The sequence below is a fragment of the Rhipicephalus sanguineus genome, chromosome 4, assembly GCF_013339695.2.
Source record: "Rhipicephalus sanguineus isolate Rsan-2018 chromosome 4, BIME_Rsan_1.4, whole genome shotgun sequence".
Classification (NCBI taxonomy): domain Eukaryota; kingdom Metazoa; phylum Arthropoda; class Arachnida; order Ixodida; family Ixodidae; genus Rhipicephalus; species Rhipicephalus sanguineus.
The window spans coordinates 111,638,107-111,782,285 of NC_051179.1; the positions used below are offsets into that span (position 1 = coordinate 111,638,107).

The 144,179-nt window shown below is 47.5% G+C and overlaps 3 protein-coding genes, 1 long non-coding RNA gene and 1 other non-coding gene across 7 annotated transcripts; 4 read left to right on the top strand and 1 right to left on the bottom strand.

The window, feature by feature from the left end:
* Positions 1-14,491: 14,491 nt before the first annotated feature.
* On the bottom strand, positions 14,492-54,794 carry LOC119390564 (sodium/calcium exchanger regulatory protein 1). The gene is made up of 4 exons (XM_037658162.2): positions 54,574-54,794; positions 25,399-25,571; positions 15,832-15,930; positions 14,492-15,190 (listed from the first exon to the last, which is right to left on the bottom strand). The coding sequence occupies exons 1-4, from the start codon at positions 54,644-54,646 to the stop codon at positions 15,140-15,142; spliced, it is 396 nt and encodes a 131-aa protein (XP_037514090.1). The 5' UTR covers positions 54,647-54,794; the 3' UTR covers positions 14,492-15,139.
* Positions 54,795-55,351: 557 nt separating this feature from the next.
* Positions 55,352-84,220, top strand: LOC119390563 (arginine/serine-rich coiled-coil protein 2). Its single transcript, XM_037658161.2, has 6 exons — positions 55,352-55,468; positions 55,727-55,786; positions 59,161-59,509; positions 60,310-60,496; positions 79,351-79,468; positions 79,969-84,220. Exons 2-6 carry the CDS (start codon positions 55,727-55,729, stop codon positions 80,269-80,271), a joined length of 1,017 nt encoding a protein of 338 aa, XP_037514089.1. The 5' UTR covers positions 55,352-55,468; the 3' UTR covers positions 80,272-84,220.
* A 1,787-nt stretch (positions 84,221-86,007) lies between these two features.
* On the top strand, positions 86,008-104,369 carry LOC119390566 (uncharacterized). 3 transcript variants are annotated; one of them, XR_005183374.2, is made up of 4 exons: positions 86,008-86,337; positions 89,125-89,311; positions 92,843-93,014; positions 104,076-104,369. It is a non-coding gene; the product is annotated as an uncharacterized LOC119390566 (long non-coding RNA). The 3 variants fall into 3 exon arrangements; XR_007415843.1 differs by lacking the exons at positions 92,843-93,014; positions 104,076-104,369 and adding an exon at positions 94,105-94,330 and having other exon boundaries at positions 86,012-86,337; XR_005183373.2 differs by lacking the exon at positions 92,843-93,014 and having other exon boundaries at positions 86,018-86,337.
* An 8,238-nt stretch (positions 104,370-112,607) lies between these two features.
* Positions 112,608-112,732, top strand: LOC119392056 (U5 spliceosomal RNA). Its single transcript, XR_005183648.1, has one exon. It is a non-coding gene; the product is annotated as a U5 spliceosomal RNA (small nuclear RNA).
* An 11,788-nt stretch (positions 112,733-124,520) lies between these two features.
* LOC119391510 (uncharacterized protein K02A2.6-like) lies at positions 124,521-127,712 on the top strand. The gene is made up of 2 exons (XM_037659187.1): positions 124,521-125,828; positions 126,144-127,712. The coding sequence occupies exons 1-2, from the start codon at positions 124,521-124,523 to the stop codon at positions 127,710-127,712; spliced, it is 2,877 nt and encodes a 958-aa protein (XP_037515115.1).
* Positions 127,713-144,179: the final 16,467 nt, after the last annotated feature.

Sequence of the window (144,179 nt, forward strand, 5' to 3'; positions counted from 1 at the left end):
CCAAACGGAAAGGGGGGGGGGGGAGAGAGAGCGGGTTATCGCAAGTTTGTCTACGATGGTGTCGGCTGTTTACTCATCCCTGTTTGCAATTCTTTATGTTGCTTTTGTTTACCTAGCGTTCGCCATTCTCCAGCTATATTTTCGTCCTTTGTGTCTTTATTTCTCCTCTCGTAGCGCGATGATAAATGTCGCTTGCAACTATCCTTCCGTGACAACAACTGCAATATAGACGCTTCATCCGTACTACAGCTTGTGGTTTTCCGCGCACATGTGGCCGCACGCAGTCACATGGCGTAGCTTCAACTTCCAGTAGCTGACAATAAAGGGGCAGTAGATACGGCTGTTCGGCAGTGATACGGCTATTCTGCAAGAATTATCCTATCATGAATGGTAGTCTACCACTATCCCTCAAGAGGAAGGTATATAACAGCTGCATCTTACCGGTACTTGCCTACGGAGCAGAAACCTGGAGACTTACAAAGAGGGTTCAAATTAAATTGAGGACGACGCAGCGAGCGATGGGAAGGAAAATGATAGGTGCAACCAGGGTTGCCACTGACTTTCGAGTAAATGTCGCCAAACGACGAGCAAAAAGTCGCCAAAAGTCGCCATTTTTTTACAAATTTCGCCAAAAAAGTCGCCATTCCAGATATGTGCGTCATACCTGGTAATAAAAATTTCCTCTGACGTATAGCACCGTAGAATACAGTACCATCCAAGACCCTTAAATTATATTGACGTTTCTCAATGCCAGTCGTATGGCCCGCTTCACCACGGGAGTGCATGGTGCTGCTTCTCCGACTAGCCGCAAGATGTGCGTGGTGGCGCAAGGGTGAATGAATGAAGCGCTCATGATATCCTTCCATCCCTGTCCGCTCGTTTCAAAGGTAGAAGTGTGGTAAACATTGAGCGAAAACCGTGAAGGCGTTGTTTGTAGACAGCTTTACGTGAACATTATGAATTAAAAGGATTAAAAGGTTTATTGAAGGTAAGACGACAGAATTCTTACAGGAACCGATCATTAGTGAGTCTTACACCTTTTCAGTGTGAACTAATATGATAAAGGACGTCACCGACCCTTTCTTATAGTCCCTTATATCTATCAATGCGATGCGTTATTAATGAACAGGTAGGCAATGAAAAATGATATATAGCAATTGTTTTCATTGCACACGCTCACCGAGAGCAGTGGAAAATGCCTCAATAAATATTTTTTTATTGCACAAATAGCCGCGTATCCGCCTCTCTTCGCTATTCCAAAACAGTCTTTACGAACTGAATTGGGGGTACTGCAACAGTGAATAAGTCGCCGAGCTATTCAGAACAGTTGGAGCTTTGACGGAATAAATGGTTGGAACATTCAGCCCCTTCAGAATCGAAACTTAAGAGAAGCTTAAAGCGCCGAAAGCTATTAACTTATAGTCAAACACTGCCCCCTCGCGGTTTACATTTATGTCTCTGGGGGACGTTGCCGTATCTTCTGCCTCTAGATGAATTGAGGAGATACGCACGAGTTACAGGACGGACATACGGAATGACGCGTAATGTGCACATTCTACTCTTGGGTCTAAAACCAAGAAAAATACAGAGAATGTTGCCGCTCATTCGTTAGGAAGACACTGAGCTTTGGATGCATAACTCAGTGGAGACCTAAGCCGAAAATCGCCAAAAATTCGCCATGTCGCCATTCATAATTTTAGGTCGCCACGGGCCCCTCAAATTCGCCAATTTGGCGAAAAGTAGCCACCATTGGCAACCCTGGGTGCAACCTTAAGAGACAGGAAGAGAGCAGAGTGGGTCAGGGAACAAACGGGGGTTAAGGATATCATAGTTGAAATCAAGAAGAAGAAATAGGATATGGGCCGGGCACGTAGCACGTCGGCAGGATAACCGGTGGTCATTAAGGGTAACTGACTGGATTCCAAGAGATGGCAAACGCGTGAGGGGGAGACAGAAAATTAGGTGGGTAGATGAGATTAAGAAGTTGCAGGTACAACGTGGCAGCAGAAAGCACAGGACCGAGTTGATTGGCGGAACATGGGAGAGGCCTTTGCCCTGCAGTGGGCGTAGACAGGCTGATGATGATGATGAGATACGGCTACGAATGTGCTGTTGTTGACGGCATGTGAGATCTAAAAGCAGCCTTTGCAGCCACATCTTGTCCTCTACCGAAAGCCCGGGATGTCTATTAAGGCGAAAGCCTTAGATGACTCGTCAAACACGAATAGTGACCGCCGACCGTCGGAGTCCGGTGGCGTCGGAGTCAACACGAAGTGAAGCAAAAGAGCATCATCGTGCGAAGGCTTCACAGGGCGCCAAAATTTGTGATGTCGTCATGGCGTCACTGTGACGTCACAAGTTGACGTAATCACACGACTTAATTGCTTGGTGAAACGTGGGCCGATCTCGGAGGCAGTGCTGCAAAACCACGTGGGGTGCAGAATTCTGCGATGCCTCCGATCCTGAAGGCAGTCCAAAACTACATTACGTGCAGAAAGCCTTCGGATCAATACAGTCGACTGAGAAGAAGAAGGTTGTCTTTTGCCTTCGAGTCGTCTTAGGCGAATGCATAGGGGACCACGTGACTTTCCTACTTATCACGTTATAAAGAATGCGGGTGACATTAGTATTATTGACGCACTTAGCGCGCCCTTTAGCCAGTTCGAATTGTTTGGTCTTTCGGATGACGTTCATGCTCTAACTGACTTTTTCAGTGACCTTGTTAAGGCGTGTGTTATGCTGTTTCTACCATTAAAAAAAAAGAGAGAGAAACACAGAGCAGCTTTGGATTACTCGGGAACTCTTGCATCTGTCGCGACGACTCGGCCGTTTCCGCTATGTTAAACGCGTTGGTGATATGGTTTGTACTGCTAAATTTATTGCTCTAAGGAGGAACTTCTGAGCGAACTTCGTGCAGCTCGTGATTTTAGTTGTAACTGTTATTTTCCAGAGATTCCTTTCAACCTCAGTTGTCCCTCTAGCCTGGAAATCTGCTAAATTTTTTCTACTATTCAAACCTGGTAAACAAACAATCCTTATTGAATCATAGAAACATCTCTCATACACCTCATCCATGCAATATTCTTGAGCACGTAATATACAAAGGTAATATTGAATTTATAGAGTCAAGTAAAATGTTATCCGATGCTAAACATGAGCTGCGACGCGATTTTCGCGCCATAACCCAACGAGGTGAATTCGCTCAAGATATCATCCAGGAGCGTGACGAAATTTGCGCAATGTTTATAGTTTTTCCGAAAGCTCTTGATTTTGTGTCACACTCTAAGCTTTTTAAAAGCCCACTCTAATCCTTAAAGACAAGTATTAGTTAACTGAATTTCTTCTTTTCTCTTAGATTGGTCTCTCTACAGATCAAGTCTTTCCAGTCATTTATTCCTTGTCTAACGTCTGACGTGCATCAAGGCACATTCTTAGGTCCGCTTCTCCTTTGAATCTGCATGAATGATCTACCACGTAACATTCCCGGTAAAATCCGCATGTACGCTGACGACTGTGTTTTGTACGATACGATTGCAATTCCTAATGACCACATCATTCTTAATGATTCATTTGCATCACGATTGAATCATGGCGCGAAACTTCTCATATGCAAATTAACTTCTTAATTCTCTTTCTGCCTTACTTAACAAACGCTGTTTCCCTTCTGCTTTTAGCTATTCGTTTAATTGTTCTGCTCTAGAAAAATGTGTCACAGTATAAAGGTGTACGTCACCTAAGGATCCGTCTTGGTCATCCCACATTAAGCTCATGTGCCATAGGGCGCTTCGAAGGCTAGGGTACCAACAATGTACACTACGTTCGGCCCCACTTAGCACAAGACTTCCCACATACAAAGCCCAGGTTCGTCTAATACTCGAACGTGGCTTGGTCTTTTCAAAACCACACAAGTATAAAACGCAGACAACATTGAATATGTCCAGAAGAAAACTGTTGGCTTCATTTTACGTCGTTATGATAGATATTTCTCAACTAGTTTATATATTCGCAGTCTTATTGCCACCAGTCTCTATTTTCGTCGTCACGTTGAATCGTTGAACTTTCTTCGTACTTTGATTCACTCTCCACGATTTCCTCTTCTTAGCAATTATACATCGCAACCGCTAAACCTGCATCAACCAGAAACATTGACGAGTTTTCGCAAGTTCACTGCACCTAAGCAAATTATGTTTCATATCAACACAGGTCGTGCAAGCCGGGCATAATGACGTCGCGGAAAGTCTGATCCTGTGGAGCCATGCTGGTGTGTACGCGCTGACCCCGTGCGAATGCGGTGTAACAGAGAGGCCTGTGTTCTGGCTAGCCCTTTTGTTAACCTTTAGGTTCGCCACATGAGTGTAAATGATATCGCGTTCCCGCGTGGTCACTCATTCAGGAAAGAGGTGTCGCGGCTACTTCTGAAGTTTTTAAACTTTACAGATCTCGCATGCGACTGGTGATGATTGACACTTATGTTGGGGTGTGGAATGGTGATGTGGGAGTCCGGCAAAACACTGTATGCGAGATAGCTCATGGACCACCACCATGTGCGTTGTTGCGTCGCGCTGCGCGCGACTTCTCGGTAGCATGCCCGCGCTTACTTAAACATAATCCGAAAGGGGGAAATCGGGCGGAGCAATTGCCTGCAGACCTCGAAAGGCTAGATCCCCTACGACATCCTCATTATAATCATCATATCATGCATCAACCAGAAATCATCACATAGTTTATATGTATCTTTTTCATCACCGCACTGATGCGTTTGAACACATTATTTTTTTGTCCACATTATTGAACTGCGTAATGCTTTACTCTGTCGTGTATTGTCTTTATCACTGCTGAATCCCTATTAACAAAACACGTTGTGGGGCTAGTTGGTGAGTGTTTTTTTTGTTTGTTTGTTTTTTAAATTCAGCGCTAAACTTTAAACACAAGCACACAGCGCCCGTCCCGTTATGTCCTTCTGTGCGCTTTTGTTTAAAGTTTAGCGCTGAATTTTTTTAAAAGAAAGATATGAATACCTATTTTATAACGTCACTTTTGTTGCACCAATTTTCATAATTTTTTTTTTTTTGCGTTCGTCTTAGCATTCATAACTACACGCATTCCAGCGCTAAATAAGGCAGTCGCAAAAACGTCGCAGGGCCCCTTTAACCAATGCGCCACGGACGCTCACGCATGAGCCTTTACAAACGCGCTTTATATCTTTGACATCTTTTTTTTTTTTTTTTCACAGTGACCTTGTTGGCGTGGGGCGGTGCCGCCGTCTTGGAGAGGTGAAGTGAAGTACTGCATCGTGACACTAACGAACGCCGACATGACGCGCTTCGGTAATCTCAGCGCTAGGGCGCGTTCTACGAAGAAACGCTGGAATAGAGGCGCCTTACGCAGCTCCGCGGAGATTGGCTCCCCGATTTCCCCTCCATTTCGTTTCAATACAGTTTGAGTGAGTGTTTTGTTGCAGTGAGAGACGCCATCGGGCAGCGGGACGCCTTCGCGCGTTCACGGCTCAAGCTACGAGCTCTTCCTCTCGTGTTCCTGAAGCACTGTGTGGTAATGCATGCATGAGAAGTGTAGGTTACCGAATAACTGGAAAGCGCACACCTTGCCGTTTTAAAGACGATAGTCTTTCTTGCGGAACTTAAACGCAGAAATTTTGGTCTGTCGTTCTTTCTGTTTGTCGGCACGTCCCTCGATTCAGCCACTCGGCCAAAGTTGAACCACTTGCACAAGGGCCAGCCATCGTGAACGGCTCACTAGGTTCATACTTGTGTACATGGTTGATCAAAAAGCAAATATTACGCATATCTGAGGCGCAACATCACTAGGTAAGTATTAGGTGGTGTGTTCCTTTAATAGAAAATACATAGATACGTAATTCTAGAGACCCTTGTTTCTTAAGCTGCGCTGAAAATGCGACTGCGCCGAAACCTGGCTTCCTCCGTGCCCTCTGCGCGAGCTCATTGTTGTGTTTCGGTTTCAGTTCAGTATTGCACTGTACGAGTGCCATGGGGCGCCGCTCTGGCATTCCTGCTTTACCCAGGCGACGTGAATGTAAAAGAGTGTGTGGAGAGCACTCGTTGAGTGCGGACGTTTCTTCTGCTTCGGCGCTTCGCGCCAAACCGCGTGTTCGGGCTGGCTGGCGTCCCCGCCGGTCGCGTTGGTCACCGCCGGTCTTGCCTGCTGCTGCACCGGGACTACCAGCCCGCAACACAGCATTCACGTTTCCCGACGTATTGCCAGATGGCGTTCATATCTCACGCAGCGCCTCTTCTATCGTCTTTAGACGACATATGCAGCGAAGCACGCAGATACGCGGCCAATTTTTTCTCCTCAAATGACGACGCTTTCCATGAGCGCATATGGAGTACTGGTGATTATGTGCCTGTTGATGCCATCTTTACGCGGGATTCAGCGTACGCTGTGCCCGAGTTCATGTTAAAACTTCAGTTACCACAAAGGTTTAATCTTGATCATTGACGTTAGTCGTTGGTATGGATATGTGCCACCAGACGTCGACGTAGGTGCGTACACATCAAACGGTGATGTAGCCGTCAAACACCAGCAGACATTGTGCAAGCTCTCATTTATCATTGTACAATGAACATTGAACTACTATTGTAAAGGCACGTTTCACTTTCGTTCTATACCGATTCCTATGAGGAGGGAGCAACCATGTTTGTTTTTTTCTTCAGTTCCTAATGTGTGTTTAGTTCCTTCCATTCGGACGTCAGCTGCCTTGGCAGTCTACATATGTGGCCTACAGCTTATACTGCAAGTAAGTTGGTGAGTAAAAAAAAAACGCGTTCTTTCACGCATTTATTCGCCGCGGTGTTTAACCACCTTTACTCATTCACGCGTACAGAAGTACAGGCTGTACTTGTAGGGCGTAACTGGGCCAATGGCCCCACGAGCGGCGCCCAGAACATCGCCAAGGTCGGCGACGTGCGTATCCGGTCGATTTCACAGTGGCCGCGTGATAGCATCCGGTACTTACACGTACGCTCGTTAATCATGTTTTGTCTGACAAAGGAGACTTCAATCCGGACGCCCCCCGAGCGGCATTTATCGCTCCTTAACAATGCCCGGCTGATTACGCTCGAGTAGGCACAGAGTGAGACAGCACTGAGCGCGTATACGGGTGCCGCACTGTGTGCGTCGATATGAAACGGGATGAGAACGAAGCTCTTGACTACGCCGGTGCAGTTCGTACAGGCACATACACACTACATTGCAAAATATGGATACGTGGGCTAGCTGGAAAATCGTATTGTTCGAAGAACTGAGAGTGCGAGAACAAACTCTTCGTTCTGGCATCCTGTTCAAACCACGAGAGAAATTTCCGAAGTGTATCACGTATACAACAATGCAAGTTGTACCGCCAAACCACCCATGAATTCTTGTTGCCACTTGCGTAGCCGGCGGAGGGGGGGTGTTGGGGGGCTGAACTCCCCTTCCCAACCCCCGTAATTTTTAAATTTTCCATGCATACATATACACGCACACATGGGTACAATAGCACGCTCGGATAGTGCCACATGCGCTCTTTTCTTTCTGTGTTTTACGTTACCGGCCCATTGCACGTGTAGCGACTGCGTTGTGCAAACCGCGCCAGAATGTCTGGGAACATTCCAGATTGTTTTAGGATCTTCTGTTAGGCTGAAGCGCGCAAACGCGAACAGCTGAGTTTATTCTCGAACTAACGCGGCCACCAGCGATAAGGCTCGAATGTTCGATGCCGCATGTGTAAATGCCTACGCGCCTTGTCGCGGATCGGATTATCGACGGTCGACGCTCTGTTCGCCGTTCTCTGTGCGCAGTGTGTATTGCTTATAGCTTGACTTTCCGTTTCTCATGTGCACAGGTTCGCCCGAATAAAAAATCACACCATCTCCCGCTAAAGGGGAACATGAGGCGATGCGAAGCAGCGTTTCGGCATGTCGAGCCCGCGTTTTAGGGTGGGAGTGGAGACGGGGAGTGGAGTGGAGACGGGGAGGGGAAATGGAGATGGGGAGGGGAGGGTAGGAGGGGAAGTGGAGAGGAGGTGTGTGGTGAGGGTTTGCGCATGCGCAGTAAGGGCGGCCACGCCGCACACCACCACCGGTTTGAACTCCGCCACGTCACGACCACGTCAAAATATACATGAAGGATAGTTGAAGCCCCCCCTCCCCCACCCGCAAAAAATTTCTGCCTTATCCCCTGCTTAACGATGCATGACATGAATTTAACGATGTTGATAAATCTTAGAGGAGTGCCCCGATAACACGCTTCGTATGCTACTCTTGCTGACATGCTAATCTTTTTCGGTGTGCGCATTTTGTGCACAAATGTGCTCTTCGAGCCTGTCACAAAACCATTTGTGAGTGAGTGCTCGTGTTGTGTTGTGCGGTTCTGCCTTGTCCGTCGTTCTTGTTCCCGCTATCTCAGTTCTTTGGACACTCAAACTACCAATAATAATCACAATAATAATATCGCGGCCACAGTAGTCGGGGGCACCGAGATAAATATTGAGCACTTGGCTTTCTTTAATGTGCACATAAATATAACTACACGGGTGTTCTTGCGTATCACCCACATCGGTATGTGGCCACCGCGGCCGTGAATCGAATGCGCGTCTTTAGTGTAGTACAGTGCTGCGATCGGCGAGCCACCGTTTGCCGCGGGGCGCCGGGACGGAATAAAGGCAGCCACCTCATTTTGCGGCGACAAGGAAGAGCGCTAAGGCGCCCGGCTGTTTCTCATGCACCAGGAGGTGCATGGTTGCATTTGCTCGAAACAACACCATTGTCGCTGGTGCCGGAGCGGAAATGCGACACATGGCGCCTTTGTGCCCCACGAAAGGCCGCGTCGCCGAGTTTCCGCCGAAGACGGACCTCGGACCACCGCGCTGTGTGTCTCCGGCTGATAGGCCGTCTGCGCTCAAATCAGCGCCAGCTGCCCAGACATATACAATTGGATTTGCCAGGCCTACGGCCGCCGTTCGACAGCATGGGTGGTCGGCCCGTGGAGCGAAACGAGGGACTCACCACACCCCGCATGCTGGAAGCATGTTTCCCTCGATGCGACATCGTTGCGAGAACAATACGCGCGCGCGCGCGCGCGCGCGCGCGCGCGCGTGCGTGTGTGTGTGTGTGTGTGTGTGTGTGTGTGTGTGTGTGTGTGTGTGTGTGTGTGTGTGTGTGTGTGTGTGTGTGTGTGTGTGTGTGTGTGTGTGTGTGTGTGTGTGCGTGTGTGCGTGCGTGCGTGCGTGCGTGCGTGCGTGTTTCGGGAGCGGTGCCAGCAAGTGACCCGCAGGATTCTGGAACGTCCTGTCAAACTGTAAATATGTAAATAAACCTCTTGTACACTTCATCGGCTCCTCCGTCCGGTTTCCTCCAACAGCAGCTCTTCTTGAAGACGAGGTTCGCCACCGCCTGCCTGGACGCGAGGAAACCAGGGCAGTCGGGAGCAAGCAGGATTTCGTACAGGCTACTCTGACACTATCAATCCTGTGATGGAGAAATACGCGCGATATAACTAACCCCTGTATAAAACCTTCATAGATTACGAGAAGGCATTTCATTCGGTCGAAATCTCAGCACTCATGCAGGCACTACAGAATGAGGGTGTCGACGAAAAATACTGGAGGAAATCTACAGCGGCTCCACAGCCACGTTAATGATTCATAAAGAAAGCGACAAAATTCCAATGAAGATGGGTGTAGGGCAGGGAGCGGAAATGCGACACATGCGGAAATGCGGCTTTGCGATAGGTAGCGAGGCACTGGAAGTGGCAAAGGAAGACGTCTAATTAGTACAGGTAGCGACCGCAGAGCCGAACCATGAGATTGAAATAACTAGAAGAATAAGAATGGGGTGGATCACATTCGGCAGGCATTCCCAAACCATGCATGGTAGTTTACCGCCATCCCTCACGAGAAAGGTACATATACCAGCTGCATCTTACTGGTACTTACTTACGGAACGGAAACGCAGAGGCTTACGGAGAGGGTTCAACTTAAATTGAGGACGATGCGACGAGCCACAGAAAAGAAAATTATAGGTGTAACCTTAGGGAACAAGAAGCGAGCAGAGTGGGTCAGGGAACAAGCGGGTGTTAAGGACATCTTCATCATCATCATCATCAGCCTGTCTACGCCCACTGCAGGGCAAAGGCCTCTCCCATGTTCCGCCAATCAACCCGGTCCCATGCTTTCTGCTGCCACGTTATACCTGGAAACTTCTTAATCTCATCTACCCACCTAATTTTCTGTCTCCCCCTCACGCGTTTGCCATCTCTTGGAATCCAGTAAGTTACCCTTAATGACCACCGGTTATCCTGCCGACGTGCTACGTGCCCGGCCCATATCCATTTCTTCTTCTTGATTTCAACTATGATGTCCTTAACCCCCGTTTGTTCCCTGACCCACTGTGCTCTCTTCCTGTCTCTTAAGGTTACACCTATCATTTTCCTTTCCATCGCTCGCTGCGTCGTCCTCAATTTAAGTTGAACCCTCTTTGTATATAACAGGTATATAACAGGTATATAAAGGTATATAACAGCTGCATCTTACCGGTACTTACCTACGGAGCAGAAACCTGGAGACTTACAAAGAAGGACATCTTAGTCGCAATCAAAAAGAAGAAATGGGCATGGGCGGGGCATGTAGCGCGAACGTAAGATAACCGCTGGTCATTGGATAACATGGCTGCTGCAAGCACGTGACCAGGTTTATTGGCAAAACATGGGAAAGGCCTTTGCTCTGCAGTGGGCATAGTCAGGCTGATGATAACCCCTTGTGCTTGGGGCCGGGAATGTAATTGATGACAGTGTCCTTTATTTAACTACGGTGAATATGGCTTTCAGCGAGTCATTGAGGATGTATACTTGAAGACCAACGGCAGGTTTCGATATTATGCAGAGTGTTTATGCCAAATAGTGTGGCAAAACAGCCGTGTTTAGTGACTGGTAGTCATCCAGACAACACAATATATTCTACTGACGTCCTAAAGAATCCACACATCCCGCATTTCAGTGGAGACGTACAGAGGACATCTAACAAGCGTCGCTTACTGGCAAAGTCTGAAAGGTGGCCTTCACAGTCATGACTGGGATGAGGACTCAACATGCAAAACCATTTTTCTGAACTCAGGAGGCGTCCTCCTAGATGAATTTGCCTCCTTTGCTCATGACCGCTCTCGAAGTTGAAATATACTTAAGACTATCCTACTTGGGAGGTCGCCGGGGTATCACGCTGGGGCCTTTTCTTTTTTTTTTTTCGCCCTCAAATTAACAGTCGGCACCCTAGGGCTCACTCTCTTAATCTCCAAGAACTAGGATCATCTTTTCTGATATCACGAATCAAAAGGCAGTGGGAGGTAGTTATGGTTTGCGGACGGCACACGGGACAGCCAATTGGCTCTCTTGACCAAACCCAGCGAGGCGCTCGTGCCAGTGAAGACCTGGAGGAGGGGCCCCAAACGGTTATCGCCTATCTTCTTTTTTTTTTTGCCAGCCTTCAATCATTAAATCTCAAGCTAAATCCCAAGCTCTTGCATTCAAGATGTATAGTTGCGTATTACAGGACAGGTGTGTCAATGTTCTGCTGGTCATCAATTGATCTTCAAAACTTTCGTTGCTTGAATATGTAACCTGGTCCAGGAGGAAGGCGTCGAGGAAGTCACAGCCCGCTGTACTTCCTTGTAGACGCGCACGGGCATGTGTGCGCACGTGCTGATACGTATATCTTATGCACGTAGAAAACATGACATCTTACGCACTGCAAATAACAAATATCGATGAAATGCGCGTTCAGTCAGCTCAGTGTCTACGTGCACTGCAAACAGCCTCCGCATACGCGAGCAGCTGCTTTTGTACTGCATTCTATAGTTACGTTGCGCCATATGTATAAGAATGGCGATGTGGGCGAACTGGTTTAGTTCACGAAGAAGATGAGCAGCGCGAAGCACAGAAGTGCGGAAGTGCAGGCAACGAAGAAATCCGGCACCGGATAATACAGACGCCAGGTCGCATGGGAATGAAAAAAACTGGGAGGCAGACAGGGTGGCTCGAGGGTACACAACAGACCAAGCACGCTGTGACCCTGCCTCGGAGGAGCCTATCCCGGTCCCGTGCAAATATGCGGCCATATAAATTACTACAAGGAACTCAGGCGTATCTACTCCCTCCCCCACAAGAAGCTCACTAAGGAGGAAGCTGTCAGCTGGCGCTTAACCCAGACCGAAACCTACCCAAACTTACATTTCTTCAATAAAATCACCCTACGGAATATCCTGCGCGCTGCCCATGGTGCTCCGAGAAACACCAATGCGGACATTCCGGGCCATACCCGGCCTACCTCCCATTGACGAAGCGAGTGTGGAGCGGTGGGAGGAGTTGCTGGCCCCAGCGGTAGCCTTGACTATGAGATCAGTTTGATCGACAGGGCACGCACGGCGGCAACTGCGTGTGGTGTCCTGGACTGAGGGTAGCCAGCACTGCTAGATGGGACTTGCATAACAAGCTGGCCCCGCGCCACAGGCCTCTTTCTGTGTATAATTTTTCCCTTCTCCCCTAGTGCAGGGTAGCAAACCGGACGTACGTCTGTTTCACCTCCCTGTTCTTCCTTGCTTCTCTCTCTCTCTCTTTTCCTTCTTTCCCGAGGAAGCGAGAGAGGCTCGTGTTCGTCACTCTTTCGCTTCCTCAGTCCCTCCTTGCGTGCACTTCTGCACTTCTGTGCTTCGCGCTGCTCATCTTCACCATGAACATCTTCTGTAAAGCATTATATTTGGCATTAAGTTTGCTCCTTGTTACGTAGTTACAGTGTAGAATAAATTTTTCCGGGGTACCATAGACCGCTTCTCTCCGCTAATGGTGGCTGCCTCGTACGGGCCATAAACATTCTGGTCTGTGGTTTTTGGAAACTAACAGAACGTTGTGGCAAGATTGGCCGTGTTGCTTGGTAGCATAACCCGCTTCAACAGTAGGCACGCCGGCTATATCGCTAAATTAAGAAGCAACGCGATTTAAAGCGGATGTGTTAAGTCTGTTTCGCGGCCATAACTTTGGCGACTAATCCAAAACGCCAGTAAGGAGCTGGCATCTTCACCACATGAATAAGAATGAAGCATCGCTATTCGCTAACCAAAGAGCCACCTCTCCCTATCGAGTGCAAAAAGTTCAGGGTAAGATTGAGGCTTGAAGTCGTGAGAACACGCAAAACAAATGCCGCTAGAATCAACGTTTCAGCTAGAGGACCTCTCTCGTTGGCTCTACCGACATTCCCTGTACGATTTCTCAACTCTCGATGAAGCTCACTTGACGATGCTCTCGCGGCTCGGGAAAAGCTGACATGGCAACTCTTCGCAATGCACATAGACTGTCACGCCACTAAGTTGATGTCAGGTGAACCACCGGGCCCGTGCAGCTAGGATGGCGTTACTCGCTAGCGGCCTTGTAATGCAGCAAATCCACCAGGCAGGCTCGATATGTACCTCGGAGTGCCGACCAGTTCACACGTCAGTTCTCATTCACGCGGTTTTCTGTAGCACGCACAGGATTTCGCAAAGCAGCGTTCATGCACGGTCACAGAGCTGAAATATAAAACCTTTCATACCGCGGCCAAAAACGAGGTGTCGAGCATTCAGCGCTTTCTGCGATTTGGGAAGTATTTTGGTCGGATATCAACTTTAGCACGGCTCATGAATATCCGGTGAAAGCGGCACATGGCTTGCGTCCGCTCGTCCTATCTTTCCCTATACTAGCAGAAGGGTTGACCCTCTTCCAGCCATCTTAGATTATCCCTCAAGTCACCTATAGTTCGCTACGAATATTAAACATTGGTCATTGCGAATACTAAACAGCGCAAACGAAATCTGAAAGGGAAATTCAGTGCTCTTATGCTTCGACGCCAGACCACTGCATTAAAAAAACGATACATTCAGAAATTCGCATTATGAACAGAATTCTTGGATAGCGTGTAGACGGCGCTGCTACCATACAACTTGTTACGTTTCAGTCTGCAAGTATTTATCTAGAAATATGCGCATAGTTGGCCTTGTCTTATTCTCGTGTTTTATAAATACACTAAGAAAATTTATCCATGATGGACACCAGTAAAAGGAGGGTCATCAGTGGCTCAAAGGAAGTAAAAACATGCACTGAAACAAGCCTTTCATCTTGAGTAATTTAGCTCATCGCGTGAGGGAATTGTAAGATTAACACAGAACAGATAGAACTTGTTGGGCGAGTTGGTGCATCTTAACGCGAAAACGAACAACCTGCGCAACCGACCCACACGCAACACCAAACACACACGAGCGCAGGTGGGTGTGTGCGCGCTCGTGTGTGTGTCATGTTGTGCAGGCTATTCCTTTTTGTGTCCAGAACAGATACTTTGAGTGAACGGACGCAAAGTGGTATGCGTAGCTACCCATTACGTTCATGTCATACGTCTACAGTCGTTTAAGAAAGGTGAAACTGAAACTCACTCCTGCGAATTGACGAAGGCAAAGAGTATCAAAAAAAGCCATTTATTTGATCTGTTCAAGAAAAAAAAAACGTACTCGACACAGGCAAATCTCTTCGGGTACAAAGAGGGACAAAGGAATGAACAGTAACACGAACGCGGATCCACTCTGTGGACCGTCGCGAGTGGCGAAACGAAAACGGTACAGCAAATTTCTCGAAAGAAGAATGACAGTAAACTTTTAAAATTATTTTGGCCCTTTCATACGCGAATGTACAACTGCACAAACACGAAACTTTTTAACTCAGCTTTTACACGGGGAGGAGGAAAACACAAGACGAGAAAAAAAAAAAAAAACGATAGTCGAGGTGGGTTGACGTGGATTGTCTTTGGGCAGCAGAAACAAAAAAAAAAACAAAAACTTGGAACTGGTGGCGAGACGCGGGCAGCCCCGCGGGGTTCACCAAAGCTCGAAGACAGACAAGACTTCGTTGTTGGATGGGCCCCAGCTGGAACCATCGTCGTCCCCGGTGGAAGCTTGACGCCGCGACAGACCCCACACACACAACCGGGAGAGGGCGAACGAAGAGTCAGGTCCACCGTGGTACAAACAGAGTGAGCCAAGAAACCTCCTCGTCCACAGCCTCGAACCCGGGGCGCGGGCCAGCGGCCCTAAGTTTAAAAGGAGATCAGAGCTCACTCCTTCAGGTACTTGCGGGTGGAGACGACGTCGTCGATGGAGCAGACCTGCGAGCATTGAGAAGGCGAGGTGTAGAGAACATGTTCTAACTAGCGAGTGCAGACTCACACGGAACGCAACAGTGCACGACAGTTCTCCATAGTATGCGCAAAGCACATAACTTCACGGAACCTAAGCAACAAGTGCTCAATTGCTTTGGTCTTGAGCATGCCGCCCTGCAGTAACTACAATTATTCACCGTTTTACTTGTGTGAAATTTACTCCGATCTACAAGGCGGCACGTTTTCATCTGAAAATAATACGCCAAACATCCCTCTCTTTCCTTCCAATTTCATGCCGAGATGTCCATACGACATTGCGACGTCACAGATCTCGCTTTTCTCTTGTTTATTCCGCAAACTCTACCCTAGAAAAAAAAAAGATATCAAGGCTCAGTGGAACCCTCGGAATAAAAGAAAAATAACAGACATTAAACGCTGTTCAAGCAAGGTTCATGGCCGTTGCGGTCAGCTTGCATGGTAATTTCACCACTGTCGCCATCGACACCAGTAAAGTTTCGTTTTTGCGTGTTTTCAGGCTTACAAGGGCATATTAATGCGGTGAAGTCAGTCGCTTTGCTACTGCATAAACGTAACGTGCTCGTACAACGTAATATTCGGCTTAACAGCGCGTTCAAAAGAAGCCTTACCACGTGGAGCTGGTTGTCCTTGACCTCCCGGACAATGGTCACCTCCTTGTCACCGGACTGCTTCTGAACAAGCTTGCCGTCCTCAAGCGTCACCTTAGACTGCGTAGGCAACAAAAAGAGAAGTGGAAAAATGCGGAGCATGTATTAAACGCTCAATAACGTACGTTGCATTCAGCTTTCTTTTCCAAGTGCAAACATAATACATATTAGGCAGACCATTAGTCCCCGCGTTGAAGAACAAGTACGGGGGGGGGGGGGGGCGGTCTGACTTTGGTGGCAATAAAAAGATGCTAGATGGTTCTTGATTGTATCATATGGGATGACTAGTAGCTTTTTATCGCCATCCAGGCTACAGCCGCATGAAAATCAATGCGAAACAAAGAATGTAGATGCCGCATGTTCGCGTTTTCTTTCTTCATCCTTACTGTACTTGACTAAGGTTCAAAGCTAAAAACAGTCTGCCCAATCAACTAATACGACCGAATACATACGGAGCATTAAAGCGGGGACTTACAAGCGGCTGACTTGATTAGCAAATAACTTTTTGCGTGTTAACTTTCGAACTGACTAAAACGCCTTCATTTCGGTAAGAAGTTTCGGTAAGACTCCGGCTTTAGACATCAGTGAACGCGATTCTTACGTAAGGCGGTGCTTCCTAACGCAGAAGCTTCACATCTGTAATTCCCGAGCATAGCTGGCTCACTACTATATGTGAGACCACCATCGCACGCAGAGGTCTTTTTGATGACCATGAGCCATTAATTATCTCGGTGGTTACTAGTTAATGTTACACCCTCCCCCGGTCACAATATTTACACCCCCCCCCCCCCAACCAACCATGAGATCATGTGCCCATTTATTTTCTTCAATGCAAATAAATCCTTATATCAAACAGTAAAAGAAAATCTCTTGCAAGCAAAAGAGCGACAATCGATATCAGTCGCTCGCTGGCATCACGAGTATCGAGGGGCACCTCGTAATTCACTTTCCTTTCTCAAGAAGCCTGCACCCGCAAAAATTCGAGGACTGCAGCTAAAAACGGGGTGGAAAGAAAAAAAAAACTGCACCGAGCGACACATTTTTTTTTCTCTTGATCTGTAAGAGTGGCTTCACAAGATATCCAACTTGAAGGAACGGCCCGCGAAGTCATTACTACTACGTAGACAACCCACCCAGATAGCCAACGTGGTCGGTTAGGCTTAACTCGAGGGCCGGAGATTTTAGAGTGGCGCGGTGAGATTAGGCAATTTGCGCACACAGAACAGATGACAGCTGACCCAACAAAAAAAAAAAAGATAACTATCGTTGGGAAAGGAGTTTGTCCTGAAGCGGACTTAAAGAAACAATAATTACGCACCCCATGGCGTACGCGTTCGCACTCAATCTGGTTATCTTTCAGGCAGGGGAAAAAAATCAGACCGGCAATGACAGATTAAGAGCGTCCTCAAGGTCCTTGTCGAGCGGTAGACGTGCCACATGGAGGGAAAATTAACAATGGCCCATTGTTCGCGGAAGCCGGATACTGTGACCCCGCTATCGCCGCCATTTTTTTTTCTCTCTTTGGTAATATGGAGACGTGCGCGGTCGCTTTCGTTTCTGTTCTTTTTATCTCTGCCGCGCCAGATAGGAAAATGAGAGCGGTACTCCAGAATGTCCGACAAAGAAGGGGTCGCATGTCCGCAATCGCCGGGCGGCGGCAAGCCGATCTCTTTGGACGGAAAAAATATGAACCGACGAGTCCACTTGACGCGGCGGCGTTCGAGAGAGCAGTGCACACTCACGCAGGCACGCGAGCAGAGTTACACCAGCAATAAATACCCTGGTGTACTGATCGCAATCTTCAATACTAATGCTAGTCTTATTAGAAGCCCATTTCCAAATGCTGCCGCGCTAAGAAGTCCTCCGAGTACTCTCTTTTCCTATGCTACTATACATCTGTTGTATACTTGTTACTTTGTCAACCATTGTCCCAAGGACTGACCCATGTATTATATCTTTATGAGATGAAGATCGGAAAATGAATATTGTGAGGCTAACGAGGGTACGAGGGTAGAAGTGTTCCTGAAGGGCCTTGGGTTTGGCTGATTCATCGTTTCAGTTGCAGCTAATGCAAAGTGTATGCATTTTAACGCCTGCCTCCGCCGTACTCCGGTAACCAAAGTTGGCTAATATAGGTTACTTGGCTCAGCTTGAAGAAGTTCGTTACATAAACTGTCGGGCCTGGAGAGCGGAACTTTCAAAGCAGGTGATAAATGAAAAATTTTCGTTTATACACGTATTATCTGACCATAATGAATTGCGAAATATGTTTCAGTTACGTGCTGCAAGCACGGCAAGCTTTCACTCGTGTGCGCGTTCTCTGCATGCTTATGGCTCATTGCAGCTCGTAAGTTCGGCTCGGATGTGCCATCCCCGATATTGAACAGCACAAATCAGCTGCAAGGTACAGGACCACGCACAATTCCAGGGAACTTTCAAATAAAAAAACCTATAAAAGAATACCTACGGTGCACTACTACTTTCCCAAGACGTCACACCAAGATACTATCGACCGGAGCATTAGCTGACCACTTGACGTTACAGGGTTTCCGGTCTTAGCCAAGACGAACCACAGATATCTTGCCGGCCTTGAGCAAGCTAGGAAAATGAGTCTCAAGGTGTGCATCTTATCAGCGTATGCTTTTGATAACAATATCAGAAGTGAGAGAAGTGAAAAGGCTATAGACGGATGCACACTCGTTCATACAGTTGCGTAACCATTCCGCAAAGTACTTTGAAAAAGGGCTTACGCGAAGCAGAATGTCCTCGGTACGTCGATAAAGTGGACGAATAAACTCGAAGCAGGGCACCCGCTTATCTGTGGGGTGACGTAACTCGCACAGAGTTCCACGAAAGCTTGCACGGTTGAATGTGCGTACGCAGCGATCATTCGGCGCCGCACGATATATTGAGATGTGGAGTGTGGGAACTTACGGCGGCAATAAAAAAATTTTACATATCTCAAACTGCCATTCCTCCATATAAAGGACCCTGTATGGGCTGCCCCTTATATACTGATGGTTTGCACATGACAACCCTAGCTATCTTGGCAAAAGTAAGCAATGGAGTCCTCCATTCGCCAACCGATGTCGGGCCCTTGGTGACGTCGACAGATACTAAATGCGCTGAAACGAGATACGTCCGAAATGTAGAGTAGAGCGAGTGAAAATAACGCAAGGAGAAAAAAAAATGAATGTAAGTGCTCACAGATGACAAGCACTAGCGTGTCTGCAACTTTTTATACCAAGAACGGTACGCAATGGCAACTTAACTGGGTAACCCTGCCACGGCCGGGATGACATACGTAAGCAGTACTTGGCATTGAGTCAGGTAAAAATCTGCAAACGCGAAGGCAAAGTAAAGCGGGCTGATGGCGGTGCCGAACGAGGCAAGGAAGAACAACCGAGAACGAGGAAATCAACGAAAAAAACTCTGCGTAAAAAAAAAAGAAAAGCATAGCGGGGAAAATGACACAGATATACGCTTACACAGCTGCGCCAGCACGTGGCGCGCATTCTTTTTTTCTTTTCTTTTTTTTTTTGCGAGAGACAAGTTACCCGCCTCTACGGCAACATTTCTTTTTCTCTCGCCAACGGCGGTGCATGGCCCTGAGCATATGTCGCATGGGTAATCGCGTAGCATGCAAAATACATCGCGTGAACGAAATGTACATGCTGGAAGTGTGTTCCGTCTGTATATTCCTGCATGCAATGGCGTCCCATCGACCACATACATGCCAGCGGGAGTACGAACATGACAACGCTCGAGCAAATAGGCCGAGCGGGATGAGCAGCGAGGGAATCCAGCGACGTATATACACAGAGGACGCGTACTGCCCATAAAGTTAGACCATTTTATGGCGCTCTTTCGTTTAAAGTTTACTTTTCGTTTTCGTGCATCGCAGGCACCGCCTAAAAGAATAGTGTACACAACAGAGGGGAAAGAAAGCAACTGGTAATTTTCTTCTAGTGTGTCCGGTTGAATCAGTGGACGTGATTGGACAGACGGCGCACTTCCCGCGCAGCGTTACTTGAGCACGTGCCACGAGGAGTTCACGAGCGCATTCAGACGACGCCATGTTTCTACGGCGAACTGTGGTCGCTGCTGAACGTTGAAGTATGACCTATTGCAAAACATCCCATCATTTTGTCCGTCTGAAGACTGACGTTACGGTAGACAACGCGACCGTACAAAAAAAAAAGCAAGAAGAAAACTGGGGGCACTCTCACTGAATGCTTAGGTATTAAGGCACACCACTAGCGTTATCAGTGCGACAAGAGGCCGAGAAGGACGCTTAAGAAGCTTAGCATATGCGCCGTTACGAGTGTCATTCACGCCTACCGGTACTGCGCTCGTCAAGCATCTAGAGGCCTGATAACCGCGGGACGAAGACACCCACCGCCCTGACAGTCAGCAGAGTACGTTATCTAAAGAAGCACCCAGTAATAGACGCATGTAGGATAAGCGGGCGCGCGAGCACTCGATGCCTACGCCCCCCCGACTCGTACAGAGGCACGCGGTTCGGGCGACACGCTCGCGTCAGCATCCACACCACCGCCGCCGTCGCCGTTCCCGGAATAAGATAGTCGAGCGGCAAAAGTGAAAAAACGCCCACCCAAGCGTCCTCTCCTTATCGCTCGAGGTCGCGAACCGAGGAGGAAGGGAGCAACGAACAGTTGTGGCGGGTAGATTTCCACAGGCCTCGCAGAATCTGCCCTCTCATCGAACGTCGGGGACACAGAAGTCTCCATCACGCACCAACCACGAGCAAGTGCCCTAGAGAAAGTGGAACACAATGGACGTACGTTGAGAAAGAAATGAAATGAAAGAAAATCTGGAAGGATATTCCGGTGGTCGTGGTGGCGGAGACGACGAGGACTCCGCCCCCGTCTTCCATTGTACACGTCTTCTTGAGAAAGATTGCGCACTCGCTCGCACCCCCTAGACACACACACACACACACACACACACACACACACACACACACACACACACACACACACACACACACACACACAATCGACGGCGACGTTGCGATCCCGCGCTCTCCTAGATTGAAGTTTGAAAGACCAACGTGCGACAGTATATGCGGTGTGCACCCCTCCCTATTGTACTTCGAGCAGATGGGAGGCGTCGGTGTGCGTGGCTAGAGGCGATGGACGACAAGGGCTCGATGAGTAATGACACCAGCGACCGCGTGGTCCAAGTGGATGACGTAAAGTAGGAGGAGAGTCTGCCGGAGTGACGCGTGCACAAAAGCACGGCGAACCCCCGACGACGTTAACGGATGGGACGAGAAAAATTGGACACTAGGCGTGAGGATCCGTATCTACGGGTTTTCTTTTTTACTCAAGTGCATCTCAAGTTTCGCCGGACTCTATAAATCTGTTGCAGCGGCGAAGCATTCGTTTAAACTTAATTCTGCTTCATTGGCGAAAAAAGGAAGTTCATAAGCGTGTTACGCTCTATGAAACTCTTTAAGTCGAAGCTTGCCTCACACATAGTAATGCACTAGGCTATACAATAGGGGACCAGAGTTCTTTCAACGCAACAAGCTAGAGTGTGAGGCACGCGTTAAATTAATTACCCTGGCTTTCACAGTTGACTCAGGCATTGCTAGTTTCTTTTGAGATGTGGTGCTGGCGAGGAGTTTGCAGAACCCCACGAAGCGTCAAAAAGAACGAATATTTCGGTCATAACATAACAGAGACCAGTCATGAACATCACTTTCGAAGCAAAGGCGATGAAATTAAAGCTTTCTTATTTTCGCCATGTAATGCGAGCTGCTAGCTAAGGCTACTTAACGTCGAAGCTAAGGAAAAACGAGACCCTCCATCAAACTGTCTAGATTGGTTGGTTGGCTTGGGTGGGTGGCGGGGTGACGGGGGTGTTATTTCGCCAAGGAAACTCGCTTTATGAAAGAGACCGCAGTGGGGGGCTCCGGAAAATTTCGTCCATGTGGGGTTCTTCAAAGTGGAATAAAATTGCACAGCACGCGGGCCTCTGTCATTTCGCCTCCATCGAAATGCCACCGCCACGGCCGGCATCGAATCGGCGTCTCGCGGGTCAGCAGCCGAGCAGCATAACATATTACTGGGTCACTGTGGCGGCAACGAGTTTTCGAGATAGCATTCTGGAGCCCACATGGAAATGTCTGTAAGAGAGCTTAAAAAAAAAAAAACTTTTTAATTGGTCTCATTGGCGATCGTGTACCCTTGGAGTCACTAGAAGACGTTGTCAGCCACCCGACAAAACTTATAGTGTCATCAAAAAGAAACCATAAAGCTACGCCACCGCCGCTTCTTATCATACCCCTCTGACGAGCTAAATTTAGGAGGACCACGCTTCGGTGGCCGTTTTACAGCCTTAGTGAGCGCCTCGGGCGACGACGCTTCACGTATGAGCGGGCAGCAGAATACTGTCGTGCGAATACGCGATTGGATAGCCGTCGTTCTAGCAAAAAAAAAAAAAAAGAGAAAAAAAAAGGGGGGGGGGGGTCGAGAGCACCTCCGCGGCTACAACGTGACGAGGAGCGATGGGTCGTGCGCTATATTACACGTAACAAAAAAAAAAACGAAAAAAAGAGAAAAGAACGCTGAGGTAGAAACCCACAGGTCCTCGGGATGGCGGCAACGCAAATCCGGATGCGACGGAATGACGAGGCGAATCATAAGAAGGAATAAACAGGATGACCAGCAAAGAGCAATTTCCTGCAGTAATGGTGTTTGCACAGAAATGCCATCCGCATTAGAAATTTCGAAAAGCGAACCGAACACGCTGCTGTCGGGGTTGTATTCGTTGCCAACGTGATACGAGAAATCTCGGGATATTCGTTCGTGGACGAATAGTATACCACGTAACAAGGCTTCCCAAATGCTTAATTATCCGGCGAAAACAAACGCAGCCAGACAGCTTTTAATGTGCGGTGTTAAATTAATGAAAGAAAACAGACTGTTTCTGTAGGCAGCAGGCCTACGCAGGCGCACATTTTGTTAGCTGACGAAACCTGCTTCTTCCTGCAAACTGGTAATCGCAAATTAAGCTACGTATCGCTTAGCGAACTTTCTTTTTTTATTGAAATGATGAAATAGGAGAGGTTGGTGCCATTATAGTGGCACCGGCTACTCCTTCTCGCTTAGAAGACAGATTATGTAGTAACAAGATTAATAAGGGCACAAAATGCAATACAGTAGAACACATAGGAAAATACGCACAGCCGAACATCACATGGCAGTTCATATACGTCTAATAGGTCCATATGTACACAAGTGTTGCATGACAAGTTCAAATGGAAAAGTCAGTTCACCTGTATACGTTCAAACTCAAATATTCTGTATTGCTTGACAAACACAGGAAAACACACTGACACAAATGATGACACATAAAATCAAACGCACTATCACAAACATAACACAATTCCTTCACTATGAAGGGGAAGTCGACATCGTGCGCAGTAGGTCAATATTTCGATAAAATATTCGATTCTTCAAGAAACTTCTTGAAGGCGACAAGCGCTCTTTTCTGAAGACTTGCCGTTGGCCGTGGACCTAGTATTTTCGTCAATGTGAAAGGCCTTCTATCTAAAAGTAGCAGACTTGCTCGTAATACTTTTCGTTGTGATTCATATTTTGTGCACTCGATAAGTAGATGATGTACATCTTCGTCAGGGTGGCCGCAGGAACATTCTGTACTAGACGCACGTTTTATCTTGTGTAGGAAGCGTCGCGTAAATGCTGTGCCAAGCCGTAGGCGGTGGACTAATGCTTCGAATCTCGTATTTTTTCTCAAGTCTTCATTATCTGGATAGTGAAGACGGTCCTTTCCATTTTTTTTAAGTATTCGGCTCAGTTCGGTATCCAAAGGTTTGCTTTTCCATTTCCTAAACATTTCTTGAGATGCATTCGACATAGTTTTGATTCAAAATCTGCACTTATGGAACACCCCTACATAATATACGCCAAGGACGAACAAACAGCAACGTAGAAAGATATAAGTCACTGCATGCATTCCGAAACAAACACGCGTCAGGTATGTACAAGGGCACGCACACCTGCACGCGCTACAAAATCTCATTTCGGGTTAATACCCAACGCGACTGTTGCGGTCATTCCTCCCGTGAGCTCACAGGAGCATTCCTCCCGTGAGACATAGCAATTCCATTTCACTGACGCTTCACAACGGGTCATCAGACGAATGACTCGCTTATTATTTGACTCCCGGTTTTTTATTTGGCTCCCGGTTCGATAAACGTCACGCTGATGAGTCGCGGGGGTCTACAGGGGCCACGAACTCGGCCACGAATTGTCTTACGTAAACATCCCACCCAGTAGCATGCAAACTATCCCATGAACTCTGCTCGCGGCGGCAATAAGGTTTACTTTACATAGACGTCCGATCAAGCTTCTGATGCCTCCATAGACAGACCCCGAGGGTTATAGTTAACCTAAGGTCGGCAACGTAAACAGCATCTCAGACTCGTGAATCGGCAGAGTGATTTAAAGAAGCGCTATAAATAGCGCCGAGCGCAGCGAGAGACCAGGAAGCAGCTGCAGGGCTCGCGCCAGAGTCCAGAAATACTGACACACGCGACTGAATAAGAGTGAGCGGCGCATAAGCCTTTCCTCCGTGGACACACCTGAGGTAGAACCGTCTCTTCGCGAAAACGCGTCAGAGACGAAAAAGAAAAAAAAAATTAAGGAAGGACTGGTTCATTATGAAAGCAACTCGGGTTGTGTATATACGACTGTATCATTAAATTGAGTAAAGATTGATTGAAGCCAACGCCGCTGTTTAGCAGTGGATGGCGCACACATTAGCGAACACGTAGCCAACACTAAGGCAAACACTGGCTAACTTGAGGTAGTGACAAAGGTAAGGGCTGGTATAGGAGTATATACGGTATAGGTTGTACGCGAGTAGATACCGTGGGCCAGAACGACCACGCTCTCGCAACTTGGCCATTTAACCGCGGTGAGTGTTGCGCAAAGATAATGCTCCCGCATACGCACGCACACAAAGCGACGCAAGATGCTTTTAGTTTGGGAAGTGGCCGATGCTATACCCAATCATGCGAATACACTCACCGGAGCGATGTGTGCGTGTGTATTTACGTAATGTGAAAATAAGCACGGACGTTTTAGAAAGCTCCGGAGCCTCACGCCCTGTGCAAGTTGAAGCAGCTAAAATGCACGCAACGTCCACAACAACAACATACAAGAAATATATTACATTCGACCCTTTGCTGTATTTCGATATCGAGTTCCTGTAGCATGGGTCCTATGCATGCTCTCGAGCCCATGCCGATCCACGAAACCCCGTGGTGATTCTGTTATGCAAGCTTTTTTTTAATTGTAAGAGCTTGCCGCTTAGTAGAAGTCAGAAGAGCAAGCCAATAGATGCAGAAATAACAAAGCTATATATATATATATATATATATATATATATATATATATATATATATATATATATATATATATATATATATATATATAGACTGTTGTTGCTCCTTGTAATAAAACTGCCGTATACCTTGACCTTGCTGCCGTCCATGCGGTCCTCGTCGAACTCCTTGCCGAGCGTGAACTTGAGCTCGCTCGTCTTGAGGATGGTGTGAGTCTTGATGGACCAGTCGTCGCCCTCGACCTTGATCTCAACCGTGGGCTTGGACGTCTGGCCAAGCTTGCGCCACGCGAGACCGACACCTGCCGATCAAAGACACACACACACACACAGTCACACACAGGATACCGACCGTGTAAGGCGCAGGAAAAAAAAAGGCAATTCTAGCCGAGAAACTATACTCTGAGCCGCATACAAGCACCAACAAGAAAGAGGACACTTGCAGCTGAACACGAGGACGAAACATTAAAGGGACACTAAAATAACTATGATTCGTATTAGTAAATTACCCTATAGCAATATCAGAAACTACCTATCCTGCCACGAAAAGACGCTTGGTATAAGCCACGAAACGCGTGAAAATAAGATATAGGTAACGACAGCACCCTTCAATTTTCCGCAATCTTCGAATCTCCATGACGGCAAAGATCTTGACGGCTGCTAGGGCTTACGTAATTATTTATTGGGAGAAAGTAATTACGTTGCGTCCCGAGAGGTCCAAATACTTGGCATCGTAAGTTTCATGAAAAGTTATCAAGCGAATGAATGAGGCAAGATCTGAAAAATACATTTGAGATTCGTGACGACACACTCACATTCGGCATATGCGATTGCGACGTGAAGCGCAAAAAAAAAAAAATTTTTAGCTTCATGTTTTCTTCTAATCATGAACTTATGAAGGCGAAATTATGAAGACAATAACTTAATCGAATCTTAACTTATGCAGTCTTGTCAATCGATTCAGTGCTTCATTGAAACTTGAGAGATTGTCCATCACTTTTCCACGTAAGCCGTACCGGATTTTCATGGGAGTCTAGGATGTGTGACCGCACTGTTGAGTTGCGCAAGTAATAACATTGACTACAACTACGAACAATACGGTCGTGATAGTTTTGGTGCCCATCTAGACGCAGTGCCCGATCGAAGGCACAACGTTCTGCCTAAAGACACCGTGATAGCTCCGCGTCTATCCGCGAACTTGGAGAAAACACTTTCTGCGCACACGTGAGGCAGGTCACCCACCCGATCACGTTCTGGGTTCCTTGATTGGTAGAACCCTTGAGGTATTCTATGGTACAATATATTAAAAAATTCTTGAAGAGGTGGTATCGTTGGATCAAACGTTTCTACAACCCCCTGATCAAAAAAAAAATTTTTTCATCTCTTCAAACCTCCATCTCCTGAACTTCTGTCTATGCTACAAGAGACGTTCACGAATACGTGGGAAATTTCTATCGTGAGTTGCCGCACGTACACTGCCCCCGTTTCTTCACCACCGAAACCGCAAACGCGTAACAAGAACATATACTTGTTAACTTATAGCCACCGGACCGCAAACTCGCGAACTTCGCGTGGCTAGCGCTTGGATGCAAGCTAACATTCAAGGTGCAGCCGCAGTCTAATCTGCACCGCTGTACAGTGCGAGTACGCGCGACTTACTCAGACTTGGAAATCGCAGGTCTGTTACCGCTGAAACGTTCGGCCCTCGGACTAATCACCGAGAGACTTGAATGCCAAGTGACACGGCTCGTTCCATTAAAGGTAGCTAATCACCTTAGTGAGAATTCATGCGGAGCTGCGATGATTAAAGTGACGAGTTGGGCGTGTTCGTGCACAATTTCAAAATACTGCAGCAGAAAAGACAAGGACGAAACGAGACGACGAGGAACAGTGCACGTCCTCGTCGTCTCGTCCTTGTCCGTTTATTGAGCTGGAGTACTTTGCCATAGCGACGACCATGCCTGCTCGTGGTTTGCAATGAAAGGCTGAATGTTCGTGTAAACATGCGAGTAATTCTATACGAACGACGTCGGGGGCTGTTTGTAAACGGAGTTGAAAATATTAAAGATCTTCAGTTGTACGTCAATTTGCTATAAACCTCTTTTTGCCTCTCGATGCGAAACACGATATGTCCGTGCGTTCTTTCACGAGGCAGGAAAGCACAATCGCTCGGACGAAAATGCCACGAGCATGCAGCCACCGCTGTCGTTAGCGGGTGTGTTTCTCGACCCATAGCTCCATCCCTATTGCCTCACTGCGACGTTCGGGAACCGACGCGACGATACATCGCGACTTCTGCATCTTACGCTAGGGCACGCGACAAAGCATTCGAGATGTCACCGTACCGTTGCTCGGACAATGACATGAAAGGGCATCTTGTCATGCGACCGGTACGCACAGTGTACGTCGCGGTTTCGAAACGTTCCTGCGCGTGAATCTCTGGATTTCATGCATCGCGGCGCGGCAGCTGTGCAGCATCGATTTCAGGAACGTCGACTGATATACCGATCATTTATGTGCAATTAATTTAGCCTAATGCGAAATTTCGTTGAGAAACTAGAAAGGCCTGTATCTAGAATGTCTAGAATGTATACCGTGGATGCGGGAGAACTAACGGCCTTTACTGACGTCATTTCCGTGACGGAAATAGCGTTCGTACTTCGTGGTGAAGCCAAGCATAAGTACGATTGTTTTGTTAATCTTCGTTCATGCGAAGTTAAAAGCCCTGGAAAAAATTAACACGTGGAGGCTATCGTCGACCTCCCGTGGCAAGGAAGCAACGTCGAATCCAAAGGCGCTTAGGAACAGACCAACGCGGATAACGGGGAGTGAAAACGAAGACGAAGGCGTCAGCATCCGCAGCATCGGCACAAACAACAACCCGCTGTATAATCTGCTTGTCTGTCACCCGAAGATAAAGGATCGACCGCCGCTTTTTCCGTGGGCACCGACCCAGACAGCTTCGCTAGTAGCTGGAACCACAGCGAAAACGGCAAAGCGTTATCTGCGCGTGTACTGACGAGCACGACACCCGCGTCGCCAGGCACTCATCAGCATTCGGTGCGAAGGCCACGAATGCAGGAAGAAGGAGGGCGTCACAGAAGGAGGGCCGGCCCTCACGTACGATAACAGGCCTCCTGTTGCAACGGAAAGCACGTCGACTACATGAAGTGGGAACGAAGTGCGCCGGGAAGGAGACTGCCATCGCGGAGGGAAAGTCTATGCGCCTCCCCGCAGCACCTGAACGTGTACTAAATATATACACGACAGACCGGGAGCGCGTGCACCATACGCAAGCATGCAGACGGGCGTGCAGGCACGTGGCGCACTGGGGCGGCGACAGCTGAAACATATAGGAAAGCCTCCACGGACACAGTATCAAGAACAGCGACTACGTGACACAAATAGTGGAGAGGAGGTGCACAGAGAAATAGAGAGAAAGGTGGTGGGAAAGGGTGGGCGTAGTCAATTCGAAGCCTATCGAGTGGAGCAACAAGTTCAGTATCCCTTCCTGCACTAGCCAAAACATTCGTGCAAGGCCGAAGCCACAGGCAGCCTGCGCAATTCTCCTCGCACATTCTCTCTGCAAGTTCCGTCCAGTATTTGTTTCCGCCCTTCTTCCTGCATATTGCGCAGTGAACGTCCTTCAGTGCGTAACCACTTGCGCTAACTCGTGTATGAACGAAGAACGCGTTTAGCTACGGGACTGACGCCGTAAACCCTCTGGTCGGAACTCCATCGTTGATAAAGTGAAAGTTTCCGCACCCCGGGCAACGGTCTGCATAGCAGTGCGGGTAGAATTTATTTAGAGATGCAAGATTTAAAAAACTGTGTTGGTCTGTAACTGCCGTAAGGATATATATACTGCCTCCTCCCGGCAAGAAAGATGGCCGTGCCTCGATACCTCGAGAGAGACGCTTAGCGAAAAGGACGCTCGCGACGCGCAGATAGATCAATCTCGAGCGCTGCTGCAACTGGACAAACATTGATACGTTCGCATAGTGCGGCATCAAGAAGGGTTGAACGGTTGAACGAGCATAATATTGCACCGGCCTGAACTTGTGCATGTTTATGTGTATACACGTGTCAATATGTTTTTCTTTTTCTTTCCATGCTGAAAGGTCATCATGGAAGACCACGATAAGGCACTATCGCGGGGAAAGCGTTGGACCATGCCAGCGCAGACGCCAAACAATTTTTTTTGTTGTTGTTGTTGGGCTAGTTGGTGCATGTCAACGGTAGGAATAAGGCGCCAACGAGACAAACAAGAATAGTTCTTACAATAAAGAATCAGTTATCAGTAAGCGCCCGCCCGCGTCATTTCTTGCATTTGTCTCGTTGGCGCCATATATATATATTCCTTCCGTTACAGATGCCAAAGGTCAGCCAAAGGACGAGAAGAAAAAAAAAAAACACTTGCAGCAACAGAACGAATACTGTTACGTACTACACTTAACCACGCGCCTTAAAGATGCAAGTAAGTTCCGGCACACACGGGGAGCACTCGTAGAACAATGTAATCGCCACGTCAAAAAGAGACGCGGGTCTGCAAAGCAATAATATATCTTCGCAAATGTGTCATGCAAGCTCGACTAGCGGTATGCAGTACGCGCTCATTGAAATAATAACAGCAGTTGGGGGGGGGGGGGGGGTCGCGGTTGCGATGTAAAGACACGCAAAAGAAAGGCGCAAACAGCTCAATTGAAAAGCGAGAGCTGTCGAGGCGTGACGAGTGCCAGCTGCGCGAAGCCTTCCTCGATCGAGCCGCGCTGTTGTCATCGCCGCGTGAACATTCCCTTAGCGCGAGTCTGTACAGCGTTTCGTTGAAAGAGTCGAGGGGGGGAGGCGCAGTCTTATAGAATGCGCGATAGTTGCGTATTCCCCGGGTTTGCGGCACACTGTCTACTTGAGTATTCCCCGACCTTTGGGCAAGATTTCCCCATCGGACACGGACCGAGAATTTCCACATTGCACTCTCTCTGTAACGCCTGAAGGCGACCTGCTTCACGCTTATTGATTCATTACGTTACACGATCGGAAAAACAGTCCTTGAAAGACAACCGGCCGCACTGCGAGAAGCACGCACATTAAATCACCTCGACGTCATCAGCCAACTGCAAGCACGAGCATTCGGGGGGCACGTGTTCGACAGAAATAAATCTGGGAGACCTCCTACGAATTTATACTTGATGAAAAGTTCACCGATTGTAGAATCTACGAACGAATGCTTTACCGGGTTACCTTTTAGATACATATAGTGGAAAATTTGCGCAGACCACACGAAGACAACGAACAGAGTATGCAGGGATCGTTCATTGAGTCTTCGTGTGGTCTGCGCAAATTTTCAACATGCAGCTAAACCAACTAGCCCGCCTTTCCGTGTCACTTAGTGTCATTAAAAATTGTCGCTTAGTGTAATGTAAAAAGACAAAAAGAAAAGCTTAATCACCCTGGATTTTTATCAACAATGTCGAGAGTTCGGTCGGTTGGTGCGTGATCGACGATGAAAAACAGCCAATAAAACGGACACAGAAAATCGAGGCGAGAGGAGAGCTTTGGCCCGTCGCCTTTTTATGCGTCCGCTGTTTCCTTCGCCGGTTTTCGTCGTCAATTGGATAGTATTCCGCAAAAAAAAAATAAGTTTGTCGATTTCGTTTGAACAGGTTGTTTATACTGCGATCGCACGTTGCTAGGGGCATATGACCGACATAACTCTGGTTATATGGGTTTAAAGCATCGGTTAGAGACAGCGGCTCAATTAACCGTGGGAGAGAATCGGCCGCCGCAGTGTATATATATGCGGAACTTATGGCGCGAAGCCGTTGTGGCTGCAGACATGCTGGCGGCGTCTTTCAGTGACCACTACGTAGTATATGTTTTCGCGAGGAGCTCGCACTACGCATAAACAAAGCAAACGCGCACAGGCGATGCATTTACTACAGGCGCTACACCTGAAAGGAACGTACGCGACCTTCGCAAAGGTAGGAAGCCCACATACACGGCCTGCGTTTTTAGGGGCGAAGCTCCTTATAGCGGCACCCGTTCGTCCGTAGCGTAGTATGTAACCAGTCTTACGCTTTGACCTGCAAGGTGGTGCCGGTGGGAGATTTTTCCTGTGCGTTGTTGAACAATAAAAAATTCGCAACGTTAGCTAAAAGCCGACTTCTTCTGTCTCTCATTCCCATTAGCAGCCATTCTTTACCTCCAAGGTAGTGCCTGGTGAGATTTCTCCTGTGCGTGATTAAACAATAAAAATTTTGTTCAAAACGCCGTTGATTGATGAAATAAACCAACAAAAGACGCCAGATGTTTTGTAAAAGCAAAACGAAAGAACGCCAGATGTTTCTAAAGCAAAACGAAAAGACGCCAGCTGCGTAACGAAAGACGCCAGATGTTTTCTAAGCAATGGTTTTCTAAACAATGAAAATTCACAGCGTACATGTAAAATTAAAGTGCGCTGCAAGTCGTCATAACTCATCGAACCTTTAGTATAAACGCGCCCGATCTCACGTCGGTGATGATGTACTGGGCAGAATTCACGGAAGATTCACGGTTTACCGATGAACCTCCGCAGCTTCGCCCACTCATCATTCACTCCGTGGATATGCTGTGATTTTTTTTTTTTGTTTACGGAAGTCCCTATACGTATAGGCTATCTAGGCAAAGGGTATATACACAGCGTCGTGCGTACGCTGCATACAACACGGCGATAGTGCGCAGCTGCATAAACGTGGGCGCAGCTGCATCGGCCCGGGCGCCCGCCTAATGAGCTCCGCGAGAGCTTGAAAGGAAGAAACCAGGGCACCCTATCGGAAAGCGCTGCCCCCTCGAAAAGAGCTTATACGCCGAGCTCTTTCTACTTGCACAAAGAGTGCACTGGGCGGAAAAACTTCCGCAATGTTTGGAGATCTTTTCTTTTTTTCCTTTAATATGCGCGAGTTACTTAAGCCCGCCCATCGTCTTAACTGATACGCAGCAAATTCACAGCATACGTGCTTGCAGTCGCGTCGTAGCAATGCGTCATCACCTAGTCCCAGGGGCGCTCTGTGAGCGACATCGTCGAATTCGAGACGGAAGCTACAATATAATCCGAAGCTGTGTAAGAGTTGGTGTATGCATAGTCTATTCTTTAATGACAACGCAAGTATATATATATATATATATATATATATATATATATATATATATATATATATATATATATATATATATGGGGCTCACGCATTTCAAGCAGCCTGACCTGAATGCCTTGTTCAGATTGCAGCCAACCAACGAGCATTGCGGACCGCGATCATGTCAAACTACAGCCATTTTCGCCCCGCGAAGAACCACGGAGCGCATATAATCGGGAAGGCACAGCAGCCGACGTGTCCAACACCAAAATAAAAAAAAAAAAGAAAAGCTCCCCCACCACCTGGCATCTCCAGATCTGGTGTCCGCTGCATTATGCTGTAAAACTGTGTTCTTCGGCGTATAGACAGCTTTTTTTGTGTGTGTGCGAGTAGTCACATAATGAATTACACTTAGCCCTGCACATTTCAAGAAGAAGCTATGCCGAGTTGTTTTTCAGGAACTGGCTACCACTGGTGTAACCAGAAGGTTGGGGGGGGGGGGGGGGGGTATTCACCTCCGTGTCTTCGAAATATTTCAGTTTTACGTATGACTATTACACGCACACGGACCAACCTACTCACTAACGTACATAAAGTGTAATTCCGAGCACAAGTGGTCAAGATCTGTGACGTCACGACAATCAAATGCGCGAACTACAAGGTGCGGCGACGGCACCAGCCATCCGTTGTTCAGCGTTTCGTGGCTTACCAATCGTCTCAATGTAAGCGTGGCTTTCTTTCCTATTCTATAAGGTTAATTTACTATGATACAGTCAAACTTACGCTGCTTTTAATCTACTCACTAAATGACTCATTCACAGTTGCTTCGAACCATCACGTAACAATACGATCGTGATATCGCGTACGTATAGAGCCCGGTATATGCTGTATACGTGCGCATGTGTAGGTGGTGGTGTCTACCACCATTACAAGAAAAAATAATAAACAGCTTAGCGGGCCGTTCCACTGTAGCGAGCGCGAAGCGCCAACAGCATGGTCCGTGCGGAGGAAAACAAAGTCAAGACCGACGTGTCGGAAGACAATGAACGCTGCGCGCTATCTGCCTGTCAACCGCCTCTTCCGCCCTGTTGTTGCAAAACAACTTGGATGAGCTGTACCTCAACTAGGTGTGCACTGTTATCGTCTCGAGAGTGTAAAAGCGCGGTAAACACGCTCGAGACAATGCCCTCACTGTGTGAACGATGCCGAGCAGCGCGAATACCAGAAAAAAAGAAACAAACTAAAGGGGCGAATGAAAGCGTCGGCTACCAGACAGACGACGTGATTAGCCTCATGTCAGCCTATGCCGAGGCTATTGCAGTAACTAAGGTCTGTACATCTTTCATCAGCCTCCAAATTAGGGCTGTCCCGCGTTACTAGGCATATCACTCGCACATTATACTTAATCACATAACTATAGGTGACCGCATGGTCTTGCTCATTCCCTTCGGCACCCGTGCTTCGCTCTGTCGAACACTACTACGAGGCCTGCCCAACGGAAATTTTAATATCCTCTTGATAATAACAATAGAAATAACATCGTTGTTATTGTTACTGTTATTACTATTATTAGTAGCAGTAGTATCGTTATGAAGAAAGGGAAGAAAAAATGGGGTTTTACGAGCCGAAACCGCCATACGATTACGAGGCATGCCGTAGTGGAGTGCGACGGAAATTGACCACGTGGGGTTCTTTAATAATTTTAATTTTAGCCCGCGTATTTATTATATCAGCTAAATCTAGGAACTACGTATAATCCGTACACCACCAAATTAATTCCTGCTTCTTGAATTTGTACGCCTGTCAATTGTCGCTATAGATAGCTCGCTGCCGCGTTTAGTAGAAATACACGCAAGCTGCCGGTCGTGACTATAAGGTGTGCCTCAAACACGTATACGGTTTGCACGAATAGTCTGTCGCTGTAAATTTCCTAGAGGCTGGCTACAAATTCTCATCAAGCGTTTACGGACGCCAAGCTGCAGGACTCGGGTTCGATTACCCGCCATTCTGCTGGCCCCGTTACGCGGAGGGGAGGCTGTAACGAAATAAACCGCGATGTGATTACGAGGCGTTCCGGACTACCACAATGTATACACATAGTTTGATACGACACTGGGCAACAACTATACCAGCGAAGCACTCGCCTCACGGTCAAGGACGCGCCCCCTCAGAAAAACAAAAAAAAATTCCTCGTCACCACACTGAAACCTATACGCACACTGTAACGCACTCGCAACGTAGCTCTTTCCCTTCCTGTTATTACGCGTGAAAGGAGGCAAAAGTGCCTTTGAGGAAACCCTCAAACAATACGACTCCGAATGTACGAGGAACCTCGCCGCCGACAAAGAGCAGCGGCCGCCTAACCGGCGCCTCGTAATCAGCCGGCCAGGAAGAAATGACGCATAGCGAAATAAGGGAGATATTTATAGAAGAAAAACAAGGAATACGCTAAGCGCGGCAGTGCGCTTAACGACGTCGCAGTCCGTGCATGCAGAGTACACGAGGAGAAGCATGCCGTAAACCGTTTGCGGAGGAAAAGAGAGAAAGGCCAAATATGGGCGGCGTTAGGAAAACGCCGGACTCTGCTGACTCTGGCGCATAATGCAAGAAGACATCAACCGAAGGTATCTTACCTAAAACTGCGCGATGGAGTCACGGCGCTGAAAACACAGGGACCAAAGAAGAGGACTGGGCTTTTTCCTTTTTGTTTTCAGCGCTATGGCTTCGTTGAACGTACCGAACCAACTAGCCCGAAAGTCTGATACCTAAAACTGTTTGCCAAGGATAGAAAAACACATCACGGAGTCGACTAATTAGGGATTCTAGTCATATTTGGAAACTAAGTATTCTGCAATGTGGGCTTATATTTGCGCAATGGCTTACCAAATACACCATGCGCTGCGCAGACCTGCACACGGATTCGATAAACACCTGGTATTCTAACTTTCACCAAAGAAAGGTACACGGCCGCGGGAATATTTTAGGTGCGGAGCACTTTAGGGGCCCGGGCTGTCGTATTCTGTCGTCGCTTGGCGTAACGCACGCAAGACCGCGTATAAAAATAGAAAGAGGAAGCCAGCGAGAAATAGAAAGAGAGAAAGGGGGAAAAATGGGAAGAAAAATAGAAACAGAAATAAAGCCAGAAAAAAAGACAAAAATCTGGAAAAGAAGAAAGAAAGAGGAGGAAAGAAAGAAAAAACCGAAGAGAAACAAACGAGGCTGCCCAGCTCCGCACTTCCTTCAGGCTTGGCAACACTGGTGCGAAGCGGCCTTGATTTTTTTTATTTCGTGTTACTACGGTTAAACTAAAGTTGACACCGCCTCACCTTATTACATCACTACGTCCTTTTATCCAAGTGGTTTTATGTCGTAAGCACACTGGCTCGTGAATTTAGCAACTGCTTATTTTACGTAGTATATATATATATACTCGTGCATAAAACGAGTCGCATGTTTGTATGTGGGCTGGGCAGCCTCACGCGTGTTCGGTGTCAGTGACCTCAGTGAGGCACGCCGCATGCCTTTAGTCAGTTTCCTCTTGAAAGTCTCAACGACCTATATTTTAAACGCCTCGAAACACCCAGCAGACGTCACACAAGTATCCGCGCGCACACGTAAATCCATTGTGGCATTGTAAGAGCACCCGTACCAGACAAGGTTGTGCGAGTTTTATTATAAGACTCCTTACGCAAATCCATTGTTACATTAAGGAGAAAGCCTTAAGCGACTACGTTGGCGCTCGCCTCCGAGAGACATGCCCGCGAGAATTGAAGTCATTCGGGAGTGCCGTCCAAGGAGAAAGCAGGCGTCACTCCATTGCTTTCTCCAGGCGAGTGACGCGCGGAGAGGGAAGGGCTCGTAGTAAAGCCATCATGACGTCACAGGTCGCCAAAATTTGTGACGTCACGCGATGACGCCACTACACGTCACATGATGACGTCACCAGCTGACATCGATCGGTCAAATGTGGGCCGATCACGGAGGCGGCGCGACACTAAGCGAGGTGCAGAAAAGTTTCAGGCGAGGACGGAGTGACAATGCAATCGACTGAGGACAGTCGACGTAATTTGATGCGCATCTCTCGCACTGTGGCTTGCAGAAGTCTGGTCCCCGACTGGATATACTTAACGTCTAACCAATGGTGCAGCAAACTTCAGCCTTCATGTGTTAGAGAGTAACGTGCTGACTTTTTAAAGGCGAAAGCCTCAAAAAAGTTCAAAAGCGAAAAGTAACCGTCAACCATCAGTAACAAAAAGTAACAGTAACCATCAAAAGCTAAAAGTAACCGGCGTCCCACGGCGTCGGCACAAGCACGAGTGATGGAAAAAAGAAATCACGTGGTGACGCCACAGATCGCCAAAATTTGCGACATGATGACGTCATCGCATGACATCGCTTGGTCAAAGGTGCGCCGATCACGGAGGCAATGCAAAATCACGCTAGGTGCGCAAAGCTTTCGGAGGGTGGCGGGGCAAGATCAGCACATCGACTGAGAAGAAAACGAAGATGGCTTTCGCCTGCCAGTCGTCTTAGGTAAACGCAGCGACCCTGCGTTTTCTTTGTGTGTGTGTGTGTGTGTGTGTGTGTGTGTGTGTGTGTGTGTGTGTGTGTGTGTGTGTGTGTGTGTGTGTGTGTGTGCGCGTGCGTGCGTGTGTGTGCGTGCGTGCGCGCGTGCGTTGTTACAAAAAAACGGGCGGAGTACGCGTATGAAATTGCTGTTTACAATGCCTTGCTCGCAAGAACCCTCGATATCACGTTCTGCGGCAACTCCCGTATGCATGGGGGCGGACGAGACGCGTCTCGCGTAAGAGGAAGGAAAGGGCGTCGCTAATGCCGACGATTACACACTGCCCGATACGCATACGAAATTAAACAAAAAAAAAACGAAGGGAAACGTGAGAAAGAGACGACAGAAAGCGCCGCTTCCTTCCCTCGCCCGTCGTCTCGTCTCTGGAAGAGGGGACGCACGCGGGTGCGGAAAGAGGGGAAAGAAACGCAGGTGGTTGTGTCGGTAGTGTCGGCAGCGCGTGCCCCCCTGGCAGAATGCAGGCGGAAGTCGGCGCGGCCTGCGGACATCAACCAACGAGGCGTCAGACGAGACACCCCCGTGCGAAGCCGCCGAAGTGCCGACACCTACAGGGCGACGAAATGAAGAACGAGGTCAACGGAGGGGGGGGGGGCACGTTGTAGTACACAACGGCCATCCCTTTTGCTCAGCCATTGCACCGAACAAAGTCTGGGAACGATCCATCACATCGAAGTGTGTAGAATGACCGGACATTCGCGCAGAAATTGCCCGTAAAAGGTGTCCCCAATTTTTGGAACTTCTCAAGCGCTGAGGTTTGATGCGGCTGATGATTGTTCAGCGGTTAAGATCGGCGAAAGTAGGAGCAAAGAAAAATAGAAACAAGAAAACATTCACATCAATAGTAACAATAAATTTTGGACCGAGCAGCTTTTGTCAACAAGTTCAATTAAAGGGGTCATGAAGCACCCCTTGGGCTGATTGAAAAAACACATCCTGCGGAAAGCTGACACGGCTATGAACTGCTCTGCCAAATATTACAGTCGTGCGCGCCGCGTAATGGCCACAAGCGGAGCGCGAAGTTGCCGTTTCCCCAGGCACCCTCTTTTCAAACAGAGGCCGGTTCTCACTCTCGTCGGTGGGCGGGGCGTCTGTCCGCTGTACGTCGCAAGAGACATAGCATGCTTATTGGCCGATAGCCGACGTAAATCGAGAGCGGCGTTCGGATCAGATGCGCTTCTTGCCGCGGGGTGCCGCCACTTGCCGGCGCCGCACTCCTCAGTACACGGTAGCCGCACTCGCGCAAGCGAATCACAGCGGGAGAGCGATCGCGTTTCATGACGCGCGCTGGCGCGACTTCTTTCCCCCATGCCATCCCTCCCTGTCTAGCTTCCAGTGCGCTCGTCGGCACGAGAAAAGAGAGAAAGCGCTGGGAGCGTGCGCCAAACCCCCGTAACTCCGCTGATTCTTGACGGATTCGAGAAAGTTTTGTGGCAATCGATTCGGGAGGCAGTACACTCCGATACTGAGGCCATTAAATCATTACTTGGAAAAGTGGTTCATGACGCCTTTAAGAAGAGGGAGACTACATGCACGAAATAAAGTGATAGTGGACACATTATACACATTATACACCCGTAAAAAAAGAAAAGAAGGATGATAAATCACAGCTGTAACAGTTGGTGTAAATACAAATGTCGGCAAGCAAGCCAATTCTACAAATGTTGGCAAGCAAGCCAATTCAAGGAAGTAAACAAAGAAATGAAAACACAGCACATACTATGTTATCAGCGTTATCATTGAGTGCTATGTGTATTTTGCAACAATCCTAGAAAGTCATCAATTGCACGCTGTTCGGCTATAAGTCGGTCAAGAGCATTCCATTCACGAATGCATCTAGGAAAAAAATAATAGAATGTGTGTAGAAAATTAAGCAAACAAAACACTGATAAAACTGATGTGTTTACATGAGTATAGAACTGTACAATACAGAAATAGAAGCTCAAATGAAAAAAGAAAAAAAAAAGAATTGGAGATAGCTATAGCTTGAACATATATGCTGCTCGTGAAAAAAAAAATGATATACAGGCGACGTGACTATTTGGCGCTGCCCACTTTCAAAACGCGCATGCCAACAAAAAATCTCGATCTTTGCTCTGTCGGGTTCGTTGACACCTCATTTTGGAAGCGACACTCAAGATAAATTAGTGAAGTGCATGGAACACCAAGGAGGAAAAAAAAAACAACAGTTAAGTCCTCTTTCTTGGTCTGTTGTTTCACTTTCAGCTCATTATCTCATCCACGCATAAATTTACCTAATACACTACGAAGCTCGACGTTGTGCATAGTTAATGTTACGCTTTATCTAACATGCAACCCACAAACAACCCCAGGAACATGTACTCCCAAACTCACGTCGACATAACGTTGATCCGAGTGCTCGAGCACGCCGATTTTAGACACATCGGCGACGCAAAATAAACACGCATTCATCGAATAAAGCTCGAGCTTGTGGTGCCCATATGCATCTCTTATTCGCGGCGTGCTTGGCCCTTACGCACAATGTCATAAAATTCACCTACTGCTTTGTTTTGTTTAAGTTACATTATATCACCCACGCATAGATTTACCTAATATACTAGTAAGATCCACGTTGTGCATAGTTAATGTTACGCTTTATTGTTCGCTCACGCAACAGAAGCGCAGACAGCCTGCACGCTGCCGTTTGCCGGCGCTACCACCTGTGCTCGTGCGCGAGACGACGCGAATTACGCAACGCCGCCATTGTAATGAACCGAGCCCGGCTGCAACAGGCAGCTGCCAAAGCTCGCGATTTGCCCACAATGATACTTTGCCTCAGAGCGAGCCACGTGTTCCCGCCAGACAGCTGCCGCGGGTAACCTGCCTGCCTTCCATGGACGCTGTAAAGAAGTTTGAATGAGCACCTTCACGATAGGCCGAGCGTAGCCCTCATTGAGGCTATATATATACGGCGTTATACGTATAACACACACCAGTGTACGTACAACGGCATGGACTGCATCTTAGTGGTACGAACAACGAATCGCATTCTTGTTTCTCTTCTAAGCACTTCCGGTCGAGCACGTACTTCCGGTTATCCGAATATTTAGAAAATGAGTCTTGAAAAAAAAAAAACAATCGACGGCTCCGGTTCAAGAAGATTCATATTGGATACATATGATACCGCAGCATAAGTTTATTTACTTAAGTGGCAATTAACCGACAGGATCATTCAAAATTAATTGAGTTCATTGAAAGAGAAAACGGGTTTTCATATGAGCAGTGGGATCGTTGCCGCACGTGGCGGAGCAGATCTCAACCACGTGTTTCTATGTGGCCTCAGAGATCTGCTTCGGCAGTGCGACCAAACGCAATGTTAATCCAAAGAATATACTGCAGGGCACACGAACGCCGACGTGCGAGTGCTACTACCAGACAACTAGACTGAACTAGCTGGTTTATTTATTGATTGTTCAGTGTACGCGCGGGAGTATAGCATAGCGGTAGTGAAGTGCTCATAGCTGCAAGTGGCCTTTTTGCGACAACGTTGGACGGCAAGAAAGAAGCAGACCACGCGATGACGGCATCTGGTTACAGAACGAGACGCCAGCGATCATGTCAGTCAAAATTAAGCCCAGTTCTAAGTTGCAAGCAATTTATTAATTTAGAGAGAAATTAATTGCGGTTAATTAAAGAGTCGAAGCCTTCACGGCGCGAGGCTGCACTATAAGATCTGGATTGGAGGCAGCGGATTTCGAGTATTCTTGTAAAACGCAAAACCAAAACAAAGCACACACTAACATTTCTTTATGGTTTCCAACCACGTCGAAGGGCGGGCACCAATCGAACCGGAGGCCTCGCGCACTGCTGCAAAACGTGCGCCACTGCCAGGCGTGACTCGCATGTGTGGTCACAAGTGTCGCGTGGATGGGCCGCGAAAAGCGCAACGACTGCCCCGGGGTAGCGGATTTTCCCGTTATGTAATGTCCTTAGAATTGGCGCCAAGAAATGTCTACTACACCCGCGATGTAACTGACGCCAACGTGGTGACGTCACGTGCGCGCGCAGCGATGACCGCCAGACAGAGAAGGCACTGCCGGGAATAAATGGCGTCACGCAAGGACACGAACCAACGAAGCGATGCCCCGATGAGCAGGCCTACATACACAATGCGAATACTCGCTCTGACAGCGGCAATAATGAAACCGGTCTCGCTCGATTGTTGCAGCGTCCTAGTGCTTTCTCATATACTCGTATATACGTGCCGGACAACCGCAAGGCATTTTTCAAGGACTTCAAGGCGCGGTCGTAGGGATGGTGCACACAAGTGCACACAATGTATATAATTGAAACTAACAGTGAGGTGTGGCTGACTCGGCTGCCCCCTATGGATAGATATGAGCACACAACTGATTTCGGTCTGTAGACTTTCGCCGTATTATATAATAGCCTGTAGAACTGACATTCCTGTTCAAAACGTGCTGAAATGTGAAATGAAATGTCCTCGCAAAGAGCAAAGACGCACTCCGCTTGATTTCCCCCTCGATTTCGATCGGGATAAGACAATGCATTGGCTAAGCCATGTTGTCCTTTCCTTGTCTCAACGTCACGCATATGACCTCGCATCAGTCGATGCGGTAGCCTTATACTACGCTGCTGTTGAGCTGCACTGCAAGGCGTTGAGTTGCATGCAGTGCTATATAGAGGGTTGGATTCCGGCACTTCTCGATTGCTTTCCAACGCTGCATAGTAAACGAGAACACGGGCGTCTCACTGAAAACAAAGGCACAAGACGGCCCGAAGACACGGGGACGACAGACCAAGATCCTAAGCACGCGGAGTCCAGAGCCCGCGGAGGGTGCGTGCTTCGAAGACAGCACCCACAGCGACGTCGTTATGCCATGGGAGGGAGAAAGAGAATTTCGGTGCGAATGTTCGGAGTAGGATGAAAAGAAGGCTGTTACGAAATGGGCAAGAGTATACCGCGACAGACAGGCCCCTCCTCTCCCCCCTCAGTCCGCTTCCTCCTCTCCACTCGTAATTCGCATTTCCGCCTGCCTCCGCTCAATTAGACGCAGCCGCCGTCGCGCACTTTGTCTCGCCGGGGCAGCAGTGCGAGCGCTGCCGCTGTTATGCCTTGCACAAGAGGAACTCGTTGAGAGCTCGGCTCTCGACCCCTTCCTCGCCGGTGCCCCAGAAAAGGGGGCCACGTCGGCGGCGGCGGTCGATGCCACCAACCAAGGCTCTCGAATTGCGGAAAAGGAATGCCAGCAGCTACACGACCAACTGTACAAACACGAACTATAGAAACGAAGACTCCAACTGTATAGGGTGCGAGATGACGAATGGTGTGGGTGAGCACGTGACGTACGAGCGCTGAGCTGAGACACGTCGCAAGAATGCACAGAGGGCGAGCGTCCATTGCGCAACAGTGCGCACGCGCACGTACTGTCACGAGCATTCATTCATTGGGGCCGCGCCGGGGCAGACACGGGAAGGCTTGCGTCAAACGGATGGAGAGAGAGCGGCGGGTGGTTGTGGTGTGCGCACATAGGAGACCGAGAGGCACACAAAACGGACTAGGAGGGGCCCAACCGCACGGGAAGCTCGCTTCCTGCATCCAGCACAGTCAGAGTCAGCCTGCGAACGCACCGTATGCGGGTGCTGCTCGCCGAGCAACTGTCACATTGCGTTGCGCGCCGCTGCCTCAAGGTCCGTATATATATATATATATATATATATATATATATATATATATATATATATATATATATATATATATATACATACAGGTGGTGGTATACACCGAATCCGGCACAGCGCGCGTTTTTCGCTCCTGTCAGAGCAGTCTGAAACAACGTTACTAGAACAAACTCAGTTTAAAAGCTCCGCCGGAGAGGCGGTCCGCGTGGCGGTCGTGAGAACTAGTGGCGCTGCAGTCACGTCTAGCTCCCGCGGCTGGCGCTTGTGATCGGCGCCGCCGATGTACGAGCGCACATTGGTTACAGCGTCGTCTGCGCTTTGTTAGCTCGTCATTTTTGCGACTGTTTTTGACCAGGCTTAGCGTCTCGTACGGAGACACGTGCATGATGTACGAAGCGTAACGAGGGCGAACAGATTCACAGTGCGGTATGCCGACTTGCTTTGCGCCGGGCTGCAAGAGCGGTTACCGCAACGACGACTCCGCTTCACGACACTTCTTCGGACCTGCAAAAGACCCTACGCCATTCAAGCTTTGCATCGCAAAGATAGAAAACTTACTGCGAAATGCAAGGTCTGTGACGTTCATTTTGAGAGTGACGACATTGTAAAGCACTATCGTCGTGTCGTTGCGGGACAAGAAGTTTTGATCCCACGTGGAAAGTGGGAACTCGCGCCAGGTGCCGTGTCGCGCTTGTTCCCAGCACTTCCACCCCACATTTCAAAGCCAAAATGTTCGAGGTTTAGGCGCAAATCCCCCCCAAAACGCACGGCGTCCCGCGAAAGCCCAGTGCCCAATTTGGAGGAGCCGCCAGAAATAGAACAGCAAAACGAAAGGCAGGCGATTACCTATATACGCTACCGAGGCTGAGAGTTGCATCACACTTAACATTCGATCAGTTGTCAGCTGTCGCTATGCCTTCAAAGCAGTGGATTTTCGAGAGATTTTACGATGAGGTATTAAACAAGATGTGCGGAATATTTTACACCCGCCGGCTCGGGAACGGGCTGCTCAGCACAAAAATTTGACACGGTACACGTAGAAAAGACGAGGACCAGCGCTGGTCCTTGTCTTTTCTTTGTGTACCGTGTCAAATTTTTTGCGCTGAGCAGTTTAATAATGGAATACAAACTAGCCCAATCCCACACTTTGCTTCGGGAACGGCGACTCACCTGTGCAAAAGGTAATTGTTGTTGACGAGCAGTTTAACTGTGTAGTGAACGGCACGAAACGCAAACGGCTGTCGTACAGTGTAAAGTGCTGCGGGCATGAAACATCTGTTCGGTGAAGTTGAAAAACTGAAGTTGAATACTGACGACTCTTCTAGCGACAGAGTACGCGCGAATAACTGCTCGGTGCTCACACCACGGCCGATCTGCTCGAATTGTTTAAGGCACCGTAGAAGGATGCGACGTAGAAAGACGAGACACCGAAAATACAACTATCCGCTGAAATAATTGCTCAGAGACGACATCTATTCGATGTAATCGCACACTGAGATTTCATTTACCGAGTTCTCGTAAAATTTTCCGATTTTGGGTCAGTATCCCTTTAACCATTGCGAAAACGTGTCTTGTAAACATTGCAAAGCATTGGTGATGTTTTTGGAGAAAGTTTTTTTCAATAATTTGTAGAAACATGAGTACTGTTTTGCTAGAACGTTTTTGTATCTCGAGTAAGTACGCTTCTTTGTACACTATAAAGGCGTTCACAAACGTGTTGGGTTGTTCTTGGTCTAGATAAGACGGCAACGGCTAAAATTTTTGTGGTAGTTATAAAAATTACGCTGAAAACCCTCATTCGATTAGAAACTCCTGTGCTTGGAAGTTAAGCGCAATGTAGACAGCTCAAATATTGTCACAGGGTCGTGACGTCGACGAAGGCAGCAGTCAGCAGGTCCGAGATGAAACTCTTTATTTGGCCGAACTTGTGGCCGGGAAACTGAAAGTCAAACTACAGCAATACACTGATAGCGGCGAACAGAGCGTCGGCCGTCGATCAACTGACAAGCGGTCAAGCGCGCCGGCTTTTATACAGGCGCTATCTAACTTTCCAGCGATATCGCTGGTGGCGGCGTTATCTCTCGACAAAGCTGGAACATTCGCGTGCAGCGCGCAATCTTACCAAAACGATCTATTACAATCGCGAAGCTTCTCGAACACTGCTTCGCGGACAGCGTCGAGCGTTGATAACCGTCCTTGCTGGTCAAACCCGAATACATCAAAATAAAACAAGAAGTGGGCGTGGCAATATAGACCGAACATCGATTCTTATACCCTTGTTACACAGGCAGCCTAAACCGCGGTTACGCTAACCGCGGTTACGTTAACCGCGGTTCGCTGATGTTACACGGCACACGAAACCGCGGTTATGCCGCTAACCGCGGTTTTAAGAAACCGAGCTTGGCAACCTCGGTTAGGCAGATAACCGAGAAAATGGCGGCGCCCACCACCGATGAGTGCATGCCGGCGAGTGCGCGTGAAAAACGAACGAACTGGACGACACGGACCACGGAAAGCCTGATAAGGTTGTGGGAAAATCATTTGCGTGATCTGCGGAGCACGTCACGCAATGCAAAGGTGTACGCGGCAATTACATCCGAGTTAAACGCCGAAGTTCCGCCTGACGCAGACCAATTCACGCCAAATCAAGTCCGGATGGATGCTTTCGCGCTGTGTAACATCGGCGAACCGTGGTTGGCGCTAACCGCGGTTCAACGCGGTCAACCGTGGTTGGTCGTAACCGCGCTTGCCTTGCCTGTGTAACATGGGTATTAGCCAATCAATGAACAACGCACGCGGGCCAATGCATACAGACGACATTATGCATATCCACCTAAGTATCCACCTGACTAGTACAATAAGAAAGTTGCCGCGAGCAACTGCGCGGCGGACCGCAGCGTTATGCTGTGGCAGCAGACGACGCGCCGATAGTGGCGCAAGACGGAACTGCAGCGCCGCTAGTTCTCGCGACCGCCGTTCGGACCACCCTCCTCCGCTGGCGGAGATACGGAGCTTTGAAACTGAGTTTGTTCTAGTAACGTTGGTCTGAAAGGCAACTGCATCCACCGTTTCCAAATCGTATACGGTCGGGGTACGGCTTGATAAAGGGAGCTCAGGTTCCGATCCGTGTCCTCGTGGTTCGCGCAAATTCATGGTCGCGTGGAGACCTAGATGCTTGTACACGTTGTCGGAATCGCGCTAAACTTAGGTGTCACGAAAACGCCTATACTGTGGCAGTTGCGTCATCCAATACATAACTGCTCATCAGCCAATCGATGTCGTTGCAGTCTCGAAACGAAGGCACACGCTTTTTTTTATTGGCTCCAGTATGCCCTACGAGGCATAAGGTAACGAGGAATAGTTGAATTTGCTGGATAAAATCCAGGAGAGGCCGATGCAGAGGACCGTACGTCCAGCGCATTAAGTTCTTTAAACGGAGAAAGCAGCACGCACTAGCAGATGTGCCGATGACGTCACCCCCACGTCATTACTCTCTTAAATGCACGAAGCATAGCGTGCAGCTACTTTGGTGCATCGGATCCTAGCTACAAACAAATGGAAATCGAAGTCACGGCGCAGCGTGCCATAGTTTCGGTTTAAGTTCTTACGTTCCGATACGCCGTATTTTCGCGCAATATTTCGAAAGAATGATTGCCTTAACGATGGAGAGGAGTATAGGGAGGTATAATAAACACAAAAGAGCCTTCAGCTGAACGAAGATACTAACACCGCCAGAGCGTAGGCGGATGGATAGGCGCTCAACGCGCACGATCATCAGGAGCACGCCGCTCGTTAAGCATTTCTGTGAAGGCCGTTGGGCGCGAGGGCAATGGACCCCGTGACTACCGCGCTTTCGTAAGGAACGTTTAAATAAGTGGGTGAAGGAGAGCGCTAACGGGAAAAAAAAAAGATAGAAACTCGGTTCGAGGCTGTACGCACTGCGCGTGCACGTGGATGAGTCAACGGATCGAGTGACCGCGTCCATTTGCATATCCATTTCTCGCGGAGGCCTGCATGCAGTGCACGGCAAAACCACGTCGTTAAAAGAGTCACGCGTCACTTTTTACGCTGGGCCCACGCTTGTGCAATCAGAAACGATCAGGCGAGGGAACGAAAAAAAAAAAAAAGCGCAGGTGCGAGGCCGTGCCAGCGATAAAAACCATCAGTAGTGCGGCGCGATGCCCCCCTAAGGGGGAAAAACAAAAAAAAAAAAAAAAGAGTAAACGCGCAACCACTGGGATGCGTTCGCAATCAACGCTTATAGAATATATGCGTCGGAAAAGCTGGGGTGAAGGACAGGCCAATGCGCTGCAGCAAAAACCAGCTACAGAGCAGGTACTGAGCTCTCTGCAATGACCGTGTGCGTGAAAACGAGTACATACAAACATTGAAAAAACAAACAAAAACGGGATGATCGAAATTACGTTTTTCCGTTGTCGAACGCGAGAGGACAACCATATTTACCGAAGCGAAGAAGACCGGAATTCTGTGACGCAAAAATGCAACCGCTTTTCAATTGCAAAGCCTAATGATTTGCGCACCCAAAGAAAAAGGGCACCAACCGCGTGGCGTATGCGAAAGAGCCCGAAATAGGATACAAAAAAAAAAAAACGCAAGCATCGTGCGGGGATTAGCGTGCGCAGACGTCCATTTGGGCACTCAACATCTACTAGAAAGCCCCGCCACGGTGGTCTAGTGGTTATGGCGCTCGACTGCTGACCCGAAGGTCGCGGGATCGAATCCCGGCCGCGGCGGCTGCATTTTCGATGGAGGCGAAAATGTTTGAGGCCCGTGTACTTAGATTTAGGTGCACGTTAAAGAACCCCAGGTGGTCGAAATTTCCGGAGCCCTCCACTACGGCGTCTCTCATAATCATATCGTGGTTTTGGGACGTTAAACCCCAGATATTATTATTAACATCTACTGGAAAGTTAAAGCCTGCAAAGTTACAACAGGAAAGTCACCAGTTACCCCCGACAGAGCGCACGGAAGCAACCGCTGCTTGCCGACCTCCCAGCGTTCCGCGGCTACGCCCCCTTCGATTGTCTGGCGGCGATAACCTCGACCTGCCCCGGTGGGGCTCATTTAGAGACATTTTAGTAGGAGCTGCGCTGGCGAGAGTCCGATTCCAGGAAACAGCGACGCTCGCGTTCTCTGTAGGCACGGAATGTATACGTATATAAAATATTCCCGAGTCCTTCATGATACACTTCCGATGCGATTATTTTGAAAACGATTACACATGCGCGAGTGTGAATTTGTGTGCTTGCACCGTGCATATCAACATTCGTAGCGCAAAGTGCATAAGCACTCATGTCGGCTCGTTTAGCAAGATGCATGCTACGGCCGCGACGTGTCGTGTGGGCCATTCGCGGCCTGTCATAGGCGTACGCAAGAAGGGGGGGGGGGACACCTCCCCCGGGTCACCTAAGAAGGGGGGGGGTGGCGAATCTTCTGCCCAATACCTTGGCTTACTGGGGGGGGGGGGGGGCTGCGATGAACCTTCACCTCCCCCCCCCCCCCTCCCATCCGCCCCTGATGGGAACCCTGCGCACGCCAATGCGGCCTGCTGTAAATAACCCGCACACTTTTATTCGTTAGAAATTTTTACATTTTTGCAATGAACCGAGCGCAGCATCCTGTATAACATAACGCAAACCTTACACGAGACTATTTGTTAGCGCTATACACTATTACAACGGAGAATGAAGAAAGAATAGACGACGAGAAGTGCATCCTTTCGCTTGTCCCTGTCTGTTCTGTATTCAGTCTGTTGGTGTTGCGCTATACCACAAATTCATCCCAGCACGGTACCACACCCACCCGGCAAAATGTATATGCCTCTGCATTCTTGGACTTTTTTTTCCAACGTAAACCGGAGGAGAGAGAGCTTTCTCTCAACACGGGCAACGCAGTGTGACATCGTCGTGCTAGAGAAATTACGGTAGCCTCGCCTTAATGCCTCCAAGGAGGAGCGCAGGAAGATTACAGAACCGGAGGCCAACAACCAGGCATTCGCAGAAAATTAAAGAAAAAGCGCGGGAGAATAACAAAAAAAGGAAAAGAAAGAGGACACCTCGAGTTGCGTAACTTGCACCGAGCGAAGCAGGTTTATTCCGCGAGGCACGCAACTTTCAGCTCAGTCGCCGCGGAATGCTGTAATCGCAGAGCTATATACTTGTATAGAAGGAACACGGCGACGTGCGCATATTGTCACGCATATTGTGACTGTGAAAAAAAAAAAAAAGAAACGCAGCCGGTAAAGATGAAACGCTTTACTGGGCGAACTTGTTCTCAGAAAAGGAATCAACACTAGAGGTGCAGCGTAAGCGACAAGCATAGACGTCGGCAATCTGATCGGCGGTAAGGCACACGTGGCATCGAGGATTCCAGGTTTATCCGTTGGTGGTCGCGTTATAGTTCCAGAATAAACTGTATACTGTTCGCGTCGCGCGCTCAAGCTTTTCAGAACAATCTCAAAGTAATCGGGAACGTTCGACATTCCGACGCGCGCAAGGCAGTGGTTACACGGTCGATTACACGAAGCAATTTCCGTCGAAGCAGTAAAGTTACAACCACGCAACACGTATGTAATCCGCGCCGGCTTTTACTGCTTCAAACAGTTAGGATCGTTTAGGAGTGCCGGTTTATCAAGGTAAGCGCGGAAATACCACGCCTTCGTGCGCGGCACGCAGTTATTTTAATCTGCAAGACCCGTATTTAATTCGGATCGGTAATAGCGTAAGCATAAACGGGAACTGTTATACCGTAAGCGTAAATTGTACGGCATCGGCACTGCGAAAACCCCCTAATAGTGGTTCACTGCCGAACGGGTTATGGCACTGGCGTAGCCAGGAATGTTTTTCTGGATGCAGGCAGGGTGCACGCCCTTGACCGGGGAGGGGAGTGAAGCAGGGGTGACACGCGGGTGCTACTTGTTTCTATATGTTTATGGAACACAAATTTCTGGAGAGGGGTCGGTGACATCTGCCCGGCGTACACTACGCCTTTCCCCACCTCCATCTCTCTGGCTACGCCCCTGTACGCTGGCGGATCGCGCGTATCCACAACAGCACAGAGGATGATTGCAGCAAGCTGCTTCCATCCGATCCATGCGTAGCAGCCAAAGATACAGCGGATACAGCAGCATTGCTTCTCCGCGGTGAAATATATGAGCGCGTGAGGGCTGAGTCACGCATGATTGCGTTGTCATGTCAGTTGCGCAGCGCAGCGCACGAAAACCCGATTAAGTGTACCACGATCGACACGTACACAGTAGTCTGAGCCGGTAATGAGTGCGGTTGGCTGCATTCACGGTAATCCTCCACCAATGTTTCCTATACGACCGACCGAAGACGGTACAGGGCTTTAGGTTGCCCCATTGGATCTACTTAGTCGCCTGATCCCTATATAGCATTGCGAGTGCCAGGCAGATCTTCTGATATCGGGCACGCTATACTGCTCATATAAGAAGAGCAGATGGCGGTTCCCTAACACAGGGCTACGTACGTAATGACAGCTAAGTAAAAATACTGGTCCAACTAAAAGCAACACCGATGATATATGTGGAAGACGACGTACAGTTAAGGGATCTGGCCCCTTCTGATGAGCAGCTCTGGGAAGAGAGGGGGGCAATGGGTCACGTGATCGTACAACACAACTTTTTCATTTGTTCCCCGTGTAGTGAAAAGACGCAGCGGCGACACGAACATGACCTTGATTTCATCTAGTGTATGCGTGTAACTTGTTCGCTTGTTGCTGGTCTCCTTCACGAGTATGTACTTAACTGTTTGAAAAAGAAAACAAAAAAACATTGAAGTATACCGCTAAGGCCAGATGCCTCAGGGTGTACGCATTATACGATAAATAAACATCGCCACGAATAGCTCTTTTACGAATGTTTGCAAGGCACGAAATCTAAACCCCCTTTTTAAGAGGTATGGTGGGTCGAAGAACAGATGCTGTACATAGCCAACGCTTCTCCCCAGAAAAAAAAAAAAGAAAGACTAAGCAACTGCCTGTTGCCACAATTGCTCTTTAGCATTTCCACGCAGCCCTTGCTAATTACGTTGGAGGGACGGCTCGTCGTCTGGCGTGCGATCAACGCTAAACAATCACTACATATACCTCGATCATAGGTCGGCAGAACAATTGGAGCTCACTCAGACTCACTCAAGAGATATATTTCGCTCTGAGGGCTCACTCGGACTCATACTCACCGAAATTTTCCTCAACCGGACTCCCTCGGACTCACTAAACTTTTTCTCAGCCGGACTCGCTCGGACTCAAACTCACCAAAATATTACTCGTCCGGACTCACTCAGACTCAGACTTACCGCATGATCTGAGTGAGTGAGTCGACTCATGAGTGAGTTCGCCGACCTATGACCTCGATAAAGAAAGACAACCACTGACAACCCACGCGCCTTCAGTTTTCTGACCGGAAAGCGAGCGGCCGACTGCGAAGCATTCTCCGTGCAAGAGATGTAACATTCGCGTCTCTTTGAATCTCAACCGTCACGAGCGATCTAGTTAGTGACAAGGGAGTGACGGGACAATAGGAAGCGACAAAATTCACCATCGCAATCAACGCGGCCGCATACACATGCTGCGAACTTTGCAGGGGGTCGAGGCAGGCGTGCCTTCAGTGAACGCTCGCGATTGAGTCCGCTGCACAGATACGAAGAGCTGTGGATTGTTCCGCACGTATTTTCTTATATAGTAAGGTGTTTTAGCAGTGACGGTAACGCCGTGCGGATTTTTTTTTTTCAGATTTAGCCGCTTTCAAACATTTTAGCCGCGCCAGTTCCTCATTGCGTGCGGTAACGTGATGAGATGATAAAAGTGTCCAATACAGGTCTTGCTGCAAAATAAAAATATCTACGTGCAGACCACGACGGCACAGTATTTCCGTACTCAACGTCCGGTAAACAGGCGCTGCTAAAAGAACCTAGCGTCAAAATATCAACCGGGGATCTAGGGTACACTATTCTTAAGGCATTGTCAAATTCCGCCATTGGTAAACTAATTGGCCCAGAGGGCTGTTAGGGCCTCTCTGAGTGGCTTAAAGATGACGCCATTACAAAATTCCACAAGATGGCGGAGCTGCTGCACGTGTGTCACCGCTCCAAGTAGTCCGGCAGCCGCCGAGAACCAATCAGCGAGCTTCTAGAACGGCCGCCATTTCCCGAATGTAGAAAAATCGGTAATCTACCCGACTTCATTGCGCTGTTGTAAATATTACATTTTTTTTAAATTCATTTTCCTCCGTCATATTAACGTGGATGAAAATGTGGGTCTCTTTTCACGGGCGCTCCGAGTTGAACGCACGCTGCATCCATCCGTCCCTGTCTCACTGCCGCGCAAGCTCCGCTCGTTTCGCCAACGCTGAGCTATTAAAGGACTTTGCCCGCGCTTAGTTACTTGCCGGACGTGTGCACGTGGCAGTCCTCATAAATGACTTCTGGAGGCAGTCGATCCCGAACGTCACATGCGAGACGCCATGTTTCAATCGCAGCAATCTAACGAGGAAGGCTTAGACACGTTAATACGCAGCGCGTTAAAATAATAACTAAGAAATGGATACCTCGAACGTGGCTATCGGGATTTTGCACAAAAAGCCCCTTGACTCACTGCTGACTTGCCACGACTCTCTTCATAGAGATAATGACCTCCAAAGAGTTCGCGCGTCTCTTCATATAGATAATAATTGTTGGGATTTTACGTCCGAAAACCACGGTATGATTATGAGAGACGCCGCGGTACGCGGACCTCTAGCATGTCGCCTCCATCGAGATGCGGCCGCCGCTGCCGGGATCGGATCCCACAACCTTCGGGTCAGCAGTAACTATTCAAAGCAAGAAAGAGTCAAAGGGTTTTTTTTTTTTTTTCGTAGTGTAGTTAAAAGGCTATACAGTCTTTATAACTTCTCAAGTAGCACTAGTGAGTCATCTTTGTTGTTCTTTTGCTCTCCTGACAACGCGCAAACGTTTCGAGATTTCCAGACGTAAACAAATCAATGACATTTAAACATGCCGACAGACTTATACATCTTATTGAGCAAGGGCGAGTAAAAGGAAATAGACGGCTTGCATTGACGTCACGGAAACAACCATGTTTGAGCACCAGCATGTGGAGACGCAACGTTTGCGATGCCACATTAATGCTATCAAAACATCACATGCAGGGTAAATATGCACGCACAGAGACGCTCCTGCCACGTCGTTTTCTCATTGTCGCAATTTGTCATCAAAACCACCATCGTGGAGTACCAGTAGTACATTCAGAAGCGGCGTCCATGACGTCACGTGCAAGCCATCTATGACGACAGAGAGCGGCTCATAAATGAACACGCTGCATAAACGAATTGCTGCAACTCAGCTCGCTTTGGGCAAGGAGGCTTTCTGTAAATACACGGAAAGAAAAATTCACGATTGCGTCAACGATCGCCACTAATATTTCATTGTCAAAGCGGCTGCGCAAAAAATGGAACGATCGATAAAGCTTAATAGACATTACGGAACCGGTTTATCACGCCAGACAGCGACGACAATGCGAACAATACCCGGGTATATGCGGTAAATTGGCCTCCCCCCACCGGCTTTTGCTCAAGCGATAGAAGGACCCCGGGTGCACGAGACAACGACCACAAAAAGGTCGGCCGATCAACGGATGCGAGCGTACCGACTTTTTTTATTTATTTTTCTGCGCGAATCTTCTTACAAGAAAGGCTAGGATCAACTATTGTACAATGGCAAACAAAAAAAGAGGGGTTGGGGGGCGTGACGGCACGCTTTAACAGGGGCGTAGCCAGATTTCTTTTTCTTGGGGGGGGGGGGGGGGGGGGGAGGGGGCGTGAATACCCTCCTGGAATTCAAGGTACTGCGCTACACGCACAAAAAGTAAGTTCCGTCGATAAATAAAGAACAGGGCACTGTTGAATAAGCTGTCAGCAAAAGCTTGGACTGTCGGGAAGAGGGGTGCCAGAAACATGACGTAATTCTCGAATCATACCACCCCACCCCACAAGAAAGAAAAAAATAAACTGAAAGCGGGCGCGGTCGGAACCAATGAATACCGCATTCGAACTTGCTCCCACACGGTATGGGGTCGCGCATGAACTCAGCGGGAAATGGAACGCCAGGAGCGAAAACGTCCGGAGAAAGCGCACGCTGTCAAGAACTTGCCTGAGTTTTTCTTTTTCTAATTTTTTTTTTAACGTCAGAGAACCGGTACACGACCACGATTCGCGCGTTGGAACTGTGTGAACAGGTTCGCCCCCCTGATAGCGGCGTGTCTTTCCGGTGGACGAGGACAGTTACACGTTCTCTATAGCGCAACGTAACGATGAGAAAAGTTAGCTATTATGCCGATGGATAGGGGTGCAATGCGGCATGCGCAAGCTGGCGGCAAAATGCCGGGGCGATCGCGTGACACGCCTACATTCCCCCTTGACTGCCTCCATCGCTGATGAAGCGGCCGAATCGAAGAGAGCCGGGGGAGAAGGAAATGCCGGCGCGAATTTCCGCAGGCGAGCTAGCTATGTAGCAAATGCATTTTCGCGGTCCACAAGCGCATCTTCACGAAGCAGCCTCGGATTTATCGATTTATTTACCTCACGAACGGAACGCAATTCGGCTTCCCCGCAAAACACGGCAGCAGCCGGCGCGGGGGAATTTTTCGGCAAAGACGCCACGTGAGATGGGCGAACACGTGAGACGACGCCGGCAAATGAAGTGGCGTGATACGAGAGGCGATCGATGATCATATTTCGAAGTGAGACGAGCAAGGAAGCCATACGCCTGTCTCGTCAGAAGTATTTCCGCGTTCGCGCGATTTCTTCGTTTTAAAATTCGAACGCACGTGCATGCATGCATGCATGCAAGGTGGCCGCCGCTCCCCCTTCATTCGATTTGACATTTCATGAAAAGAAAGTCAACTCACCGAGCGCCTTGAGGAACTCGTCGAAGTTCTCGCTTTCCGAGAGCTTCCACTTGCCGACGAAAGCTGCTGCCATGGCTTCTTCTAGTGGGGGCTGGAAAAAGGCGTGAGACGCTGGCTGAGGGGAGGCGACGAGCTCACTGCGCGCGGGACGGAAGCTGTAGTGATCTTGCGATGACGGCTTCGCCGGTCTTGTGCGCGTCTTGCTCAGCGCAGGGATGGAGGGAGAGAAAGCGCGTGCAAGCTGGAGGCAGAGGCGAGGAGGGGAAACCGAAAGAGCGCGGCACAAATCGCGGGACACACCACGTGAAGGAGAGAGAAGGCACGCCGCGGCGCTACTCTTTCTCGATTCCTCCTCTCAGCTTCCTATCTATACGCCATTCGTTCTTTTGTACCCTCCTCCGCGGCTTCGCCCTTTTATGTCTGGGGCCGTAACTGTCATCGGCTCCGCACGGGGCAGCGGTGCATCTACTCGGCCGCTTTGCGCAAAGATATCCGACAGGCTAATTCCATAATTATCATTAGTTGATGAGGCACGCCTGTGCGCGAGAAAAACAAAACGCAAGCAAAAACTCAGGAGCCGCAAGCTCTGAATGCACGGCACCACGGACCGCGCGAATCATTTTTATGCAAATCGTCGCAATCTTGTAGCACATCTCGCTTCCGTTAGCTATTACAATATTCGCTGCCTTTTCGTCCCGTTCCAAATAAAGTTTTGCAGTCATTATTTTTCTTCATTGGCGAGCTTTCGTGTATCGCCGCCTGGGGGCCTCTTGTTCCGGCGGCGTTGCAGAATTTCGCTTTCGTTTTTCTTTTGCGGTTTTTGCCTTGGCTCGCGTACTTGCTGCACCGATTCGAGGCACTTTGCTTCGCATTCCGTGAAAATATTGCCCCAAGGGTGAGTGCATGACTTTTGTATGGTTATTTTCTTGGGTTTATATGTGAGTAATTGGATGCCGTAGCGCTGCAGTGTTAGCTGCTTGGAGAATATCTACCAGCGAGCGAAAACCTATTCTGGGAGGGTGGTTGTTCAGCGCATTAGGCCTAACGTTTCCCCGTAGCTTGTAGGATGGTTTGTCGTACCTACTCTAGTTTGGTGTTCGTGAGCGTTCTTTTGGTTTCATGTTGCGCCTGTGTGTTTCTCCTTTCTTCGCAGATGACACGCAACTCCCCAATGAGATCCGAGAGAACGCCACCGAGCGCCTACAGCCGGACGGTAGGCTTCACTCCTCACGGAGACCTGCGATTCTTTATCGTTCGTGCTTGCAAAAAAAAAAAAAAAAAAGAACTGCTTGCTCTTGTACGATATTTCCTGCACTGTCGCGAGAGGCATGCTGTGCTTTGTGATCGGCGTGATTTGGTGAACGTGCGTGTCTAAACGACTTAGTAAGCAAGTTACGGAGATAACAATTGGGATCAATGTTTACCAGTAAAGCGGGAGATAAGGGGTGCGTTCAGCTGTGTTTTGTATTTTCCATTGAAAAGCACAGTGGGAAAAAAGGGGGTGATAGCTTTCAGAAGCGTGGATCGTGCTTTTGAATTGCTGTTTCCGCGCGATGTGATGTTTTTCTCTCGATTGGTCTCCCGTGACCCCTAGATTTTGTAATCGGGTAATTTTCCCCACTATGCGCGTAAGGCCTTAAGCCGCCTGACTTTTGCTCTTGTGATAAGGGTGTCTGTGTTTGATGAATCGTGCAAAAATGTGCAACAACAAAAAAAAAAGCGCGAAAGAGCCGTTCGTGGATGTTCTCACTTCTCGCGGTATTAACACGTCTTGTATGACCATTGCTACCCAAGAAACATCTTGAGATTGGCACCGTCATACTGTCGACCACAGGCGGATGACACCCACCCAGCCTAGCGGGGCGAAGGTACGTAACGCCATTCACGGTAAACGGTCTGTCAAATATATTGTCTTGAGACTGCCTTATTTTGACGCTTCATCCCTCCCTCCCGTAGATGTAGTGTTTGCTCGTACGTATACTCTTTGCCCCATTAAAGAAAAGCTTGAAAATTCACCATCTGAATAGCGTAGCTTTAGAACCTGCTGATCCTTCTTTCCGTGCTCTGTAATGTGTGAACAAAAGCTTTATTTATGCGTAATTTGCAGGCACACTCTTAGTTGTGTTTGTATTGCTCAGGCAAGTGAGCATTGCTTTATTGCTATATGCAGTAGCTAGGTATTAGTTAAGTAAATGCAAGTGGGGCAGTCCACAGTGAAAATTGCATTTTTTTAAATTCTTTAAATTGAAACTAGATGGGATGGAACCATTGTACAAAATGTGGATACCTTTATGTGCAGTGCTAATTTGGAATTTTCAAATTGGTTTATGTAAAATGCCGTTGTCAGGTGGCATTTTTTTTCAGGAAAAAATGCAGTAACGAAACCTTCCACGACTTTTTTTTATTAGTGGTCTTATTGTATTTAAAACGACCTGAACATATTTGCTGCATGTTCTACTTCATTGTACTAAGCTCTTTTTCGTGGAATGCTTGGCATTGGTGTTCTCCGTGGCTTTTGAAGACTGCCACTTCACACGAATTCGATTACCTTTGCATCATTACCAAGACTTAGTGGCCATTAAGTTTTGTGCTGCAGCATCATTGACGGGTACCGAAGGAACAAATTGAGCAAAATTTAGCACACATGAGCGGGTTGCAAGAATAAATCAGTATTTTATAGTTGGGTACAACTTTAGAAGTCAACCACATTCCCCCCTCAAAGGCAGATGCACACAACCATGCACTGATGAGAGTGCACTCTACAGTAACGATGTAAGCCGCACAGTCTGTGACCTTGCCACTGAAGAACATCGCAGAGCACGAGTGGGACTGCTTCTTCAGTTGCGGAGGAAACGACTGCCGCACTTTAGTCATAAGTTGTATCTGACGAGTTTTCTGCGAGGAACGTGCAGCTGTAAAGTCTCCGGTTTGTCTCAACATAGCACAGAGGACCGTTCTCCCAACCGGTCACGTAGGTTCGAGAGCTTTGTCTCGAGTAATGGTATGCAGCAGCAAAATCTGCAGTGGTTTGCAGTGTCAGTTCAGTGCGATTCGCATGCGCTTGGACACTGCCCTGCGATAAAGGAATCGCAAACGCAGACAAGGAGCTCTCGTTTGCTTCTCGATAAGACAATGCCTGGCCACAAAGCAAGCCTAGCTAGTCCACGACACTACTGTTGCCTTTGGCTCGAGCCTAATCATCCAGCCGATTTGCTCAAAACCATTTAGTCTCGAGTTAGCAAGGCGGTAGCTAGATGCAAGCTCTACTGCAAGGGTGCAAGCTTGCTTGCAGTAAAAGGCCCTCTTTTAACGCGATAGCATTACAGAGCTCATTTCGCGAAAATTCCGATGTCGACGGCGTCGCTTGTTAGCGAAAAATCGAGAAAAATGCAAATAAAAGAAAATAAAAATCTTCGGTCCATTGAGGATCGAACCCGGGCAGTTTGCATGGCAAGCAGGTGTTCTACCACAAAGCCACGATGTTACTTGCAACTGCTTCGGAGAAAAAACTACATAAATGCCATGTGGGGGAAGGAGTCTTCTTAACGCATTTTGTTCGGCAGGTGTTACGACGAAAATGAGCCCATTCGGTGATTTGCAGGCGCATTGGCGAGGCCATCAAACTACGTTTTTTGTGCGACGCCGTGCATTGAAAAACGCTGGGATAATGCACCCATCGCCGCTAAAAACACGAACTTGCAAACAGCTCCAAAAATGGGACAACTATGTCCATCTTGCGGAAAACATATCAAGCAAACGTTAGATAATGTGTTGCCATCTGTGAGGCATTGTGAGAAACGTGTCTCGACTCTAGCACAGGAAAGTGCTTTAGATCGAAAACCTGTACCATTACTATAGATACATCGCGTGTGTCTGTGTGCGTGGGCATGTGTGTGTAATGACACACATTAATAAGTATGCACTTAGCGGTTGAAGTGCGCACTAGGGGCCGGGCAAAGCTTAAGGGTTTCCCAGTTTTTATTTTCCTTGTGCATTCAGGCTTAAAAATGTCTTAGCATGGCAGTGTGGATAGGGTGACTTGCAGGATCAGCTAGCGTTCGCATTTGTTGCATTACCTCTGCAAAAATTTACGAAAATGTCTCCGCACACGTACTTGCATTTGTGCGTACAGATTAGGCCTATCTGTTAAAGCCAAACAGCTCCTTTTTAAAGATTGTGCATTGTTCTGCAGCAACAGAGGTCACTTTAGGTCCAAGCTACTCCGTCCATTTTTATCTTATTTATGGCGGTATTGTTGGGTAGGTACCAGGCTTCATAGAAATGCCCAGTCTTATCTATTTTCCAAGCAAGTACCAAAACCTAGTTTGCCAGACTGTCAACGCTACTTCATTAAAACCTTGCCACAAGTGCACGTCCCAAACCGCAGTGCAAGGCATTTCTGATGTAATGTTCACTGCTTGACAGCGCTTGCAGTCTAGCCACGTTAAGCAAGGCCTCTTTGTGATAAGTTTAGGGTCACTTCTTTTTCTCTGGTTTTTCTGTCATTTCTGCGCCTCCTTGGGCTCGGAGAACGCATAGTGACACACGCCCGCCTTTATCCCCATGTTAGATGTTTCTCTTTCCCAGGACACTGACAACTCAAGGCATGGCACCAGCCGCCGCCGAAGCAGTTCGAGGAGCCGCAGCCGATCAGGAAGCCGTAGCCGGGACCGTCACAGCGGCAGCTCCAGGGGCAGCGGAAGCCATCGGTCCCACAGGCGTCGTGGCGACCGCAGTCGCAGCCGGGAGCGTCCTCACCGTCGTGACCGGGACCGCTCGCGTTCGCGTAGCCATCGGAGGAGCCGTAGCCGCAGCGGGAGCCGAAGCCGGAGGGAGTTCTCGAAAAGGTCCTCGGCAGAGAGGTTTGAAACGGAGGACAGAGCACTTGCCTCTTCAGCGAGCAGCATGGCTGCAAGGGCACTGGCCGTTTCAGCAGGTGCGTTTTTTGTGAATTGGGAGTATAGGGGTAACTGGAAACGGTATAGCAGTTTGAGCGCTTCGTTTAAAAGGTTCATCTGGCTATGCCGAAAACATTTAGGCTCGTCAAAAAGCCCAGTCCTAGGTTAACTTAACATGAATTGCCTCCTTGAAACCATGTGGCACATGTCTCAGAGCCACGAGACGACTTAGTTGCAGAGTGGATTATGGGCAAAGCTGTCCAGGAGGTGTCATCTGTGACAAACTTGGTCCTCTTATGTGCACTGATCTTGTGTATGCATTCTTGTGTGTGCTAGTTGTACCACAAGGAGGGGTGGGGTACTTTTTGCACCACCCGTGAATGCTGAGGGCCAGATTCCGTAACAGTGAGTCACATTTCATCATGTGTAACAGGACCCACTTACCACATTATCAGTTTTAGCAGTGTATCGGTTATAAACATATCTGATATAAACATGAGAAGCTGCTGTGCCGTTAACTTTTTAATGTTATCTATGGTTAAAGATCCTGTCTCTTACTACACGTGTTCAAAATTTGATCCCACACTACAGTGTGTCTCATAACCAGATCGTGGTTTTTCCGAACACATAGAAGCAATCAGCTGCTCTTTGAACGTGCATGATCACAGCAAACGTTTGCGCCGGTAACTAGGTATTTTAAACAAGTTTTGATCAAGTTTTCCATAGACCGTAGCGCCCATATTCGCTGTGTAAGTTGCGGATACTGCAGTCGCAGTAGTATACTTTGTATTTTTCCTGTCATGGTAATCTCGACGTATTACTCTTGTTTGTTCTGCAGCAGCTTCGACGGTGTCCCAGGCGTCCGCCTTGAGCGTGAGTGCTGCCACCCCATCTTCGACCTCGGTGCCGCCACCCGGGGTGTCTGCCGCACTGGCAGCGGCCAGAGCAGCTGCTGTGCGCTCCGGCCTGATGTCTGTCGAGGCACTCAACGCGCCTCCACCGCAGATCCCCAACTCACTGCCCAGGTATGGCGTTTTCTTGCTCTCATCTGTTTTGTGCTGCACCTAGAGCATCTGTTATGGAAATTCCTCAAGAGCACACAAAATATTCGTATTATACCCAAATTGGTTCGATCCAGAACAAGCAGACTTGTAGATAAAAACAAACATAAACACAGCAGTGAGTCAATCACCGGCAGTCGCACCGCCGGCGCGTCAGAACATGTGCAGCTCGATCTTGGGGCTGCCAATAAAGTCACAATCATGGACCAAGAATTATTCCGCTGAATAAATAGCGCTCGCGCCTGCGTTCCGAGTAAGCCACGTTGCCATGCACGGTGTCGACGCAGCTTCTGTTCTGCAAGTCGGCTCGACAGCAAAACGCGCTCTCCGCAGAGGCTCGTGACGTCTAGGCCTATCGGTAGCGAGAAAGTGTGATGGCGCTTCATCGGCGGAAGTCGTCTGTTCCAGAAACGCTGCTGATAGCTCGTTTCAAGCGTCGCACGGCACGTAAGGAAAGCAATGTTCAGTAATAACTACATGAGTGCCGCTAAAATGTCTGTCACTTCTGTTTCCGGACATCGCGGAATGAAATCTGGGATCGCTCGCAGTAGATATATGGGACAATATCGAATTTTCCTTGCTACGCGTTTATGGAAGAGCACGCGAACGGTGGAAACGCGTTGACACTTTTCCTCAGATATACTTTATCCATGGATCTTCATCCAGAACAGCTTTTTCGTAATTCCTTCCGCCAGCACGTCCGAGTTTGTAATCACCTGCGGTAAATACCCCCTAAAAGGCCCTGCCCTTTCGAGCTCACGTGCTAGGGTTCCAATTGGAATTTTTTGCTTGCCTTTTTAAAAATGTCATCTCATTAGTAAAATCATATCTCCTGGTCGGAGCAGCCGCAAATGCGCAGCTGTCATTAGCGGGCCTGTCGCTGACGGCCCACAGTGAAGCGGCTACGCCATGTTACACGTCCGCCCCTCGCTTTCGGGGGTCAATAGCTAACGGTTAAAAAAAACTAAGTTTCGCTTAAGGGGGGACGCGGCTTTCGTATCGCGCAAAATGGCAAAAAGATCGATTTTTTGAAAATCACATTTTCAGTTTCTGTAGCCCTTTTTCTATCTGATTCCAAAATATCTTCACTGAAAACCACCTAGAAGTGCTTTAAAAAATTTGTTGCACGTGCTGAGTTGGCGGAAATTATTGTGGAGATCGCAAAAAAACGGTGGTTTTCAAAAAAGTCTTGCTCCGCAACGGCACAACCGGGCGCCGCCATTTTGAGCTCGCCGTAAAGAGCATTTCTTCGTTTTCAAATTCCCCGCCTCAGCTGGCTCCTCCCTTTGAAAACAAGCGCACAAAAAGCAAATCTCTGAAGGTCGTTTCGAGGCCTCCGATTGGCTGCGTCCGCCATGTTGCTCCAGCACGCCTCGTCATTGGTCCGATGCTCGCTCCGAGAGGACAGCCGTCTGCTGCTTACGCGTCGCGATGTTACCTGATGTTACGACTGTCGAAAATCGCGCTACTTAGTGACGCGTTCACTCGTCCTGTGTGCACGGGTCGACGATAATTTAGAATATGATTACCCTGTAGTTTGACAGCTGCAAGCGGAAGCGCAGTCATCAGTGTATGATAGACGATAGACATCAGCGTGCCGCGCTCGTCGCGAACATCGCAGATGCGCGTCTCGGGTAGAAGTTCAGCTTGTCAGCACTTTGTACTCCGAGACGAATAACTTCGCGCTACTACTCTTTGTACTCGCGATCGAACATGACTTGCTTTGAAACATCGGGCACCGCCGGCCACGCACACCGCGACCGAGCTTACTGCTCGGAGTCGTGGCTAGGCCTAACTCCGCTCACGGCGCTGGTTTACGAGACGAATCCGAACTTTGCGGGCAAGGACATCGCGCTAGCGGACAAGCCGCACTGTGCTTCGTCACAAGCAGCAAATCGCATCGTCCGCTGGCTCCTCGAAAGTGCGGATGGGCATTTTACGAATCGGCAGCGGACCTCCCGGCCAAGCTCGTCGCGCATTGACCGCTCTGAACAGCGGCTAGCAATTTCGCGCGTCGGCGCCGCAAAATGCGAGACCAAGCACGTTATGTGCGCCGATGTTTCGTCGCCGCGGCTAGGAGCATTGTGCATTGTCACCGAACGCCGCCAGCCAGCATATCGTGCGCCGACTTCCCGGACCCCGCGGCCGAGTACATTGGCTTGAAAGAAAGCGCTGGTGACGCAATTTAGGCACGTTTGGATTCGTGCTTGGTATCGCCGCTAGCTCTGATGAATCTTCGAAAATAACGAATGCCTCGCAAATTACCGTTTCCGCGACCGAGTGGATGATGAAACGAATCACAGGCGGGGTTTGCAAATGAGCGTGGCGTGTGTGAAGCACGGAGTTGAATTTATATCTGACCAACTCGCGTTATTGAATAAACTGCTCAGCTATTTGATCCCAGAAATGTTTGCAATAACTGTGCCAATTTTCATCAAAACCTACGAAGGAATAAGAAAGTTGGTACTGAATGCCACGTCCCCCACCTTAATTTTATTCAGAAGGTCACTGGAAAGAATGACCTCCGGTACGCATGCATTGTTTGTGATGAAGACAGTGATACTTCCCTCACTCTGAAGAAAGAACATACAGATTTATTCCACTGGCTAAAGAAGACTGTATAAATCATGTCAAAGAGAGGATGGGTACAGCTCTCCAACACATGTGTCAAGAAGCAAGAAGGATAGACTAGGAGGATGGGGCAGCCTGACTGAAGACCTGATTAAAAGACTGACTAGTTGTTATGGCATGGCTATCCGTAACAACATTGGCCTGACGCAGGACTTGATCAAAAGGCTCACCAGCTATTATGGCCTAGCACTGCGAAGCAACACGGACGTCGAAGATATGAAGAAAGCAGTGATGGCCACCTTTCATAATGTTTCATCGACAGATGCAGAACCTCATCAAGAGCTCTGTCCTTCCGGTGCCCGCAGCTGGTGCAGGCACCGTGCAGCAGAGGCAGAGGGGAAGCCACAACTTCCACACACGTATAACCTGCCCAACAAAGTTGTTGAAGCGTTGCGGCCAGTGTACCAACGCCTGTCTGACCCTCAACTGCAGGCTCGTTGCAGTGGCAACAAGACACAAAATGCCGCTGAAAGCCTTCACTCGGTGATTTGGTCACTAATTTCTAAGCAGCAGCATGCCTCCCACTTCACTGTGGAAGTAGCAGTCCATGAGGCAGTTGCGAGGTACAATGCAGGCAACTTTCAAGCTTACACCAAGATTTGTGCTGCAATGGGTGTGCAACCTGGGGCCCTTACCCTCCACAGGGCTGCTAAAAAGACGCTCAGCGAGCAAGGAAGTCATCGCACATGCATGAAGTGAAAGGGCAGAGACGCAAAAGGTTGCCTCTACACAAGAACACCGAGGACTACAGTGCTGGTGCTTTCTAACAAATGTAAACAACTTCGAAAACTTTGATAGGCTTTTTCTCACAAGTGTGTTTTGGACATTGTGCATTGCTCGTGGAAAGAGTAGCACGGGAATGACTGGACCGATTTTGATTCTGTTTCTTTTTCCTGAATCCCTGAACACTGCTTGTGGGTATGACATTCTTCAATTTCTTGTTTATGGCCCAGTTATTTTTCTAGATGATGATTTGTCCATGACACTGTTTCTGGCAATGTGTGTCAGCAGCCATGATGATCTCTAAAAAAAAAGAGAGAATTTACTAAACAATTCTGAGAGTGTCATACCCTGTAGTCTTCTTTTGAGTAAAGATCAACACCATTTGCAGCTTCCTGGCATGTTTTGTTACAGCGCTAGGCTTTCCACAAGCAGACCATATAATTGGACCATGTAGCATGATGTAACTTGAGAACTACTCAAGGTATCATGATGAAACTGCATATTTCCCTATACAAGACACTTATTAGTATGCATGCCAAATTTCATTGCTCTAGGTCAACAAACAAAAAAGTTTTTTTTCAATGCCACCTCCCCCCTTAAGAGCGAAGCAATGAATGCGATACCAAAAAAATTGTATTGTGAAACGAAGTAAGACTAGCAGCTAACTCTTTTGGATCCGATCTCGCGTAACTCAACAAAACGCTGGTTTAAGGGAATATGGCCCCTCCAGGAACCGAAGCGTTTTCTTGCTCTGAGTTCTCCAAACGCGAAGTAAGTGTTGAGAGCACAGCAAGTTTACGAGCCGTCTCTTGATGCCTCGAGATAGCGCGCGCGCAAGCGACTGCGCCCTTCGAACGATGCGGTTCCCCCCCCCCCTACCGCTCCCCTGGCGTCCCTTCATGCTCCTTACGAAAGACGGGCGGGGCGTTTCCTCTCTGTTTGATGAGCAATCGACGGCAGGCCCGCACGCGGGAAGATGTTATCTCATGCGCTGTCCGTGCGGCGGAGACAGACGGCCGGCTAGTTTAATCTCCGCTTCAGCCGCGTTCGTCGCCAGTGCTCGCGAGCTTTTACCGGCGGCTAGAATGCGCGTGGTGATGTTGTTAATTTGGACTTTATACGGAAAATTACGGCAACGGCGACGGCAAAAATCCACCGAGTGTCCATATAATTGCTATCGCAAGGGTCAATGTACGGGGCAGATTTTGCGCCCCCCCCCCCCCTCTTAGGTGATTAGGGGAGGGGCGGCCGACCCCCCCCCCCCCCCCCTGTGCGCACGCCTATGCTCCTGAGATGATTTTTTCCATGAGATTTGCAATGAATCGAAATATTTCTAGCCTTCATAAGAGCCCCATAATAATACAGTAAACCCTCGTTAACTCGAACTCGCTTATCTCGAAATCTCGGTTAAGTCGAAACTTTTTTTCGCCGTGCATTAACCTCCCATAGGTGCTATGTATTTGCCCCCTCTTATCTCGAAACGTTTTCCGGAGGGAACAGCGGATATCTCGAAATCTTGACCGGGAGGGCCGAAGGCAAAGTCCACTCCCAACAGGAAACGAGGGCTCCATGCGAACGCTTAGCTCTTACTATACGTGCCGAACGCGGTCGTGAAGGCCGAATTTGAAATTCCCGCGGACGCAGCCGTTTCCTATCAGCCTTGTCAAGCAACCGTGGGAGTGATCACATGTGCGCACCTGCGCGCGACTTATGCGCCGTGGGCGGCGTGTGCAAGCGTGGGCCAGTCAGTACGCAACCTAACCCTTGCATGTGCGAGCTGGTATTCTTTGTTTTCCCCGCGATCTGCGCACGACGCATCTTGAGTTCAGTTTTGCTGAGTAGTGAGTGGTGTGTGCAATGGACGCTTCCGAATATCGACCACGATGTCCCGCCCAAAGCAGTGCAAATCTCTGACGTTGGAGAGAAAAGTCGAGCTAATCAAGGAAGTAGAAAAGGCAGGTCGAAGCAAGTCGTGCATAGCCAAGGAATTCGGCATCCCTTTGTCAACCCTCTCAACAGTGCTCAAGAACAAACAAAAGGTTTTGGAAGGCTTCGAGCAAAGCTTCTCAAGCAAACGGAAGCGCGTTCGAGCATCCAAATTCCCGGACGTCGAATCAGCACTTCTGTTGTGGCTCCAAAACGTTCGAGCAGCCAATCTTCCCGTGACAACCCAAATGATGATGGAAAAAGCAGACGCTTTGGCACTGCAGATGGGTCACGCGGACTTCAGCTGCAGCAATGGCTGGTTCGAGCGGTTTAAGAAGCGAAATAACGTGTCATCGAAGCCTATCCACGGCGAAAGCGGCATTGTCGACGAACAGGCTGCAGACGCATGGCGCAACCTACGCCTCGCCAAGCTGCAAAAGGAGTACGCGGACAAGGACATTTTTAACCTCGACGAAGCCGCTCTCTTTTACAAAATGCTGCCTAACCGCACATACACACCAAAAGGCGAAGCGTGCTCGGGCGCTAAGCAACGCAAAGACAGGATAACCATTCTTTTTGGTGCCAACGCTACCGGCGATGAAAAGCTGCCCCTCCTCATTATTGGCAAGTCGCTTAATCCCAGGTGTTTCCGAAATGCACGGCTCCCGAGGGATGTGACATACCGCGCCAATAAAACGGCCTGGATGACGGCGGCGCTTTTCGAAGAGCATGTCCGTGCGCTTGACCGGAAGATGGCAAAGGACGGTCGGAAAGTGTTGTTTGTTGTGGATAACTGCCCCGGTCACGGAAAAATCGACAACTTGGCGGCTGTTAGGCTGGAGTTCCTGCCGGCGAACATGACGTCCGTTCTCCAGCCAATGGATCAGGGAGTCATTGAGATTGCCCGCAAGTATTATAGGAAGAGCCTGCTGCACCGAATTCTGCTGTCATACGACAATGGGAAAAAGTATGAAATCGATCTGCTGGGTGCAATCAATCTGATGGCCGAAGCCTGGCGCCAACTACGCCCGCTGGCGATTGCTAACTGCTTCGCACATGCAGGGTTTTCTCGCGCCCCCGAATCGATCGAAGAAGACATTGGCGCAGAATTCAGCGGCTGTGATGAGCTGTGCAATGAAGTGCGCAAGGCAACTGGCTGCGTGAACGATACTGAAGACGGCGAGATGGCCTTTGAGGAGTATGCGCTCTACGAGGCGGACGTCCCCGTTACCGGAATGCTGTCGGACGCCGATATCGTTGAGATGGCCGTGAACGACGCAGAAGACCATGCAGACGAGGAAGAGCCCTGAGAAGTGCCTACGACGACAGAAACACGTAACGTGCTGCGCTTGCTCCGCAACAAGGTCGAATGCAGCGGTGGCGACCAACGGCTCATGCGATGTGTTGAGCAACTGGAGAACGCCTTTCTGGGACCGAACGCGAACGCGAAACAGGCGAGCATCACGCAGTTTTTTGGTCCTCGGTAATAAATTTTTTTTTTTCGCTCTGAATTCTTGTGCTTTACTACGGTTGCCGTCTCGTGCAGTGGAGCTTTTCCTGGCAGCACTGGCTTTTCTTTTACAGTGACCTGGGCAAACATTTTCGGCGTTTTGCTTAACTCGAAATACCGCTTATCTCGAAATTTTCCCTGGATTTTACGGCTTCGAGTTAACGAGGGATTACTGTACTCAGGTGCTTGAATGTTAATGCAATATGCTTCTGTATTGCACTCCAGGATATAAAATTCGCTGCTCCAAAGTGCTCCCAGATGCAAAATTATCTGCTCCAAAGTGCTCCAAGATGAAGATTTTGCTGCTCCAAAGTGCTCCAAAATGGAAATTTTGCTGCTCCAAAAATTGCTCCAAATCAGAAGTCCTCGGTAGCATCACTGACACAGTTTTTATCTACAAGTCTGCTTCTTCTGCATCGAACGAATTTGAGTAGGATACAAATATTTCACGTGCTCTTGAGGAACGCAAACCCTCAAATGCCAAAGGGGGATGACGTTGGGCTAGTTGGTGTTGCTGCACTCGTGTTGTCGTTCTCTCTTTGTGTTAGGATCCGCATTGTACTTGTACGCGCTGTCATTCACCTCAAATGCCGCACCAAGCTAACTCCGAGCTTGGCTTGGCCCGCTGTTTGGCCGTGGTAGCCGTTCAATGGATACTTGACTGGCCAAAGCCAAAAGACAACCGTTACATGTAGCCAACAAACAACTTTCCGAGATCGGCAATTGTAATTTCTGCGTGGATTTTGACACTGGCACGATCTACAGCTATATTGGCCGCGAGATCAAGCAGAGTCTGCACCTAGCAGTGAGCGGACGAAACCCCGTGGTGTGTATGGCTCCTCCCATCGTCTGCTAGCCACACCGTGTTCGTATGTGTGCGTACGTCATGCACATCCTCCGATTATAGCTTATTCCGTTGTGCTAGCACGGTATCAAATGCCTACACGATATACATAAGCATTTCGGCTTACGAGACTTGTATGCACTCTAATAAGTGAGGGCATGCAAATGTTGGTATGGCGCTAGGTCTAACCATCGTACCGTCCATTCGCCAAAATCATTTCAGTGCGGGTACCACTTTGTCATTCAAGCGCATCGCATAGTGCATTTGACGTCGTCCTAAACGAAAAAAAAAAAGTACACTCAAACCTCGTTATAACGAACACGGATATAACGAATTATCGGTTATAACGAAGTAAATGAAGAATAGTCTTGTCATAGCTACAGTGTTATAAATAAACGTTTATAACGAATTTTCTGATATAACGAAGTTATTTTCGTGGCAGATGCGACTTTGTTATGATGAGGTTTGAGTGTACTAAATGTCAACATGTGAATGCAGAATTTAAGCGTCACCATCTTGTGAAGTTTTGGCGATTTGGAAATCCTTGTGATACCGCAAAGCATAAACTAGCGTCCGCAGAGTCCGGTTAGCGGTAAAAAAGTCCTAAAGCCACACATTTCTATTGCAGTGCGCGTATTCAAGCAAACAAAAGCAAAGTGCACAGAGTTCTACTTCATCTAATTACGCAGAAATACAGGCTCTCTTTTTCTGTAGCCGCTAGAGCAAGAGGTAAATACAATAGACTCCCGTTAAGACGAACTCGAAGGGACCGCGGTCATCTGTTCGTCTTATCAGGAGTTCGGCTTATCAGAAGTGCCCCCAAAAAGAGAGATGCTAACATGCCAAGTGCATCCAAATATGTTACTTGAAACACTGAATGCAGTAGACTTACAATGTGGGGAAAAAAGACAAGAAAAAGCATTTATTTGGCTCATCTAGATAAAGACTATGCCTTCAAGCAGAGTATTCACACGAATCTTACGAGCACCCGATTTCGCACGTTCAAAAATAAAAATGCTCGTGAAGATATTTGCTACCACATTTTAATGATAAAACTGTAACACGCTCCTATGTTGACGATTAGAAAAATAAATTAAGAGACAAGCACAATTTTCCTTCAAAGAATGTAAAATTTATTGTCCTGGCAGTTCGTTTTCTTCTGTGAGCCTGTTTTGCTGGCTCTAAGATCACTTCTGGATACGCCTCAGTCGCGTGCTGTTGCCTTGACAAAGTCATTACAGTAGAACCCCGCTGATACGTTTTTGAAGGGACCGTAGGAAATAAACGTAAGAGACGGGAAACGTAAGAGACGAAAAACAGGAAAAACGGCAAAATATTTAGTGGTACAGAATTTTATTTCAATTCTTACAAGCAGCACGAAAATTGGCGCGCTCAGCCGCGATCTAGTCGATGGATAGAAACGCGGAGCTAAGGACGGCCTCATCCACAGAAATGTAATCAACGTATGTGATGTTTTTAAAGGGACCGACAACTGATTTTTCTCGACCCAGCTTTTTACAGCGCGACAGGAAGCTTACTCTTCGTAGCGTTTGTAGCTGCAGTGGTTTATCCTAAAAGCACGTAGTTATTTTATAAGCAGTATTTTTCGATCTGAAAGGCTCCAAACACGCATGAAGGCTTGCTCCAGCAACGCTGAGAATTGATAGCATTGCCGCTGGCCCTTGTGAAAGCTGTCGTTGTTCTGCTTTCGCAGGAGTTACTGTAGCTATGCTTAACCGCCTTTATTTTGAGCTTTCCAGCCATTTTTGAAAATAGCAAGCTGTTACAATGAGATGATGTGGCTTGATACACCTTCTCGGTATTTGTACAGCGTTGTGCGCGCCTGCGACCAAGGTTGCCTGCGCCTGTGTCATGGATGGCTTTTCGCGGCATGGGATCATTACGCCAAGCGAAGGCAGCGCCACTTCGTTGCATACAACTAACGCAGGCCTATATGTACATTTTTATGGAGTAATATCTTTTAATATAAAGAAATAAACAATATTTCAGTACTAACAGAAAAGTAATCGAACGCATACACCGGCTTCATCGGACCGTGTATGATTTTGCCGCCAGAGGCGCCAAAGGTCATTTTTCGCGACTTTCACTGAAGAAATAAAAATATAAATCCGCCTCTCACGAGATAAACAGGGTTGGTTTGAGTCAATTCTACGGACAATCTTTCCATCAGTGCAGTCATCTTATTTCATGTTCTGGGCAGTTGTCGGTCCCTTTAACACCAACAGCTGTAGGCATGAAAGAACTAAGCACACGCAATCACGACCGGCGCGGCGAGTCCGACCGCGAACCGCACGCACGACCATGCGAGCTCCAACCAGCTCGAACTCCTCCCGTTCTCCGACAAATAACAATGATGATGAGTCTACGCCAACGCGATGGCAGAAGTGAATGCCAATCTCGAAGGCCTTGCTTTTGCAAGCAATTACGTCATACACGCCATGTTTGTGCAATGCAAATCTCAAAGGCTATGCTTTTGTCAATAGTAAATGCCAATCTCGAAGGCCTTGCTTTCGCGAACAGTTACGTCATAGATGCCATCTTTGCAATTTGAATCTCGAAGGCCATGCTTTTGTTTGCATCAATTGAAAGATTCTGTTGCTTGCGCCTCTCATGCGGCTAATATTACGGTCAAACGAGGCCAAGCTGCGTGAAAATGCACCATGGCCGCTCTCTTTGGTAGTCACTCGGTCGGCTCCGAGCGCACTTCGCGACGTATCATACGGGAACGGTCCGACAGTTACGACGTAACAGCGGGGTTCCCAATACATTGTATCCTATGGGAGCTATGCCGGGACCGGCGGAAAACGACGTAACAGCCGGGAAAACGCAGCAGTGAGGAACGTAACAGCGGGGTTCTACTGTATACGCTGAGTTGCTTAAGAAAGTCTGCAAGGTTTTCTTCGAGGTCCGGATATTTTCCCGTTTTCGGCCCGTAGTAACTTTTCCTGATCGATGTGCAGCTGAAGATATCCCATCGGGCTACTCACGGTCACAAGCCTCGCCACGAAAAAGACACGACGCAGCTATATTCACTGTGCAAAATAGCCTTCCTTTGTCGTGCGCTTCCATAATCAAAATGGCTCATCACAATTTGCACTTCACTGGGAACAGATAGAACGCGTACAGGTCCTACGCAAACCAACGCAAATTGACCACAAAATACATGTGCTGGGCCGCCATTGTGTGATGGCGATGACAATGCACCTGACCCCTCTGACGTTTCGTACTCGATTGTAATGCACAGACCATTTTTGTTCCTGTTGTCGCTTTCTTTTTTTTTCCCCACTCCCCTTGCGTTTGCCCCCTTGCCCCCAGCTAATAAGCCAAAGAACCGAGGGGGGGGGGGGGGATCAAAAGGACGCAATGGCTTGGGGGTCCAAGTTGTAAATCCCCCACTCTTTTTGTTGCTTTCTTTGCTGATAAAGCCCACACCTCCCCCTCCCACAGGCTGGGGGTGAGAGGGGATACCGGCTTTATCCGCTGCTCCAGGAAGTGCTTTTTTTTTTTTCATCTTTTTTGCTTTTTCTCGGTCGCCTGAATGCCCCACCAAGACTGCAGTGTTCGTTTCGCAGAATCGCTAGCGTTGTCGATCATCCCGAAAGTTCGTGTTAACAGAAGAGTACAGTTGGGCGGTTCGTCTTAAACGAATTTTTTTTGCATTGAGTCTATGGGAAACCAAATAAATGGTCCCGTGTTGTTCGGTATAAGCGAGAATTCGTCTTAACCGAGTTCGTCTTAACGGGAGTTCACTGTACTTAATTGGCTCAGTCACGCAACACTACAGTACACTCCCGTTAAGACGAACTCGAAGGGACCGCGGTCATCTGTTCGTCTTATCAGGAGTTCGGCTTATCAGAAGTGCCCCCAAAAAGAGACAGGCTAACATGCCAAGTGCATCCCAATATGTTACTTGAAAACACTGAATGGAGTAGACTTACAATGGGGACGAAATGACAAGGAAAAGAAATTATTTAGCTCAACTTGATAAATACTATGCCAGTGTGGAAATTGAGGCTTGCCCGTCGCCGTTGCACTGGTTTTTCACCTATTTCTGCCATCCCCACGTCCGATCATATGACGCTCTCATCCTCCGCCGTCTTACGGCGCTGGGCGAGCGGGGGAGAGGAACGAAGGGCGCTTTGCGCCTTCCCACGCAAGCGCGCGCGGTTGGTGACATAACATTGTAAAAAGTGAGGCGCAGTGGCCTCGAACGGCGAACTAGGGCCGCGCTTGGTGAAAGCGCTGCAATGTGCAGTGACGTGTGTGTGCGCGTGTGTACGTGCGTGGTGCATTGGTGCATGCCTGGAAAGAGTGCGCGTGGTGAATTCATCTCATCTACGTGGACACTCGGGTCAATGACCCGCTGACGCCGGACAGACCAGCGGTGCCCCTGCTCTCGGCCGTCTTCGAGAAGCCTGGCTGCCCTCTCCATCATGGCTCCTGCGCGAGGCCAGCTGACAAGCAGCTATGCCTGCTCTCTGCCAACTCCAGGATGCCTCGCAGCCAGTTCGGGTCGGCCTTATTGATTCCAAAAAGGGCTGGCTGTCCCAGCGAGGTCTCCCGTTATTCCAGCCGAAAATCCGGGACCTTCGCCCCACCACCTAAGCGGCGTTCGTCGGAATCGCAGGCTAATCGTCTTCAAGAGCGACGCGTCATCGGTGAGCCCGTTCCCTGTGTGAGGACTTCAAAGAAGCCTCCTGCCTCCGCCTCCCCTACGTGCTGTGGACACTCTTTCGCGCAAGCATCACAAACACTTGCCTTAATTTTCTTTACCTTGCTTCCGCAGCGCCATTTTATTGTATTATGTGTTTCAAGCGTATTGTCTTTTGTTGATGATTTTTCTCGCACTATAATGTATTCTTTTTTTAGCAGCAGCTCCAGGGCTGGACTGAGGCTAGTGGTTGCTCATAGCAGTGTTATTTTAACTGCATGGGTGACCGCCGGCTGCCTTTGCAGACTGGTAAAGGGCAAATTTAGGAGAGGGGGATGTGGGGATTGAGGCTTGCCCGTCGCCATTGCGCTGGTTTTTCGCCTATTTCTGCCATCCCCACGTCCGATCATATGACACTCCCTTCCTCCGCCGTCTTATGGCGCTGGGCGAGCGGGGGAGTGACGTTAACCTCCTCTCTCCCGGCGTCGGACATCGACGGGGGCGCTGCGCTCGAGTTTCGCGTTTCGTGAGACGTTTCGCGTAGCGGGTTGGACGAGACTCTCTCTGGACCTCGTAGGGTGAGCACGTCTTTTCTCTCCCGTCCGTCGGCTCCTCTTTTGGCTCGCTCGGACGGAGTTCGCTAACGGTGCCTTGCGCCAGCAGCGAGCGCTTACCTTATGTTGTCCTTTTCCGAGCGCTAGGCTGAAGAGCGGTGCGGTGCATTCGCGCATGGTCATACTACGCCGACATCGTACCTATCGAAGCCAACGCGAGCGGGGAGTGTGCCCTCACTCGAGCGATTGGGCCCTTTGGTCACGAATCGTTAGAGTACGCAGCATAGTCGCGAGGGACCGTTTTCCCTCAGCGGCGTGTCGCCGTGAGCCCTTTGCCCGCGGAGACGTGCTAGCGGCACCCTTTGTGTTGTATTTTCGCCCGTGGCGTGGTGAAGCCTGTTTTGCTTCTCCCGCTGCCTTTGGGAGCGGGCGTTGTACTGCGTTTTGTGGTGTTGCCGCAGGCAATAAACTGTTGCGGATCTCGAGAGCAGTACTGTGTACTTGCCGCATTGCGCTCGGCGCCTTTGCGCTCGAACGTACGTGAGCAGCGGCGCGCTAGTTCACGCGAGGCGACAGCAAACGCGGCCCTTTGGCTCGCTAAGTCCGAACCCACGCTAGTGGCCGTACTCCTGTGAGATACGTGCACACTACAACCGGGAACTTCTCGGTAAGCTCATTCCAAAGCTCTGGGTTGAGCTCTGTTTCGTCATCGCAGTCTCGTGGCGTAGGCTCGCAGTCTTGCGGCATAAGCGAAGTCTCGAGAAGACCTGCCTTTTGCCAGCAGTTGCTAATGGTGCTTGCCTTGACGTTCCACCACAACCCTGTCAGCATTTCTGCGGCTTGACGGATGTTGACCTCCGTGGGCAGCTTCAGTCATACGTTAATGAGAAGGCGCTGCACAAGTCTCTTCCGAAATTCGGCCTTTACGCATCTTATGCCCTGGTCTAAAGGTTGGAGCAAAGACGTACCATTCGGGGGCAGAAATACAAGCTGCACGTTGCTCAAAGGCACGTTCACCATATGTCATCATCATCATCATGAGCCTGTCTACGCCCACTGCAGGGCAAAGGCCTCTCCCATGTTCCGCCAATCAACCCGGTCCTGTGCTTTCTGCTGCCACATTATACCTACAAACTTCTTAATCTCATCTACCCACCTAATTTTCTGTCTCCCCCTCACGCGTTTGCCATCTCTTGGAATCCAGTCAGTTTACCATGTGTGCCGAGCAGTTATCAACGATTAGAAGAACCTTCTTTTGTTTCTTCTTCATTGTGTTGTCGAACTGCAGCAGCCACTGCGTGAACAGTTCCCGCGTCATCTGCGCTTTCTTATTTGCCCGATAGTCGCAAGGCAACGAGACGTTTTTCAAGCAGTGAGGCTTGGCAGACTTGCCAAGTTTGAGTTTTTCTGTGCCTGTGGCGTTGCAGTAGAAGAGCGCTGACACGCAAAGACGCGATTTTTTTCCGCCCTTGCATTTTTCACCTTTAAGGTTGATTGTCTTATCAGGTAACAGCTGATAAAAGCACGCCGTTTCGTCGTCTGGACTGAACGACTCGATGATTTCCTGAAAGCGCTCGTTCCGCCAGGCAATTGCACTTTCCACATCGGCCGCCTTTTCTTCCCCGCACTCGACTTGCCACATGGTGCCATTCCTTTGCCGGAACCAATAAAGCCATCCGGCACTTGCGACGAAGCCGGAGATGCCCAAAGCGACCGCGAACTGTCGCGCCTTTTCTTGAATAATAGGGCCTGAAAAGGGCACATCCTGTCGTCTGTCATTCTTAAACCACGTGAGAACGGCGTCGTCGACGGTGTGGTAGTTGCCCAGCCGCAAGCTGTTTCCTTGAGGGAGCCAGCTGTGATTCTCGATGTAATTTCACGATCTTCTCCCGATCCTTCAGTATCATTGCCACTGTTGACGGCGTGATGTTACGCTCCCTGCATATGTCCACTTGCTTTTCGTAGCTTTTTTTTTTTTAACGCTGGGGCCAGGAGAACTCATTGCCAGAAAAGCGACCGCACAACACGATCTCAACTTCGCAGCTCCAAACGACAGCAACTGGAAACGTGGTGAGAACAGTGGCAACAGTGGGACTAAGCTCTCGACGTTGTTTGATTTGGTTTGACCAGTTTGACTGGTTGGTGACGCTCGCGTTGATGTTGACACTGATGGGGCTGCACCCGTTGAAGCGGGTTTCCCGGCACATATCTGCTGCAGATGATGATAGGTGTAAGCTTCAGTGATTTCCGTACCGAAACATTCATGGAACTTTGTAATAACCAAGCATCTTGTTGATTTCAGGGTGAAATTACGTACGTTAATCTGAAATATTTGGTATTCCGAAATTCGTAGTACAATCTGATGTTCGTAGTAACAAGATTTTACTTGATTCTCATAAAAAGAGAGTGCAAGCATGACGCGAGAGCTGAAAATCGGCTAGCTGCCTCACGTCTAAATCGGCAGGTGATGCTCCATCGGCACGGCGGACTTGACTCTAATCTTCTCAGGCTTTTTAGTGCCATGGCTATATAATTTTTTTTTTTTGCACACTGCAAACATTTGTTCACGAAGTACACTGCTGCTACTGCAAGCATGCCATATCAAAACAGCAGTCATATGCCTCGTAGTCCACAACGCAGAACATTGATAGCGTGCACGGCTTCATTTTGGAGTGCATATGGGACATTATGTATATTTAACGTGACTGAATGAGACTTACCTCGAGGTATACGTCATGCACGTTGTTATCATGGCTTCGGAAATGCATTTTGCATTGAGTCGGGCGTCATCGTTGATCCTCTGCTCTACACCGTAAAAGCGATTGACGAGCCTTTCTCCTTTTATCAAGTTCAGTTTTCGGAAGTGCCTGTCAAGCTTGAAGATCTTTTTGAAGCTGCACTGCAGGGTATATTGTGAGGTGCCGTAAATGCACCGCGAGAGCTCTGCGCATGCACTCCCAGTTTCCATTTTTTTGCAAGAGATGGCACTGCCTGTCAAGCAGCAGTGCCACTATGTGATGCTTGGGGAGCCTATTGCCTGTTAAATGCGTGCAGTACGCATACAACTGTGCTAGGCCACATGCACTACTGAGCAGTTAGTCAGCGATTCAGCTGTACTGGTGCATTTGCCGCCAGCCGCTATCACGCCGCACGCACTGCACCGTGACAGTGGCCCCTTCAGATTTTATATTAGCTTTGCCCCACTGCACTTCAGCACTTCGACAAAGCTAGCTTTCGAACTCTACTAGGGCCGCAAATGGATTGACTCGCGAAAGCACTTGTTCGAACCTATAGACGCAGCAGAGGCGGGGGCTTCACTTAATGCTGTTTCGAACCTGCAGTTTGCGCAGAACGTCTCAAAAATCGGCACTTGCCTGTATTTTACTTTTCTTTTTCATGCAACCTGTTTATAACAATTATCAGTTATAACAATGGAATCTTCATGGCACTTGAATATTGTTATAAGTGGGTTCGACTGGAATGTTAGTCGGAAGGGTTCGGTGTGATGGCTTTCGCTGGCATCCCCAGGTCTGATGTTGCAGCTCACATGATCTTCAAAGAGCGACTCTATGCGTCTCCTCACCTCTGTTTGCACTCATCACACCAGCATTGCCAAAAACTATGTTCGTTGTCAAGTGAGATGTGTTTAAGTTTGCCCGTGCACGCGGGCAACGTGCTTGTTAAATCAATACGGAAGTATTTATTGCAATTTATAGGGCCACTAGAGCTATGAATCTCTTTAAAGCTGTTCGGCATGCATTGCTCTTGGCATCAGTGTGTCGCATTTTTGGCAAAACTGTAGCATCTGTCTTCATTGCACGCTCTGCTCTTCATAGTGCTCTGAAAACAGTGCCATCTCATTGACGTCATGATTTTCAGTGACCCAAGTGATTGCAAGCTGAAGTGCGTTTGCAGGGGCGCACTGTTCAATTTATCGAATGAAATATATGCATGATAGCGACACAGTGCTGCAATTTTGCATATAATTTCCTAGAACTCTACTCTTTGACATAGTTAATACAGTCAACTGTTGGTTTTTCGAAAGCCCGATTTTCCTGACATACTCGAAAATTTGGGATGCTTTCGCGGCACCATCACAAACCCCATAAATGTCAGTGTATGAGAACATCCGAAATTTCGGACACTGAAACTCGGCGGCGTCCGATTTTTAGCACTTTCTGTCCAAATTGCAGGTCAGAAAAGCATTAATTGAAGCCCCCACCTCTGCCACATCTATCATCTCGTAGGTTCGGACCAGCGCTTTCAAGAGTCGATCTGTTTGCGACAGTATCAGTCCGAAAGTCAGCTTTGTCGCAATGCCGAAGTGTTACGGGGTGAAGCAGACCAGAAATTCAAAGGGCCCGCAGAAATCCAAAGGGGTATTATGGCACCATGCGGCAGAAATGCACGGGGGCGTAATGGCGGCAGGTGGCAAAATGTGCTAGTACGGCTTAATTGCTGCCAACCTTTACGATAAGCATAGTCAGTTTACTCATTAGTGCATGTGGCCTAACGCAGTTGCATGTGTACTGCATGCATTTAATAGGCGAGAATCCAAACACGCTGCTCCACCATTCATGCTGCCTGTTTGTGTGAGACCGCTAAGTGCGCCGCGCAGACGCGTTGCCTTCACGAATGAAACCAGCTCGCCATTGCCTTGTTCGTGTGCGGTCAGGAACAAAGTGGGCATCCCGAACCCTTTCATGACAAATGCGTGCGTACGATATAGCAACAGTACAGTGACGGCATCAGCTTAGTTGGTGCTGTGCTGCACACAACTAGAAAGGATCGGCTTCGCATGGCAGCAAATCCTGCGTTTTGGCGGGGATTCAGCGATGTGCGTGCGCGTTTACATGTACACACGCATCGAGGAAGGCTTGACGAGTTGTCCGCTCTTCTGCCACAGTCTTTGGGTTCCGCGTCATTGTTTCTAGACGCTCCATGTGAGAAAGCCGTAATCTATTACGCGCTTTGCAGGTATCAGCGGCGCTCATCAGGAGATGCAAACTTGGAATGGCGGTTGGCACGTAGTTAAGCGGGGCTTGCGACAGGTACCGAATGTATTTACGAGAGCCTGGGCGCACACCAAAATGCCTGATAATTGTACCGGGAGGCATTAAAGCTATTTCAGGCGTGGCTGTGGCGATTTGACCACTTTAGCGGAATTAAAAAGCATGAATTTTTTTTTTTTTTTTACTATTTCACGGTCCCTAGGGAGTTCGAAAAATTGGACGTTGACTGTAATTCAACATATCCAATTTCAACTCTAGCGTGAATTGAAGATCAGTAGCACTCTTCATGATCTTGTCAGGTACAATACCACATTTACACGATTGTAAGTAGTCTCGAATGTAGGTCGACCCCCCTAAAATTGCACAGGCAAAAAAATGCATGCGAGCGCTTCTCTTGAAGGAAATTTAGTTGCATATATTAGCCGACCATTTATTCGGACAACTTCGTGGCACTGTCACTCGTCCCATTGAGGTAATTTAAACTCAAGACTGAAAGTTCGGACGCCCCACAGTGCATCATTCGATTTTTCGGACTCTGGTTGGTGACCGGGTGTGACGTCGAATGCCATGACAAGCTGTCAGCAATGATTGCAATATTTTTGCTAGGTTGCGAGCACTAAAGGTTGCATTGGCTATGGCTGGAGGTCGTGCCAGTGTCAAAATCCACGCAGATATTACAGTTGCCAACCTCAAAAACTCTGTTTGTTGTCAACATGTAATAGCTGCCTTTTGGCTTTAGCCAGTCAAGTATCCATTGATTGTCTACTAGTGATCTGCCAAACGAGTCTTGTACTTTCGAGCTGCAGCAGCTGCTCAGAAAGTGTACTAGAATGACTGCATGCAAGTCGTGTTATGTGTTTTTGAACAGCTTGGTGTAAGTTCAATGTGTGTGCCCTGTCTAGTGGCACATGTCTCGAGCCCTTGCACACATGTTGTCTCTGTGCAGCTACTACAACCCAACGGCCGTCAATGCCCTGAAGTACACGGAGCAGATGCAAAAGCGCAAGCTCCTCTGGAAGAAACCCCAGCAGGACGAAGTGGCTGCAGAAAAGGAGGCACCCCAGGTGAGCACATAATGAGACTCCTACATGCATTCACTGAATCAGAACAAAATACAGTAGACCCTCGGTGATACGATCACGGCTCATGCACATTTCGTGGTGATACGAATTTTTCTGTGGTTACCATTATTAGAATGAGGTGTTGCTGCGAAAGTCGCGCTAGCTCTTTAATGTAGGAGCAAAAAGTGGTTCAATTGCTGCCTATCTTAAGCGTGAAGATTGCAGTCACTAATGGTAGCATTGGTAGGCTCTTGCCAAAATCCTGAAGCTGTTTTAGGCTTTGTATTCACTCATAACATGCAGGTACATTTCCCTATGGAATACTGTATTCGTTCATTGACATAACAGCTCTAGAAAACAAAAGACTGCAGTAAAGGGAAGGTGCAGACGCTGGACGGGCGCTTGTGTGCCGTTGTTTTTTTTTAAGTGCCGTGTGCAGCAGTCATAAATTGCTAATAACCCACGTTGCAGCCATTCATTGCTCTTTGTGATGCTCATTCTAGCCACAGCCCAACTCGACGTGTGCCAAGGTGTGGGAGAAGATGACCTTTGCTCAGGACGACGACGGCAAGATGACTGCCAAGTTCCGCAAACTCATGGGCATCCGCGGCGACCCTCCACCACCGACCGATAAGCCCGACCCCGCAGTAAACCCCCTGCTGAAGCAGCAGGAAAAGCTGTTCCAGGACTTGGACCAGCAGTACGAGCAGGCCCGAGTGTCGACGCACACGCACCGCGGTGTCGGCCTCGGCTACAGTTCACAGATGGCAGCCTTCTTCCAGCAGACCAACCTGAACACTAAGTGAACGGCGGATGGGCCTGCTTTGTACATACTGACATTGGGTGGATCATTTGCATCATCGTCTCGTGCAGTGCAACATCGTGGCTCAAGCCCTGCAGTCCACCCCTCAGCAGACCAACCCTTCACAGTAATTGAAGTGCTTGGGAACGGCCCCACTTGAGCTGATAGGCCCTCGATAAAGGTGTCCACGAGACGCACGATTGCTCTTGGCTGAACAACAGGAAAAACGGAAGCCATGATGGAGCGGCGATCTTGCTTGTACATATACGGAAAGTTCTGTCCTCTACATTTACAGTATGCGGAGTGTCGTTCATTACTAAGGTCAGATACACACAGCCACCAGACGTGCTGTCACATCACCATCACGGCATCCGTCATAAGTTTCTCGCATATTGCTAGTAGTTACATTTAGGCATTGGCTGCTGCTTTTTATGTCACCGCCATCTCGTGCAGAAAAGCAATAAAATGCTCTACCATGACTGACACCAATGCCAGAGAATGGTGACGTGATCGAGAGTTTGATGGCTGTTTGAATTGGGCTTCAGCGTGATGTCCACGACAGGTGCCGCCACTGATGGGTACCGCAGTCGGTTGGGTTATACGAGGCTACATTGGTTGCTTTAATTCAGTACGCATGCCAGCTGAGAAAGGAGTGTTTTGCGGTAGGCATGCAGCAGTACGTGTTGAAGTTTAAGTGGCGATTTCCCCCGACACCTAGCCTAGGCTCAGCTGCAACACGAGATGCAAGCTTGGCACGCGCTGAAATGCATCTTTTCCACGGAGCTCCCACTGTGCCTCCCTCCACACTGGACTTTATAAACATATGAAGTGAGCTACACCAATGGCTGATTTGGATGTGTTAATCACTTTTTGTCTACCACTTTTTCATCGGTTCATTCTTGTCTGTACATCCATGATTGCCATTTTTCACTAATCTTTGAAAGTTTTGACCAAAGAAGCTTAACCATTTAATCTTCGGAAGGTGCCTCCAATTAAAAGTATAAATTGCTGCCCTCCTTTGTGTTTGATTTGGTAGCTCTGTAGTAGAATACAGAAAGCGCTGAAAATGCCTCTTTCCAGGTAAATAATTATGCTGAGTATCTAAGCTATTGCCATTATATTGACCTAGTAATGTTAAGAAAAATGCTGCAGCTAAACATGTGTAAAGATTTTGTTGAGAAATGCCTTAGGATAGTTGGACAATGCTATCAGCTGCATCTGACACGAAAAAGCCTTCATTATTCATTGCACTTTGTCATAAAGGCATGCTTTGCTTCGTTATAGTTTTGTTGTGTTAAGCTTCAGCCGTTGAATTGCTTGTGTACTTTGGTGTAGGTGTAAAAGTAATGCCAAGGTGGTCAAAGTTAGTGACCTTGAAACGGTTCTGAGGATTTTGGATAAACTCAAAATTTTTGAATTTTGGAGCCGGTAAAGCAAACCCTAATTATCATTTGCAGACCAATTTTAAGCTCTCAGCATCAACTGTTTTCAACTTCTCGCGGCCTTTCTCCGTAGCATTGTTCCACGTTGCTTACCATCGGTGACCGATCTGATTGGATATGTACAGTCTACGTCACTGAACCTCTGGTGGACAGCGAGTGTCGTCTGCCTGTGTTACAACGTGCTGCGCGTTGACGTAAGCTGCATGACAGTGCTTGTCTTGAAGTTTCTTTACTAGGGCATCATGAATTGCCCTAGCTGAGTTGTGTGCCACAAATCTAGAGATTGGAGACTTGTAAAGCTGCGACATCGTTTAAGGCGTGTAAGGCATTTGGCGGGCAGAGTCGCCTCAGCAAGTCGCTGCAGTGACCGATGGGCTCACGCTTTCCAATCAACGCCAGGATCCACGCGTCTGCAGCTGTAACTTCACCCCTCAAAACAAAACCACGTTGCCCGAGTTTACGCTTATTGGTGATCATTGAATACTTTTTGTTTGTCGGCATGCCTTTGAAGATTGCCACTGTAGAAGAGAATAAAATGAGAACGGCTGGTAGTGTCGTGGCACCTGGCAGAGCAGACCTCAACCACTCCACTCGCTTCGTTTCCATTGCCAGACGGTGCCCGCCGTGCACGCTGCCGGGCACCCTCGACGGAGCTCAATCTGTCGAGTGCGCTTCGGTCGCCAGCAATGGCTGGCTGTTTAATGAGTTGAGGCGGCCAAGCAATGGCCAGAAGGAGGGGTATAACTATAAGTGCTTGTAGCTGCCTTGATACACAGTGCATCACTTAATTTGTGGTGCGGATGATTTGATGATGTAGCCTAAATGCTGACAAAATTTGAAAAACCGTTTCAGGGTCCTTTTGATCTATAGTCGCTCGATACGACATGCCTCATAAAAATCTTATCAAAATTTGAGCACGCAAACGGAATTTTTTTTTTCCTGTGCTAAAAACGTCCCTCTGGTTTATCGCACAGTAGAAGTACCACATGAAAGCATAACCCTCGCCTGTTTTTGTTTATTAAATGAGAGGCATTTCTTGGCAAACGAAAGGCACTTCGACCGTTTCTGTCTATCTAGCCGCCTTCGTCCGGGGTCTCTCGTGGTTGCGAGTGTAGGATGAACATGATAGACAGGTCACGACATGAATAACATGAAACGCCTGTCGTGTACTTCTTGAAACCCTTTCTTCTTCCTATCGAATCTGTTGCGTCCTGAAGAAATCCTTTGCAAGAATGAATTCTCCTTATCCCTTTTTGTCCTGCTCTTTGCGACATTAACTTGAATTGCTGTAACAGTGCAAAGGCTGAACGATTGTCTTTATGCTCCAGTGTCTAGTATGGAATGTATTTCAGGGATTTACAAAAAGCATTTTTATATGTGCAGAGGTTATCACTTCATTTGGAGAACCAGCTCCAAGTCTGCAACATTGTCGCAGCACGTATTACTACACATATGTTTTTAGCGGGACGTAAGCAAAGCTTTGTTCCTTGCTCGTGGAGACCTGCAAGGAAGTGTCCTTTTTCGGTTTTTAAGGAGTGTGCGTCTCCCAGACCTGTCATTGAGGGCAGCATGCTATGTCGTGCAAGGTGGTTGTGCACAAATAGTCTGGGCGACCTGATTAGAGTGGGTTAGACAGTGAACTGCTGTGTGCTAAAAATGTCTCCTATTGTGGAGCATAGCCATTCTTAAATTTGCACTGCTGCTGTAATGGCTGATCCAGAGGACGTGGCTCCACCAGAACATGCTGGCCCAATCAAGCTTTCTTTGGTTAGAAATTGTGAGCAGGGACCGTAACAGTTTTTTTGGCGCTGACAGAATGTCTCTTGTGCATTGCTGTAGAGCAAGGAGGATCTTGAAAGTGGCTGGAGTGGAAGATATGCCTCGAAAGAGAAGCAATAAGTCCATCTTACCAGTGGTACAATAAAACATTAACGTATAGTGGTGAAAAAGCTGCATTTTCCTCGCATGTCCTACCAGTTTAATATGGGTAATTTGTTGGGACAGATGGTGCTTGATGTGTGCCTTTGTGTTGCAAGCTTCTGTAAGAAGTCTCGACACCCAGGCAAGTTTTATTGCAGAACTCATCGATACTCCTTTGGATAGGTTACATGTACCGGGAACGAGCAAAACCACTGTATCTCTAAGCGGGCACCATCCGAAAAGAGCATGTTTCGAAAACAAACCAGGGGCCACACCTTTGTCGGTAATGCATTGCAGCAGCTTCCACTCCGGCATTGTTTTGTCATCCTTGTTGTAGAGTACAATTTTTCTAGGTCAGAGGGGAGAAAGACTCCGCGAAAAGAATCAACATTGCCATGTTGCTTTTGAGGAATGGGACAACTGTGTCGAGAAGTTTCGCATGTTGCGTACCATCTGAATGTGCCACACTTGTCATGTAAATGCAATGTCATCTTGTCAGTTGTAAATACAGCATTGTGTGCACCTGTTTCACAAGTTGCATTCTCTTTTGCTCTAATAAACGGGTGCAATAAACTTTGACTTTTCCCAACGTCTCGTGTGTGCTGGTCTTTTTTTTTGTTGTTGTTGTTGTTACAGCAATGCTGCTTCTGCGGGCAGGTATGCAATTGCTCAAAACGGAGAAGAGATGAGACCCATAGCACAGGTAGCATGTAATGCTGAAATTCCCAGGTCATTGCTTTGATATGTCGTACCATCCACACGACTGGAGGGAGCTGGTGCGAAATGTGCTGCCACACTAAATTCAGGATGTGTACACCTCCCTGGAAGTCCTGGATTTGTTTTCTCTGAAAAGTCTAAAATTTCTTCAACTATGCAGTCTTAATGTATGTAAAACGTGCAACCAGCTTTTGTGTGCAGGTTATAGTCAATCCAGCTATAGAAACCAGGTGCAAATGCACAGGTGCTCTGCTCCGTGCAACTTGCCTAGAATCGTAAACATGAAACGATTCCGAGGGACTGGGGCTTCGGCATTGGATTCTCTGCAGATGTTATCTCCACGTTTGTTTCATCTCCTGGCAGCAAGGTTTAGCAGTATCCGTGCTGCTTTTTCCTCTCCATGTTCGGAATAACTTGTGGAGTGGTCACAGCTTGCCATTTCGGATTTTAATGCCTCCTACTTGGGGTTTTGCTCTACATCCTTGATTAACCTGAGGGAGGGCCCTTGATTGCGCTTGAATTGCTTTCACGGGCTTTTTTAAACTGCACATGGAGTGAGTGAGAATAATGCAAGTTTTTCTTGGCCGTGTAGCAGCAGCCATATGTTCAGCCGTCTTGCTGCGCAATCACATTCAGTCTCACACAACCAGCATAATGCGATTTCCATCTATTGACATAGCAGCGGCCTAGCCATAATCTAATAAAACTCGTTGCTGGGCTCGTTGGTGCATAGATAAATATAGGAAAGCGGCACTTAGGTTATTTACCCACGTCATCTAATAGTCGGTGCCCTTCCGTGGATACGCCTCCTGTGTGGCACACGTCTATTCACTCAAATATGCAGTTAATCACTTGCCGATTTCTGCTATTTAGTGTTATTAAAACACATTACTATTTAAATGAAATGTCCCGGCGACGACTGTACAGTCTGCAAGTTGAAGTTGGCGCACTACTCGGGAACAGCGCAGAAACGACAACAGTCGGGGAAAATCAACAGAATGCAGCGCTCCATCGTAACTCGTGACCGAATCCCCGACCGCTGAATGACCGTTGAATGACCACAAACTGTCAAGCCGCGTCTCTCTTGAACCCGACGGCTCGCATGATGCATCGCACGTTGGCTCCCGAGAAAACAATTAACTATGCGGCCAAGACAGCGGCCCACAAAACCAACCAACACGGTCAAGCCGCAAGTGCCTCAAATAAATCAGAACGGTCATATTTTGGACGAAGGTTCGGACGAACGGGCTTAGGTATTCGCCAAAAATGTTTACGAGAAACCGAGCCACAGTACTACATCGCTAGCGAACGAAGCCACACCGCTCGCTCGCGTTTTAAACTTGCGTGGAACACTTCGCGCGTTACTACGATCGCCAGTGGACTGGCACACAAACACGAAGAAAACAGAGGCACTCATTATCAAGCAAAGCTACGACAGCCGCGAAAAAGCAGGCAACGAACGCTTAAGAGCTCACGCAATCATCGCCGTACCGTAAAATACCCTAACTAGTAACTACGTTCGCAACTCGCCTCTCACGCTACACCGCAGCCCTCCAAGGGCACAAATGTGAATAAAGACGTGTCAACAACAGCAACGCCTGCTCTTGCTCTACACACGGCCACCTGGGTCGGGGCGCGCATTTACAAAGGCGAGCGAATAAACCCCCCCACAATGCACCGCGCCACGGCGCTCTCTGGGGCTATGCATTTTGGCCGGTCAAATTGTGTCAGGCGGCTGCCAGTCCCCGTGTTTTCGTATCAGCGGAAACATAGCGACCGCGCCTGTGCCTGGCTCTCCATGCCTGGACGACGCGACCATAGCAAACGCCTTACGAATGAATCGGATACTCGTGAACAGACAGTAAGTGCTTCGAGAGACGCTGTGCGCACACTTCTCGCTGCCGAAAGCCGTCTCGTCCAGGATGCATTGAAGCGGACACACACAGCCTGCAGCGAAGAACAACGCGACGGACATTGCTCTACTCCACTTGGTAAGTTTTTGTTGCTGCTCAGCATGGATCTATTAAAAAGCGCGTTTCTGATACTGTCAGTCTATCTAAGGCTACGAACGTTGCTCGGGCAGCAAGCGCAGCTTCCACTAGCTAGTGGCGATGCAAGCGTGCGACCATAAAAGCCTGCGCGCAAACTTTATCGTGCTGCCGCTTCCAAACTTGCGAAGCTAAAAGATAAAAGAAAAGCACGCAGCCCTAAAGCACTGCCTTTAGTGGAATAAATTTAAGAGGAGGAAATTGAACTTAAAATAGGGAGCTCTTCGAGCATATGCTTTTTTTTCATGGCTTCACCGCAATACGGCTCTGTGTTCCAGTGAAGGCAAGGGATACTCGCACTTATCCGCACTCGTTTGTGGCTTCAGCTTTCTTTCCTCCCGCTGTATATTGTGTGATCTGGCAGTATTCTGCAACCCTACTCCATGAAATTGTCGAGTGCACTCTATACGGCTCTACTCTCCATGATGTCTACACTTTAACGCTTCATCACAGTAAAAATATATATTAGAGGGAGGCTTACTAAAATCACGTCCGCCACTGTAGTGATCACTGTACCCATGCAGAAAAAAAAGAACAAAACAAGGGATAACAATTTATTAACAAGAAAAGTGTCCCATGAAGTAAGAACAAGCAAAAGAGGTTTTTGGTTTATTGGTATATCACAAGCATAAACATGTTTTATATATATACACACACACACAGACATTAATGTTTATTGAAGCAAGGTAATAACTTGTAAATGTGTGCAGAGCAAAGATGACAGAAAATTCTGTAGTGCTTTGAAGTTCAGAAGACAACTGGAAATGTGCAACCGCACTCTGGCAAAGTGATAACTAGGGATGTGCAAATATTCAAGTTTCGAATTCAAATAGAATAATTCGTTTTGACTTTTGAATAGCTAGTATTTGAAGTTTTGAATAATTCAACACGACGAATATCAAAGACGCGACAAAGGCCAATAGTGCAATTTGATTAGGGTGGGATGGCAAAACCTAACGCTAAAGTCGCTAAACTTCATTAAATTTTCACCTTTCGTTAAAACTTTCATCGATATGCTGGTTCAAAAGTGAGTGCATGTTCATTTTAAAAAAGATTATGTTGTTTCCACGCCTCATGGCTAATGGCCAGGGAACATTCTGTGAGACTCGAACTGACTGGCAACCAAAAATAACCAGCACACTGAACTCAGGTCTTATAGGCAAGAGGTTCACAAATACTTCAATGAGCCCCTAATCACAAGAAAGGATGATCCTTTAACATACTGCAAAGAGCACGGAGCTGCACTTTATCGAGGTATCGCCATAATCGCTTTGTGATACCTTCCCACCCCTGCTACTGAGGTACCCAGTGAACAGCGAAAAGTTTTAGTTGATTACCCAGTGAACTGCAGGAAACACCTTAACATCGCGGCAAGAGAGCCTGAAGCCAGGTCATGTGAAACTGCTTGTGTCATGACAATTCATAGTCTTTCGGTAGTAGTCACGCACCGCGTTATGTCTTCGAAGACATGAGCAGATTTTATTTCTTTGTTCTTTCTTTCAATTTCAAATAAATCTTTCTGTATTCGATATCTATATTTGACATTTTCGGCCACTATTGGGCACTATTCGATTCAAGATGAAATTCACTATTTGCACACCCCTACTGATAACAAAAGACCTCAGAGAAACTCGCCATCAAGACAAAGGAAGCAGAAAGGTGTTCTATTTGACATGATTACTATTTCTGCTTTTGTTCTCACAACATCAAGACCACTGTAATATTCTAGAACAGGGGTCGACATGTTCAAGGAAACACATGCTCTGAGGTCTGCTCGCTGGTCTCCTTTTCTGTCTTACTGGCATAGTGGTCACTGCTGCCGTGCAACTAGGCTGTGCAACCAGGGTTATGTTGCTTACATCTGGAGTAACTGAACCTTGACCTCTTTCGCTTTTGTGGGTTACTTTTGTTACATTTGTTCATTTTGCTTAGCTGCCCCATTTGAAATGCGAAGCATTTCTTAGCCGACTGCAGGCTATTTGAGCTTGTCTATCTACGTATCTGTCTAGCCGCCTACGTCTGGGCGCTCTTGTGGTACATCAAAAATTCAGTCAGCCCTCAGTGATGAGGGCTGACAGCACTGAGGACCACACTAGCTCCTAACGGTAAGGCATAGCAAAAGTCAATCATCATGGAATACCACATTGTGACTGCATGACAACATGACTTGACAGCGTGACTTGAATGGGCCACAGCTGGAGGAGCCAAGGGTTGTCCGTTAGTAGGTGCCATTCTTTAACATGACTGTATGCATGATACTGTGGTAGCAGTGCAGAGCCAGATGCTTGCGCCTGTGGCTAAGGTCACCAATTGTAGGGGTATGATGTCACAACAGCCAACGTGAGGAGTCGTTGTCCTCACTTTGATTCAAGGATAGGTGAAGCACCTAAGTGCAGTGGCGGCGATGAGCAGCCTGTATGATGAGCAGCTCCTTTGCTTAGATTTAGGTGCATGTTAAAGAATCCCATGTGGCCTAAATTGATCCGAAGTCGCCCACTACGGTGTGCCTCACAATCACATCACGGTTTTGGCGCATAAAACCCTAGACAGGTTGTTATTGAAACCAGGCTGGCACTGTGCCTAGGGCTGCCATAAAACCCATTAGGCGGGAGGCAGCGACCATTCAATGCAGCCTTGCACTGGGCACATTCTGCTCGACGTTTAGCTTGAGAGAATGGGGCCTCTTCTTTGGCCTGTTGGCAGCTGGCTCAACTACTGGGCGCCTTGCAGGCATCCTCTTAGACCCCCTCGTGAGCCTTGGCCGACGCCTGGCAATGCTGGTTGGCTGCACTCGTATCTGAAGAGCCCGGCGACGTTTTGCTGCAGCGGTAGCCTTGAGTGCCAGCATCAGCGCAGTTCCATCCGTGCTGTTTTGCACACGAGCCAGCTCCTCTCCAAGGCCCTTCAGGACCTCGAGGTAAGCCGGATTGTGTGCATTTATGGCAGGCACACGCCGTACCTGGGCCTCCAGGAATAGACCTTTTTCAAGCAATCCCAGAACCCCCCGAGGGCGCGCGAAGCACTGTGGGAAAAGTGTGTACGGCGAGCCCGCCCGCTGTTCCGTCGCTCGCTGCTCGTTGGCGCCGTGGGAGCACCAAACAAAAAAAAAACACGTCACCGCTGGTTGACTATTATTAAATACTAAATGCTACCCGTCTGAACGCACCTGCATGTATCTCTACGCATGAAATGCGAAAGAAATGATGCAGTCAGTGTAGGTATATTACCGAGTGGATGTATACTGGATCTAGCAGTTAAGCGGCATGCGAGTTATCACGTGCCGGTATACATGCAGTAAAAACGTGCTATCGTGAGCAATGTGAGCTGTAACACCGAATTCGTATTTATTAAATGATTACTTGTTCACAAGCCACTACGGCATTTAATGCCGTAGTGGCTCGTGATAGGGTTTAACCAAACTGTAGAGAGGTGTTACAATGTTCAGGTATACAGATTATTATATTATTTTAATTGACAAGTCATGCGCTGTACAAAGAAGTGAGCACATCCTAAACGTGTTTAAAGAAAAAGGGATTGGACTAGAATTGACTTGTGAGATGCCTTGCTCTGATAATTTGCAGTTTCTTGATACATGCTTATAAGTTTAACTGCGGAGCATGTTCGCGGGCACTATAGCCCGCGTTCAGTGAAATCGGTGTTCAATTTCGCGTCGGCGCATTCGAATGTTGTTAAACGAGGAATTGTGATGTCATGATTACGCAAGGCATTGGAAAAAAAACTTGCGCACATAAGATGAGCAGTAGTTTCCAGCTGCAAAGTGATCAAAGAGGCGGGATATCCTGCTGTATCGTTGTATCAGTTCGCGAAAATCTATTCGCATGGCAAAGAAAGATTAACACGGACGTTCTCCATCCATAAATAATAAAGAAACTAGAAATACTGCAGTTATTCCACGTATGTATAAGAAGTTCTTCAGTCGCATGGCCTGAAGAACGTAGGGAAGGGATGTGGGGTGAAGGTTGTGTTTACCTCCCCAAATAAGCTCAGTCGCATTAAGGTCGCAGGGGTCTGCGGTTGGCAAAGAAAAATGCGGTCAGAGGCATGCCAATTGTTTTGTAAATTGTGTAGGAGTTAACCATAAATTTCTCTTTCTTGTGTCCACATGTACATCGGCCAGACTGGTCGATGTATTAATACGTATACGCGCCTCAGCGTACATCGAAACTCATTGAATGGAGCTGTCTCATCTCGCCTCTCTATATCAGTCATGAAAATGTAATCCCATCTTCGAAAGCACAGTAATTTTGTACCATCAACCTAATCAGACAACGCGAGAAATTTCGGTGGTATATCATGTCACAAATAATGCCACACTTTGTGTCAATCAACCTTCTCAGTCGTTACAAGACAAGGAATTCTACTTTATTAATCGACTGTAAGCACACGCCTTGGTTGTTTGACTTTTCGTACCTCTTTGTGACACGCGCGACGCACTCGCATTTTTTAATGCTTTTTTTCACGCGTGCAATAATCTTTCAGTTGTGTGTGAGCGCTGGTTTGTGCATTTCCTTCCTTGTACTGCTCCATTCTTTTTTCGCTCTAAGTATTATTCCAACCTGTAGCTATAGCACCAACGAAGGTTAGTAGGCACTTATAGTTCGTTACATATATGGTGCGAGCGACGCAATGGATGTATCCCATTTCCCCAAATGCCGACTACACTTTCTAGTGTACTCTTCAGATATCAGAACCTCACACTGTAGTCGTCGACAGTGTCAATGGACGTTGATTCCAAATGCATCCGAGAATCATAGACCGCTCCTGCATTTCGTTGGCAACCGAGCTGTATTTTTTTATTTATGCCGTAAGGCGCAGCGGGGCTAAAAAAATAAATAAAAGGTGACGCTTCTGAGCCGCTCAACTTCGAGTTACTGTATATGCTTAAAGGTAGCATATACAGTAACTCTAGCTCAACTGGTCCAACAGTGGGAGAGATGCAAATCGTCGAGAGGCCGTCACAGCTAAGCACTTAAGTTCGGGATTGAATTGCGCAGTAACATGTTGCACCTTGCCAAATTCACTGTGTCTAAGAAGTCCTGGCATGGCGCAAGCGGAAAGCTACAGCGCGAGACACGCGCGCTCGTCGCGGCGGCTGCTGCGGCGTACACATCCCATGAGCGCTTGCGCGCCCATTGGTGGCGCTCGTGTGCTTGAAAAAGGTCTATTGGTATGCAGGTTCTTGGGCCTGCACAGAAAGTGGTGGAGGAAATATTGTTCACATGATACACCACACCAACAAGAACTGCACATTTATTTTGCTGTTCTCTAACTGCAGCCAAGGGCTCAGTAATAAAGGTTAAACTGAGGAGTCAGTTTTAAGTGAAGCTTTCCCTGTCTCCTGTTTTGACTGTCCTGCCACTGGTAGTGCTGCCAATCTAAAAAGTATAGTTTTACTGACTCAGGTAAAGAAATGCTTGACATTTCTTTACATTTACATAGTATACAGCTGTGTTTTTCAGTATGCTTTGTCTTCATATAGTGTTGTGCTATGCAGAGACATGGGAAAATTTTTAGTTTAGATTACTTTTGAAGGGTTTGAACATATTGCAATAATGAATTCGCTTTAGCCAAGCTGCAATGATTTAACAAGTTATGACTCTAATACACATCAGTAATGACACTAATTGTTTCTGTGGACCTACCTATGTCTCTGTCGGCACTAATGGCAGTTCTTGCTTGTGGTTGCAGTTGGGGTATGTATGTCCAAATGATCAGTCAGTCGAAACTTGGCGCTCTGGAGTCACAACTGCAGCCAAAGAGTTAAACCCTAACAAAGAGTTAACCCTTCATTAGTCGGATGCTGAATTCAGGGACGTACCTGTCCTAATTCATTATTTAAATGGAATCTATCCTGCACGATTTGCATAAGTATGTCCACGGTGTGCAGACGCACCTGCAGTTAAACATACCACATTGAAGTGCTTCAAAAGGCCTCTGGATATGCCTCTTCCGCAGCATGCCGCATACAGCAGAAAAGGCAGCTGCATGAAGCATGGCTTCCAAAGAGGAGATGAGATAGCTACCTGGCTCTCTCGGACAAAAAGTCCAGTGAGCTGACCTTGGAATAAGGGTCTATACCATGATAGCTTGCATTCTCTCTCTTTTTTCTTCTGCCAATAAAAGTTTTCTCAATAAACCAATGGGATTCTACCGGTTTTGTTGCAAACAAGAAGGGAAAAAACACGAAATAACCTACACTTAGCAAGGGTAGATTTTTGGTCTTGTTGGTGCAACGTATTCATAGTGTTAAGCGTGGAACTATTAAGACTGAGACAAGACAGAGAGTGTTTGTGTTACTCCATGTTTCATCTCTGTCGTGTTCCGTGCTTGACACTATTAATATCCTACTTTGTCTCTTTTCACGATTTCACGATCAGCACATGATGATGATCATAATGCCTGTGGCCACATCCCCTTGATGTTGCAGGTCAACAGCCAGAGCTGGATCAGGCCAAAAATAAAAATAAGCTTTAGGAAAAAAATTATAAAACATGGAGAAAAAGATATTACACCCTGAAAAGTACAAAATCAAAACCCTGGATTCCTGAGCAGCATTACTTTCTGCAGGTGCTAGGGCCAGTGACACAAGTTCATGTGAGGTAATAAAATGCCTTAATATCAACCCAGTCGGACCTTTTCGGTTTCAAAGGAGAGGGCAACCCTAACTTGTCAGCAGTTGAGATTAACAAGAAAGATGTTAGATCATATGCACATTATGCCAGGATCTTTTTTGTTTGTGTGTTTGTGTCTGTGTGTGTAGGGGGGGTGCTCGATGTCAACATATACATTCTTGTATCAGTTCTTGTATCACTCCAGTATGCTCTGACCTGTTCCTGGCAGTAGGCGATTGTAAATTAGCCCAGCAAATGAAGGGCTTTGACATATTAGCTTGTTTAGATGCGTAGATGGTTCCTCGATATACAAATCAGGTTTGAAATGCACCACATGCGCTGGCATTATAACACTATAGGAAAGAAAGAAATCCCAAGCTTCTAGTGAAACCACTCGAAACTCATCAAATGAGGCATAGCTTTCTACAGCGAAATCTGTTATGAGATCACAACAATGGCCGTTTTTGGCGCCATAGTTGTCTGCTGCCAGCAATGTCCGTAACCACTATCATGCAAAATAAGATAAAAAAATGAAATTTGAAAAAATATCTAGTATGGAACGGGGCTCGAACCTGGACCCTCTCCGTGGCAGCCCAGTGTTCTACCACAGAGCCATGCCACTGCTTCAAACTTCTTTGCATAAAGACCCTACACAGGCTTCATGCCGGGAAGAAACGACATTAACATGTGTAATATAGTGTGGTAGAAGAGTAAAACAAGAAGCAGGCGTCACCCAATGCAAATTGTGTAGACAGATGTTGCAGAATGTGAATTGCGTAACTAGTGGGTCATTGAATGCTTCCAACTCATTGCAAAAGGCTCTGGCATAATTCTTCATCAACATCAGCCACAGCATCAACAGAGTGCACATAATGCCTTGCAGATGTGTAACGGGTACCTTGCTTCTCCGCAGAATGATAAATAATGGCGCAGTCGGTGCTTCCCAACTTGACAAAATTATTATTTATGGCGTAGTGGCAAGTGTACTTGTATTAGTAGCCCCAAGAGAGTTTACAACGGACTGTAGAAGTGCTGCTCTTCCAACTTTTGCTGTGACTGTGCTGTGCTTTCTGCACAGGCCTGGCGTTATTTATGCATCTGGCGAGCAGTGAAAAAATCCTGCCATCATCTTCTAGAGCATGGGTCTCAGCCACATGCAGCCCGCCAACCTTTCGCCAGCAGCCCGTAGCCCACGCATGACAGTTTTCCCATATTTTTTGATGACTTTTGTGACTTTGCTAAATGGTGCTGGCATTATTTTCTTGCCTGTCGTGATTAATAACACTTTGTTCGGGTAAGCCACGCAAATGTTAATGGTCATAAGCATCTTTTTTTCATCAGACACCTCATGCGGTCACCTTGTGTTGAAACATCACCGCAGAACAAAAACTAAACTTAAGGATCGGCGTCCAGATACTAGTCATCGTGGAGATCGGTATAGATATGTTTCTCTATTTCTGATGCCAAATACCCTTAAGAAATGACCAATATAAGAGATATGGGAAAGGCTTCCCTTCAAATGGCAATGTTAGCTGACATTTTACTTACACTCCCCCACTCCCTCCCCACGCAGTTCTGACATTTTCACTGTCACTGCCCTTTGTAAGATTAAATTTCATAACTGCAGTCCGATAGCTGATGTGAGTTTGAGACCCCTGTTTTAGAGCATAGCCTTAAACCATCAGTTTAAAAGATTAAAAAACAGTGGCTATTCCCAAAGCATGCTCGTAGGAATCAGTGAAAATTAAAAAAAAAAAGAAACCAAAAACCCATGCACCACCGAAGAAATAAGGGCACACTGACCTCAGCAAAGCAGCAGTTGTTCTGTTTTTGTACAGCATTTTGCACTATATGAAACAAGCAGGGCGAACATGCAGTGTCAGTGTTTTTTTGTCTTCAGCGCTTCATAAGTTTTAAGGGATTCTGCAAAGCGGTGAACAATAACTGAAGAAAAAGTACACAACAAACCACCAAGACCCCCTTGTACTACGTGCTAAGAAGGTTGTGTGCAGTATTCCCCTAACCTGCGGTAAAGAATATATATGATTTGCTCCTTGCATGGCCGAAGCTTATCTGTATGATGGAGCCCAGTGTGTCAGAATTGACGACGTGTGCTCAGATCCTGTACCTGTTAAGTCTAGCTCTATGCTCTATGTTGATGACTGCACAGTCTATCACAACATTCAGAACCCTAATGATCAGGCTCTACTTAACAATGCTTTAGCACAAATTGCAGTGTGGTGCACAGATTGGCAAATGAAAATAAACATTAAAAAATCTGTTGCGATGACTGTGACACAAAACGACAGCCATTAAGTTATCACTGCATAGGCGGCAGGTCTCTTGCTGTTTTAAACAGATATAAATACCTCAGGGTGACAGTAACGTCGGATATGAGGTGGAATGAACACATATATTGAAAGGTGTGCGGAGGGCTATGTGGAAACTTGGTTACTTAAAAAGAAATATGCGGCAATGTACACACGAGGTTAGATTAATAGTGTATAAAACTGTAGTCCATCCTGTAATAGAATATGCATCGATAGGTTGGGGCCCATACAGTCAAGGAAACACAAACAAACTAGAAACTGTCCAAAAGAAAGTGGTTAGGTTTATATATCGTTCTTATAGCTGGCGCACTTCTGCTAGTGCTTTGGTAAAAAAAGCAGGTCTAGAATTCCTACAAAAGTGGCGCCAACACGACCGGTTAAAAAATTCATGCACCTGTTATTCCATGATAAACTTGGTATTCATAAACACACTTACATATAGCCAGTGTCCAGGTGAGCCGCCCATTCACACCACAGTAAAAAAATAAAAGAATATCCCTGCCACACTAAAACTTGCAAAGTTGTTTTTTCCAAAGACAATTTGTGAATGGAACCGCCTGCCAGCCGGCGTTGTGGAATGTCTACTACTGATTCTTTTGTACAAATTCTTCATTTGTAATCGCTTTGACAATAATTTACAACCGTTATAGTTTCAAATGTTGTCCATATGCCTTACACTTATTTTTTTTTTTTTTTTTGTGAGCACATTATAACTCTTTTCTTTAACCCCTTTTAGTTGACATGACATGTCTATCGCATCTTCACATTCTTTTTTTTTCTTTTACATGAGAAGAAGTTCTGTCATCTTTCTCCAGTCGGTTTGCGCATACCATGCTCTAAAAATTGCATATATGCTTTGTATCTCACTCTTCAGGAACGTTTTTTTTTCTTGTTCTTTTCGATTCATGTGACACAATTGTTGTATCTTGATTTGTTCACTTCGTTTTGTACTTGTAACTCCCACTCCTGCTTACAGCCTCCTCTAGAGGCTAGCAGTACTGTATGAATAAACAAATAAATAAATAAATAAATAAATAGGGCATACAGGACGCTGTATTAATAAACGTCTCCTGGAACACAGATACCCCTGCCAACAATTACAAGCAGCAGGTCACCTCGTTGCACACTGAAAACGATGCTGTACACCAAAGTTCCGTGACACGTGTTGCTTGCACATTGCAGTGATAAAGATACCAGGGAGGTAAAAGAAACCCTTTTCATCATAGGGGCAAAAGAGCAATGCATCAGCACACCCTTGCTGTTGCATTTAACACAAGCAGAAATAAAATTTCTAGAAAGTGATATACACTGATCCGCCGAAAATTTGTCTGTGCTTAATAAGGCATATGCTATGTTCTGGCATCATATTTGTTTTCTTTTTTGCCTTTTGCTTTTTTCTGCCCTTTACCTTAACCCTCGAACCTGATTGCACTTCACAAGATGTGAATAAATCAGTTGTAAGTTTGCACACCAACTGTCCTGTAATCCCTCACGAAAGAAATCGTGAAAGACCACCAACTAGCCCAATTTGTCACTCTGCTAAACCTTTATTACTCCTTGCCAGAATTGTTAAAATGTGTTAATGGCTGTATTAACAAACAAGTGCAGGAAACTGTTTTTACTGAAATGTGGTGGTTCAATGGTGTCTCTTCTAGAAATTCTTTCCATGTATTTAAAGTCGACGCTGGTAGGTTGGAAGGAAGGCATTTATATGCAGAAATCGGGGATATGTATTGGTTCTAAGGTTGCTCTGATACTTAGTGATTTATACCTTAGCAAGATTGAGAAGCGGTTAGAAGGTGCCTTAGATAATTCTGTAAAGGTTTTTTTTATGTGCACGATTACTTGATTTTTGTAGCGGTGAGGACATTGACTACCTCAGTGAGCAAGAAATTTGAAATAAATGGAGGAGGGCTGAACTAAAGAATGCCCTTGGAATAATGGAATGCAATTTTTATACATTTCTGTAACGTTTCAGAAGAACCGCACATGCTGGCAGTATTCTCCTAGATAGTCAAGGCCACTTCTCGTCAAAGCATTTTAAGGTTGTAAAAAATGGTATAGCCATGTCGTGCCTTAAATTTTCCCTCAACAATTCATGTGAGCACAAAGTGAGTTCTAGCTTGAAAGCACAGCTTGCGCGTCTTTTATATGTGGGTTATCCTTGCATTGCAGTGGCCACTGCCGCTGAACGCTTAAAGAAGTCCATTTTGTTAGGAGCGAGCATGATTGTAGAAAGCAATAGGAAGAAACGTGTCATAGGTATTCTTTACATTCCTGCATATCTCACAGGCTAAAGAAAGTGGGAAGTTAGTACGGCATTAATGTTGTGTTTACAGCTTCCAATAAGCTAGGCAAGTTTTGTACTGCTGTGCACAGAAAGAATGGGCAAGTTGACAGCGAGGTGACAACAAGTGGACTAACAAATGTTTCGTAAAACACACCAACAAATTTAGGTTCCTTCTAGCTGTGGCCGCTTCTATGTAGGACATGGGGGCCACTGTGTTAACGAGAGATTATTGAAACATAAAGTATCGCTAACCGAAGGCTCAACGTCTATCCTGTTTTTACATTGTCGAGAGTATAAGTGCATGCCAAAATTCGATGAATGCACAGTTTTGTGCAGGCACAGGAATGAAGAATCACGTCTGATAATTGAGGCGTGGCATATCAGAAATAGTGGTAGCGCATGTGTGAGCCAAGCTCACAGATCTGAAGTGGAGACCGGGCAGGTAGATGTGCTCAAGTGTCATTTTATACTCTGTATGCCGTGGCAAGAAAAAAAAATTGGGGAAGCTTGCACTAGGCCGCGCAAGGCTTCAAACAGCATAGCTGGGCGATTCTGAAGACTAATCTGGTTGCTTCTAGGTTGTTTCTAGGCCTTAGCTTGGTGACACCGATGTCCGAACTCCACCGATGACACCAATGTCCAAACTCCAGAGACAGAACCTTGTGCTGAAACCAAGCGTTCGCACCTCTCATAGATCTACAGGCACGTCATCATTGGCGTAGGCCTTCTATCACTTCGGGGTCTTCTTGCTGCCACCGTTGCCTTTCCCGTTCCCTCTCATAGTGTGGGAAAAGACGCGATTCTTCGGGATACTAGGGAACGGGAAAGGCAACGACTGCTGCAAGAAGACCCCGAAGCAATGGAAGGCCTACGCCAATGATGACGTGCCTGTAGATCTATGAGAGGTGCAAACGCTTGGTTTCAGCACGAGGTTCTGTCTCTCGAGTTTGGACATCGGTGTCACCTAGCTAAGGCCTACAAACAACCTAGAAAACAACCTAGAAGCTCGTTGTACATACTCGGGGTCTTCGGCTCGCCGCCATCGCTTCTCAGCCATTTCTTGGGCTAACTGTTGCCTTCTTCATTTTTAGTGGACCAGATTTACCGAATATCTGTGGTACATACCAGTTTATGATGATAGTTGTTTTGTTCGCCGGACAAGGAAGGATTTGCTAAACAGCTTGGCTGTTAAAAAATTTCGGGCGGGGGGAGGTCATGGGCGCGGTCTGCCATCTTCCAGATCACCCTGCCAAGCACCGGTGTGAGTTTGAAAACCATTATAAAAAAAAACTGCCAGGCCTGCGCGGAACGTACAGTACAGTAACAGCGAAAGCTGGAAGAGCGGCGTTTCTAGAGCATTTGTTTAAACACTCTTGGGCCAACTACTACAAGCACACTTGCATGGTACCCACTACACCATAAATCATCATAATTTTTGTGTAGTGGGGAAGCGTCCACTATGCCATTATTCGTCGTTCTTCAGAAAAGCATGGTACCCGTTACACACTTGTAAGGCATTATGTGCACTTTGTTGATGCTGTGGCTGACGACGATGAAGAAATATGCCTGAGGCTTTTGTAATGGGTTGGAGCATTAAACGACCCACTCGTTACGCAATTCGCATTGTGTGATACCCTGTTGTTCTGAAACGCTTTATTACGCATGTTAACATGATTCCTTACCCGACATGAAGCCTGGATATGGTCAGTTTGCAACGGAGTTTCAAGCACCGGCATAGCTCAGTAGTAGAATGCTGGGCTGCCACGCAGAGGGTCTGGGTTCGATGCCCATTGTGTCTTCGGCATTTTTTATTTATTTAGCTTTTTTCTTATTTCGTGCAATAGTGGTTATGGACAACGGTGGCAGTGGACAACTACAGCACCAGAATCAGCCCTTGTTGTGATCTCGTAACAGCTTTCGCTGTAATAATAAGCTTATCTAAAAGGGCTAGAACGGCTTGAGGTAAAGGTTGCATATGATAGAGTAGACACTGAGGCGCGTCATAGATTAAAACTGGAGTCATATAATCAGTAAAATTAGTATCAAAGAGCAATAAGCATAAGTGCTTTGGTAAAATGATAGGAAATTGATGGTGGGGGGCATAGGTCGGCAAAAAAATTGGAGCTCACTCGGACTAGACTCGCCAAAGCTTTCCTCAACCGGACTCACTCGGACTCAGACTCACTAAACCTTTTCTCAACCGGACTCACTCAGACTCAAACTCACCAACATATTACTCAGCCCAACTCACTCAGACTCGTGGCTTCACCTGAGTCTGAGTGAGCCCAAGTGAGTCGACTCATGAGCCCGTTGTCGTAAAATTGACTTTTTCGATCATGGTGTCAATCCTCTTTAATGCCAATATCTCACATAATCAGTGCTCTACGACACACCTTTTGATCTTGTACCTTCAATTACGAGCTATCATTATATATCATATATCATCATTATCATATATCAATCCAGTAAAGACATCTTTATGAAATACGCGACTCACACGAGATATTTTTATCAAGAACTTCCTATGAAAGAGTTTTCGGGGGGAGGTCATGGCACCCCTTCCCCTAACTCACGCCTCGGATCAATAAATATTGAGATGGCCCATGGATACTAGTGTGAATAGACTTGAGTATAAATGTAAGCCGACATCAGGTTGATAGTAATGATGAAGATGAGTAGATAGGACCATAAATTGGCAACAAAACATGGAGCTCACTCGGACTCACTCAATAAATATATTTTGCGCTTAGGGCTCACTCGGACTCAGGCTCACCAATATTTTCCTCAACCGGACTCACTTGGACTCAAACTCACCAAAATATTACTCACCCGGATTCATTCAGACTCATACTTGTGGCCCGATTTGAGTCTTAGTGAGTCGATTCATGAGTGACTTTGCCAACCTATGGTGAGGGGTCAAGTGGACGGTTGTATTTCAAGGTGAAAGTGTTAAATGCCTCATCAAATGGGAAAAGTGACTGTCTGCAGTGGCAGCAACAAGAACAATGCGAATAGCCACGTGATCATAAATTAAGGCTTTATGACATTGTCATAATGTTGCAGATTAGCAGTATTTGCGACGTCATATAAGATGACATTACATGACGACATAACATGAAATTATCACATGGTCAAAAGTGTGCTAATCCTGCAAGCAGTGCAAAAATACATTAGGTGCAGAAAGCTTTCAGGTGGTGGGGGCAAGGATCAATACATTGGCTGTGCAGAAAAAGACGGCTGCACAATTAATCCCAAGTTTACCAACACAGTCAGTGACATTGCCTCTCTCAGACCCTGAATCTTTTCTGCCCTTTCACCAGATGTTGTGCCAGAAATACATACTATGTTGCACATTACACTTTTTTTGTATTAGAAAGTGATACCAATAAGACATATTTGCAAGAAAATAAAGCATGTGTATGGATAGAGGTACATAATAGCGTGATGCACTTAATGAAGTGCCAGTGGGGAAAATAATAAGGTAAATAATAAAAGAAAGAGAGTTTAGCATAGTTTATCGAAGGCAAGTGGAGGAGGGAGATGAGTTGGAGGTTGCAGACATGCTAGGGAAGGCCACCAGCTACACTGTTTCCCAACTCATCACAACACTGGTGCATAGCTGCCCCAATTTTTTTTTTTAAGACACAGGGTGAGGTAAATTTCTTTTATTATTGAAATTTGGTTTTTCTCTCTTTTTTTTGCTTCTGTGAAATAAGGCCTTCCTTAACAATGTCCAGTGCCCCACACATTTTACCGCATCTTGATTGAGCCAAAATCACAAGGTATCCGAGACCAGCTGGCGAGCAGCCGCACCCCCTTAGGTCGTGTAGAAGCTGAGCTTTCTGCCTCAATCGAATTTTTTAAAAAACAATACTGGTGGTTTCTCTGAGCTTAGCAGGTTTTTAAAGTCAGTCTGGCTACCTAAAGGCACATGGTATAGATTTTTTAATACTCGCGGCATTTACCAAGTCCACTTGCCTTGAGTGTGAGACATGGTTCTGTGCACTTGAGTTTATTTGCACCTTTGTTGATTTTGTTGCAACGGCAAAAGATATGCTCGTGTTGACAAAGTCACCGTTTGGAGAGCGTAGTATAATTGGAGATCTACACGGTTCAGCTACTAACAGAACGAGACCGGGAGCATTCGTGCAAGCAAGCTGAAGACCGTGTCGCCACAAGGACAAAATGTTCATGATGAAACAAGCGCAAAAAATATACGAAGACTCAGAAAGGACACAGGACGGAGCGCTTACTAGCAACTGAAAATTTATTTTGGAAAGAACAATCTTATATATGCATAACATGCATCCTCGTCACCACACACCACCCTTGTTATCACAGAGTGAATCAACAAAACACCACTTCGATAACCCATCGCATACATCAAGTAAACACGTGTTAAGCCCTTCCCCCCCCCCCCCTCCAAACAAGAAAAAATAAGAAAAAATTTTGCACTGGTTCATGTCATATCTAAAAAAGCAAACTCAGAATCGGTTAGCAGAACAGACGCCTGGCTAACACACATCTCACCTCCTTTCTTAATTCGAAATGCTTCAATTATCTCTCTTGTCGTTCGCTTTCTGTGCATGTCAATTATCTCTGTGTCACAAAGTTTTGGCTGGCAGGTGCACTCTTTGCAGTGCATCGCCAAGTGCGAGTTAAAATGTTACCTGTAATGACAATGGCTGTGCTTTGATTGATCATTGCTCATTCATTGGCGCATATTTCAAGTCTCCCGAAAAGGAGAAGGGTGCGCTTGCTCAGGTAGGGGTGCTTGCTTGGTATTTTACGGTAGTAGTTTCCAAGGAAATTGGTCTTAAATGCACCTTAAAATACATGGGAGGTATAGGGCCTAGCCTGTGCCCTTAAGTTTAAGAGCTTGTTATATGGGCCAAGGAGGAAAATTTCAAACAGAAATATTTTACTCTATGGTATAACTTGCAACTTACTCATATTCAAATCCTAAATTCAATATAAGTTTGCTTCAACTTCGCTTCACACCAAGAAAGGGACATTGCAGGTATAGCAGCACAAAGGGACACTGTCAAAAGTAGACCAGACGACACTAGCGCAAGTGATATTTGCACATGCCTAGTTCTCGTTCGTAAAACTGTTGTGCAAGGTCGTTGGATCATAATAAAACTGCTCGTTTTTCTGTGTAATATGTTATATATTCAATTCTAACTACTTTATTTCAAATTATTCAACCAAATTGCTTTCCTTAAAACCTCACATTTACAGTTTGCCAATCACTAGACTTGGGAGTTCTTGCTTCTTCTGGCTGGGCTGGACAAGTGTGTGAAGAAGTGGCCGAAAATCCCATGCATGTTTTCTGACAGAGCAGACTGCTGCAGGCCCATGTTACACTTAAATGTTGAATTGGAGAACTGAAGGTTACCCAGCATACAAGTTGTCAAGTTTCGTGCATATTGGGAATTCACTGTGAGCAGGACTGGACATTTCTAATCGATTTCCTGTATTTTTAATGCAATGAAGCTATCTGTAATGTTCTGGTAAAATTGTTAAAGCGAAAGACTTTTACTTGGGGTGCTGCCTCACATCCTTGAATAACTTTGTGACAGGGTCTTGAAAGTCCTTGCATTTTGGCCTTCAAAACTTGCATAAGCTTTGAAAAACTGAATTACTCATAAGCACTAGTTAAGCTAGAACTGAGATATCTTCAATATACCTCATCCACCAGAATCTTCTGATGGTCTCGTCAAGCTTCGCCAATGCCCATGGGGTGTGGAAGAAACCAAGTAATGCAAACAAAACACAGTTTTACTTCATTTGTATATTTATTCACTTATTTATAAATAATGAAATCACCAAACTTGATTTTAATGACTGTGGTACAATAATCACATACATGACAGTAACAACACACTAATAATGCAAATTAATCAATCTCTCTTTTTTTTGCTTGCAAATGGTGCTTTCATGGCTTATCGAGCCACCTTTGCTGCTTTTCAATGCACATGCACTCTCAATCATTGCCACGCGCCTCCACATGGCAGTCCTCATGCGCCCGTGCAGCATTAGAAAAATGTGAGCCACGTTAACTTAATAGTGTACGCCCATAGTTGACATGTATCTCCATGTGCAGTGCCCTATAGATGTGCTGCTTGCTGAAAGTATACCTGGATAAGCTTAGTGATAGACATTTGTGTCATCAAGAGCACAATTCCATTAGCAATGCATAGCGTTGTATGCATTTTTTCGTGGGGCCCTCTCTTTGGTGTGCTGCTTGTGTGCTTTGTATTCAATTTTATGCCTTCTCTTTGACTTGTGTTATGGTGCTGATACATCTATGATTTCTGACTGTTTCCATTTCCTCACTTTCCTTCGCAAAGCTAAATAAAAAGTCACTAGAGAGCAAGTCGCAGAACTCGGTACTTAAAAACACTTTGGTATCTCCTCCACTTACAGGCTGACCACCAAAACAGTGTGAATCTGGGTCCTTAAGGAGCTTGAACACCATCAGGTGCCAATGCTCTGCTCATTGTGGACAAGTACTGCGACGAGGACAGCACCTGCCTTCGTGCAATATTTCTGGATGCTTCTTCATTGTGACTAATGTGAAACTATTGTGCAATTTAACCTTTGTTTACTTCACTAAAATAATAAATGAACCCAACAATTACAAGAGCAAGCTTGGAAGTGTTGAGACTTCATATTACTTTGACTAAAAAATAAGAAAAATATAATTTTTTAATGCAGGAAGTTTTTGCTTTTGTTTATTCCAAAACAGGCCAACTGCATCATCTCTTAAAGGCCAACTCCGGCGATGTTTTGGCCATGTCAAAGTAAGCTTCGCTGGTCGTCCCGGCTGTCACAGTTTTCATACTCCGTGCCGGCGTCACCGGCATGCCTTGCACGACTTCCAGTTCGTTCGTAACAACGTCTACGTGATACGTAGACAGTACACTCGGTTGGGTTTCGGTTTCGGTGTTGCGCTTTTTTGCTTATTTAAAATTATTCTCCAATTTGCCGAGTATTTCTGCTATCGGGCCCATAAGGAGCGTCTCAGGAACATAAAAGCACCATTAAATGGTGCTTTTATGTTCCTGAGATTTTGCCAAGGCAGCACGGAGGCATGAGTAGGCTATGCCTCCGTGCAGTAGGTAATCTTGTCCCCACCAAATTAATGACAGTTTCAATAAACAATAGATAGATTAGGTAGTGCGGGTTACGAAGAACGTGTTCTGCGCAGATCAGCACAGAAGTTGGTTCGTCATGTGCGCAGTGGTGTGTCTATGGAGCAGCCTCAAAAAGATAGGAATTCTGAAGAAAAGAAAAAGAAATGTGTCTCAATACCCTATGCACACAGTATATCGCATAATCTGAAAAATGTAGGCAGCCGATATGAAATACATGTTGTTTTTTCTGCTCCTAACAGACTAGGAAAAATCTGCGCGAGGCTGGATAGGAGGCGATCAACAAAAAAGGATAGTTTTCGGTGCTCTGTCAAGCACGTTGTTTCGTTTGTTGAGTGCAGGACTGCAGTAGTATACTGTTTGCTCATGTCATGCGGGAAGATGTACATCGGCCAAACTGGCCGGTGAATAAATACAAGGTTGACGGAGCACAAGAGAGCATTAGCTAATAATGCTTACTCACACATAAGGCGGCATTGTTCGGAGTGTGGCTGCTCCCCGCTGTTCTCTGAGACTGAAATACTTTCCAGTCACAGAGATCAGGTGACCAGGGAAGTGATCGAGGCCTTCCACATCGCAAAAAGAAAAGATTACTGCATTAGCCAAGCATCGATAACCTTGAGCGATTGCGAAGTGTGCTTTTTAGAAAATATGATGTAGCTTGAACGTCATTGTAGCACGTGGTACACCGTCTTGTTGTATATTAACCATGTTTTTCTGCGAAATTTATTTATTATTTATTTATTTATATAAACTAGTTGAGAGTGCAGCGGTGTCCCGTTCGTTCCTTTTGTGTCTGTCGTCGTGCGCTGCTTCAAATTTAACCATGATTAAGTGTATATGTGGTCAGGAGGCAGCTGGAATTTCGTGTAAAGAAGACGAGTTTAGCCTTGGAGTGATTTAGCTTCATTAGCCATGATGAACACCAAGAACACCAAGCGCATGAGGAGCAGAAAGAAACGACTGTATAATATCGCTAAGAGCCTTCGCACATCATCTTCATGGCAGAATTAAAATGCTATCTTAAAACATATTGTTCAGCTTTAGGCCAAGCAAACGACAAATATTTCTCTAATGACCTTCCTGAACTACTTAAAAACAATCCAGCTAAGTTTTGGAAAGTAATAAGCCCCAACCACGAATCTAATGATATCTGCTTACACAGCAGCAGTAGTGTTCCTCTTCCAAATAGCGAGTGTTCATCTGCTTTTAAAGTTCCGTATTCACGAAGGAGGACACTTCAAGCGTACCTTAGGTTTCTGATTTCAGCTACCAATACATGGAACCTATAGAAATCACATTGGAGGGACTATCATCACTCATAAATAACCTTAAGATGTCTTCTTCTTGTGGCATAGATGGTATAAACTAAAAAATATTACAAAATACAGTAACAGTGTCAAGTGAAATTCTTCTTCACATATTTAAGCAGTGACTCGCGACTGGCCTCCTTCCTACAGACTGGAAAATGGCAAAAATCATACCGGTATTTTAATCATCGTGCGAAAAATACCGACCAATCTCCTTGACATGCATTTCTTGCAAGTTACTGGAACACATTATCGCCTCGCAGATTTACAGACACCTTAAGACTAACAAGTTCTTTTTTTCGTAATCAGCATGGTTTTAGAAAGGGCCTATCGTGCGAGACACAGTTGCTTGAATTTGTTACAGACCTACACACTAACTTGAACAACAACCAACAAACTGACTGCTTTTTTCTGGACTTTTCAAAGGTGTTTGATCGCTTCGCACACTGTCGCCTTATTTCAAAATTTTCAGCTCTTCAGTTGGACTGTCTCACTTTATCATGGCTCCGGAACTTTCTTTCTAATCGTTACCAGTTCACCATTGCAAATAACTTCTCGTCCTCCTTAACTGAAGTAACTTCTGGTGTACCACAAGGAGGCATCCTCGGTCCTTTACTCTTTCTCATCTTTATTAACGATCTTCCACATAACGTGTCTTCCACTATAAGAATATTTGCTGACGACTGCATTGTCTATCGCACAATAGTTAATACAGACGACCATCTGGTTCTTCAGCATGATCTAGAACCAATTAGTAACTGGTGTAGTAAATGGCTAATGACATTGAATACGTCAAAATGTAATGTCATTTACTCGGAAGCCTATACCTTCCCTACATTCATACAATATCAATAAAGACACTGTTGCAATCGCTACACAATATAAGTATCTAGGCATTATATTCACTACAAATCTTTCTTGGTCAGAACACATCACCTCCGTTTCAGCCGAAGCCTCCCAATCTTTGGGTTACTTGCGTCGAAACTTAAGAAACGCTTCTTCGAATGTTTGCAAATTAGCATACCTTACTCTCGTTCGCCCTCAACTCGAGTACGCTTCCCCTATTTCGTCCCCTCACCAGAAATACCTTACTGACATGTTGGAATGAATTCAGAACAGGGCAAGCCGCTTCATTTATAACGAATACAGCTATCAGTCTAGCATCTCACAAATCAAACTTAACCTTTCATTGTAATCTTTGAGTACTCGACGTGACATTGCCTTGCTGACACTGTTTCACAAATTCATTCATTCATCTCGAAACACTAGCATGCTTGAAAAGACCCTACTCCACGTCACACAAGCTTCATAATCACTTTAGCTATACCCACATTTAAGGATCAACACGTGCATTCAACTGCTCTGCGCTTCCACGTGCAGTCTGATGTTGGAATTCCCTGCCAGATAGCATCGCATGTCTGACAAACATTGATGCATTTCGTGACTCATTGACCAGTTATCTGGCCAACGAGGTGTAAAAATATTTGCCATTATCGCAGTGTGCTCTCTGTGTTGTAACCTTCTTGCAATTTCTTATTGTATAGCACCGTAGTGTCGCTTTTCTTTTTTTTCTATTCGAACCCTAGCACTGTAAGATTTCAATTGTGCTTGACTCGATGAATATTTCCTTATTATATGTTTTATCTTTGCTAGTGTTGTTGATTTTCTTTTGTTACCATTGCTGATGAACTAATTAATTATTTTGTCTTGCTCTTCTTATTATGTGATCTACATGACCACTGTTCATGAACTTTTTGTTATGTAACTACTATGGAAGTCCACTTTTTCATACTGCCCCCCTTACACAATGCCTCAATGGAGGCCTGTAAGGTATTTTTAAATAAAACTAAATAAATAAAATAAAATTGATGGGACTTAAAGCTAACTTTTCACATCGGTGGGCCCACGCGTGGTGAAGAATGAAACGATGTGGCCACTTTGGGCGTATCCCCCTGTGAAAAAGGAAAATCATTCCTGGTGTAAGCAGCCAGAACCACCTTGAGAGCAGCCTGACAATAGAGCGAGAGGGGGGACGAACAATAGTCCTTGTTGAGTGCTAGTCATGGTATTGTGTGCGCCCTGCGTATCTTTGTCGACAATACTAGCTCTTGTGTAACGTCATAAGGGACCTCTGTCTACATCGTACTTGTGCCAATGTCACGAGGTGCTGAAAATCCAAATAAGAACTCACGTTTACTTTAAACCCAAATTAAGATATCTTAAAAGAAACATTCGCCACTAATAATCGGTCAGAAGTACCCACTTATACAGGACAGTCAAACAACACAGACATCTCAAGGTTTCGATTTTGGTGTCAGGGGCCCTTTAAGTAAGCCACGGGCAAAGTTACGCCACAGTACTGTCTGTCATCAGAGATGAACACAAAGTCAGACACACCTTAACCCTTTGAGTGCTAAGTGTACTTTGCGAAGTGCAACAAATTCAATTTTTCTTTAATGCATTTGAAATTTTTTAAATGAAATGCTGTTTGCTGGCAATATCTTAAAGTTTAAAATTTTTTTAACTTGTACAAGCTGTCAGACATGTAAATAATTGATTCTAATTGGGGTAACTAGTGTACTTCAAGCAATATGAGCAGCACTCCTTGTAACCTGTCCCTTCTAACCAACGCTGATGTCTCATAAAAAGCAAGTTTGTAAGTTTTTTGAATTTCTGAATTTAAAAAAAAAAAAAAACATGCAGCCTTTTTGCACCATGAAGGAACAAGATAAGTAAGCTGCACTAACAATAAGTCAGCTTTGCCACACCATGTCTCGCATAAATGTTTTGTATTAGTAACCTCTGAGTTGATGGTACACCCACTCTAATTATGGTTCACATTCATGACTTCTCTTGGCCATTAGTAAGACTACAGCATGGCACTTCGAATGGTTCAAGGTCCTTTTTCATATTTAGGAGCCGCCATTTGTCACACCATGTAGCACCACATTAACACTGCGCTACATAATACATCCTTCTCATGCGAAGATTTTATAAACTCGTGATGAATGACTACGGTAATTGGCAATAAACATGTGCAATATATCTTTTCTGCAGCATTGCATCAGTATAACACAGCAAGAACACAATTTCAAACCTTGCAGAAATAATGCTCACCATTGCTGACCCATTTTAAGCTCGATAAGCTACAATTTGCCACTTCTAAAATATTAGCTATATGCATTATGAATAAGTTTTTTTGCTCTAGGGGAAAATTTAAATAAAACAACAAATGCTTATGTTATTATGACAATTACAAAATGGTCGTTAATGACTGGCCATTTCACATTAAAAGTGCAATTCATGTCACCTATGCCTGCGCTACTGCTGCGCATCTAAAATAAAAGCCCCTGCTTGTAAAATGATGCAATATTCATGGCAGTTTATTACCAAATTTGGGGTGTATCTTAGGCTGCCAAAGTGAGCTACGAGAGCATGCAATACCTTTTGACATTCCTTGAGTTGCATGCAAAGGCGTTTGCAGAAATTTAGGAAGTAGGTCAATGCTACTACCTCCAAAGCATGCCTGTTGCCACAGTGAGGGACAGTTCTATAAAAATGGTTCAAAGCTGCATCGCCGGGCTTTACGCTACTACCATCCCTATCTAAGCACAGCTTGCGGTCAATGCAGTCTTCGTAACTTAGGAGAAATCATTACATCACCAAAGCAGCAGATCAATGTCTTTCTCATAGAAAGAGTGCCATGAAGAAGTCATAAAGTATCCACTGACTGCGTGCTTAGAGGGCCTGGTGGCAATGCATCTTGCAAATTTCCCGAGCTACTTCTCTGTGCAAATATACCTTGCTCCTCTTGGGCCATAGCCCAATGATTTCATCTTGATGGCGAGGTGTTTCATGCATTTAGCACTGCAGTTGTTGCCTGCATTGTTTCATTCATGGTGCTGGCAGCAGTGCTGTCACAGGGGTTTTTTGGGGGGAGAGGGGAACACATGCCTAGTACAATACTTGCAACAACCCTGGTTGGCAGTGGAGAACCTTTGTAAAGACCATTCCACATGCCAGTCATGAGGCATATGAACACTGGTACTTGTATAATGCTTTGCTGAATTGGAAGTTTGTTTAAAAAATAAATAACAGGTGTGAATAAATAACATTTCACAGTTCTGCATCTGTATGTCTTCACATTTGTCAAAAGTGATAATTCGGGCTTCTGGATTTATAGATGTCCGCATCTCGTAGAGAGACATATAAACTGGTATGCTGTCAAGCTTCTCACTTACATAAATGTGAATATGGGAAATTTATATGAAGGAATAAGCTACCTTTTATCTTCAATGCCAAAAGACATAAGAAACTGGGTGTGTTATGCTGTCCGTGTCATCATAGGTGTTATCTTGGATATTTTTATAGCATTAAAAAGATTTAGCAGAAATGTGTGCAGCTGAATAAAATGCGTGGCCTCCACATTCACCAAGCAGCTTCCTCTGAAAAGTATTTTTACATATTCAAGGATGCTTGTGGCAGTCTCAGTTGGTCTACTCTTGTTCAGAATGCTTCTGCAAAAGCAAAAAATATATTGCTTTCTTTTTTTAGAACAGCTCATAAATCTTTGAACCAGTTTTAACATTTCCTGTGATTTTTGCATTATGTACTTGTGGTAAGGCACCAAGATTATAGGCTGAAGGGGTCTGTAGGCATTTGACACAACTTGTGCAAGAAAAGAGCTTCCAAGGCTTCTCAGAAAATACACATCGCTAGCATTAAGAGATATCTGCCAGGTTCCCTGTGAAGGCTTGTGCTAGAATTAATATTAAATTGTGAAGTCTGATATGGTATTATAATTCTTGCACAAATCATGCAGTCATACGCAAGGAAGTTCATTTGAACAGGCACATGCATACAAGACTGGCTATCACTTATATAAGGTAGGATGACGAAGGGTGCAAGCAATGATCCCTGTGATACTCCAGGTGGCATTTCACCTGCAATGCATTGGGTTTAAGTAATGCAAAAAATAAAGCAAGGTGTGTTTGTATATTTGCAAGATTGTGGGCGACTTCCATGGTATGCAGTCCTATTTTTACTTCAATTTCATGTGACGACTACGTGGAACTTCCCATGAAACACAAACCCTCCATAAAACGTCTTAGAACGTATAGAGGTTTTGTGTTGCATGGGTTGTGGCCAGGTAGGTTTTTTACTTGCCTTCAAGTATGCATGATGGCTTGTTGCATAAGGGTGGGTTGCAGAAAGAAAAAAAAAAAAAACCACGTCGAGGGGCTACGTCAAATTCTCAGAAAAATATGGTTGGCGGACGATGGCGAGAACCTGGCTTTCCGCGAGTCTTATTCGCATATCATAACATTGCGCGTGCCTTCAAAGCTTCACCGCATTACACATGTATTGCGATGAAATGCGAAAAAAAAAAAAGAAAGAAAATGGCAGGAGCAGAGCTCTTTTTCTGAAGGGCACACGAGAAAATTTTCGTTTTTGTTCGAACCTTATTTTGCTCATAGGTGATATCCTGGCGCCAGCGTTTCTTTCCTGGCGCCAGCGTCAAGGCTTGCACAAATCCGTCACCCCGTCGTTTTAACTGCATATATGGCTTTGTCAACATCGATACTTACGTCGTTGCAAACAGATCAACGCAACTTTCGGCAGAGGAGGGCATGGTCGATAAAGGCGCGCGCACTAACGTTGCTTGAAGCATCTACCGTTTCGCGTGCATGCGATCCATCGTAGAGGGCTTTCCTGCATCACATCGTCCCAGAGCCCACTTTTCCTTTGCTTTGCCACGTCTGCATATATCGTTGCTGACTCGCAAGAAATCCGTCATCCCGCCGTCGTGTTGTTTTTCACTGCAGGCTGTGTCCGCTTCAATGCGTCCTGAACGAGTCGGATTTCGGTAGCGAGAACTTGTGTGCGCACAGCGTCTCACGAAGCACATCTCTCGCGTGTATCCGATTCATCGTAGGGCGTTTACTATGGTCGCGTCGTCCCAGCACTTTGCGTTTGCACCTTGCACAGCAGTCCAGCGCGCTGTACGACAGCGCGCACACAGCCGTCGCTGTTTCCACTTATACGAAAGTACGGGGACTGGCAGCCGCCCGACACAATTAGGCCGGCCAAAATGCATAGCCCCAGAGAGCGCCGTGGCGCGGTGCATTGTGGGTGGGTTTATTCGCTCGCCTTTGTAAATGCGCGGTCGGGGCGCGCGATGGCCAGGCCAGGTCGGCCAGGTGGCCGTTGGCTTAACACCAGATGGCGACTGCTGCGCATCGAGATGCAAGCCGTGCGGACTGCAAAATTCATGCGATTTTCAATGTTCTTTAGCTTTCAAACAAAGAGATAACGTTTCTTGAGATATCTTAATTAAGAAGTAAATTGTAATACATGCCATACATAGTAGCGCATTGAGTAACGAACAGTTATATCATCACTGAATCCATAAACTTGAAATAAACGTGCGCTTAACCTTGGTCAACGCATCGGAACCGTTTTGAAAGCAACGAAATGAGAGCCAACATTCGCCATCGCTCAGGTCTCTCCTCAAATCCACGCACTAATCTTTCGCCTTTTACTAAAGATTACCGTGGGGAGGGACACTCCAATGAGCCTATAGGCCAATTTTTGGGAGGCCTTACCCGTTTGGGTGAGGCCTAATAATGGAAACAAAAGAAAGCTTTATTGTGAGTGGTTGCGGTACGCTGCTGATGTACACTGTCGTCAACCTTTAGGGTGCGAAGGCTCAGTATGGCCAGAGAATATCCAGTCCATCCAAACTGGTCGCGAAGCTTCGGGCGAAAAGCGGTTCACAACCTATTGCCAAGGACACCAGCAAGGGGAGTTATGGGCGCTGCTTCATTAGCGAAAAACGAAGTTTTATTCAAGGGTAAAGCAATTTGTTTTACAAATTACATTTATTTCCCGAACAATATTATGTAGGTTCAATGTGCCAAGAATGTATGACAGTGTTTAATTATTACGAAAAATCTTTTTCTTAGTGCCCCCTGAAAAGAGGCGCACGTCATTTTTGTTCACTGCAGCCCACGGTGTTAGAATAGGTTAGGTGTACCAACGCTCGGGCTCCGCCTCCGCCGCGCAGCCTCCCCGCCGTACACGGAGACGCGCTTCGCATTTTTTCCGACAGGCAGCGCTGGGTGTATCGAGGCTTCACCTCGATTCAATGATCCTTGTGATCAGGCGGTGTCTCCTTGGGCGGTGTCAATACAGGGCCAAGAAACACCGAGGGTGAGCGAATACAAGTACCTCGGAGTATGGATAAATGAGGGTGACAGGTACATGGAAGTACAGGAAAAAGCCTCGGCAGCAAAAGGAAAGAGGAATGCTGCAATAATAGGTACGAAGTGCTTCGAGGTCTGTGGAAAGGTGTAATGGTTCCGGGGCTTACTTTTGGGAACTCAGTGGCGTGCATGGGGACAGAAGTGCAATCGGGAATGGATATATGGCGAGCCGTCAACGCGAGAGAAGACGACGAAGTTGCGCTTCAGCTGCTCCGCACGTTCGAGCCTAGCGCGTGAGAAGAAGACGCCCGCAAGAACGACATCGAACGGCAACGCGCCTCCTGCTCGTCCCTTCGCCAACGCACTGAGCGTCACGGCCATCCCCGTTTCTTCGGTGACTACAGTAAAGACTTCAGCAACGTACATTCCGACTGACCATGGACACCACACCCAACAGTGACGCAACGCCGAATCCCACGGTACCCGACCCTGTCGTCGCTACTCTCAAGATACCGGAGTTTTGGCAGGCGGACTCGGAACTCTGGTTTCTGAGCGTCGAGTCACTCTTCCGACGACACCGGGTAACATCGCAATCAGCGAGGTACGACTATGTCATCGGCGCTTTACCACCTGCTGTCATCGCCATCGTAAGAGACATTCTGCGCTCTCCGCCTCCTGACAACCCCTACGACACTCTTAAAGCAGAGCTCATCCGCCGGACAACCGAGTCGGAACAGCGTAGGCTGCAGCAGCTGCTCACCGCGGAGGAACTCGGTGACCGCAAACCTACGGAGCTTCTGCGTCGCATGCGACATCTCATCGGGGACAACCCTGCTGCATTGGACGCATCCATCCTACGAGAGCGCTTCCTACAGCGACTGCCGCAGCAGGTGCGGATGATTTTGAGTGTGTCCTCCACGGAAACTCTTGACTCACTGGCACAGATGGCCGACAAGATTATGGATGTCGGTGCCTATGTGCTATCGAGAGACGTGATTCTTCCCACTTTGCGCCGGTCCGCGATGACCGCTTATAGACCGCCTCCTTCAAGCTAACGAGGAGCTCAACCGCAAAGTGGACCAGCTGGCCGCTGAACTGAGCTCGCTGAAAGCAGACCACCAACGCACTACTTCACGACAACGACGCCAAAGCCGCGATAGATCGCCAAGTCTGCCTCGCAGCGTCTGCTGGTACCACCACCGATACGGGGCACGCGCTCGTCAGTGCCATCGGCCATGCCAGTTTGCGGGAAACGCACGGGCCACGCACTGACGGCGGCCAGTGTTGCAGGCCCGACATACAGCCGCCTATTCCACGTCACGGACCGCGTCACCAACGTTCGGTACCTCATCGACACGGGTGCCGAAGTGTGTGTTGTTCCTCCTACGCTGGAGGACCGTCGGCGACGCCAGACCACGCCGCTTGTCACTGCTGTTAATGGTTCCACCATACGGACCTACGGACAGAGGTCTGTTACGCTTGACATCGGCTTGAGACGCACGTTTCGTCGGATTTTCTTAATCGCCGACGTGCGTGTACCAATTATCGGTGCGGATTTTCTTTGGCATTTTAAGCTTGTGGTGGACCTACGACATAGCCGCCTCGTGGATTCTGAGACCCACCTAACAGTTCAAGGCGTGACATCGAATTTACCACCCTTACGTCTCGTGCAAGCTCATGCCAAAGTCTCTCCGCCGTGGTCTACGCTTCTGGAAGAATTGTCCGACCTCTTCCGTGCTCCATCTCTTGAAGACCCAGTGCGCCACAATGTCACTCATCACATTGTGACAGTAGGAGCACCGGTGTTTGCACGTGCTCGTCGTCTCGCACCTGACCGTTACAAGATTGCACGGCAAGAATTCGAGCACATGCTTGAACTCGGATACGTCCGCCCTTCTTCCGGTGCCTGGTCCTCACCGCTACACATGGTCCCCAAACCCTCAGGTGACTGGAGACCGTGCGGTGACTATCGCGCCCTCAACAAAGTGACGGTACCGGACCGCTATCCGATACCGCACATCCAGGACTTCACGGCATTGCTGCACGGTTCCACCGTATTCAGCAAAATCGACCTAGTGAAGGCATACCACCAAATACCTGTCGAGCCTTCCGACGTACCGAAGACTGCCATAATAACACCTTTTGGCATGTTTGAATACATACGGATGCCCTTCGGTCTACGAAACGCAGCACAAACCTTTCAACGGTTCGTGGACCAGGTTCTTCGTGGTTTGACCTGCTGCTTCGCGTACATCGACGACATCCTCGTCTTCAGCACTTCAGCAGAAGATCACGAACTTCACCTGCGTCAGGTTTTCACGCGGCTCCGGAAATGTAGACTTGTCGTCAACGGATCGAAGAGCGAGTTCGGAGTTTCCTCATTGGACTTCCTTGGCCATCGCGTGGATTCCCGTGGGATCTCTCCACCGACGGCGCGCGTGGAAGCTAGTTTCCACGGCCAACAACTACGAAGAAGCTGCGAGAATTCCTTGGGCTTGCCAACTATTACCGTCGGTTTATTCCACACTGCGCGGCCATCTTGCAACCGCTACATGCACTTCTGTCTGGTCAAACGAAGCCGAACGCTTCCATCTCCTGGACAGACGACGCTGAGACAGCTTTCAGTTCCATCAAGGAAGCTCTGGCTAACGCAACGCTCCTCGCGCATCCAAAGAGCGACGCCATCACGTCACTCACCGTGGACGCCTCCGACGTCGCCATCGGAGCAGTCCTGCAGCAGCTGGTCGACGGAGTTTGGCAGCCGGTCGCTTTCTTCTCTAGGAAACTCTCACAAACCGAGTCCCGTTACAGCACGTTCGGTCGCGAACTACTCGCGGCCTATTTGGCTGTCAAGCATTTTCGTCACGTCCTCGAAGGTCGGCAATTCCATATCCTCACCGACCACAAGCCGCTCACGTCTACCTCGACCGCTACCAACTCTGCCCACACCCCACGTGAGATCCGCCAGCTTGCCTACCTATCGGAGTTCACGAGCGATATCCGGCACATCAGTGGCAAAGACAACCCCGTGGCTGACGCACTATCCCGCGTAGAAATCAACGCAACGATGGATGAGCGCCCGCCAGTCGACTTTGCAGCCATGGCTACTGCACAACAGGAGGACAGCGAACTTCAGGTTCTCCGACGCCAAGAGAACTCCCTCAAGTTCGAAGCTGTCCAACTTCCAGGCTGCGTGATTCCCCTCGTTTGTGACACGTCTACCGGTTATCCTCGCCCGTACGTTCCAGCGCCATTTCGCCGCAGTATCTTTGACGCCTTGCATTCCTTGTCGCACCCCGGCATACGTGCGACTCAACGCCTCATCACAGCGCGATATCTATGGCCACGTATGAACATCGACGTCCGCCGCTGGACACGTGCTTGTCTCAAGTGCCAGCAAACCAAAGTCCAGCGTCACACAGTCAGCCCACTGGGTACCTTCACACCTCCGGACTCACGGTTCAGTCACGTGCACCTGGACCTCGTAGGCCCTTTGCCCCCATCGGAAAACAGCCGGTATATATTAACGTGCGTAGACCGGTTCACGCGGTGGCCTGAGGCACTACCGCTCACCAACATCACCGCAGAGTCAGTTGCCCACGGACTCATCACCGTGTGGATAAGCCGCTATGGAGTTCCCAAGACCATCACAACGGATCGAGGTCGTCAATTTAACTCCGCGCTCTTCCGGACTTTGTCCCGCATGCTTGGTGTCAACCACATCAAGACGACAGCCTACCACCCTATGTCGAATGGCATGGTTGAGCGGTTTCACCGCCAACTCAAAGCCTCGCTCATGGACTCACGATCATTGATACCCTGGACGGAGCGACTGCCACTCGTCCTCCTCGCCCTTCGCAGCACGATACGCACGGATGCTTCTTGCTCCTCAGCTGAGCTCGTTTTTGGCACGACCTTAAGGCTTCCTGGCCAGTTTTTCGACGTGTCTGCGGTACCACCAATGGACGTTGCTGATTATGCCAGTCGCCTCAGGAACGCCATGAAAGACGTGTCTCCTATCCCACCACGTCAACACTCACGCCCAAGTTTCGTCAGTCGTGCTCTGCGGGATTGCACACACGTCTTCGTACGGCACGATGCTATCAGACCACCACTACAACCGCCTTACGACGGACCCTTTAGAGTCATCAAGCGTTGCCCGAAGCATTTTGTCCTGCTGATTAATGGACGCGAGGACAGTGTCTCCATTGACCCCATTAAGCCGGCCTTCCTCGACACCGACGCCGTCCTCGCAGACGACAAGCCATCCTCCAACACCAGACGAACGCGCTTCGCAACAGTAGCAACTACCAGCTACTCATAAGGATCGCTCCTTCGCGCACTGGCTACCTCGCTAGAGGGGGGGCCCTATGGCGAGCCGTCAACGCGAGAGAAGACGACGAAGTTGCGCTTCAGCTGCTCCGCACGTTCGAGCCTAGCGCGTGAGAAGACGCCCGCAAGAACGACAGCGGCTGTGGTTGTACAGCGGAGAGCACGCAGCAATAAAATATGTGGGAAAGTGAACGCCTCATGTCATCCCACAGATATAAATCAAAGGACTGTTGGACGCCTCGCGTTGGGTGCTCACGGGAAGACGACAAATGAGGCTGTAAAGGGCGATATGGGATGGCCCGGTTTTGAGGCGAGGGAGGCTCAGAGCAAAATAAGGTTCGAAGAAAAGCTAAGGAATATGAAGGAGAGTAGATGGGCAGAGAAGGTGTTCCGTTATTTGTATAGGAAGAGCGTGGACACACAGTGGAGAAAAAGATCTAGGAGACTCACTAGTAAATATACGGCTGGTAGTGTAAGCAATTTAAGCGAAAAGTCAGAGAGGCGGAGAGGATTTACTGGACGGCAGCTAAGAAAAAACCGGGTTTGGGTAACTAAGGGCAAAAATGAAATAAGGAGGGAGGCATATATTTACGATAATTCAAGGGGAAGCGCTTTACTGTTTGAAGCGAGATCGGGTTGCCTTAGAACGGGTAGTTATAAAGCGAGATTCAGTAAAGAAGAACAACAATGCACGTGCTGTGGGGAAGATAAGGAAACGGCGGAGCATGTTCTGATTGAATGTGGAGACATCCACCCAGGTGTACGTTTGGGCACGAGCCTACATGACGCCTTGGGTTTTAGAGACAATGGAAAGCTGAACACACCCGCGATTGAAATAAGTAAGAGACGGTTAGAGTATTGGTGGCAGAAAACTAGACAGAAAGGACAAAAATAAATATTGGAAAAAAATAAGGACATTCTGCTGTAAAGGGCAAAGAACGGAGCTGAAAACTTAAGTTGTTTCTTTTTTCTGGAGTAAAGTAGTTTTAATTGAAGTAAAGACACTAGGCCAACGCTAAGAAAAAGAAGAGTAAAGATTTTTTTTTTTTGTCAAGCCTGGTGGCACACTTATAACCGCCCCGTTATAAAGGGGACGCTCATAGCATCCATCCATCCATCCATTCAGGTCAGCCGCTTCAACGGGGGCCGCGTCGCTTACAAAGCTGCATTTGCGACAACTCAACTGCTGGCCGTTCGTGTTTTATCAGGGTAACCGCACATATCACTCTGATTTGAAAGTAAATGCACAACATCAAGAAAATTCAGTGGCGGTAGCCAACAGATGGAAACACATAGGAAATATAGCTTCTGCGAACAGCGATAATGAGTTTACAGGTGAACACGAACTTCAAAAATATTTTAGCTCGTGCACAAATAAGGCCGCCGTGGCAAATCGGGTTAATAATCACTGGGTCAGCAGCCGACCACCTTAGCCACTGATCCACCGTAGCGAACCCGAACTGGGTTAGTCAAAAAGAAAAGGAAATTCCCTACAAAAGAAAGTGGGAGCGGGTGGGGGTTGGGGGGGGGGGTGCGTTGACGTTTTACTAAATGATGGTTTTCAGAAGAAAGCAACACATTTGCCAATGGTAAGTTAGAAATTCCTCTCATGGGTTGTCGCTGTGCATGCACCATATCGGATGGATTCAAGCAGCCGCCTTTGCAACGTTTACACGCGCTGGCTGGCGCGTGGCAATGAAGGTCAACGTCCGTAGAACGACCAATCCATCATGACTCACCATGTGCCATTCTGATTGTGCCTCTCGTTATTCGTCACAGACATGCTGTTTGTTGCAATAGCAGAAGTAGATCTTTGTGCCCTGTTCTGGGTGCACAAACGTGAAATGGTCGTGCTCGTTTCCTTTTCAGCGTCCTAACCATTTGCTTTCCAGTTTTTTTCTTTCGGGAATGACAGGAATTGAGAGGGACACCATATTACGCGACGTCACTGTCTGACCCGTTAAAACTAACATGCCAAACCAGAGGAGGCCCCATTCGTGCACATACGTTCGCCAGACGAAACGCCTGCCACCCAAATGCTAGCCTATTTGAAATATCTTATCTTTGTTCATCGTGTCCTTATTTACACAACTTATGTTGTCCAGATGGGCAAGAAGTGCTTTGTGCCGCGATGCAACTCTGGCTACAAATCGTGCACGGAGAAAGTTTCCCTTTTCGCTGCTCCGAAGAATAGTGACCGCTTGAAAGTGTGGTGCTGGTGACATATGCTATTCCACGGAAGGATCGCGAGTTGCAAACAGATTTTGTTTGTGAAAAACATTTTGATGCGCGATTTGTCACCAAATCATGGGAAGCGCTATATAAAGGAAACGTTCTTGTGAGTGCGCCGAGGAAGGCGGCTTTGGCAAAAGACGCCAACCCAACAACATTTCCTGGATGTCCCCAAACCAAGACTGTGAAGAAAAGGAAAGCACCTGCGACCCGGCCGTGTTTGCCTTCCCGCCAAGAAACTCTATGTTAGTGGTGGAAATCCACTGCTGCCATCGAGGATTCATCGCTGGATAGTCGAGGCTCCGAAAGTGATACCGCCTTCTCCGGAATTGACGAAGGTTTCCTGTGCCGCCGCTGCCAACTGCAGCACCGAGGCCACCGTGTCCGAGCCAGATGCAGAACCAGGTAGTGGTGATACCTTTAAAAACTCTAAATCCGTCACTCTGCCAACTGCAGCTTGGGCACATCATAAAATAAATATTGATGGCCAGAACGGTAGTGTTTTCAGAGATGCACGTGTCTAATGCTCAATTCGTGGCCGCGAATACACAATGTCTTGTTCTGTGAGAATGGCTGCGGAAGTCGAAGGATACAACTACCATGCCGCTCCTGTTAATCACATATATCGGTCACAAGCTGTCGCCCACCTTATTGCATTTTTTCAATCCTGTATTTTCCGACGTGGGAGCGGCGCGTCAGAAAGACCTAAATAGAGTTATTCTATTCCGTTACATTAAAGCAATCGTCTTGTCGCAAATGTTTACGGAATTTGCAAATAAGCGGTTCGTAGTAAAAGATTCTCTAGGGTCACTTGATCTCATATGCGAAATGCCCCTTACGCATGATACCTGCTCTTTATATTGCTGCATCTCTTAGTTTCCCTGTCGAAGATTGAGCGGCGAGGTCGGACGTCGTCGTAGAGGAGACGGAGACGACGGGCGACGCGCTGGCGGCAAACGGGACTGGTGACCTCGGGGCGACGGCGAGCGGCTGTGCGGCGTAGCAGTGGCATCGGCGTTGTATGGCTCGAAAGGCTGGGAACGGCGGTAGTTATCGGGGTACGGCTCAGGAGGCTGGGAACGGCGGTAGCTGTCGACGGGGCTAGCAGTGGCATACCGGGTTCTTAAAGGCGAAGACCAACGGTTGTTGCAATGTCGTGCGACGTGACCTATACGGCGGCAGTTGAAGCAGATCGGCCGATCATCTGCAGTTCGCCATTCAGCCGGATTACGAGACCGTGGAGAAAACCGTTGTTCCTGGGGCGGCGACCTGGGGCGAGGCGGCGACCTTGGGCGAACGTCAGATGTCCGGGACTGAGCAACGGCGCAGACAGCGAAGCCCAAATTGCCGAGTTCCTCCCGCACAATTGACTGGACGAGGGCAACTGAGGGCAGGTGGTGCGAATCAACGTGACCGTTGTTGGGAAGAGCAGGTGCAATTGCTTCGATTTCCCGACGGATGATTCGTGTAATGTCGGATGCCGGTGACGACTGCAGACGAGAGGTCAGTCCATCTTCGCATGAAGACGTCGCAGCTGTGTTTGGCAGCCGAGAAAATGGCTTTGCAATACGTCGGCTTTTGGCCTGTTCAAAACGCCGGCATTCCTCAATAATTTCGTCGACGGTCGCACAATTACGGCACAGTAATAGATTGAACGCGTCGTCCGCGATACCCTTCAGCACGTGGCCAACCTTGTCCGACTCCGACATGTCGCTGTCGACTTTACGACAAAGAGCCAGCACGTCCTGAATGTACGATATGTAGGGTTCAGTGGACGTCTGAGCACGGGTGGATAGCTCTTTCTTTGCGGCTGCCTTTCGACCCATGGGCTTTCCAAACAAGTCGCACAGTTTTCGCTTAAATGTGTCCCAACTTCCGATCTCCTCCTCATGGTTCTCGTACCATACCTTTGCCGTGCCTTTTAGGTAGAAGAGCACGTTGGCCAGCATGAGAGTCGGGTCATAACGATTGAGAGCACTGGTACGCTCATAGTCAGCAATCCAATCTTCGACGTCGACTTCATCCGTACCGCAGAACGTCCCAGGGTTTTTCGGATGCGTCAACACGTACGTTGGCGGCGTTGTGGCCGGTGCAGGCGTTGCCGGGGCCGGTGCATGCATTGTCGTGGCCGATGCAGGAGTAGTCATAGCATCGGTCTCGTCTTCCATCCTGGAAACTCCGAGTCGACGACCACTGCGGAGCTCCGTTGTACAGCGGTTCTTCTACCCCGCACCTCCACCAAATTGTCACGGGGATGACGAATACGCGAGAGAGACAGCAGCAAGTATATTTACAATATTTACAAGCAACTGTGCCACCGAATGGCTGCCAGCATCTCGCGCGGCATTCCCGCTTCTTCCTCGTCTCTTCGTCTCCAACGGCGTGCTCATCCACAATGCCTCGTAACAATATGATGCTGACCACAAATGCATCAATTAATTATTCGAGGGCAAATGAAGGATGAATTCAACACGCGTCACGCAACTGCAGATTTACTTTTGTAGACAAAATGCCGCCACGATCGCCTAGGCCATGGTGTTGCCGAGGCCGAAGCTTCACGCCGCATGCCGAACCATCCCGCCGCATGCCGAACCATCCCGCCGCATGCCGAACCGTCATGCATAAAACACTACTAAGTCTCTATATTTAACTTATGTGTATGATATTACAATACCGCACAATCATCACAGGGCCGTCCCGCGCGCGCCTCCTTTCGGCAAGAAAGGGATAAAGGTCCCCGATTTCTCCTCATTCCAACGCGCCGTCGCTCCACCTAAACTATTCTAACACCGTAGTGCAGCCCTTGCGGTGCATGGAAAGGCGCGCTCGCAAGTTCCTCTGCAACGACACGCCCCCTCACGTGTTCTGGTGTTTCGCACTTGCATGCGTTCTGCGAATTATTGTGGTGAGAATTGATTTTTGCTGTGCGCGAAGTTACGAGGTGCGTTTCATCGTTGGTGAACGTGTTCAGGACGGTGTACAACGGGCAACGGGACGATACGGGTAACATTTAACGCCGAACGCTTTCCTACTCGCGGAAACGATGTGGTGTTTCAAGGATCAGTATTCCCGCTCTCCGGTTTCCTTCGTGAACACGCGGTGCCTACTATATTTCCTGTTATCGGTGAGCAGATCGCTAAGTTATCTGTCGCGATACAATTCGTACGCATTGATACGTTACACGTAAGGTTAATTTATCGGAACATAAGGCAAAACATAGTGCACGTATTGTGTACGCACTTTTTGTACTTATTACGACATTTGTTACTCATTGTGTAGGGCGTGATAAAATTTCGTTGTTGTGATCATTGAATAAAACTGAAATATTATTTTGGCGTGACCAGGCGTCATTTCTTTTCGTTAGAACTGAAGCACACATGCGATGCGCTCTTTAAGTCCCCTGCGCATGTGCGAAGCAAATAAGCCACGCTGCAAACATGAGAGGTACGCTGCTTCCTACTTTATTCACGCTGTGGAAGATGACACGAACGCAGAATAAAAGCTCCAAGAATAAGGTTTCCTGGGAAAACCAAGGCGAATTAACGGCGCTACACTTAAACACCGCTGTTTAGTCACGAGTCGATATTACTTTAGCTAGCATTGGCTTCAAGCGCACTCGCCAAGGGCTTGCCGGCTCGCCGTAACGCGAGTCCTCAGCGATCAGGGGCCTAAGAAAACTATTCTGAGGTCAAATTTCGCGCTAGTGCCAACAAAATGACGTGACTTTTTTACCGGATATTGCGGCACATCCGCTTTATTTTTTGTTCCGCCGGAAGTGTTCCCTCCTCACACAGATGGCGCTAAGCCCCATGAGAAGCTAAGGTCCCTATTGTTTTATCTAGGGACCTTATGAGGAGCTGATGAGCACAGGGGCGTAGCCGGGGGGGGGGGGGGGGCACACCGGGCCCGTGCCCCCCCGAAATTTTTTTTTTTTTTGCCATGGCATACAGAGCTCAAAATGACAGTCGATCACATCTGCCTGCCCGACCCCCACTTCAGGTCAAGGAGGTGCCCCCCCCCCCCCGAAAAAAATTTCTGGGCCCGAAGCCTTCTGCTGTTGCGCAGCGGTTCCGTTTCAACTCGCACGTTCGCGCTGAAGGAGAGTCCGTCAGCAACTTCATTGCAGCGCTGAAGAGCCTTTCCGAGCACTGCAACTTCGGTAAAGAGCTTGAAAACATGCTCCGCGACCGCATCGTGTGTGGCATCAACAACGCAGACGTCCAAACAAGATTGCTGGAAAAAACGGACCTGACTTTCGAAGACGCAGTGCAGACTGCCCTAGCAATGGAAGCAGCAAAGAAGGATGCAGGGGAGATAGCGCAAGCTCACGCTAGCACCTTCTTTTCCACCCTCCGCGTCTCGGCAGCGCCGGTGGGCGTGTCCTGTTATCGCTGCGGGGATGCACACCTGGCGTCCGCTTGCCGGCATGTGAAGACCGTCTGCAGTTACTGCCACAAACGCGGCCACTTGGCGAAAGTTTGCAATACGAAACAAAAAGACGAGCAATCACAGAGTGACAGGTCTCCCAGGCCGCGTTCGTTCGCGGGCCGAAGTTCACTGTCGGCGAGCAACCGTCATCGCGTAAATACTGTCCAGGATGAAGCCTCCGCTACAGATTCGCCCGCCGAAGTTTTCGACATGTGGTTAGTTGACTACACCAAAGCGCCTCCACCTTTTACCGTCAGTGTTGAAGTTTGCGGCAAGCCGCTCCGCATGGAAGTGGACACGGGGGCGAGCGTCTCAGTCATTGCCAAGTCGCGTTTGCTACAGCTTCTACCTTCAATTCCGGTGCAGCCGTCTCAAGTATTTCTGCGAAGCTATTCCGGGGATTTAAAGAAGGTACAAGGCAAAGCTGATGTCCATGTAAAGTTTCATGGCAAGGAGGCTCACCTACCGATTTTTCTGGCCGGAAACGAATCACCCACTCTGCTCGGACGCAACTGGATGCAAGAATTAGGCATCGGCGTCTCCGACGTTGAAGTGAACATTCATGCACTTGCTGATGTGAAACACGTAGTGCAAGATTACACGGAAGTGTTTGAAGAAGGCTTGGGTACGTTCAAAGGTGCGACAGCTTCACTACATGTACCTTCAGATGCTCCACCACGGTTCTTCAAGCCACGCCCACTGCCGTATGCTTTGACAGACGGAGTCACGCAAGAAATTCAGCGATTAATAAGAGATTCCATCATTGTTCCGGTGAAGACAGCTAGGTGGGCTGCCCCAATTGTTCCCGTGACAAAAAGGGATGGGCGCATCAGAATCTGTGGGGACTTTGGTGTCACCATTAACCCAGTCGCGACGGTGGAACGCTACCCTATTCCAAGGATTGAGGACTTGTGGACTGTGCTGGCTGGAGGTGAGAAATTTACAAAGTTGGACTTGCGTGACGCATACCAGCAAGTCGTCCTGGATGAGGCCTCTAGAGAGTACGTCACGATTTCGACGCACATGGGGTTGTTTCAATACACCCGCTTACCTTTTGGGGTCTCATCTGCTCCAGCTATTTTTCAACGCGAGATGGAGAACTTGCTCAGGGGTCTGCCACATGTAGTGGTCTATTTTGACGACATTCTCATAACTGGTGCAAATGATGCCGAGCACTGTCGCAACCTCCGTACGGTACTAAGCAAACTTCAAGAATCTGGCCTCAAGTTGAAACTCGAGAAGTGCCACTTCTTCATACCCCAAATTGAGTATCTCGGGCACATTATCAGTAAGGAAGGCCTCTCTCCGAACATGGACAAGGTGTATGCCATTCTGCACGCTCCTGTGCCACAAGATGTCAAGGAACTTCAAAGCTTCTTGGGACTCGTCAACTTCTATCGGCGTTTCTTGCCCAACCTTTCTGCAATTCTCCGTCCGTTGCACTTGCTTCTTGGTGATGGAAAGAAGTGGCAGTGGGGAAAGGACCAGCAAGATGCTTTCACTGCCTGCAAGCATCTGGTGACTTCAGCTCCAGTTCTTGTACATTTCCGCCCAGACAGGCCTGTATGTCTCAGCTGTGATGCATCACCTTACGGTACAGGCGCAGTTTTGGCGCACAAAGATGCTGATGGCCGAGAACGTCCAATTGCTTTTGCTTCTAGAAGTTTATCAAAAGCAGAGCAAAACTATAGTCAACTTGACAAGGAAGCATTGGCCTTGGTGTTTGGCGTGGATCGGTTCCACCAGTACTTGTGAGGCATACCGTTTGAAGCACACACTGACCACAAGCCACTTCTTGGACTTCTGGGTGCCAACAAGCCTGTTTCTGTGCAGGCTTCGCCAAGAGTGGTCAGATGGGCCCTGAAGCTCTCCGCGTACAATTACAAACTTGTCTACAGACCTGGCAAAGAGCTCGGGCATGCCGATGCGCTTAGTAGACTGCCGCTGCCCAACGAGTGCACTGCATTTCCTCGCCCTGCTGAGATCTTCATGCTGGAGGAGGCATATCCACAACTCCTCTCACCAGCTGTTGTAGCACGAGCCACAAGGGACGATCCGGTATTGAGCCATGTTGTCCTATCTGTGTTGAAAGGAGAAAGCCTCCCAGCGGGACCAGAGTGGAAACCCTTCAGTGCCAGAAGTGCGGAACTCAGTCTCCATGAAGGCTGTCTACTATGGGGATCAAGAGTCGTGATTCCGAAAAAATTGCTGGCCCAGGTACTTGGTGTGCTCCATGCCAGCCACCCGGGTATTGAGAAGAGCAAGATGATCGCCAGGAGCCATGTCTGGTGGCCAGGCATTGACAATGACATCGCAAACAGTGTGAAGAGCTGCGCTACGTGCCAGACTCAGCATAGAGCTGCCCAGCCAGGGCAGCAGACACCCTGGCCTTTTCCACAGCGACCCTGGTCTAGGCTTCACATTGATTTCGGGGGACCATTTCTAGGGCATACCTTCTTGGTTATAGTGGACGCCTTCTCGAAATGGATAGAAGTCTTCCCTGTGTCTTCCACATCAGCAGACGCTACCATTTCCGCCTTGAGAATGGCATTCGCCCAGCACGGCCTCCCTGACATCATAGTTTCGGACAATGGTCCTGCTTTTACCAGTGCACAGTACCTGGACTTCTTAACTCGAAATGGAATACGTCGCATGCTGGTACCGCCGTATCACCCTGCGTCCAACGGTGCCGCAGAGCGAGCAGTACAGACTGTCAAAAACAAACTCAAGGAATCTGGTTCGGGCAACTTCCAAACACAACTGTCCCGGTTCTTATTCCACTACAGGACTACACCTCACGAAGTAACGGGTCGGCCACCGTGCGAACTCCTGACAGGGAGAGCCTTCAAGACACCGTTGGATGTCTTGCGGCCAAGCCTGCAGACGTCGGTACTTCTCAGGCAACTTAAGCAGAAGTTGTATGCCGACAGAGGATCCCGGCCAACTCCGTCATTGCAACCAGGAGACAGCGTGTATGCGCGAAACTTTCGACAGGGAGCACCATGGGTGTGGGCCAGCGTTGTCGACGTCACCCCGCCGTCGGCCCGCGTCATTCTCGACGATAGGTCTATATGGCACCGACACGGTGACCACTTGCGTCTTGCCCAGACAGGGCCACCGGGTACATCTGAAACGGATGCGCTTCACCATGCTAGTGCTGCGGCCATACCACAATGGGAACAGCCTCCTCTCCTTGAATCAACTGTTCCGGACATGCCGGAGCAAGAGGCTGTCGAGCCGTCTACAAGTTCGCCTGAGAGGGGCTGTGCCATAAACACTGACATTACTGCAAGCAACAGTGGTGTTCATGTGGGGAATGACTCTTCCGTGGCTGCGCCTTGCACACCAGTGTTGCGACGCAGCAACAGGTCGAGGAAACCAGTGCTTAGGTACTCCCCGTAGTTATTCTTCTTAAAAGGGGAGGAGTGTCACAATGTAATGGCTAACATGCAGTGCCCTCGCGCGGCTCTGTTGCTTTGTGTGTTGTGGCGTCACGCCTGAGGACTGAAAGATGGGGACGCGGAAAAATAAAGAGTCAGTTTGTTTTGGGCTCTCGTAGCGCTATGTCTTATTTTTGCGATCTAGTCTCCGGCTATCTCCCGGCCATCTGCACATGTATCAACACGGTTAACCCTTCCCGCCAGGAAAAGGTGAAATAAACAGAAGAGAGAAGCAGACAGGAAAGATAGAAAGTGAGAGAGAAAGACGAAGATGTAGAGAGAGTGAGAGATAGGAAAAGGCGACTGCCGATTTCCCCTGGGTGGGTCAGCCCAGAGGTGCCGTCTACGTGAAGCTGGGGCCAAAGGGGTGTGTTGCCTCTGTCGGGGGGCCTTAAAGGTCCAATCACCAAGCGTCGGCTCAACCCCCAGGATCCCCTTTTCCCCGGATACGGCAATGCCACGCACGGCTAGGCGTGGGAGGGGTCAAAACCCCCCGTTAGCTCTGGTCCGTGGTGTCACTACACACCAAATGCCTGCTTGCGCAGACGCCCCTGCGGGCGATAGTATGATTGGTCTATTGTTGAGAAGCCTGTACGAAATCCTGCCTGGTCCTTTGGTTGATTGAACTCTAATGCCGTATTAATTCTGTTAGCAATTACTTTTGTAAATAGCTTGTAGACAACGGACAGTAAGCTGATGGGCCTGTAATTTTTCAGGTCCTTGACGTCCCCTTTCTTATGGATCAAGATGATGTTGGCATTCTTCCAAGATTCTGGTATCTTCCCCGTGGAGAGACACTTCGTATACAGGGTGGCCAGTTTTTCTAACATAATCTCTCCACCGTCTTTCAACAGGTTTGGTGTTACCTGATCCTAACCAGCGGCTTTGCCTCTTTGCATTTCCTTTAGGGCTTTCTTTACTTCCCCTGTCAATACTGGTGGGATGTCAGATTCCTCTGAGCTATTACTGCTTCTTACTTTATCATCCTGACTGTCTCGGCTGCTGTACAGATCTCTGTAGAACTCTTCCGCTAGCTCAACTATTCTATCCATATTGGTTGTGACCTTGCCTTCCTTGTCCCTTAATGCATACATCTGATTTTTGCCTATGCACAGTTTTGTCTTCATAGCTTTGAGGCTTCTTCCGTTCTTTAGAGCATGCTCAATTCTCTCCATATTATACTTTATGTCGGCTACTTTACGCCTATTGACTAACTTCGAAAGCTCCGCCAGCTCTATTTTGTCTGTTGCATTTGAGGCTTTCATGGCTTGACGTTTCGTAATGAGGTTTTTCGTCTCTTGGGATAGCTTACCAGTGTCCTGTCTAACGACTGTACCCCCGACTTCCACTGCACTCTCCTTAATGATACTAGTCAGATTATCATTTATTGCGTCAACGCTAAGGTCGGTTTCCTCGGTGAAAGCCGCATACCTATTCTGAAGTGAAACTCTGAATTCCTGTACTTTCCCTCGCAGAGCTAGTTCATTAATCGGCTTCTTGCGTATCAGTTTCTGCCGTTCCTTCCTCACGTCTAGTTGAATTCTAGATCTTACCATTCTATGGTCACTGCATCGGATCTTGTTAACTACTTCCACATCCTGTACAATGCCCGGGTGGACACACATTATGAAGTCTATTTCGTTTTTAGTTTCGCCATTAGGACTCCTCCACGTCCACTTACGAGTAGCCCGTTTCCTGTAGAAGGTATTCAAGATCCGTAAATTATTGCGTTCTGCAAACTCTACTAGTAACTCCCCTCTGGCGTTTCTAGAGCCGATGCCATATTCCCCAACTGCATGATCTCCAGCCTGCTTCTTGCCTACTTTTGCATTAAACCTGCGTTAGTAGTATGCATTAAAGTGGCGCTGCCTTCGCGTGACGTAATGATCCCATGCTCGTCAGCGCGTACTGAGCAACTTTTCAGCGTGTTCATGCAACCGTGCACGCAGTTTCCAGGTCGCTAAGATTTTGGAGCGACATAGTTTTGCTATCTACACTTCGTCTCAGAAATGACGCGCGCTGCTACTCGGCGCGGCCGCGCTTATGCGTCGTGACATTTTCGATGACTTGGCTTGGCTCGTGCATCGAGAGAGTAACGACGCCGGGACAAGCCACCCAAGTGTGTCAGGTGCAGGGAACCTCGGACGCATGCGCACAAACCGCGGTACAGATACAGGGAAGGCGTATAATGCCACACTATCTCACTGTAATAGCTTGTTATTTTCAAAAATAGTTGAAAAGCTATAAATAAAGGCGGTTAAGCATAGTTACGGGCATAGAGTTTCCTAAAATTAACTAGCGGGGACTCTGGCGCTGCGATCGTTCAGCCACCATGGGAATAATGGGTAGTACACGGATTTGCCTAGTCTTCCTGCTTGCGGGCCTCGAGCGCGCTTGTGGCTTTGTTTATTGTTTTGTTTTGGTTTTCTTTCGAATAAAAGAATGGATCGTTGTGAACTTCATGACCAGATTTGAATTATAGTAAGCCTAAAAGGATTAAAGTAGTGAGGTGGAACTGCTGACTTTTGCTGAACTTCGTTTTGCACAAAGCGGATGGAGGCGACGCGGAGCCAAACGGAACCCAAAGAACGAAATTTAGACAAATCTGTGTACTACCCATTCCCATGCTGGCTGAAGCGCCATGCGTTGCAGCTCCCATAGACACTAGCGCCAGAGTTCCCTCTAGTAAACCGAACAACGATAGCTTTCACAAATCGCGAGATGGGCTGGCGGCATCGCTATCAATTCTCAGCGTTGCTGGGGGAAAGGTGCGTCCGTGTTTAGGGCATTTCAGATCGAAAAATACTGCTTTTAAAATAACTACGTGCTTTTGGAATTAACTACTGCAGCTACAAACATTGCGAAGGGTGGTTTCTCTCGCGCCGTAAGAAAATGGGTCGAGAAAAATCAGTTGTCGGCCCCTTTAAGAGTTGAGCGCGACTCCGCCGAAGTGGTGCAGGGGTAGAATGCCCGTTTTTCACTCAAAAGGACCGGGTTCAAATCGCAGCCGTAGATAATGGGGTTTCATTCTTAGTGTCACCTTTTATAGCTGTAATGATTTCCCTTTGTTTCTTAAAACTAGCTTCAGTTGCTAAGTGTTGCTTCAAAACGTAACACAAAATGTGAAGTAAAATAGAAGAAATTTCACAGTGAGCATAGTTATTTGCAGCGCCACTGCCCGGGATTCAACAAAAACGTAAAGTATGGCCTCCGAGATTTTTGCGAATACGAGACTCGAAACGGGATTTGATATCTTACGTTACTTTTTGCAGCAACACGTACCAACTGAAGCTAGTTTTAAGAAACAAAGGAAAACCAATACAGCTATAAAGAGTGACATTAAGAATAAAAATTGGCCGCGTATCTGCGTGCTTCGCTGCAAATGTCGTCTAAAGACGATAGAAAGGGCGCTGCGTGAGATATAGACGCCATTTGGCAATACGTCGGGAAACATGAGTGCTGTGTTGCGGGCTGGTAGTCCCGGCGCAGCAGCAGGCGAAGACCGGCGGTGGCCAACGCGACCGGCGGGTACGCCAGCCAGCCCGAACACGCGGTTTGACGCGGAGCGCTGAAACAGAAGAAACGTCCGCACTCAACGAGTACTCTCCACACACTCTTTTCTTTACACGTCGCCTGGGTAAAACAGGAATGCCAGAACGGCGCCCCATGGCATTCGTACAGTGCAATACAGAACCGAAACCGAAACACAACAATGAGCTCGTGCAGAGGGCACGGAGGAAGGCAAGTTTCAGCGCAGTCGCATTTTCAGCGCAGCTTAAGGAACTAGGGTCTTTAGAATTACGTACGTATGCATTTTCTATTAAAGGAACACACCACCTAATACTTACCTAGTGATGTTGCGCCTCAGATATGCGCAATGTTTGCTTTTTGATCGACAATGTACACAAGTATGAACCTAGTCAGCCGTTCAAGATGGCTGGCCCTTGGGCAAGTGGTTCAACTTTGGCCGAGTGGCTGAATCGAGTGACGTGCCGACAAACAGAAAGACAGACCAAAATTTTTTTTTCCTCATCTCCTTGGGAAGTAAGATGCTTTAGTCAATTTGGTTGTTGTTTTATAGTTGCTCGGTAGCGTACAGTGCATTACCCCAGCCAGTAATTGCGTCTAGCGTTTGTATAAGTTACACTGGCGCAATTCATAAGTATCTAGTTTATAAGTCTCTCTCGCGCTTGCGTGTACAGGTTCAATAAACTTTCCTTTGTGACCAAAATTTCTCCGTTTAAGTATCCCAAGAAAGACTATCGTCTTTAAAACCCACCATCTACAGCTGCAATTCGAACCCAGGCCTTTTGAGTGGGAAGCGGGCATTCTACCCCTGCACCACTTTGGCGGAGCCACGTGCAAGTCTTAAACGACGACACATTGCAGACTACCGATCGCAGCGCGGCAAACGGATTGACCCTGTTTGGGCTTCACTTTCTTCTGTACGTTGGTGCTGCGGCCGTTCCGAGCACTCCTCTGTTCTATTACACTCTAGCTCTAGTAGAGAAATAAGGGTAGCGGCGGCGTACTGAACTGCATTGAACGAGGCGAGATTGCGCTGCAAGTACTATCATCATTAGACAAACGCATTTTTGCTGCTGGTTCACGCCACTGCGCTTCTTGCTCGCTGTGGTATTTTGTTTTTCGTCGTTGCTAAATCGCGGCTTGCATGTGTAGTAGTTATTGCCAGGTGACCAAACTGGACTCGACTGGCAAAAACAACGTCAATCAAGTCACGTTTGCGTCGTTTATTGTGACTGCCCAAGTTTGTACAAGCAATCTATACAGTCAGGTCCAAGCAAAACAAGTCATTCATACACATCGCAAGCTTTCAACCCGTTCGCGTGTAATCAGTCTCAAAGCTGACAAATATGTGCATATAACTGAACGCCGAGGTCGCTGAAACAACTTTGCTCTCATTGTGCTGCGGCGTCCGAGTTTAGCAGCGTAGCTTTAGGACAAGGGTCTTATCCTGTCGTTAGCTATGCGGCGCTTGCCAGGTTGTGTTCATCTTCAAGTGAGTGTATGGTGTGGAATCGGAAACGAAACGTACGCTACGCCGACAGATAGTTGGCGCAGTGAGAGCAATGCAGTTTTGCTAAATTTGTTACGTAAACAATCGCGGATGCGTGCAGTTCTGCATCTTCCTCGCTCTGCAATGTCACCTTGAATGCGTTACAAATAAGCGATATCGTGTTGTGTCTTGAGGGCAGGCACGGATTCTTAATTCTCGGCCGCCAGCCCATAGCACAGGTATTGTGCATTCAGGTAACAGGTGGAAGAAAACATTTCAGGCTTGTTTTGTTCGTCGTTATAGTTCAGTCACACAGTTTCTACAACTAGCATTTCTTGGCGCAAGTAGTAATAGGACAGCTGAGTATGCAGCGAAGATGAATGCTACAGAAAGAGAGATAGAAGGTGAGTGCTTACAGATTCAAGAAGCACTATTCTAAGAAAATAATTTTCGGGCAACATTGCACTTGTTCGTTGGTGCTCGCACAGAACGCTACACAACTGCTCATCTATGAGCACAATCTCTGTATCACATAGACTTGTCGATAGAACATGAGCACTCTATTGCAAGCAAACACTACGGAAATCAATTGGTGAGGCATGATGTGAACCTGTGGCAACGCTGGATAAACAGAGGTCATACATATGTTGCATACTTGTCATTGTGTTTACTTTTTCAATATAATTGTGGTTGGAAGCTGAAGTATCTATTCTCTCTCCTCCTTTTAGAAGCTCCGGCTTGAAATATGTAAAACCTTGCAGTGTGGCTGTGAATAAGTCAAGTTCATGTACATTTTAATTTACCTCTTCGATTTCCTAGGTTTTTTTCGTGACAGTAGCGCATCGACTTTCACTTCATAGTGGTAGGCACTATAACTGTGACATGTTAATGCAGCTGAAGTAGGTGTGCTCAAACAAATTTGGGGCGTTTCTCTGCCACATTAAATAAAAAGAAAACATTACCATATTCATTGAACACAATCTCACTCTTCACGACAACGTAAACGTGCTTGACGTTTTTATTGTGCTCACGCTGAACAGGAGCGACAGCCTAGCAAGTCACAAGTCTGATGCCTCCAGCCGTCACCACTTCTTAATTTATTTTTGATCATAAGGAATAAAGATCTTTTCGTGCTTTCTATATTACTTTGCTGCGAAAGGTGTGTTGTTTTGACGAATTTTATTCAAATAATGCTAAAATTGAACTATTCTTTTCTTTTGCAGTCGATGGGCAGAACGGCAAGTATTATTGGACTTGCTTGAAATGAATACTTCACTATTTTCAACAGTAGTCGCGCAAAAGTAGAGCAAGGGTCAAATGAGTAGCTTAAAATAGTTGTGGAGTCGCTTGACGCAGGAGTTTTACCGGCAAGAGTCGTCTGACTCCCTATAAGTGGTAACGTGATCCTTCGGATAAGAGTCCTACCACTCTTCCTCGAGGGTCAGGGAACTCTTTTAGAGCGCGCCGACACTGACCCACCAAGAGAGTCACCGTGGCTCTTTAAAGAGCGTCCTATGCGTGGCAAGTCAGAACTCTCCTCAAAGAGTCACGTATACGCTTTTTTTTTTCTTAGAGTGTACGTGTCTCTGTTGTCTTATCGAGGGCAGAAATATCCGACGTGTTTTCCGTGCTTGCGTAGCTTGCAAGTCGTACGTACTTTACTACAAAATAAGGTGAAGTAGACTGCAGGGATAGCAACTGTCACATGGCTTTGTGTAAACTAATTCGACTATATTTTGCTGACTCTGAGTGTCAGCGGTGAGGTACGATTGTTGCTCGCATTTTGCATGCATGTTCTGTTGAGTCTTCTTTATTGAGTTGCATGTTCAGGAAGGACTACTGCTAGCAGTCAACGATGTGAATTTTTACGTCACTTAGCCGTATTGCATAGTTAATTGCGGCATCTTTGGCGTTTCAGCATGTCACAGCTCAGGTTCGGCACGCAATCATTAGTGATTTCACCAGTACCCAAACACATGGCTGTTATAAGGTGCACTCGCAAGCCTGAACCGCAAGAGTCACATGCACCAAGCATGTACGTGTCTTTGTTGTCTTATCGAAGGCAGACAAAGCACACGTGTTTTCCATGCTTGCGTAGCTTGCAAGTCATACGTACTTTACTATAAAATAAGGTGAAGGAGACGGCAGGGGCAGCAACTGTCACATGGCTGTGTGTAAACTTATTCGACTGTATTTTGCTGAATCTGAGTGACCGCTGTGAGGTAGGATTGGTGCTCGCATTTTGCATGCATTTTGTGTTCCGTCTTCTTTATTGAGTTGCATGTTCAGGAAGGAGTACTGCTAGCAGTTCAGTTCTTTGGAATTGCACGACACGTTGCTTACACTCGACAGTGGTGTGAATTTTCACGTCACTTACCTGTTAATTAAGTTAAGTCAGCATGATAGTCCGTGGGTGTACCCAGGAAGTTAGTGTGTAATGGATGTGCAGTGGCAACAAAATCAAGCGATTGCATACGCTATGTTTTGGGTGCCCTATCCTGAAACCGCCCATTGCCATCTAATGCTTGGACTACTGGGAGGGTGTGCTGCAATTCATGTTGTTTGATATCGATTATTTTATGAGCCCATATCAGTGCTGCCAGATGCTACCGAACTAACAAGCGAATACTCATCACAAAAGACGCAGAAACATTGAATTTTCCCATTCATGAAAATATTTTTAATTATGATAAAAAATGTCACTCAAATAAAGAAGGGAATTTAAGATATCATCTAATTGTTTTTAGAGCGAAAATATGCGCAACTATGAACGAAAGCACATATCTGCTTTTTAACACTATCTCCGGGGTATAGTCTCCATTCAGCCCATGATTAACGTTACTTATTGATTCCCTCAACGTATGTTTGAATTCAACTGTCAACCATAGGCATGAGCACGGGGAGGGGGAGCCAGGAGGAACCTTTCCCTCTCTAGTCACCTAAAGCGGGGGGGGGGGGGCTAAATCTGTCCCATACATTTACTTAGTAAGACGGTGGGCTCTGCGATGAACCTTCGCCCCCCTTGATGGGGAACCTTGTGCACGCCTATGCACTCAACTACTCAAAGTCATCGACAAACACGCTAAAGTGAATGACAAACAGGCACTGGTGAATGTGATGATCGCTCAATCACTATAGTAGCTGGATAAATGCAAATAAGCTAAAAAAAACTCGACAAGTGACTGGAAAATTCTGCAAGTTACTTAATGGAAAAAGAAGACCAAATCCGCTTATTATAAGCGGAACTGGCAACTCTGGCCCATATGTCAAAAAAGCATTTGGTGCTGTTGATTTTAAAGTAATTGTGTTTGATAATACACCTGACTGCACTTGAGGGGCTGAAACTGCTTTCACATATATGCAAGATTTCAACATTTATTGTCAACATTAGCAGATATCATCGCTGGCATTACTAAACCTTTAACAGTGCTTTAATTGTGAACATGCGTAATTTCAGAGCCTATGCAAAGGTCAATCTTGACTGGATATTCAGGGATAACTTTTTTAAGAGACCCAAGTTGTGTAAGTATGTCTGCACTTATGTGCAGGATATGTGTAGTTAATGTACAGCTGCCATCATTATCTCTTTTACAGCGAAAGCTGTTATGAGCTCATTTCACCGGCCGTTTTTGGCGCCGTAGTTGTCCGCCGCCGCCACCGGTGTCCGTAACCACTATCGCTCGAAATAAAAAAAAAAAACGAATTAAGAAAAAAATTCCAGGATGGAACGAGGTTTGAATTTGGGCCCTCTGCGTGGGAGCCCAGTATTCAACCTCTGAGCCATGCCGGTTTTTTTTTTCTTTATTGTCTGAGCCATGCCGGTGCTTGAAACTGCTTTGCAAAAAGGACCTATACAGGCTTCATGTCGGGAAGGAACCACATTAACATATGCAATATAGCGTGGTAGAAGAGTAAAATAAACACCAAGCGTCGCACAACGCGAATTCTGTAATCAGGCGTCACACAATGCGAATTTCGCAACGAGAAGGTTGTTGAATGCTTCCAACCCATTACAAAGGGCTCCGCCATAATTCTTCATCGTCATCAGGCACAGCATCAACAAAGTGTGCATAATGCCTTACATGCGTTTAGCAGGTACCAAGGCTCTCCGTAGAATGACGAAAAATGGCATAATGCCTGCTTTCCTACTTCTCAAAAATTACAATGATTTATAGCATAGTGGGTTCCTCGCAAGTGCACTTGCATTAGTTGCCAAGGAAGCTCATAAGCGCATGATCCATTTCCTCGGGGTCTCAGTCAAGTTCTTCGCCCCCCCCCCCGCACCTCTCTGTTCCACGTCAACGTATATTATACAGTATGGCGGGAGAGGGACATAGCGACCGGGCGTCACCTAATGCAAATTACATAACTGGTGGGCCGTTTAAAGGTTCCAACCCATTACAAAGGGTTGAGCCATAATTCTTCATCGTCATCAGTCGTCGCGTCAACAAAGTGCACATAATGCTTACAGACGTGTAGCTAGTGCCTCGCTTCTCCGTAGAATGACGGATAATGGCTTAGTAGGTGCTTCCGAATTTCACAAAAATTGTGATTTATGGCGTAGTGGGTACCTTGCTAGTGTACTTGTATTAGTAGCCCCAAGAGAGCTTACAACGGTGCTTTAGAAATGCCGCTCTTCCAGCTTTCGCTGTGACTGTGCTGCGGTTTCAGCGCAGGCCTGGCGTTTTTTCTTGCGCCGCGGGCTTCAACTGAGTTTAAACGTACACTGTCAATTTTTATGAAAGGGAACACGCGAGCGTGTGGCCCGCGAGCTCCGGCGGCTGCTTGCAGCGCCTTCAGGCGTGCGCGAGAGCAACCACGATCTCTTTTCGCGTCATCTAGTGATGAATAAAACAACCAGTCATGGGTAATATGCAGCCAGCTGCAAGATTGCAACCCCCTCCCCCTTCAAGCCGATTACGCAAGAGGCCGGTCCAGCGGCGTGTCGTCTGCTGCTTGTAAACTGTTTGGCACGCGGGAGCAATCGAAACGCCGAAGCTCTGCCGCTTGGCTTTCGCGCGTTGCACTTCGGCCGATTTAGAGCGATTTAAGCGACAGCGGTGCAGTCAAGTGAACTTTCGTTCCTGGTTTCCGGTTTTCAAATCTCGCATCGAATGCTGTGGAAAACATTTTTCTGAGTAGAATCCCACTTGGCCGAGGACGTGTCACCTGTCGTTAAAAAATGTACTGGCATGTCTGAGCTCGATGCTTTAAAGTCATGCATAGTGACTTACGCTGGGTTCGTGATGAGAGCGCGAAATGGCACTGCACATCAAAGAGAAGTATAAAAGGCTTTGTCATGGTTGTAAAGATTTTGATCGATAATTATCAGTAACATAAATGACGTGAGCATGAAACATGAAAAAAATTTCAATGCGTTTATTGAAACTGGAAAAACGTCGTCTTGCTTTTGACGTCAACATTAAAAGTAAAAACAGATTATGAGAATTGTTAGTACCTGGTGGCGTCACCGTTTGCGGCCCTGACAGCTGCCATTCTAGCTGGTAGGGATTGATAAAGAGCGGCGGTTAGGGACCTGTCTCTTCTCAGCTTCTCCCACTCCTCTTTAATGACAAGCGGCAGAGCTTCGGCGTTTCACCAAAAGCCAAGCGGCAGAGTTTCGGCGTTTCGATTGCTCCCGCGTGCCAAACACAGTTTACAAGCAGCAGACGACACGCCGCTGGCCCGGCCTCTTGCGTAATCGGCTTGAAGGGGGAGGGGGTTGCAATCTTGCAGCTAGTTGCATTTTACCCATGACTGGTTGTTTTATTCGCCACTAGATGACGCGAAAAGCGACCGTGGTTGCTCTCGCGCACGCCTGAAGGCGCTACAAGCAGCCGCCGGAGCTCGCCGGCCACACGCTCGCGTGTTCCCTTTCATAAAAATTGACAGTGTACATAGCAGGTCAAGAATGTCTATATGCACTCTGCTTTTGGAAAGGACAGTCTGAAAAGCATTGGCTATTGCCATCACCTGGCATACACAGAAGCTATTGGAATGAATTTACTGGTGTAGACTCTAAGGTATTACCATGGTAGCAAGCTTTTCATTACGAAATTGTGCGATCTGAAAAAATGCACAAGCCAGTGAATGTACTTTGGCAAAAATAATTGCTCTACCTTCATTGCAGCCATAACATCAGTGCAGAATGCCTGCTTGCCGCCATTGTGCACAGGCCTTTTCAACATTGACTGACTACATCGAGTACCACCACTATCACAGCAGTGTATTGGGCGGTGCCCTTTGCCCTTGTGAGGCTTGTGGTGCTTTGTTTAAAAACTATGAGAGCCTAAGAGGCCACGTCTTCAGACATCACAAGAAGCGATGCAGCAAACAGACAGACTGGATATGAGTGCTCTGTGTTGTCATGTGGCGCGAGTGTGCCTACTCGCACGGAGCTTCTTGGTCACATAGCTGCACATCTGGAGAGTGGAATTGACGTTGTTATGTGCCCTTTTGTGGGTTCTAGTGTGCTGAGGTCAGCAGGTTCCTTCAGAACGCATGTTTCAAGGTATCACCAGACAAAACTGCAACACACTTCACGGAAGTACCTGAAATCGAATCCACATCAGATCATTAGCACTGTAGCTCACCCCCTGCTGATGTTGGAGGTAACTGTGCAATGGAGCCTAGTGGTGGCAGTGATTTCCTGCACAATCCCTTTACTGACAATTCTGCACTTTTTCTTTTAAAACTGGAACCTCAGCATCATGTGCCAGCAAGCACAGTGCAATATATTGTGAAAGAGTTGCAGAATCTGCAGAATCTAAACAGAGACATGTTGCATGAATTTGCCAGAAAAGTCTCAAACGACACATTTTCCGCTGTACGTTCGGCGTTTTGTAATGATGTCTTTGATAATGCATCTGTGACACTGAGATCTTCATACTCCCACCACAAATATAACACAATGAAGTTTTGTTTTGTGCCACCATTTGAAATCTCTTTAGGGATGAATAAGCAAAATGTTCCATTTTTCACGACGTGCCCACTGAGAATCTCATTTGTTTTCTTGTGTCTTGCTCTCCAAGCAGTCAGCTGAGTGCATCGAGCGACTGCTGCACAGATTACATTCACTGTCAGCCATTCAAGCTGCTGAGAATTTGATACATCTAAAATTGTATCAGGATGAATTTGAGGTGGTAAATCCACTAGGATGATCAAAGGGCAACTTCAAATCGCTTGCAGTGTACATGACTCTAGGAAACTTGCCACTGCGTCACAGATCACGGGTTGAAACTATGCAGATGGTAATGCTTTGCCGGCAGAAATATGTCAGAGTTTGGGCTTGTTAAAGTTCTGCGCCCATTAATTCAAGATTTGTCACTACTTCAACGTGATGGTTTGCTTATTAATGGTGTGAACCATACTCTGCGGCTTGATTTTATCAGAGGTGATAACCTGGGAAGCCACACTATTGGTGGCTTCACGCAGAACTTTAGCACATCAACATACAATTGCCGCTTCTGCCTGATAAATCGTGCCCAATTCCACCAAAACCCGCGTGCAGTAGGGGAAAAACGAACCCCGGAAAACTACAATCGTTCAGTGGAATGTGTCGACAGCTCTGGAGGATATGATGACCATGGCATAACCATGAAGTCTCCGTTTCATGAACTGAAACACTCATGTCTGCCATTCTGGCTTACCACCATGTATAGGCCACGACCTTTTTGAATGTGTGGTTCGGTATGACATGCCGTTGTATATACGATACTTTGTCACAAAGAAAAGCTGGTTTACTTATAATTACTGAACAACAGGATCTGTACCATGAAGTAGAGCACTGCACGGGCCCGGCCCGGCCCGCGGGCCGGGCCGGGCCGTCTGAAGCGTTTTCGGACGGGCCCGGGCCGGGCCCGGGCTCTAAAGTGCGGGCCTGGGCCGGGCCCGGGCTTGAAGCCACGGGCCTGGGCCGGGCTCGGGCTTGAAGCTGCGGGCCGGGGCCGGGCCTGGGCTTCAGGCTGCGGGAGCAATAAAGATTTCGCTTTTTTTATTTGTGGTTGACACATACGGTACAATCTGTAAGTAAACAAAGATATTTGTTGCTCGCGTCCTTCGTTGCGCCTATAAAGGTGTAGGCCGAATTGTATGTGGCTATCCTTCTGGTCAAATTGTAAGCCGTAAATCACCTTCAAAGCGTCATATTAATTTTCGCTTGGGCAGTGAGGGAATTAAGGGGATATAACTTGTCACAGACATCGCAAGCTCGTAACTGTCTTGACGAGGCGCACACCTGAAGCATCTTAAGGTGCAGGCGCGTGTAATTCGCGCCATCCGGAAAATGAAGGCCCTACCGCCTTGCAGCGACCACTGCGAGATTTGATAACTCCTCATGCGTGAGCAGAAATAAGAGGCACGCGTGGGAAGAAGCGCGTAAGAATAAGAGAGTAAAGACGGCCTCCGTTGCTAGGCGACACCCGGCTAGGCGGAGCATGCGCAGACCGCGGCCCACCCATAAGGAACCTCATGCAAGGAACTGCTGCGTGTGTAGCGTGGGACCCGTGTCGCCATCTACTGAAAAAGAGAGAGAAAAAAAAAGAGAAAGCTTTGGATGTTGTATCGTAGCTCGGCAGAGCGCGCTGATGCTTTTATTGTGTTGGTTACTGGCGTTCTATAGTTCGTAATTTGTCTCCTCTACACGTGGCGCTATGAATGCAGCTGTATTGCGAGACAAGCTCTCTGCCGGCGAGCTTAAGCTCGTCTCCAAGCAAGCTAAGAAAAGCCAGGTTTGGAAACAATTCCTGCAAGTTGTCGACGCACACACCTCATCACCAGTAGGACATGTGCAGTGCAAAAGCTGCAAAGCTTTCTTCCCATATGATGGTGGGAAGACAGGAACGTCGCATCTGAACCGCCACAAGTGCAAGGCTGCTGGTGACACCACTGCCATTTCTTCTTTCTTCACTGAGAAGAAACCCCAGGTTTCATCTACCGTTAAGGGGAATCTGACGACTGCTTGCGTGAAGTGGTGCGCTAAAGATATGCGGCCATTTGACGTTGTTTGCGATGATGGATTCCTAAATGTTGCCGACGAACTGATTGCTATCGGTGCCAAGTACGGGAGCATATCCGCGAGGACCGTGATTCCGCATCCTACGACGGTGTCTCGCAGGGTGTCCGAAGTTGCAAACGAACTCCGAGAAGTGGTGATGCCTGAGATTCAGTCAGCGATGAAGGAAGGTCGCTGCTCGATGACACTTGACATGTGGACCGACGACCACAAGAAAATTGCCTATATCACTGCAACGGCGCATTACGTAAGTGTGAAATGGGAACTGAGGAGCCTTGTTCTGTTCACTAGTGACTTTCCCCCCGAGAGAAAAACGGGAGAGAACATCCGTAAGGAGATTGTACGAAGGAGCGCTAAGTTGGGGATTGATGAAGGCATGTTGAGCAATGTGGTGTTCGTGACAGACCAGGGTGCCAACATAATTAGCGCGCTGCGCCCGTATGCGAGGATGAACTGCTGTGCGCACGTCCTGAACACCGTTCTTCGGAACGCGTTTGATGACAGGTACCTCGCTCAGGAACTTCCCGACCTTTTGGAAGAACTGCAAAAAGTGAAAGCTGTCGTGACTTTTTTAAAACAGAGCGGACTGACGAGCCAGCTACCACACGGTGTGTGCCAGGAGATATGCACGCGGTGGAATTCAAAGCTCGCCATGATCAAGTCCGTGCTAAGTCAGTACGATGCGATAGAGAACCTCCTAGATTCAAGGGGAAATCTGCTCTTGGAAGACGTCAATAAGACTTTGTTGACGGAGGTCGCCGAATTCTTGGAGCCCTTCAAAGAGGCCAGCGAAAAGCTTGAGCAGGATAAAGTGGTAACGCTGCCCCTTGTACTTATGTACTACACAAAACTGAAGAAGCACTTTACTGCTGATTCGACAGACTCACGAGAAGTGTGCCAGCTCAAGTCGAGGACACTAGAATTCCTTCAAATAAAACTGCCCATAGAAGAGCTTCACAAAGTGGCAACGTTCTTGTGGCCGCCTTTCCGCCATCTCCGCGTTCTTGATGAGCAGGAGAGGAAAAGTGTTCATGACAGAGTACGCGAATTGTTAATCGATGTACATCTGCATTTGCCACAAGGAGAAACGAGCACAGATTATCCTGATTATGAACCCCCAGAGAAGCGTACGTCCCTTGACGAATTTAAGGAGTGGCGCGATGCTGCGGAAACTCAACCAGCCGACAGTGAGCTCGACAGTTACCTTCGGGACAGTGACTCGTGTGAGGACATTGAAAAACTGCTTGAATGGTGGGAAGCCCATCGTAGGAAATACCGTGGGCTTTCATTTCTTGCAAAAAAAGTACTTTGCATCCCATCCACGAGCGCCAGCAGCGAACGCAATTTTAGTGCAGCTGGGTACGTACTCCAAGACAGGAGGACTTGCTTGAAGCCGGAGAGCCTGGACAACTTGCTGTTTTTGCACAAGAACATGTATATTTTTGCCTTTTTCTGGCCTTTTCGCACTCGTATTCCTGTGGCATCGTTTTCAAGTGCGGTCTTTTTGTGTCATTGAGTGTAACTTTAAGCGTATTTTCTATCTTTATTTCACAAAGAAGGGTGAAACCTTTTATCTGAAATAGCATCAAGCATTGTGTGTACCAGCTTGATTATATAATTATATTGTAAATGGCGATTACGTTTCCGTGACGGCGTTAGAATACGAAAAATATATATTTCATCTGCTTTTGGTGGCTGTTCACAATATATAATGTTAAAGTTTTTTTATCTTGCTGCAAGAAATTATTAATCAGGATCCTCTTAAAAAATTGTGTAAATAATGTTTCTATCGCGAGTGTAGAAAAGAGAATCAACGAAAATGTCCCGGGTTTGATTCTACCCGCTTTTTCATGTTAGTTGTACACTTTTCAATAAATTTTGTTGCTATGTTTTATTTTCCCTATACTGCTATTTTAATGACTTGCCATGTGACATATAGGCAACATTTCAATCTATATTCCTTGCTCCCAAACCACGATATGATTACGAGGCACGCTGTAGTGGAGACCGGATTAATTCCGACCACCTGGAGTTCTTTAACGTGCACCTAAAGATAAGTACACGGGTGCTCTTGCCTTTCGCCCCGTCAAAATGCGGCTGCCGTGGCCGCGGTAATCGCACCCACGTCCTACTACTTAACAGCAAGACAGCTTAACCACTGAGTTATCACCGCGGGCAAAGCAACATTTCAACGCATGTGCACACTGAATTTTCCCTCTGATTCCCCGCTGCAAAGCATCATTAATATTCATAGTCAACAACTAATATTCTCTAGTGGGCCCGGGCCAGGCCTGATCATGAGTTTAGCAAGTTTAGCAATGAACACCCGAGCCTAGGCCGGGCCCGGGCTTGGAACCTCGGGCTCGGGTCGGTCATGTACGGCCGGGCCCGGGCTTAGA

What these genes read in the sequence shown, in the direction of transcription:
- LOC119390563 (XM_037658161.2), top strand. Translation starts at nt 55,727, where the DNA reads ATGACACGCAACTCCCCAATGAGATCCGAGAGAACGCCACCGAGCGCC. An exon ending in CGAGCGCCTACAGCCGGACG is followed by an intron (nt 55,787 to 59,160) that starts GTAGGCTTCACT and finishes TCTCTTTCCCAG; the next exon opens with GACACTGACAACTCAAGGCA. An exon ending in CAGAAAAGGAGGCACCCCAG is followed by an intron (nt 79,469 to 79,968) that starts GTGAGCACATAA and finishes TGCTCATTCTAG; the next exon opens with CCACAGCCCAACTCGACGTG.
- LOC119390564 (XM_037658162.2), bottom strand. Translation starts at nt 54,646, where the DNA reads ATGGCAGCAGCTTTCGTCGGCAAGTGGAAGCTCTCGGAAAGCGAGAAC. An exon ending in CGAGTTCCTCAAGGCGCTCG is followed by an intron (nt 25,572 to 54,573) that starts GTGAGTTGACTT and finishes TTTGATCGGCAG; the next exon opens with GTGTCGGTCTCGCGTGGCGC. An exon ending in TGGACGGCAGCAAGGTCAAG is followed by an intron (nt 15,931 to 25,398) that starts GTATACGGCAGT and finishes TTGCCTACGCAG; the next exon opens with TCTAAGGTGACGCTTGAGGA.
- LOC119391510 (XM_037659187.1), top strand. Translation starts at nt 124,521, where the DNA reads ATGTGGTTAGTTGACTACACCAAAGCGCCTCCACCTTTTACCGTCAGT. An exon ending in TCACTGCCTGCAAGCATCTG is followed by an intron (nt 125,829 to 126,143) that starts GTGACTTCAGCT and finishes GTTTCTGTGCAG; the next exon opens with GCTTCGCCAAGAGTGGTCAG.